The 140869-nt window shown below is 46.9% G+C and overlaps 1 protein-coding gene across 1 annotated transcript; it reads left to right on the forward strand.

The window, feature by feature from the left end:
• Positions 1-26815: 26815 nt before the first annotated feature.
• On the forward strand, positions 26816-120725 carry dcc (DCC netrin 1 receptor). The gene is made up of 29 exons (XM_084694270.1): positions 26816-26876; positions 26971-27294; positions 41941-42228; positions 44248-44398; positions 44607-44743; positions 54111-54265; positions 54757-54877; positions 72182-72419; positions 72775-72929; positions 73200-73348; positions 74610-74748; positions 77510-77559; positions 85020-85161; positions 86110-86220; positions 87452-87646; positions 89717-89812; positions 91908-92146; positions 92413-92551; positions 93552-93659; positions 94668-94862; positions 95930-95962; positions 99220-99285; positions 103274-103436; positions 105892-106115; positions 106544-106657; positions 110340-110489; positions 111987-112244; positions 116256-116398; positions 118656-120725. Exons 1-29 carry the CDS (start codon positions 26816-26818, stop codon positions 118743-118745), a joined length of 4434 nt encoding a protein of 1477 aa, XP_084550396.1. The 3' UTR covers positions 118746-120725.
• Positions 120726-140869: the final 20144 nt, after the last annotated feature.

Consider the following 140869-nt stretch of genomic DNA (forward strand, 5'->3'; position numbering starts at 1 on the left):
CGGTCTAAGCAGCACAGAGCAATCCGGCCCTTGCAATCCAGTGAAGCACCACTAGAGTGCTGCTCGAGCAGCCGGGCCCAGATAAGAGGGGAGATAGAGGCTTGAGGCTGAGCAACGATCGGTGGCTGCTCTGATTGGTATGCAGTTGCACAGTCTCCTCTGCCGGCACTTACACACACCTCTTTTCTCGACACTTTGCGCCTGCTCGGAATCTCAGCTCCAGTCCGAAAGGTATTTCATGCACGCCAATTGGCGTTTAGGTTGGGATGTGTGGGGCTGGAGGGTCACCAGAGGTTTTTAGGTGGGGGTGGGATTGGGGAGTGGGGGGGGGGTGGGGGGTGGAGGGGGTGAAACTCCTTATGGTGTTGCATGCATCAATGACTGCGTCATTCACGAAGACGAATGCCCTCAAAGTGATCAGGAACCGGTGACAGAGATACATTTAGTCATTTAGCAGACGCTCTTATCCAAAGTAGGGTGAAGTGCCTTGCCCAAGGACACAAAGTCATTTGCCACAGCCGGGAAACAAACCGGCAGACCTTCTGATTAGTAGCCCGATTCCTTAACCGCTCAGCCATCTGACAGACAATGGTGCGGTCGGAACATCGGCCCCTCCCTGCCGGCCTCCGATTGGTATGCAGTCGCAGGCCCGTGGGTGGCATTTACACCCTGCTAGCCTCAGCCTGCTGCAGCTCTGAGCCTGACATGTGTTAAGAAGGTGGAATGGAGTCGAGCAGCCCCGCGTTTTCAATAAATCCAGCCTGCATACCAATCAGCCTCCGGCGGGGAGCGGGCCGGCCACTCGTCATTGACTTCACAGCCCTTCAGGCTTTCGACAAACAGTGGCCGGCTGCCTCGCCCTCCCTCCCCACCCTCTCCCCCCAGCTCCGACACAGCCAGCCGCAGTATTTATCCGGAACAGCCGGACACTGACGTACCGGCATTTGTTTTGGATTGGGCCAAGGGGGGTGTCATCAGTCTCATGGGCCGATCGCAGTGATGGAGTGGCCGGTGCGGAGGTGGTGACGGCCTGCACGCTGAGTCCTGTTCTCGTTTGACGGAGGCCTGCTGCAGTGATATCGAGTGGAACCATTGAAGACACTTTGCCCCCTAGAGGGATATAGGGGTGTGTGCAGCACGGAAGCCAAAGGGGGGGGGGAAATAAACAAGACTGCGTTGTGTTTTGTTTTTCTTCTGTGAAGAACGAGCATCCAAGTTAAGCTTTTATATTCGGTGAACATATCAACTTGTTTCTTGACTCTGCAAGCTGATATGACATAGGGCAGACGGCGGCGATTATGTCGGCTCTGGAACAAAGAAATCTCACGTCTCGAGTCGTTTGACATCAAGACATTTCCGACGTTCGCCTCAGGCGAAACCTGTTTGAAGCTCTTGTCAGTTGGCCTGTTCTGGCATCATTACTGTAGGGTAAGCTAGGACGGTATGTACAACATAGACTCTCATCCTCAGATTTAGCACAGCTGGATTCTGTCTGTTTGATTCCAGGCAGATGTTTCTGATCTCCTGTGACACTTTGGGATCAGGTTGTTTGATCTGTCCTTCTGATGTCTGTAGAACACTACGCCAGCATAGTGAAAGTCCAGAAGGGCACAATCCATTCAACCAACAAACCCTCCTTCATGCTGAAATGAATACAAATGCAGTCTAATTACACTCCGTAGTGGCTTCTTGAGCAGCATCTTAATAATTCACGACTCTGGAAAGGATAAAACATTGTTTCCATTTCTATCATTCCTCAGATCTTAATCGGATCTTCTGAATTGAAGGGCCTCATTTCCAAATAAAATGGTGTTACGGCTGGCTGTAACTCTCTTCGTGTGGCTAAACGTTGACAACACAGAGTTCTTCACAATAACGCCCTTCTTCTTTAGCGTAACGTTGCTGAACGGCACCGCAGTAACCGAAGACTTCTGTTGCATGTGGAAGGAAAGCCGGAGGATTGAAAGAACATTCCCTGCTGATAAACTGTACTGTGGATTCTATCGTCACGGAGACGCACATGAGCTGGGGGGGGGGGGTGGGGTTCACCTTCACAGACGGGGCTAGCTCAACCCCATGCTGGCGACAGCTCGACTGTTGTGTGTTTTTTGCTTTTGTGTACATTCTCAGTAAATCCATCTGCAGCTTAGGGCACTACAAAGACCTTCTAGAAGAAGCGAACGTGCACACCTCAGTTAGACACCAGTCCGCCCCAAGCCCAAAGAGATGACGGTCTACTTTGTTTCACGTTTGGGGGAATAACTGCAAACAAACAACACATAAAGCACGCTGCATCACCTCCGATGACCAAAGATGCAGGGGTGTTACAACTGGTTGGTTCCACTTTTACGGAATGGTGCATTTGTACTGGGTTAACTGGGGTTCTAATCTGTATTAAAGGTGTGTCCTGTTGCTTTTTGACCCGCTATATCCCGATGCAGGATGACTTCCCTGGCCTGACAGGGAAGTGAACCAGACCAGCCTTTTGTGGAAGCTGCTGGGTCAGGCCTGAAGGTAACACTTTTTCAAAGCCCAGTTTCTCTCCTTACAGAAGCATGCCATAGGTATGTTTCCATAGTGTCTGGATAATATAATACACTAAATATTCAGAAGTAGAGGTCACCGTGTTACTCTAATGTGGTATGTAGTCATGCCATTAGCTGAACAAAGCAACAACAACGTTCTTTTGGTGCAAGCATAATTTTGTGTCAAGGCATGTACTGTACCTTAAAGCCACTGAATACAAAGTGATCTGGACAAGTATGCAAAACAGGCAGAGTGTGGGAGAAAAAAATCGTAACTGTACTCTACCGACATGGAAAAACCTCTTCAATGGAGACCGTGTTTATTTTTTATTTTTTTTACATACTTTTTATTGGTTTAGACAAGGGATAACATTACAAAGCACACAACAACAATCCCAACCTTCCCCCCGCCCAAAACAGTCAGCAATCAACACATACAAAATAGAAGGGCAAAGAAAAAAAAAAGAACAATTGTCCACAAGATTAGGGAGACCATTTTAACGGTATACCGCAGCGTAATGCTAACGTCCCATCTTCTCAATCCAATTTGAGTTTTCAAATGACTACTCTTAGTGGCTCGCCGTCACCAAATGACATCACAACCTCAGGTGCATTACTTTGCGGACACAGAAATGACAGGGATCAATCTGGTTCGAGAACAAAAACTCCTGTTCAGCATCCGCTGCACCTCGTGGAAGGCACCCCGGCCTTACAGCAGATCCCAGTGCTGAAGCACTTTTTGTGAATTATAGTCATTGGACGCGATGCTGATTGAATGAAAATGAGCATGCTCGGGCAAGGGTACAGACAGACAGACAGACAGGCAGGGACATGGACAGACTGACAGAAACGCAGGCAGGCAGGCAGGCAGGCAGGCAGGCAGGGAGACAGGCAGGTAGGCAGGCAGGGAGACAGGCAGGCAGGGAGACAGGCAGGCAGGCAGACAGGCAGGCAGGCAGGCAGGGAGACAGGCAGGCAGGCAGGCAGGCAGGCAGGCAGGCAGGCAGGCAGGCAGGCAGGGAGACAGGGAGACAGGGAGACAGACAGGCAGGCAGGCAGGCAGGCAGGGAGACAGGCAGGCAGGCAGGCAGGCAGGCAGGCAGGCAGGCAGGCAGGCAGGCAGGCAGGCAGGCAGGCAGGCAGGCAGGCAGGCAGGCAGGCAGGCAGGCAGGCAGGCAGGCAGGGATGTCAGACAGAAACAGGGAGTAGCATCCATCTGTCAGCAGTCCAGTGCTCAACACTTAATGATGAAGTGAAAATTAGAAAGTGATTAGTGTTAGATTTCATCTGAAAGTCTAAAAGCACATTATTAATTCCTAGCAGCTCATGTCTGTCAATCAGAACAGAAGACCAGCTCGCAACGTCAGATTTCTGCCTTAAGTAAATATATCTTTTTGATGATGTTCCATGATTAGTCATGTCTCGAGATTTGAATGGTCTCAAGACATTTGTGGGACAGGGCTTTTTTTTGACACCACAAAACTTACTACTCTCTCTCCCATGTCCCATGACTTTGATCAGATGTGGCCGAAGTCGTTTTGTTCTGTGTGCGTCATGTGAGATCCGTTTCCATCCAGCTCCTGCTCGTCTCCACCAGACTGGGTGTCTCTGCCCTGAGACTGGGCTCTGCAACACGGCCGCGGGGTCGTACTGAGATGCAGGCTCCACACGGCTCTCCCTCTGGCTCGTTCCCCTCGTAGCATTTCGCTGGGAACTGGAATGATGATTGAATATCCCAGATTGTGGAAGCGGGGCAGCCGGCTGGAAGTGGCGCTCTCCGAGGTGTGAAGGTCAATGTTCGGTGGCTGGCGGAAAGGCAGCTCGTTGCCGTTAGCGGGCTTTCCCTCAGCACAGCAGGTGATCGCACAGCACGATTCTCTGTGGAGGAGTCAGTGAGCCAGGGTATTCTCGCTGTGCGGTCTGTTTAGCATGACTTGTAAACGGGCAGGGTAGGAACCCACTGTAGTATTATGTGGGTGTCGTCGTCCCAGCAGCAGTACTGTGTACAAGGGGTAGGCAAAGGTGTTGTGTCTAAAACTATTATTTTTCAGCTGGTTGGATAGGCTTTTAGATGCTAGCAGCAGTGAAATGGAAAGTTTCTGTGGTGCAAGTATTGAGATGTATTGTGGCTTATATCCTGTTCATCTTGTCAGGAACATCCTATCATAGTTGTCATGGAGAATACAATTAGAGTTTCAAGAGCGTAAAATGCTAATCTAAATCTGGGGATAGTTTTCTGGAATTATTGTCCACATTTACCATAACCTGAAACTTGTGAATAATGCATGGGTATGTTAATGCAGGCACGAGATCATAATTGTTGCTATAATTAACAAGGAGATTGCTGTATTAAATGTCATCTCAAGGAGAAATTAGTTAAATGCATATATCTGTAGATTGAAATACTACAAAAAACTTCTGCTTGTAGGCAAACAGAAAACTGGGCTTCCTGTTTCCATGGAAACACAAAGGGGTTTGCCCACCCCATCAGAATGAGTAATTTAGGGTAATCCTGTTATATGTGGTCAAAAGTTAAATTATTTTTAACGTCCTTTCATGATCTGTTGATTGCATGCAACACGCATTGTCTATAGTTGGGGTTTGCGTTTTCTTCCGGGGAATTTGCCAGCATCTGTTTTTCCTGCGGGCGTCCCTACACAGATGTTGTCAATGTCACACTGTTTACACAAAGTCTTCATTAGTCACAACAACAAAAACATATTAAATATATAATTCATATTTTTTTGGGGCTTTGGGAGCCATACCTTTGTTGGAAAGCTTTCCTAAACAAAGATACATTTCTAATTCCAAGTAACATAAACACTGTAGTCAATGCTTTAACTACAACTCAACCATCTGTACGTCACCTACAGCTTTCTTACTGTTAAGAGAAATTTGCATCCGGTAGTACCCCTCAGAGTTGAGCTTATTGAGATTCTTAGCCATGCCTTTCTAGAGGTGGGGGAGCTAAGATTGTGCTGGGTGCCACAGCTAACGCTAATGGAATTTAAAATGGAAGTGGTTTATTGCTACTGCATAGCATTGAAGAAACCTATTTTTTATGCCAGCCATGCACAAATAGGATTCTTCACTTGCGACTGTGTTAGCCAATTGATCTAATCAATGGTATTTGCAGCGATGGCCCTATTGAACCTATTAAACCATCTTGCTGATGGTAAACCCCCCCCCCCATCTCCTCTCCCAACCGTCAACCTCCATTGTGAGCGGATACATGGGAGGCAGAGGAACACTGGGATAGACCCTTATAAGGAGCTCTCTCCAGAATGATGACGCAAGGCCCTCTTACAGAGGAGTGAGGCAAAGGAATCATTGCACATATCCACGAGGAAAGGAGGGGCGGATGGCAATCAATAATCAATCAGACCTGGCCTCACAGACCTCGTCAATCACAGACGGGGTGGGGCCCTGGTGGAGGACTGGGACAGGGAGACTACCTCATGACTCAGAGGCGGGAAGCCGTGTACCGGAAGTATCCTTTCTGCTATATGCGGTGGCCTTCGTTGTGAAGTAATTGTCCAAAATAAGCGGCCATATCGTTCACAATCAGCGATATTGTGTGAGCTTGGTTGACGTTGTCTTGGGAAGCATGGAGGACGTGAATCAGCTGAAGAGCTCTGCTACAGAAGAATTCCATGAAAGAGAAGAAAATGGGTTCTGTATTCTAGTATTCCCTAGCTAAATTGAGCCAAGAGTAACATGACGTAGTGATGTAGCGCTACCACGCAGCAGGGAATTTATTATCTATTATTTATTATCAATGCTATAATAACGTAATAATGCATGAATCAATTTATGCACAAAACATGGTAAAGAAAAACACCTGGTATTCACTGCAACATCAATATGTACACTGACCCTCAGAAGTATTTATCAGTCCTTTCAGTTCAAGGTGTCAATTCAGTCTCAGGTCACCAGAAGCATTGTATTTGGTTGGACATTTGTTACACGAGTTCCATGGTGTTTTTGAGTGCATGTGTTGAGGGGGAGGGAGCCTTCGTTTTTTCAATGAACACTCCTGCGTTGCCTTTGCTGCCTTGCAGTGGGAGATTCAGACACATTAGTACACAAAACCTCATGGGCTTCAAGCTAGCCACTGTTGGAATACAAATGCAGTGGTGTGCCGCTTGTGGCAACACCTTTTTTTTTTTTTACTGCGCAACCCTGTCACGTAAAGCACGCCTTGAAAGCCGGCCATCGCTCATGTTCAGGGGCCTGAAAAGTTGAGACAAACTGTTTTGCGTGCAAAAGGCACTGTCATTTTTCCTCCTGCGCCCTCCATTAAGATCAGTCATTATCTTGCTTTTCCACGTGGGCTGTCTATCATGATGCGTGCCAGCCCGGCTAATTGGAGGTGTATTTATCAAGAGCAGGTAGTTTACTTAGTTTGAGCCTAATTCAGTCATGTGTCACTGCTCATTAATACAGAGGAGACATTACCCAGATACACAGGCATAATGACTTCCGTTTCCTGCTTCAACCATCAAGAGCATTCACTGCACTGATACAATTTAGAAGACATACAGTATAATGAAGCTACCTCCATATAGCTACGTGAAAGAAGTGCCCTAATAAAATAATGGCTCCTCTTTTGCGAAATTACACAGCATTGTGTCTTGCGTGCAATCACTGTCTGTCCATTTCTCTTCAAGCCTGTGAAACCCCTGTAATTATGGAGTTCTAGTAATCAAAAAGGTTGAAGCAAATACCAGTCGTAAGAGCATATTGCTTCATGACTAATCTGCGCTATGTCTTGGACATTATTTAATCTTGCTGATTGATACAACACGTAGCATATGCTAGATGAGTAGTTAGCAGTCTACTTCCTGGGAAAAGGGAAATCTGTGTAGAGGGAGAAGGAGAGAATGCAAGAAAGATGGAGAGAACAAGAGAGGGCAGTGTACAGGACAGAAGGAGAGCGCCAAAACAAAAAAGGGAGAAGAAAAAAAAACCTCTTCCTGGAATGCTCGTCTCAAGGTCACGGGATTCGATCCACCGCGGTAGGTGTCCCATCTTGAGTCCAGGCCTGTGGTGCTGGCATAGAGCAGAGCCACCTGCTCACTAGGGAAGGCTGCTGATTTTTGCAGCACCAGAGTTGCCAAGAGGACTGACCACCATCACTTTCCTTCAAGTGCAGCCAAATCTCAGAGTCCCCCCCCCCAAAAAAAAAAAAAAAAACTTTCACCATACGGTTGACGGCCCTGGAAAATGTACCTCTCTGGCCCTTCCAGCCTGCCTTTGTCTTGCCTCCTCCGACAGACATGTCTCTGGGCTGTGATCCGAGACAGTGCGTAGACGGGTCTGGCAGTCGTCGACACACGTTTATATGCTGTGTCTCCACATCATGCTCGTTGTGCTGTCCTGTATTCCACTGGTGGTCTGATATCATCTGACCACTTTGCTGGACACAGCTGAGAACCTAAGCCTGATACCAAGATATCTCAATGATGATGTTCTGGACCCAAAGCACAATTTACCATGTTACAGTAATCAGAATAACAAAACCCCAAAATTGACAAAACAGTTAGGATGTGAAAAGGCTAAATAGTTGACGGCACGGTCGATTTTTCCGAGTGTTATTGACTATCCACACAAGTACAATTTTTTTGCCTTTTCTTAGCAAGCATTATATCTCCAAAATCTGGGCTTAGACTTTGCAGTCTCACTGTATTGTCTCTCCTGCTAAAGACAGGGAGTTCTTCTCGGTTCTCCTCAAGTCAGGAATGCTATTCCAGTTGGCCTTGCAGCAGCAAAATAAAAGATTACCCTCCAGACACACCATTATTTTCTATGATGGCACTCATACATCAAGTCTGCACTTACTTGTGTTGGACGCCGATGGAACAGGGAAACAGAGCAGGGCTCTCTTCAAATCTGAACCACCCTCTGTGAAATTAAGAACTGCTACACTAGACATGGAACCTGGCTTGGGGGTTGGAAAAGGTTTAAACAGAAAGTGTATTCGGCAGATTTGTTTATGTAAATATCAATAGCAGTCTGGTTCATGTGATTTGTGGGGATTTGTCCCCTGAAAAGGCTGTGAAGGGCTGCACAGTGTTTGATGGTGATGTTGAGAAAATAGAAAGCCTGTACGTTCCTTTATTTGAAAACAATGGGATGGAAGGAGAATTGTTTCTCATTCAGATTTGAACCTTTCCATATTGTAAATGTCCCCAAACTGTTGAAGGAATCAGGCGACAATTAAAATCAACACCTTCCCAGTCTCCCCTGTGTCCATCAGAACACTCTAGAATACACCTGTTTGTGTTCCTGTCCAGTCTTTCTTTAAACAGTGAGAAACTATGTCATTGTTTGTTGTTAGACCTAGAGTTGGAGAAAGAGAAGGATAAAGGAAGATACGTGTTGCTCACGGATGAGTTCTTTAACAGCAGAAGGAGAGGTCTCGTCAGAGCCGAGTTGATTGGATCATTATAAATTAAAACTCTTTGGCTAGATGATTTTTCAGACCAGTGTGCTTTAAATACATTGAGTGGCAGTCAATGGCTTATGATGTTTGGATCCTTCCGGCATTTCTATAAATAGACAAGTATAAAGAACTGTGCTGTGTGAGAAGTGTTCAATCACAAGACTGGTGGACTGGTTAAAATAAACAGATTTGTTAGACCATCATTCTTCCATCATTCCAGACTTTTATTGGTCATCCTTACTTTTTTGTTGTTGATCTAGACAAACCCTCTGCATTACCTACACCAGATATATTCTATTGACTCTCCCATCACAAAACAAACTCTACATGTTATTTACAGGTTTCTGCTTTTCAGCACTTAGCTTATAGGCCATCCCCATAATAACTCTTTGAATTAATTGAAAACAAGCAGCCCCAAGGCAAAGACAGTTTTGCTGTCAAATGATCTTTTTACGCCGTGTCTGCCTTGTAGATGAAGCACATTTTGTTGTATTGATTAGTGACAATGTTCTTTAAAAATTCAATTCATCTGAAATGTATCAGTACTTTAAAACATACCTCAACGGACAAACCTCGAAAGTAAGTTTTTTTTAACTTAACCTGCAACTCTATTGCACCCAACCGGAATGGTTTGCGACACAATAAAATATAATGAAATCTATTTTGCGAGAAAAAAAAGCTATCAAAAGCTTTTAAAGGGTGTATGGACAATTACTTCCGATCTTGCTTTGATTGCTTTTACCGTATTCTGAACTGTGGCTTTGATTTCTGTCCTTCAGAAACCTGGTATAGCAGGCAGCCTTAGGGAGGTGTCATTCACGTCGGCAAATTCTGCCCAGGCTTGGCTTTGAGTTGGCTGACCACAGGTCCCAGCTAGCATTGTTAAAAGTCTGCACCTTGCTTCTTAGACGTCAGTTCCCTGACAGCTCCCCATAAGGCAGATCACTCAAAGTTAACCCACCCACTACCTTGCTAGTTCACGCAAATACAGAACTGACACCAATTACCTAGCTCAAACCCACCTCCCTTCGCGACCTCCATAGTCCCACTTAAACCTCTGGCTTTTGATAGGTAACCCTTTGTTATTTCGGTCTTTCTTAAGGAAGCTTGTTCACATGTCTCAGCAGTCTCTCACGTCAAATCCAGTCTTGAAGGTGATGCCATCATCTACGCTACGACCCGTGTCAGCGAGGAAGGCTTCTTTCTTTATTAGGGTGACTGGGAGAACTCTGGGTCTCAATTTGAGAATCCGTGAACACAACGGGATACATTTTGGACACTGTGTGACATTTGAAGACTGTTGACAGGATTCTGTAGACATTATCTTACATGGAGTAATGAATGTAGTCTATTGGTCGCTCCTTAGGTTGCCACTAGACATCGAACTACAATTGGAGTTGAGTTTGAGTGAAAACCTCTTGGGAATTGGGGATATCCATATTGTGTTTATTAGTATGGTTTCAGAATTGAAACTCCACTGCAATAATTTTCTTTGCAGACGGCAGGTTCCAGATTGTTCCGAGCCATGGTTGTACAAAAGAATTAGGAGAGAATCATGATACAGATAAACATCTAGTTACATAACTGCATTCTTAGATGTTTGCAACTCCATGCGACAGCTAGCAGAATGGGAAGTCAGATCTCCACTGCACTCCACTTGACTCTCTCGGGTGAATAAGGCACACTACTAGGTTCACAGCTTAAAGCCAGTTCTCATCTCACTCTATGAACACATTGCCAATCAGGTTAAGGCTTTACTGTTGTGGCCCTTGCTGACTCCTACAGTATCACAAGTGTGCCGGCAATTCCAGATGAAATACACATGTCCTCATGCAGGTCAGGAACTCAGTTGGTGGCAGTTAGGTGTGTCAGCTGCCCACCTTGAGTAAATGGGTTAAGATCTCATGGCAACTTTGCCACAACCTGTCTATGCTGAAAAGGATTGTTTAGGCGTGTAGAATACTTCCTCCAGTGACCCCAGACACACCGTCATTTCTCCAGCCAGTAATCACTATGCGCCACAGGAGATTTTAAAGGAGTGAAGTTTACAAGGTATTACAATGCCGTTCACCTTTTGAAATGATTTGAAAATAACCCTGTGGTTCAGCAGCTTGAAGGGGGGAGGGGGGAACGACGTAAAACTGCGTATTCTATCCGGTCGTTTTCAGTGTTCACAAGTCAAACAAGAACACAGGTGTTTGAAAACCCAACATATCCAGGTCAGTGTAGCATCTTTAATTGTTTTAATATTTTTTTTTTATTTTTTTTTTATATATATTTAATAATACTTCCCTTGGTGTTATCAAGTTACCTGCTGAAAACAACGGCGAATCCTTCCTCACATCAAACAGCCTGCAGTTCATGGAGAGCCGACTTCACTGTGACGCCCCTCTAATAAGCACAAGGACATGGCTTGAAGTATGGAGCGTTGTCATGACCGCAGACGAGCTATTGTGAAAGACACCTCTCTCTCGGAGGCCATCCATTTAGTTTAGTCACATGTCAACAGGCAACGCGCATAATTGCAGATCCAAGCACATTGCTCCATGCCACCAATGTCATATGTGCCTCATTAAAGAAACATGGGACGCAGTCAAGGCGGGAAAAAGTCACATCGTACAGCGTTATATGATAAAACTCAACCCAGAGTGTATGCAGTCTGTACAAACTGTCAACATGCCACTTACATGTACATGGAGGTGGTGTGTGTGTGTGTGTGTGTCTGGGGTGGTGGGGGGAGGGAGGGGGAGGGCAGGTCTGATAGCTAAAACCATAGGCCATTTTTCATTAAAGGTGATTGGTTTTGCAGCATACTGTGGCGCAATATCAATCAAACGTCTGGTTGCTCGATGGCAGGTGAAGGACAATCAACACTGATTCAAATGACATTGCCGCCGTGTCCTGAACTGCGAGTACGACTGAACCTGCACAGCAGTGTACAGTCGGCTTCACTCAACAGGACCGACCAAAGAATCCTAAAGGTTGTCACCCAATAAATAAAGGCATGTTGCAGTTTGTCAGCGTCAGAGATGAAGGATGATTGCAGGCAATCCAAAGTAAAAAAAAAAGTGTCATTTGCGATTGACATTCATAAACCCAGGAAAGCTTAGTGGGGAGACCTTAGCCATCTTTAGATCACATTTTGAGTTTGGGTTTTGGGATGGATAAATCCAAAAGGACACACATTTGAGCCATAGGATCTTGACTGGAGAAGATTATATGCTTAGACACATAACCAATATATTTCATTCAATTTTTCTGATGCTTGATCCTTGTTCCAATACCAGAGGATTACAGTTGCTTGACTAAAGATAACGGAAAGTTTTTTTTGTTACACTGATCATCATTCACGTCGAGGGGCTGAGGCCTAACAGTGCATTCGACTTTTAGCAATCACCTAGATTAAATAAACTGTCAAAGAATGAACAATTAACACAAAGGGATAAATCCATAAACTTTACTCTAGATGTCGTATGAGATCACGTTACTTGTAAGGGATGAGATTCAGGGAAATTAAATTAAAAACTAGACCAATAATGCCAAACTCAGTGTTGAACTTGGGTCTAAAATTGAGATAAGTAGGATTAATTATAGGATTTTAAAGATATATGGAGATATGTAAAGCGTGTTGTAAGGTTGGATAGAGCTTACAGGCTACAGTCCATAAACCAGATGAATAACCCTTGTTATGAATAGGGTGCTATGGCCCACCGTGATACAGTGACGTTTTGATGATTCAGGCTACTGAATAGCCCTTTTGGGGGTGGATTAAGCAGCATGAAACATGTTGGAATGGAAAAAGAAACATCATGATGATGTTTCAGCTGGCTATAAATAACTTTGGTTGCTGGTCCCATTTCTTCCAATGCTTTGTGTCGTGGTTTTTCATTCCCTGAACTGTTATAAAGTAATGTCTTCTTTCCTGGCTGGGTACCTTGTTGTATTCAGCATCAGGGGACTAATCCCATTACATCACTACATTGCTGAAAAGCCCACTGGAAGACACACATTGACGGATTACATTTATTAGAGCACGTGGTCCCCACTTTTACCATATATTCGAGAGCTATTTGTTAGTTTGACAAAGTCACAGCTTGTAAAAGTACTACTCTTATTTTATGAATAGTAGACAACAACATATTTTGCAATGGATTCAATGCTGAGCCAAGCCAGTCAGTAATGATTCATGCAGTTGTAGCCAGGCACAGATTGATAAATCGATATTAGTATTGATCATGTTCAGTTATGCTCAGTTTAGACTTTGATGTTACAGTACTGCAATCCAAGACCTTACCTGCCTCTTATATGATATCAAAATGAGGGGTTTGGTTTTGATGAAAGGAAGATAAACAATTTTCTGTTGCACCCTTCTGAGCTTTGTTCAACAGCTTCTACAACAAAACCAGCTGGCTCCATAACCAACTGTCTTTTCTTTGCCTGTAAAAAAAAAAAAAAAGAATTCCACCGACTTGAGGTCTGTGTCCAGACTTAGACGCGCTGTGTGTGACCGTGGGTGTGCAAGAGGTATGTGACTTAGTGGCTGTCACCGTGTCTCTATGTTGTGCTCAAGGTGCACGCTGAGAGTCTGTGTGTGTGTGTTTTATTGGGCTATCGGTGTATTTCTTCCTCTTATTGATTTGCTGGCTATGTAGCAGTAGGATTTACCAATCAGCCTCACACATCCTTGAGAGCAGAGCTGGTGGTATATGAGTGGTGTCAGAAGCCTCTTCTCCCTGCCAGATGCTTTGCCTCTGAGGTTTTTCCAATTCAGGCCAGTGAAGATTTTGGTGGTAGGTCACCTCCACCATAATCACTGTAATGAGGTCTGTTCGTTCACGTTTCACCGCAGGAGTTATTGAGGACTTTTACAATCCGTCTAATAGGCCCGGCTTGAATTCCACAGCTATCATCATGCTCGTTACAACTTCCATCAAAATGCAAGCACAGTACACTAGTGTACTTAATTAACTGTACAATATGATGTCCTTTCCTCTCGTCAAAACCGACCGTGACCTCGCTGATGCCCGCGATGGAAAGCGACGAATGATTTCCACGGTGGAATAGTTCATCGCTGCTCTGCTTTCGCTGCGAACGGCTCAGGGCTCCGTGTGCCCGCAATGGAGCTGCAGTCTGGAGAGCACGCTGCTTCCTGTGAGCTGCCTCAGCGCCCTGCCGCCATGTGTGGGTTGATCCGGTTGACGACGCTGACGGAGCTGCCAGTGATGGCGTTGATGCTGTCACATTGCCGACAGCTACTGCGAAGCACAACCCGCAATCCCCCTGGGCTTCCCGGGGTTAGCGGGTTGACCCATGAACGTATGCTAAGCTGGAGGGGAGGAAGAATCATTAATATTCATGTTGACACCCAAGCTCGCTAACGGAAACCTGGCTTTTGCTGCAGTAACCAAGTAACCAAGGGCAACGCCTCCTCCTACATCATGGTTGACCGGTTCTGGGTCCACAAACCCCCCCCAACTCGTGCTCAGGGGCCTTGTTACACACACACACACATACACACACACCCGCCGCCCCCACATGCACACATACACACACACACTCATCAAAAGCACACATGTATGCACACACCTTCTGAACAAAATTCAAAGCATGTTTTTTCCATTGTTAACTGTCTTTTTAAAACCTCCTCAATGCTCTGGAATTATGTCCAGGTTGTTTGCGCTTTCAATCATGCGTACAGTAAACGTCTCTTACATTAGACTATAAAAACAGATAAGTTGCTGATTTTTCATTTTTGGTGTGAATGACAATTGGCCCTTTGTTAAGGAAACTATTTAATAGCAGTCTCTTTCATTTTAGCATTTGAGTTCCCTTGTGTCTTCCTCCCCCGGGATAGGTCGCTTCTCTGCGTGTCGTTCTGACACATGGCGCTCACCAAATGCTCAATCACAGGTTGACCCTTGACCCCAATCACCTAGCAGCAAACCATACAGCCAGCCTTTCAGAGCAAAGGATAAGTTACAAAGTAGTAATCCCCTCTTCCCATCTGACACTCTACAAATACCCTAATCAAATTAGAAACGGATTCATCCCACCCAGTTCCTTTAGATCTAGGCAACTTTCTTTAAAATCTAGATGAAAGCAGGGTAGCTACGTGGCGTGAAAACAAATTCAGAGCGAGTGGTCGGTCTTGAATTTCTGTCGACGTAACAAGGATAGAACAACCCATGTTTTATAAAGTATCACCTCACATAATCCCATCAACACAGAAGAAAAGTGTCAGTCACCTTGTCCTGAGATGGGATATATATATTATTCATCAGGGCATCTTTTATTAATGAGCGGCTGACAAGATGCGCACAGTGTTATCGATTCCCCCCAGAACATATTTACTGTGTTAATAAGTCTTTTGCCGTGAACGCTCACTCCAAAGACTGATGAACCAAGGCACCAGTATGCAGGGGATTAAAGCCTAAAAAAAGTTTGCAATAGGGCCTATATTGCTACTGGGACCTCAGATAACCTTGGGTGTGTTAAAGATAATAATTATGCCTTGTAATTGGGGCCTTTAACAAAATGACTTCTGAAGGCGATCTCCCCCCCCCCCCCCCCCCCCCCCCCCCCCCCCTCCCCTCAGACATATGCGAGCCTGTCAGAGCATTAATGTGGGCCTCTTCTCTACGGTGGGTAATTGCCAAGTCAGACAGAGAATGACCTGTGACCAATCACCTCAGCATCCTCTAGGCTCTCCAACTGCTGTTCGGTCGGCAGACGAGAGGCTGGACAATACCCACGACAGACTGGTCCTTTATGGACCCAAACAGAATGTGTAGGGGGGGGGGGAGGCAGAGGGTTCAGTCTGTGAAAAGAGGCATTTTGTTGGTCATCAGTCATCGGTCAGAGCTCCTCCACAGTGTACAACAAGGGTCTCCATCTTTGTAAACACAGGAAATTAACAGGGTTGACAAGAGGCTGGGGTCAACTTGCCTCTTGACCCAGATAGAGAGGGCCGTTCCCGGGCCAAGCACAGAGAACTTGTAATGGGAGAGTCTGACTTGTTTAGCTGTCACTTAAACAGTTTGGGTTCCTAATAGGACTCCTGAGATTATTTGTGTGTTCTGTTTCGTTTATTGGCTGTACTGTACTGTAAACACATTTTTTCCGTTTGCCTGTGCCTCTCTTAAACAAAGCTTGTCTTTTTCTGTAGCTGTTTTTGCCACCAGCAGTGTGTTTAGTCGAATTACCAATGACCTTTCTAGTATATTGGTTTCCCACCAGGCAAACCCTTGCCAACACTTCTGCATACTGCTGTTTTATTTTTATTTTATTTTTTTAGATAAGCCAGATCCTCTCCAAATATACAGGTGAGCTCCCAAATGTTCAGGCTTCCAACGGTTTTATGAATCGATTTGCACAGCCAGCGGTTCTCACCATCAAACACGCGCTTGCTGATGTTAGGCTTATGAGCAACAGGCCCTCGTGGGCTAACTCAGTGACCACACAGTCTGGGACTCCTTCCACCCCTGTTCGGAAAGATGATGAGGGAGTCAGTGACAGATTTTGTTTTGTTGACAATCGCAATAACGCTGTTGGTATCGTTTTTCTCAGGGTGTCATATTTCCCTTGCAGCTTACCCTTCCCATCACCCCCCAACCACAGTTTCCACTGAGCCACTGCTGAAACGACTCTGTCTGGCCATGAAGCCAAATGCAGAATAAGCATGGAAATTGAAAAATCAATGTAGCATGTTGTTGGTTTGAAACGCGGGCAGAACACAGCATCTATTTCACTCTGGCCAGAGGCAGAGAGCTTACCCCATGATGACTGAAAGACATGATAGACATGTCATCGGTGTTGAAGACAGAGGAGAGAAAGAACAAGAGCAACATTTACATAACTAATCACTATTACCGTTGATCTTGTGTGAGAAACTGAGATTTTTTCTTTTCTTACAGCTTTGTCTTGTGCTACCCTTTGGCTAGGTGGTGAAAGCAGACTTAAAATAGCTAAACCGGCTGTATGTTCTCAACAAACTTTCTGTGGATGTAAGTTTGCACAAGGCAAGGACAAAGTAATTAGGTAGCCTAGGGTACAAGGAAAGTTTCCAATAAGAGTCTGAAACAGAGTATAGTCACGTTGAAAGCAATACTGTAAGCTAAACACCCGCTACGTTAACAGTATGTAATCTTCCACATAGCTTGCTCAGTATGCCAGTTTGCTCTGATGAGCTCTAATCTAAACCAACACATGAAACACAAGCAAAGTCAGATGTAGCGTAATGAAACATCTGGGATGTATAATGTAGTCATTTTCCTCAACGTGTGCAAAACTTTAGGAGGAAACTGACTTCACAGCAAGACTGAGAAAACTTTGTAGACATAGCTGGAAGACACCATAACTAATGTCCAGTTTAGAATTGACAACCGTTATTTTGAAACTTAAATTAAATAAAGAACAATGACCTAACTGATCGATTCATGTACCTTTTTTTATTCGCTATAGTCCTATTGATCAACATCAACAATAGTCCCTTCTAAATTGTTCATTACTATATAAAGAAATTCATTAGTGCTCAAAGTAGACCCACAATGATTTAGCATGGAGCCTCTTTTCCAGGCTATAACACAAAAATCATCTCAAATGCTATATATCGACAGGCTTTTACTGTGTGTGGGGGAAATGTTAGTCAATATAACTTCAACAACATTGATTGGAGGTCCTTCTATGATGTGTAAGGTTGAGTATTGAACATGTACTACATTAGAGGGTCTTAGCGATCTCTTGAGGGACTAAGCCATGAGCATGGCTTCCAATGTTTTGTTTTGGTTGTTGTTAAATATACCTCTCCTCTCACCTGCTATGACCCTAATGCTTTATCAGCTGAATGGTATTTCAGAGAATATGAGATCAACGACTTTGTCCTCCTCCTCTGTCACTCCTAGTCTGCCTTATGAATCGAATTATGTAGGATGACTGAAAGATTTGAGGGATGGACACGACACTCTGGATTTTCATTGTGGACAATTATATGATATTAATGATATTATTTGCATAATTTGTCATTATTTCCCTGAAAATGAGGGGACGTGTACAGCTGTGAAGACCGTTTGTTTGGAATGGACGTGGAGCATGCACTGGAGATGGCCCACTTCTACTTGAATTCTATGAAAGCATGCGCCCTGAAAAGCACAAAGAATTGTTTTTGCTGTTATATTCAAAGTAGTCTATTGCATAATGATGTCACCCATTCAGAAGTACCCCTGCTAAGTGCCCACCATTTGAGATAAGGATTTACATCTCCTGATCAATGAAAGGCACACATTGTCTTAAATCCTTGTCTGAAACTGAAATTCAAGGAGAGCTGTCCAACTGTTAAGTATTACTCCAAAAGTTTTTTTTGTATTGTCTGTGGTTTACATTTACATTTAGTCATTTAGCAGAACTTTTTTATCCAAAGCGACTTACAAGAGAGAGCTTTACAAAAAGTGCATAGGTCAATGATCGTAAACAATGAGCTACCCCAAAAAACATTGCAGGTAGCCAAGAAATGAAGCATACATTGTGAAAAGCGTTAGTGCCAATGGGTGGAACCAGAAGAGCATAGTTAAATACATTTCAATTACACAACATGATCCTCGAAAGTGCTAGTGTACCTGGAGGAAAGCAAGCAATAATAATATAATTCACAGCGAGTACAAGCAGTTAAAGTTACACTAACCAACCAGTGCAGCAAGTCCCTCAATAAGTGTCATTGTGTTCCTGGAGGAAATAAACTAACATATGATACAACAAATCTTTCTTAAGTACCGTTGTACTCCCAGAACAAGTGCGTCTTTAGCCTTTTCTTTTTGCTTCTAAATGAAATTACAGCCGAACCAAAAACAAGCAACCCTACAGTAAATCGTAAGAATGGTTGTTTAAGATGTCTATCTTCTAACAATATAATTCACGCGTACAGTGGGATATCGATTTAGGCTCCTATGGTTGTTCTAGTAATTGTTGCTAGAGAAATGTAGCAATTTTAAGATGGATTTGGCATGTTTCGTGCTTTGCTAAGCTGCTTTGTGACAGTGCTGGGGCTGCAGTGAAACCTGGTGACTGTGACAGACAGTTCCAAGACCTTGCCTGTAAGCACCTCATAATTGTCATCCCATGGGCTGCCTATAATTCTTACTGTCAAATATAAAAGGTCCTTTATAATGATTCCCAGACCCCTGGTTATTGAGGTTAAAACCGATGTAAAACGGCTTTACTACTGTATTCCCTCAACGCTGCACGCAAAGCCCTGGAACACCAGCATCCCAGAATCCTTTGCGTGGCCCTGTGTGCGCCTCAAGGGAGGAAGGTGTCAGTGTTGGCTCCCGGAACGTTCTGACAAGCACAGAATGAGATGCCCCGTAGATTTAATCTCTCCTCGAGTATTTTTTTTTCCTTCTCTCTTTTCATCCACCCCCTTTTTGTCACTGTCCCCAGTAAATGATCTCGAAACCGGCCCTGAACGCACCAGTCCTCGGAGCATTGTCCCTGGTTTGTCAGTCAGGTAATTAATATGTATGTGGGGGCCTTTGTAATTTCCTGCCGTTTGTTTCCTGATGATGGGCATAAATCAAGCTGAGGATTGAAGCCCAGCTCGAGTCTGCTGTCTATTATTCCTCTTTGATAAGGACACATGCTAATTTCTCAACCCTCTCTCCCAGTCGGTGATGGAGATAGATTATTGGGTTGGGATGTCTCTTCCTGCAGCGGTTGCGCACCACATATTCGCGTGTGTTGCCGTGGTTTCTTGTCACAAGTGGAGACGATGAACGGTTCTATTATGGCCCGGGCTGCTTTAAGGAGGTGCCATCCCCTTTAAGAGACTGAGGGCACGCTTGTTGTTCATTTCTGTTCACCCGTCTTGGGTAAATGGACAGACCGATGCGGTTCAGTACATCTGTCGTCTTAATTCTGTTGACATTAACTTGAGACTAACTTGATACCATTATATTATTCATCTTATGATTTAAAAAAAATATATATGTTGTAGCTTTTTCCATTCTGACAAGGTGTCTTAACTTGAAAATGTGCCCATCATGAGTCAAATGACCTCATAGATGCACAATGTTAGGATGAGATATTCACCTATGGCAGTGCCACATCGAGGGTTTTATCCATTAAGTTATGAAGGATTTGCTGTCTACCTTTTACTGTACTGCTGAATAATAATACCAAATGCAGGCTATTAGGAATTCAAAACACAAATGTTTGAAGTCATATCGCCGCTCGCAGGGTTGTTTGGCTGCTAATAACTGGCTCTGCCATGCAAGTAATTATTCTACATACAATATAAACGTACTACAGCTAGCAAGCTGTAATCGAAGTGATGTTTTGGAGAACTTATCAAAGCATTTGTCACAGCGTGATGAAGTTTCGTCAGCAAAGAGCAACTCTTACATTGCATGCTGTTGTTCAAGAATTGCTTAGTGATCCTCAAATCTTTTGTCTGAGAAACCAATTATAAAGAGACACTTTTTCTGCGGGGGGGATATCGATTTCTCATTGGCAATCAGTCATTTTCCACCCAAAATATAGAAAAGGTAAACGGTGAGAAAAAAACACAAGGCAACCGAAAATAAAAACGCAGATGAATTGCTTTGTGTGGAGAATGGACCAGGCTAATATAAGCGTAATTGACGTTTGTTGTCTGTGGATTGCAAGCTTTGATGTTTCCAAGCCAGTTAGGTCACAAATGAGCCTCATTGTCTGAACGGGGCCACCTCCTGGTCCCCGTGTCCTACTGGGGTGACTTTCCTTTCACCAGACCGTTTTTGAAACGGCGGGAGGGGGAGGTTGTTTTGGGACCATATGCCTATAACCCGTGACTTATACCCCCTTCCCCTCCTCTCCACACCCCTCCCCCCTGTCAGGAGCGGCCAGTGTGGGCCAGCTGGTGTTGGGGAGGGCCAGCCAGATGGGGGCCGCTCCAACCTGAGCCCCATGCAGTCTCACGGGGGCTGTTACTCAGCTCGACTCCGCTGATTGCCCTCATCAGCTGGGAGTAGAACCAAACGTGACTCGTACCACATCATTACTGTATGTCCAAGGACGACTGTGGACAGATACATGGAAAATGAACGCTCAACTTCATGATAATGCACTTAGCATTACGCTTATATTTCCTCCGTTATTTGCGCTAACTACTTCCAAAAGACACTACAAAACAATAAAATAAGAATTCATTCATAACAGTGACACAATACCTGTATTCATATTCTTTGAAAATATATCAAATCAAATGTATTTGTATAGCCCTTTTTACACTCAAGCATGTCACAGAGGGCTTCACATGCGCCCATAGAACTGCCCCTCAACCAACCTAAACACTCAAGCAGAACAGTGTAAGATATCTAAATGGAATAAATCTAGCCATGTAGAAATACTTTATTCATATTCACAGAGAAGAGCCCCGTGGACGTCGTCGAGGCACAGAGAAGCAGGCCGAGGTAAAAGGGGTAATTTCATAAAACTAATACAAATCAGGGTTGTGGCATGGTTATCACACAGTAATCTTCAAACATGGCCACCGCTGCCAAAATCCAGGATGGCAGGCTGCCATGAGGCTCCCTGCTGCCCACCATGCCTTCCCTGAAAGACAGAACAGACCGAGGGGAAGACTGTGGGCCAGGGGCCAATTCTGTTTCCGTACTCTGGGTTTCTCCCCTGAGGAGAAGCAGGCACGGGGAAGATGTGTGGTAAATATATTTGTTTGTATACATCCCTGCCCTATATATATATATATAGAGAGAGAGATATATAGATAGAGAGAGGAGCAGCTCTGCAGTTTTACACCAACATGTCCAGCGTAATCCTCCGTATCGCCCAGCTTCGCTCCCCTCTTGAAACATCTCGCTCCCTTACCCACGCCAACCCACCCTAATTAAGCCTAATGAAGCCCCCCCGTCCCATCCCAAACCATAACTCCTTTCCTCTTTTCACCTCTTCACCCACATCCTAAGCCCTCTGGCCTACTCCGAATCACCAAGGGGCTCCAATGAGCCAGATGATCTCACCCCAGTCTCGCTCATGGTGGAAGGGGGGGGGGGGCAGGGGGGGTATTTATGTGTGACCACCTGAACGACACTCCCCCCCCCCCCCCTTCCCCCCCTTTAACAGAGGGGGCTTTTTGAACACAAAGCCCTGGTGCTTTTCCGGGCCATACGGCGTGCCTGTCAGCCATTCTTGTCATAACACCCCCACCCCTCCACACACACACACACACAAAAAAAACTGTTACTTAGAGGCAGAGGAGGACAGAGGAAGGTGGAGGCTACAGTGTAATCCACCCAGCAGGAACGTTGCTGCAGGAGAATAGACCTGGACCCATGCAGGCTCCTGCCCTAAACCATGGTGTTGGGCCTCAGGCCAAGGCCACAGCCCCAGGGTCAGAGGTCACCCTGACTGTGCCTCTTTAATGATGCTTAGCGTAATGCTGTGGACCAGATGCTACCTTCTTCAAAGGCTGCCTGCCCGCCCGCCCGCCCGCCAGCCTGCAGGGAAGGGAGGCTGAGGGGAGGGCAACCTACAAACCGTTGCCCATGGGCTGCGTGGCGGGGAAACACTGGCACACGTGGGCAGAGACTCAAGAAAACAGCATGGGGCCACTAAGCCACTATGCAGGCCTCTCTCCAGGTAGGAGGGCCACTATGCAGGCCTATTGACGGGTCCTAGGATATAGGACAGTGCCGAGATAGACCAGCAGCTGTTGTCCCAGGATCAGACGGGGCGCATTGAGAACAGTTTCCTGTCCGTCCAGAGTAGAAATTAAACCCATAAGAGGATATTCTATACTTTCCTCCTGCACTAAACCCCTTCTGCTCTTTGAGAAAGGGAACAACACTTAGTGCCTCAAAGTTGCTCTTATGTAATTGTTCCAATTAGCTCTCCCCCCCCCCACCCTGCACTTGCTCTACATCCAAATTGTCTTCCCTTTTTTCAAGTCGCGTAGTGCGGTTGGTTGTTTTTGCGTCATCATCACCAATACAATTCGGAGCAGCTTTACTTTCTCCTGTGAGGATGCGAATACCTGATTTTGACATTATTCAGAACACATCCTGAAGGTTATAAACAACATCAGTTTCAGACTTCGGACATACATAAAAATATTACGTAAATAAGCATAGACATTATATACACTTATCTTTTACACTGCAGAACGTTTGTTAAATAGACATTCATCTCAATGGATCCCCATTGTCAATAAAGCATGAATTTTGAACACATTTAACAGGACAAATGAATATATTAGATGAAGATGTGTCCTGTCATTCCCGGTGAGTGCAGTGAGGAAGGGGAAGCCTGCAGACAGATTGCAGTTGACCAGATACCTGATGGCAACAGCAGTGTGGGAAAAGAGCCAAGGCACTTTTTTTAGACTTCACCAGCTGCCTTTAAACATGTCTGAAAGTAAACAAGCGCACCCTGCTGGCGTACGTCCTGGTGCCCTCCCATCTCAGACTGTTGAGGGGGTTGGCTGGAGAGGTTTGCGTGTCTCTATTACTGGATTAAGTCGAGAAAAGCTTAAGGAAAAATAACTTTCCACCCACTAGCCCGCTTCTGAATGAGGAGATAAGGGGAAAATTATCCTTTTTTAGTCAGAGTCTATTGACAGGAGATTAAGAGGAATATTGCAAAAATAGATTGCAGGCAGACAGATGCACTCTAGCATCGACAATGTGCGTGAGGGGCTGCAGAGGAACAGGAGCTGGAAGGGAAAGAGAGCTGAGGAAGCGATCAAGATGGAGTCCGATAGAATCAGCCAGCAGGTGGACCACAAGGACACCTGAAAGAGAGAGAGAGAAATAGAGAGGAAGTCATTAAAAAACGTGTGTGTGTGTGGCGTGTGCGGGCGTGTCAGAGACAGAGATAGCTGGTCAGAAGAGAGAAAGTCAGAGGTAGTCGGCGATGGGAGGGGGGTCAGATGTGAGTGAGCTTTCAGAGATGAAGTTGTCAAGATAACGCTAAGACTGAAGGAAAGGCAGAGGACGGCGGTTGAAGGGGAATCGATAGCGGCATGGGGAGACCGTGCACCTCGCTCGGCTGAGACTGTAATGAAGAGATATCAGCCACGAGATGATATCTCACACTGCAGATGCAAAAAGCACTAGATTAGAAGAGGCACTGTGACCAGCCAAGTCAGAGCTGAGGGCTCTGAAGTCTCTGTAGGGACCAGTTAAAGCCTAGACCACGCCATGACTCTTAATTTGTATCATCCAGTGTTACAACCACATGAATCGATGGAGTTGTAAACGCAAGGGTTCAAAGGAATTCCACCTCATGCCTAGTCCGTTTGAAATATTTCAAAGGCGTGTATCAAAGTTTAACATTGTTGTTATATGTATCTCTGTTGAAATCACCATTTTCCCCATTGAAAATGGCCTGTGATATCTCTATGATTGTATAGTGTTCTGAATATCTCAAGCTAGGTTTTGTGTAATGTAAATGAGCTTTTCAAAGAGAATCCCATTTCAAACAATGCCTGTTGAAAACCTTTGGAAGAGTCATAATTGAACTTGTGGTGAGTGGGTTGCGGAGTGGTTGAAAGCTTCTTTATTGACTCGACGGTGAGCCAATAGCCTAGGGTTAGCTGTAGCCTTTTAATGAATCATGCCCTTCTACTGTTCCAATTTCTCATGAATACATTCAAAACAGTGGCAAGTATTTCAAGTGAGAACCACGTACTGTCTCATAGTACGTACTCGTACTCATACTGTCTCCTCCTGCCACTCCCTAGAGACGGAGTCAATGCTTATTTATTTGTTTTATTCAGATCATTAGCTTTTACTCTCCTTACTGGTTGTATGGTTATCTTAGGGCGAAATCGCAAAACAAAATAAGAAATGCCTACAGCAATAGTTTTTCCGTGCTCTTAAAGTGTGGCAAGTTTTGCGTCATACAATCTCCAGAAGCAGTCTGAGGAGCAATAGTCTCTACCTCTATACTCTTGCACGTATTTTTGAAACAGCGGGGTGCAACGAGGATAACTAGACATTCAATGTGTAATATAGATGAAGGAAATCTTTTCCGTTTGTAATGTTACATTGTCATGAATAGATCCTGTCTCCCCCCGCGGAGGGAGGTTGGAGGTTTGCCTACGAAAAGTGCCCATATTTTGAAGTTCCAGTGTTGCAATCTTGGAAGCTGTGGCTGTAATGTCGGAGCAGTCGACGACAGCGTCACGCACGGCGCACCGCAGTAGTCGTGGCTGTGGTTTGGAGCTCTGACAGTCCCGGCAGAAACAGATCCAGTCCAAACCTCAGTAGCTGAAGGTGCTGTCTCCACTCTCGGTCGGGGGCACTGTGTGTTATTTCCCAGTGTCTGAAGGAGTCTCTCTGTCTGTCTGCGGCAAGGCTGTCAGTGGCAGCGCTGTTCGGTATGCAGCCCCCCCTCCCCCTTACCCTCCCCCCCCCTCCCGCCCCCCTCCTCTGTCAGCTCATCGCTTTTTTTTTGAAGGCTCCCGCCTCCCACAATCACCACCACCACTTCCTCCTCCCCCCTGTCGCCCAAGGCGAGGGAAGTGGGGAGTTAGACAGGTTTTTTCAATTACACTGCACCCTCTCTCTCGTGATGGCATGGGCGGACCATCAGAAAAGGCTGATGCCTCCTCTCCTCTCCCTACCTCCTCTCCCCACCCCCTCACCCCCACCACCCCTCCCCCTTTCTGTGTGTTATCTGTGAGAGCCACCCCAACTCCACACCCAGTCCTGGGTCTTTGTTCCAGTTGTAATATTTCACAGATGTCCGCAGATGAAGGCGACCCCGCCTTCTGGGAGGTAAAACCGGAGAGAAACACCCAAGCATTGGTTGAAATTCTCCTCAACAGACGAAGGGAATTTCAGACTTTATAGCGTTGATCAACTGGAACCCCTTTTTTTTTTCGTATCGTGGACCGCTTTAGCTTGTGTTGGACTAAGTGATAAAGTGCAAACACTCGGGCATGACAGAAAGTGCCTATTGAGCTAGAGCTACCTTCCTTTTCTGCTGGTACTCACATTAGCATTAGAATCATCCAGCACCTTCAGGACATTTCTTGTTTTCCAAGCACAACACAGAATGGAGCTGAAATATCCATACTTTTAGAGGAGTGAAAACATAAAAGGGGGCCCTCTAAAGTTTATGTTTTTGATTGAAACTGTATCCCAGCGTGGTGTTCTGCTGACAGGGCAGACACAAAGGCAGAAAGGGGGAAACGTGTCCTGGTATGGCTGCCAAAGTATAAATATGGATGAACTGTAGCGCTGGAACGGTGCATGCTGAAACAAAGCAGACATGCAAGAGAGCAGTGTGGCAGGCGGACTTCAAACAGCCCCTTCTCTAACCGGCTACACCCGGTATCTACTGAAATTCAGATGCAATCATCAATACACTCACTCCAAGTTATTTTTATTTTATGTTATTATTTGATTTTATGTATATATATATATATTTGTTAAACCTTTTCAGCTTTCATTGAGCAATTTCCCCTCCACCTTCAACCTTGGGAAAGTACTCGTTTTGAAATGTGGAAATTAATCTGTTTGGATTTTGCGTTTTAATAGCTTTCAAGAGGATGGAAGCTGCTGGGTGGCTTTTTATGTAGGAGCGTTGTCAAAAGCTAAAAGTGATCTTTGCCGCGAAATGTCTGGGACACGGAAATGTGTGATAGCGTGAGGCCCACTGAAGATAGGTCAGTAGGCTAATACTAATGGACCTTTACTCTGAACAGTTGGGACGTACTCTTAGCTCTAAGGATACTTAACACACAAATCATCTTTCTGTCTAACATTACTGGCACCGTATTTGGTATTCTTAAATCCAGCCTTTTAAAAGGATACAACAAATTGTTTTATTATTGACGACAGCTTCACCAATGATGAACAAGACGAGATGCCGCACGCCCAATGAAAAGCGTGAAGGGGTTCCCGGCAGTGTCCGTAACGCCCCGGGCCGCAGATCGCGGCGTCGGGTTTTCCTTCCTCCCTCTCGTCTCCCAGACTAAACCCTCCCTTTCCTCCCTCCTTCCTCCAGGCGCCGAGTCATCGCAGGCTTTCGTGGAGCTCAGCTTCGTCCAGGAACCCCAGGACACGGTGACGGTCCGAGGCGGAGTCCTGCAGCTGGACTGCCAGGCCCAGTCGGACCAGGGCACCGCGCTCATCAGCTGGAAGAAGGACGGCGTCCTGCTCAGCACGCTGGTGGACGAGAGGAGGCAAGAGATGGCCAACGGGTCCCTGCTGGTCCAGAATGTTCTCCACTCGCGTCACCATCGGCCGGACGAGGGCTCCTACCAGTGTCTCGCCACGCTGGAGGGTCTAGGGGCCATCGTCAGCAGGACGGCTAAGGTCACCGTGTCTGGTAAGCACTCTCTAGACACCTGCCTGTGTGGAGATATACCTGGATGATGTCTTCAAGGAGCGCTTGAGGCTCTTATAGTCAATGTGCTGCTGATAAAATCTATATATTTCTCTATCTCTCATGGTTTATCAGACTCTTTGGTTTAATACCGGCCTGACTTATTTTGCTCAGATTGATGGAAAAGAGAATTTGATAGGATTGCAAATCTGAACCTAATCATTGATTTAGTGATCCTTTTAGAAAGGGAAATGAGCTGTCTCTCATCCAGGAAACCATAATATCACTGGTGATTCTGTATAGGCTTCGAATCGACGCGAGCAAGGTTTGCGGGAGAGATGTTCCGAGTCCGCAACAAAGCTTTGCCGAAACACAACAGCAACTCCTCGACACGACACACACGCACAGGCAACCCGCCGAGCAGCCTTGAGCTCCTCTGATCCCATGTTACACAGGCCTGGAAAGTCTACACAGCGAGGAGAACTATCTCCCTCCCCATCTCCTCTCCTCCTTCCACGAACGGCGGGGGGACTTCGATATCATGAATCACAGAGGAGGGCTCTTGACCCGTGCTAGCGGGAGGCAGAGTAGAAGCACTGGGCCGAGACAAAGCCGCTTAGTTAACCGTCTAATGATGAACAGTGCAGGGGCAAGTGTTGTTTAACTAAAACATGCAGGGGCCTAATTACTGGCAATAGAGACCCGGACCGAAACAACCCTGATGGGCTTTGTTTAATCTGCTATGGATAAAGGGCTTGTCAGGTGTGGAAATCAAGTGGGCTGACAGGGTTGTAAATACAAACGGTACGTCATGCACACTGTAGCTCTAAAAAAAATAGAGACGGTTCCATGCCGTTCGCACGGGTTAAGGACTCGTTGAACTCTTCAGCTAAATCTTACCCAGAATGGTTTGAGGGGCCGTATTCGGTTTGCCATGGGAGTCCCAGAAAGCGGTGTGGAGCTGTGGGAGCGGAGAGCCGGAGTCTGCCTTGAAAGGCCTCCAGCATGGAGGAGGTATTGCAAGTTCAGTCACGCATGACATACGAGGCCATTCCCCAAACCGCAACTACTCCGTTTCACTTTGTGTGTCGTCGTCCCCCCCCCCCCTCCACCCCTCCCACATGCATTAAACATAATCAAGATCACCGTAGGACTCGGCCCCCCCCCCCAGCTGTACCCGGGCCTGCTATGGATCTGAGCAGACATGGCGAGAGATACAGTTAGATTGCATTCTGCTAGCTCTGCGGGTGTCGAGCCCGGGCCGACCAGAAGGCAACCGAAGCCTTCTGCCCGTGTGTTTAGCCCTGCATCTGGAGATAAACCTCGAGCAGCAGGCTTTAACGCGGCAGACTCCCCCTCCTCCAGCCACCCCCTACCCTGATTTCTGGACTACAAGACCGGACGGCGTGTAGGAGGGGGGGGGGCATGTGTTCACACTCGACTGATTGGGACTCTGCGGAGATGTGGCATCAGCGGAGAGCAGACGGGCGGAGGATTGGCCGATCGGCGGGGCCAGGAAGGCCAGAAGGAGAGATGAGTGCCGGGCCTCCTAAACCAGGGTCAGGACAGACCACGTCAAAGTCATCCATTACCTCCCAGCCACTGCGTGGGTTGGTCCAGAGCTTGATCCAGAGCTTGATCCAGATCCCTGCCACATGATTTGGGGGAAGCGTCCGCACAGGAGATATCTGCATGTTATATACCACGTTTTACCTTCCTAAACTGTTGGGGGTAATGAGGTGTGTGTGTCCCACCCCCACACCACCACCACCACCACCACCACCACCAAAAGACACCCCCGCCTCTCTCCTGGAGAAACCATGGAAACAGCAAGCAAGCGTAAAGCCCCGACTGAAAGTGACATTGTTGTCTCTAATGTCAGGCCAACTGGCAGCCCGAGTCCAGCCATGTTTCTAAACGGATAATCTTGAGTGTAGCATTAATGCCAAATGGAGCCCCTTGGTGAGATTTAAGTGCCAGTCAGACTGATTGGCCATGAAGGCCCCCTCCATGCTCTCTCTCAACCCCCCCCCCCCTCACCCCCCCCCCAATATGGTGCTCTGGGGCTTGTTGGCAGGCTCCCCTTGGCCTACCGCTCTCCTGCTGGCTGTAAAACTTCTTTCATGTCTCAGCAGCAGGCATACAGTTGGACATCTTCAAGGATGAAAAGAGATTTCGAAACGAAATGTCACAAGAGTCCCTTGTAATGCAAATGATTGTGTGCCGTCCTTTGATGCGGGGGATATTTATGTGCACATGCTAAATGTTTGACTTTGGGAAAGTACAGTATACATAGAGCACAGTGTACTGTGGGGCTTCTCAAATGATGAATATGGAGTGTGACTGAGTCATTCTAGTGCAGTGCACTCGACTTTGACTAGTTCTTCGAGTTAAACGGACAGAATGTGCATTCTCATGTACATTCTCATCAAGGGACAATTTGTTGAATTTCATATTAGACATAATAAGCTGGCTAATCGGCCTACAGATGCACAGTAGCTAATGTTAGCCACTATGTGGAAATGGATATAAAGCAAACCCATGCTTTTATGCCTTTTGACGGTGTCTTCATACAACAGTAGGCTATTAGCCTACCTATCCTTGAGTCTTTGGACCCCATGTTGACCTCATTTCATGAAGAAATGAAATGTGCAATAGCTACATGGAGCCTGTTGCTCTGTTTGATTCTTGCGAAAGCGCTCCATATACAGTCGCTATTCATCCTGTTGAGGCCCTCCCTGCCAACGCTGGTGCAGTGCCTTTGGGCTGAACCCGAGGCGACAAACGCTCCTAAAAGTACCAGTATACGGCGAATGCGTTTCTATTTGTTTGTCGCAAACTGCTCACCCTCACAAACTTCACGGGATCACCAGATACATGTCTCCACTTCATACAAAGCCCCGTTCCTCAAGGTAATTGTGCCACAGACAGGAAGACAGACAGAGATTCTTGCTTTGTAGTTAGATTCGATGTGAATGGAGGATAACAAATGCTAGTGGTCTTCCAGGCGGTCTTGGCTGGGCATGGCCCTGCCAGGAATACATTACAAGAGTTGCCAGCAGGCCTGTGATTAACTGACAGAAGGTGTGGGTGGCAAGTCAGATGGAGAAAGCATAAACATTGTCAGAACTTTCAAGTAAGCAGTGGATAAGGTTTTGACTAGCCCAGTGTTGATAATGCACTCAGAACTAGTGAGACTTGTGAGAGAGTGGCTTGAATCTAGATCCAATTATGATCTAACGCTCCTTTTAGAATGGGGTATATTGGACATGTCAGCTTATATCAAACACTGTTTAGTCAACTTTTTTTGGTGCCTTTGAACAACTTCTCTTTCTTGAGACTGAGATTGCCCAGCTCACTCAGACTACTAGAGAATAAACTTTGGAGCATTTTCAGCTCTTACTCGTTTTAAAATCAACTTTCTTACTTTGGTTGACGTGTAAAGTAAAGTTTTGTCCAAGCCAAAAGACTTACGGTACTGATAAGACAAAGTTTCTCCACAGTGGTGGAGGGAGGGGGCTGTTGAAGGGGACTTGATGAGTTGACGAGAGAGGTCAGACGTCCGGACGTGGGAGGAGAGCAGAGGAGGGAGGCGAGGGAGGGAGGGATGGGAGAAGAGGCGGAGGGGCCAGAGGGATGAGAGAGGAGAGGGGGACGGCCCCCCTCGCAGGGCTAATGGCGGTGCCTGGCCTTGACCTCACCTTGGTGTTGTTGGACTGACAAATCCACCCGCGGACAGCCGCACTCCCATTGGTCAGACGTGTGCGGCCTCAGAGAGGCATGCGAGCAGGCCGGCGGAGACGAGGGAAAATGCGATTAAAACACATTTCGAAAGCAGCATTCACTCGCCCTCTAAAGGCAATCTTGCTGGGTAGGACCAAAGCCACCCGTAAAACCTTCAAATGCACAGCTCTAATGAGTGCAAAGTCCATTTATCTATTGCAATATTGAGTTTAATATATGATTCTGACATAAACGTACTCGCTGTTGATCAATATATTCCAGGTCTAATCTCATCAGAGTAAAAAGGGGTCAAGCGATTCCTTCCTCAGTGCTGTGAGAGGCATCGGCATCCCTTGTGGTGCACCTGCACGCACGCACACTCCTGCACACACACACACACACACACACACGCACAGACGTGCACACCAACGCCAGAGACCCCATCCTCCCCATTTGTTGAGTGTTCACCATCATACAAAGAGCCAATTGGAAGCTGGTTCTAAATCGAGCAATGAAATGTCTCCGTTTCCCCGGGGAGCGCTGTGGTATTTCTCCCTAATTAAAAGTGAGAGTTGGAGGAGGCCAGGATGACTCAGCCCCTTCACATAGGAGACGGCGAGCCTGCGTGTTGATGTGTCTGCCGGGTGTTTGAGAGGAAGAGGAAAGAAGAGGGGGAAAAGAGAGAGACAGAGACAGAGAGAGTGCGAGAGAGAGACAGAGAGAGAGAGAGAGAGACAGAGAGAGAGTGAGAGAGAGACAGAGAGAGAGAGAGAGGGAGAGAGAGAGAGAGAGAGAGAGAGAGAGAGAGAGAGAGAGAGAGAGAGACAGAGAGAGAGACAGAGAGAGAGAGAGAGAGAGACAGAGAGAGAGAGAGACAGAGAGAGAGAGCGAGAGAGAGCGAGAGAGAGAGAGAGAGAGCGAGAGAGCAGGAACTCTCTCTGTTGATTACACTCCTTTTGTGTGGAAGCCGAGGAGAGGAGGGATGGAGGAGGGCCGGGCGGGGGAAAGTGGCAGAGTGTCTGAGATGGAGATGGCAGGCATCGGGGGGGAAGAGTGACAGCGGAAGACTGGGGGTTTGGGGAGGAGAGGAGGGAGGGAGAGAGAGAGAGAGAGGTACATAAAGACATGGGAAGACGGAGAGATGGAGAGTGTCACGGTGGAAGAGGGGGATGATGGAAGGGTTGGGTGAGGCCGTGCGGGGCAGGCGACAGGACCGAACATGTCACCGTTCGAGTCAGGGCGACGCAACCGATCGACCTCCGCAAGTGTGTGTGTGTGCACCAGTGATGTGGTGCAGTCACCTCCTATCAGGGATTATTGATTCATTGAAATCCTTCTAATAGGATATTTTCCAACAACATTTATGGCCCAAATAGATGACTAGGTATATCAAGTGTAATGTTTACAAAGTAAAGTGGTTAATAACTAGTACATAGTATACATCTAACAGTGACAGTAGAATTGATTTGGCTTATCTCAGCATAGATAATAGACATTTTGTTGTTTTTCAAAGCCTCATAGGAATGACTGATAAGCGTTTAAATTTGCCTAAAGGGCATCTTCACCTCCAGTCATTCACCTTTCCAGTGAGTCCCACTGTCATTACCAAGCGCAATAATCCCCGACACGCAGGTTCTCATTAGCTAAATCTGGGACGCTCACCATATTGAACGCACGGCTGATTAATTTTAAACCCCCTCTCTCCCCCTCCCCCCCCCCCCCCCCCCCCCCCACATTGGCTGCTCCCGGTGTGTGCTAGGGATACTTTGAGGCGCAGCTGGGAGCGACAGCTTGTCATCATCCAGGGTTGAGCTGCCGTCGACGCGGCCCGCCGGCCCGGTGCCGGGCCACCGTCTCCTGGATACGTCGCTCCGGCTGCACCCCCCCCCCCCCCCCCCGCGCTGCCTGGGTCGGCTCCCGGGGCTTTGAAGCCGAGCGTCTCTGTTGCTCTCTGAAGCCTTGGCTCCTACCCAGGCTTCATTAATATTTCACGAGCCTGGATGGGGAAGGGGGGGTCGTGGCGAGGGGGGGCGTGGTGGTGTGGATTTGGGTTTAATTCAGGGGAATGTGCTGGGGGAACGAGGAGAAGGGGAATGTGGGAGTCCCTTTTAATGGGTAAACCTATCATCCGAACGCGGGAACGTTTCAAAGTGCGTGCGCGAACGCACAGGTTTCTCAAAACGTTCTGTCCTCGCTCTGCATTCTTTGAGTCATAACTCATTAGTCCCAGTCCTGGGGGCCATGTTGGGAAACTGTTTACCGCTAGCTCGCTTTTAATGACTTGGGTGGGGACGTGATTTATGAGGGAGTACGTCTTCCCCTGCAAGGTGGTTTGATATCTTCTTTCAGGATTCGTCAAGATGGGCACCTCAAGCGCCTGGCATCTGGCAACATCTGGGTGGTTCCTGCGCATGTTGATCGTGATGTTATCCCCCCCGCCCTTTAGCAAGCAGTAGTTTAGTCTAGGCTGAGAGATTGGGATTGATCCCTAGTTTGTCTCATCTTTGTATTTGATCGTGTCAAGTGACGATTGTGGGGGACCAGTAAAGTGATACATCAACTTGTTTATTTAGTATTTAGATCACAGGTTAGTAGGAATCCCTAACCGTTATCAATCCAGTTTGTCAAGGACTTATTCACCACAATGGTTAGTTCCATGTACTAAGACCTGGTGGTATAGAAGTGATTTTATAAACAGTATGTTGTTGAACTTGCTCGCTTTAAAATTTCCCCTTCCAGGACTGGCGGGAAGTGTTGCAACCCATTCCTTCCTCTAATCAAAGTTTTATGAGTAGAGCAGAGCTGTGATGCTGGTTTTGGTTATTTAAATATGAGGCAGCCACAGAACTCTGTTTGTGTTTTGCATGGATTTAGCTTTCAACCATGTTTGTCTCTTTTTGGGTCCACAGTGTAACATGTTTGTTGTTTATTGAACTGTGCCCGCGGGTGATGGTGACCAGACCCACTGCAGTCGCCTGTTTGAGTCCTCAGATCTCCCATCAGGTCTATAGAATGCTGTACTGTGGTTAAACGTGAATCCACATCTCTCAGTAAATAATAATCATTGGGTTTTTGCGAGACTGTGTGGCAATGGCAAACAGTTGACATGGTTCACGGGTCAGGTTGGACGGCGCCTCAGCAGAGTTTTGCTTTGGACCCCAGGGAGGTCAGGACCTTCTCTGGTATGTTGAAATATGAACGTTTAGCAGTATGCAAGCCCGATTGTTTTTGTATCTTATCTGAGCCGTAACCCACTGTGCCGCCCTACAACACTAAGGTTGTGACCACGCTGGCCCTCTTTGGTGACGCGGCTGTCCAATGAGTTACACTCCCTGCATTTGATATTTTTCATGCTACCTCAGGTGCGTTTTGTGTAGATTCGGCAAAGTTTTCTTCGGAGTGGCCGGCGTGGGCTACGGATGTGTCAGCTTGGCGTACTTCAAAGCAGTGCTGCTCCTCTTCCCAAATGACTTTGTCATCAGCAATTTCTAACGCGACGTCATTTGATTCCTTGGTATTTTCTCTGGCTCAGCACACAGATTCTTGTACATGACAGAATTCCTCTCAGGCTTCCTGTGTTCCTGAGGGAAGCTCTGGTCACATGGCTGATGGGAGACAGGGATTATTTAATGTTACGTCATCTCCACGTCTCTGAGGCCTTACACATTCAATCGGTTCTGAAATAACATTTGAGTGTACAAAAAAATGCCTTTCCAATGTTGGAATGGATTGGGGAGAGGGGCTTATGTCCTTGGCATGTGCTGTAAGTCAAGCAGAGCCCCTTTCAGGCTAGTAGTGAGCTTCTGTATGACAATGCAAGCTTCGTACAGTAAATACATGAGTCTAGAATGATCTATTTTCAGAGTTACAGTGGAGCAAGTTGTACAGCTCTCAGGAAATCTGCTAATTGATTTCATAATTGAGGTCTGCACCCAGCACATTATTAATGATGTTTACATTTACATTTATGCATTTAGCAGACGCTTTTATCCAAGAGAGAGTTTTACAAAAGAGCATAGGTCACTGATCATAACAACGAGGTAGTCCCAAACATTGTAAGCAGCCAAAACATGAAGCATACATTGTGAAAAAACTAAACAAGTGCCAAAGGGAAGACCCATAAGAGCATGCAGTTATACAAGTTACAAATTAAAACAACATGAACCACAAAAAGTGCAAGACTGTACCTGTAGAAGAACAACAAGATCAACAGTCAAATATTTCACAGCGAGTACTAGAGCTAACTTCGTTATAACTAACCTACAAGAGCAACAAGTCACTCAATAAGAGTCATTGTTTATCGATCATACTCTGTCATTGTTTCACCACTTCGTTATAATTTCAGAATTTACTGGATGATTACATGTAATGACACGTATATTTTATCAATCTTGAGAACGAACACCTTTTGCTTCCGTTAACTGGAATAACGGGTTTTAATCGAGCGGCAATATTTCTCCTGGAAAACAGAACTTTCCTTCGCACTTGTACACAGGAAGAAAAAAAAGTCTAGTCGACCCCCTTTCCCTCTCTTTCTTTTGTCTCCCCTTGTTTATGCCTTCTGCACTGAGGTCACAGGCCTCCTAATCAATTAGAGATATTAGAGTGCGAGGCGTCCAGCCCAGCTGCTACACGGAGGGGCCTGCTTCTTTAGGGTGCTAATGAGAGCGGAGCTAACGCGCTGACTGACAGATTGAGACCTCTTCTCACAGCCAATTATCCGGCGGGATGATGGGGGGGGAAGAGTGTGATGATTGGTTAATAGACTTAATCGACAGGACGGGACAACACGGTGCCCGGGATGACAGGGGCTAAGAGGGTGCAGACCAGTCCCCGCAAACAACCGTTGAAACAGAGGCTGTAGCATTATGGATGAAAGGCCTGGGTGGTGAAGGGCATACTGCGGGGTAGTCTGAAACGATCCAACTCGGAAGGTGGCCTAGGTGAGAAAAACAACTGTTGAAAGTGGTCATAACAGGAACACAGAGTAAGGACCTTGCACTGTAAATGCCTCATTATTCAACATCAGTTTGCCAAACAGCCTTTTGAATTATAAATACACTGCAGGAAAGTGGCATGCATTACATGCATGACTGCTGTTTTTAATGTGTTGGTTGGTTGGTTGGTTGGTTGGTTGGTTGGTTGGTTGGTTGGTTGAAAACGATGGATTTGTTCCCTCTTCCTATACCACATCCATTCCTTCTAAACCATGAGATTCCTATTATGGAAGTCAGCATAATAATTCAGAATAATTTCAATACTATTGTTGTTTTGCAAACAATCCGACATATAAATGCTCAAGTGACTGCACGCGTGCTTGATAAGGAATTGGCATAAAAAAGAAATGCTAATAGAATCGCAGCTTAAATATTCAATTAAGCTCCAGTGCCATCACCTCAAAGACATCTGCTTACAGTTTTAATTAGAAGGAAGGCCCGGTGTTTGGTTCTTCTTTGTGGGAAGGAACTGAAGGCACTGGAGACAAATGGTTTCTCTAAAGATAGGGATGAATGCAAGGATGACGACGCTGAAAATGTGTTTTCAGTCCAAAAAGATGTGCCCTGGGATATGCCTGCACTATAACTGTGGACCCGCACTGTGACTGTGCGCAGCCTCTGTTCTGAGGGAGGACGATAAGAGGAGAGCTGTACTGTAGGAACGCCGGACTGGTGTTGTTTTCCCTTTGTAACGAATGAGCGTACAACAGGCGTTGACTCACCGAATGTGGCATTTCAGCACACTTTACAGAATTCATAGGGGGTTTGTCCAGCAACAGAGCCTCGTCTCTCTCTCTCTTTCTTTCTCCTCGCGATGACGAAAATAAGAAGAATTGTTTTCATTCTTTGGTGACTTTGAAAGTTGGCCTTGAATCGTCTACTGCCCAACTTTTTTTTACGTGTGCTCTTAGATCGAGAGTTAACAGTCAAAAGGTTATACAGACAGACAGACCATCGTCTCCTCCTCTCCCTTTGCCTGAATGTGTCCTTGTCTGTGTGGGCCACGCGTCGTATGCTGAACAAGGTAAATGTCACAGGCGAACGTTGGCCTGGGCAGAATTTACGAGACAGAGGTAATCATTACAGGCTGGAGGATTCATGTCTCCCCAGAGACCCCCTCCTCCGCTCCTGCTAGCATCAGCCCCAGCCTCAGCCTCAGCCTCGGCGCAAGCCCAGCGTCCTATCTGGACCCGCCACTCTCTCTCTATCTCCCTCCCTCCCTTTCTCTCTCTCTCTCTCTCTTTCTCTCTCTCTCTCTCTCTCTCTCTCTCTCTCTCTTTCTCTCTCTCTCTCTCTCTCTCTCTCTCTCTCTCTCTCTCTCTCTCTCTCTCTCTCCCTGCTGCAGCCTAGTTAAGCTGTTAGTGCTTCTCCTGCGTCAGCCCTCATCACAGCCGAGGCCTTTTAAATGGCCCGTCGCCTCACCATGCTAATCTTTTGTCTTAATTCAGCAGAATAAACTGCTGAATAAGGCTCGGATGGCTTTGCCTGTTTATATCTGTGCATCGGCCAGCCGGCCTGCCTGCCTGCCTGCCTCTTCCGGCCTGGTGGTGGGTGCATGTGAGTGTGAGTGCGGCTGTACGCTCAAGCCTGGTTAAGTCTCTCTGCCGGTGCCTTGTAAAGGTTATGCAGCACAGATTATGGCTCTAATGCAGCACGCCGGGCAGAAGAGTAATCTCCATTTAATGAAGGTGTCTGTTCAGGGCTTGAGAGGCTGCAAGGGAGAGACTGGGAGGATCCTTCCCTTGCACTCTAGAAACAACTCCAATCGCCTCCCCTGCTCGTTTTTCGAGTAGGTTGAGGAGAAAGGAAACTGTGACAAATCTGCTGTGTAACTTGCACGTTGTTTTCTTCTATTTGATTTAGGGGCACTTTTGGTTCATTTGCATGCAGACACGTCTTAAATCAACTGGGAAAACAACGTGCAGGAACCAGAAATCTCAATTATGGGTTTCTGGAGGAAAACCTACGTTAGCTAGCCGTTTGCCCCCAAAAATCTTCACTGGAAGTCTACAGTCTGTCGTAAAAGGCCTAATTGACTCAAAGCAAATGTATGAAATATGCTTGGAGGGAGTAATTGCACTTTGCAAAAGCTTTTCGTTTGAGGGTGTAAATCCAAATGGTCTTGCAGTTTATTGCACCAAAATATTTCATCCCTTCATCTCCTAGTCAAGATTCAAGAAAATCTCATCACCTGCTTTCTGTGAACATAGTTTGTTGCCAGAGGGTGAGTCTACTTATGGTGCTGCTTACTGTTTTTAGAACTTCCTGTTTAAGATAATCTGACTGCTTATCACAAGTGTGTCAACACGGTCGCTTCAAAGCAGGTGGATTCAAAGGTCTTTAGTCTCAAGCTGCCAGCCTCAATCTCTTTAGCCTTCAACTGGCAATCCAATACCTCTACATCTCAACCTGGCAGCTCCAACCACCAACAGTGTCACACTGCCGATCTAAGCTTCGCAATCTCCCAACCGGAAATTCCAAACCTCACCGTCTGTCCGACATGGGCAATGTGGCCACACAGTTATGTCCATCACAAACTTACCATCCATTCTCTTTGTCATGAAGGTTGGTAACTCCTTAACGTATCTACATTTCAAAGTGGCCACCAGACCTCTCAAAGTACGTCTGGCAAGCAACCCTCTCTCGACCTCAATCTGGCAACTACATCTCTCTCAACACCAAACTGGAAACCCTTACTATCGACTTTGAACTGGCAACCTCACATTTTATGCCTTAGGTGGCAAACCGTAGCTTGACACTGGTAGCGTCAGTCCTGGAAGCTTCAAACTGGGAAATGTTTTTTTCAGATTCTCAATAACTCTATCCACTTTAAGCATCAAACAGGAATTGAAACACAATGCCATCCCGCATGCCAATCAAAAACCAAGAATGTGCAAGAATGGCACTCTTTTTAAATCACACACTCAGGATGCTGAAAGAAGTCAATTCAGATATAATGTGTAGCCTTCATTTTCAACCTTTCTGTGAAGGTTTTAAATAGAGGGCAGTTCGAACTAACTCTCGTGCAATTGAATGCCACAAGACTGAATAGAGCCAGGATTATGGTTATCTTCTCTCTTGTGACTGTACTGTATATTTACTGTACTTTGGTCGAGTGTCTGGTCTTAAAGCTTTCACGGTGTGCACGAGGCGTCATGCTGTTAGACTGCTGCGGGGGGTGGGGGGGGGGGGGTCGGCATCAAACAGAAGATTAGAACTGGGATTGTTGAAATTAATCAGAGCAGGCTCCCAGACCAGATGCCCTGGGTTTTCACCCTAGGTCTTAAGTATACGAGGCAGCCGTTCCTCATCAAAATGGAAAGCAGTGTTATAAAAGAACGTGTTGTTGTGAACTAGAAAGAACCACACGTGGGAAAGGGGAAAGGGTTGAGCTTGGAAAATGTACTTAAACGTTTGCCCGGAATGTGGACAAAAGTGCTCGGACAACGTTTGAACTTTTGCCCTTCCAAATTCCAGTGTTCCGTCCACGTTTTTTAAGCCGTTGTATTTGTTTAATGCTGAAGGACTTAATTTGTTCATACATTCATGGAATCAGGTGAAAAGTGGGATGGCATTTTGTTTGTGAAGCTGGGTTGTTGGAGTCTTTGGGTGTGTCGTCCATCTTGTGTGCACAGGCGTCATTGTGTAGTGATAAAATGTCACGCGGAACCATTACGAAACAGGATTGGGAGAGACCGTTCTACCCAGGATTGCCGCGAGAGTTTACATGCAGCCAATACAATTTGCAACGCGGCCCAGGTTATGCGATGAGAAATGAACACGTCAAAAGTTGATAAAACAATAAAATAGCGAGACTCATATCTTCACTTGCCCTTTTTTTCTGCTAACTCAACTTTTGAGAACGAGTGTTTAAGGCTAGTGGGGGGGAACTTTTCTTTGTTGATTGATTAGACCTACTTTTCTCCGATTTACTGATAGTGGGAGATCCGGTCTCTAGAGGACCAGGAACTGTGGAATGTCACAAGATCATAAACCCCTGTGATCATTGGTCGTAGGAGGTGCAGTGTGACGTTATTGATTCCTCTCCCCTCGGCTTCCTTTGTAGTGAAAAGGTTTGGAGTCAAGCAGTTGATTGAGGACACTTGGTCCAGTGGACCATTGTCGTCCAGCCTTGTGATGCCTGTTTAGATTGTACTGCTCGACGCCTCCAACCTTGGAGAGACTGGGGCCGATTATTCCCGACGACTCATCCTTCCCCGTCCTCAGCTCTCTCTTTGGAACAGAGAGACTCTGGGGAAGGCCAGTTCACTCTCTGCTCTCTCTGATGTCAGCAGCTTTCTAGAACCAATACCTCACGTTTCAAAGAGGGGTGGTTTTAATGGGATTTGTTTTAAATTCTATCAGGATTAGCGATTCGGGGACACAAAGGCAACGGTGTGCATTGACGACACTGCTAAACCCGTTTCCAATCTACTGTAAATGGTTTTTTTACTATTGCACTGCAAGGGCCCGATTATGTAGGCTTACGGGTTGACCTAAAACAGAAGGCTGCCATGTGCGTAGGTGACAGTGCAGTCTGACCGGACAACCGGTTCAGGAAAGAAGCGTATGTTATTTCATTGGAGAGAGACCCTGTGTGTGTTTGTGAGATTCTGTGCGACTCTGGAGCCCCGAGGCTGGCTTATGGATTAAAGAGGTGGAGATATTCACTTGGTTTCAATCCCAGTGGATTTGAAATGTCTCAATCCCCCTTTAGTGCACACTAATGAAGACAAGTCTGACAAAGAAATCTCAGATACCCTCGCACACTAACCTTCTCCAAACTCAGCTTTTCTCAACGAGTAATTCCTCTTCAAGTGGAGGGTTATCCTTTATAAGTGAAAAGCCCTTGACAAGCATAAAAGGCCTCATTCAGACTAACCATTTCAGCCAAACAACAAAAGCTTGTTCACTTTTTAAGGGTCTGGCTGCACTGTCACATCTATGGAAATATTGATTTGTATGTTTCAGCCTCTAATGGCTTTGGCCTTCTTCTAAACGACCAGACTCCTGTAGACACCTTAGAGACTGTTAAGATCCAAATGATGGGAAACTATTTCCGGTCAAGCCTTTTGACAGTCAACAGCTGCATACCTAGGCACCTTGCTTCTTTGCAGTAACGATTTTGTAATTAATAAAAACAGAGATAGTTTGATGATCTGTTTTTTGGGCGTTTTTTTTTCTCTGTGCTAGGCAAGGCAGGCCCTGTCAAATATGTAATTATGTATGTTATCCAGTATGTCTTGACAATCAATACTTGAGTGAGCCAAGGAAGTAATTGTTTGCTGCACAGTTGAGCTCCCAGCAACATGTAGATTACCAAAATCATTTGGGATGAAATTGTGGCAGCCAGTCTGTCAGTAATATTATGTCATATTTAGGGATTAGCCTGTCTTACTAAGTACGGCTTTGCCCTTAACAGTCCATTTTCCCTGTGAAAGCCATGTTCACGATAGAAGATCTTTGAAAACACGGAGACACATCAGTAATGCTTAGCAACCAAGTCATAGATTCCGCAGTCGGTGGCAAGTCATCGTCATAACCTTAAAAATCGAGGCCTACCCTGTGTTACTGTGTCGTTTCAAATGTGGCCCATTTCATGATAACATGGCTTTTGAACACTGGCTACTCTGTATCAGTTAGGAGAAGGGAGAGAGAGGTAAACACACGAATGGGTATGAACATGAATCAGGAAGAAAGATTCGGCTACTCATCACAATGTTGCTGATTGCGCCAGGACACTTGACCTTTAACGTTTTTCATGACCTGTTCTCTTTGAACCACATACTGCATAACAATCCAATGCCTTTTGAAATAGAGCTGTTTGCCTCAACACTCACACAGTATGTTTTCATATGAAGCTACCCGCAAAGATCGACAATTTCCATCGTGACAAATATGGATTTCGCCTTGCCCCCCCTCTCCCCAGGTCCGTTAAAGCTGGTGGTCCCGACGGAGTCCGTGTCGTCCTACCTGGGCGACACAGCCCTGCTCCGCTGCGAGGTGACGGGGGAGCCCATGCCAGTGGTGCGTTGGCAGAAGAACAGGGAGGACCTCCCTTTGACCTTAACCCCCGAGACCCGCGTGGTGGTGCTGCCCTCCGGGTCACTGCAGGTCAGCAAGGTGCAGCCTCCCGACTCGGCCACCTACCGCTGTCTGGCAGACAACCCTGGCAGTGCGCGCACCGGCACAGACGCAGAGCTACGTGTGTTGCCAGGTAACCCTCACTGTGTTTTTTACTCTGCCTCCTCTACGTCTGACAGCATTTGCTTTAATAACAGTATGTTTAGGATTGTTTTGCCATAAGGTCATCTACATTCAATTGCACGGGCGCTGCAGTAAACATAGATAATTAGCACCTTGAATATATTTTGTATTGTTGAATTTATAGCACATTGCTAGAATGTTATTTGGGGTGAGACTGGCTTTACTGTGTGTAAGACTTATTAGTTCTCTGGAGACATTTACACTGTTGTTTTCAGTTTTACAATGGATGCTTTCAACTTTGTCTTATTATGTCCAATTCTTTCACCCACAAGTGGGCTTGCATCAGGTTTAGATGATTTTTTCTCTGCAGTTGTTTCCATGGTGTTCAGATTCAGGTTGTCTCCAGAATATTCATCAGACTCACGGGATCCACTTTCGTAATATATGATCCTTTGATCATTTGTTAATTCCTCCTTTCATTTTGAGTGACATTTCAGACAAACTGTTCTTGGTTCAGATGTGAAATTATTTCATAATCCAGTCAATTTAAATGACTTTTATCAAAGTAAAAAAAAAAATACTCTGGTTTATCTACACTTTTATCAGAAGTTGACTTTAAATGTCAGAGATATGATTTGATAAGAGGAGCTTCAGTGAATCCCTAGCCGTGCCATTGTAATTTGTGAGGTCTCCATAATATGCAATATGCAATTCACAAGTTAGTCTCTTACTGTGAATGCAAACACTTCGTCCATGGCAAATGTGCTGACAGATGCCTTGTGCCTGAGGTTGATTTGCCTGGTTTTCGACTCGTGTCCAGGAATACATTAAAATGGTCGTGTTCCTACCCCTTTCATCCACCTCTCACCCTGTGATGTCTTGATTAGATATTTGATCTTCATTTTCAACGCCACGTGTTTTGCAAATGAGCTCCACTTTTCAAGTTGCCTTGAAGTGTTTTCCACACGAATCACGCTTTAAACAGGTCACATTGTGCTGCATATCACATGGGTGACATTCTTCAATATCCCCATACATCTATTGCAATGCTGATAATACATTGTCAAAGAACATACCAGGTTTACGGATTATGGATCATGGATCACCAAGGACAGATTTTCAACCCGTTTTAAAAGCAGTGGATATGTTGTGAACAATCGTTTTCATATATGATGACAAGCTCTGTGGACTCATATTGGACATATTGCTCCCACAATGGTATATCTGAGACATTATTTCTGTACTGTAAAGTCAAAACACATAGTAGCAGGGATATGATTGGTCTAGTAGCTAAGGGTTTTTGCCCCTTATTTGATCCTTTCTTCCATCTGAGTCTTTATTCGCTCTGGAACATGCTCTACACTCTTAACAAGCTAGGTGGATTCCCCTCTGGATGTCTACATAGCCCTGAAAGGAGGCAGGAGGTTGCGCAGGGTCAGTCCATTTCATTTCAATCTCAGGGGCAATTGCTCTGGAGTCGTGAACCCTTAGTCTGCCTGACTGGCTGTCAGACAAATCACTGGGTAGCTGCATGGCTCCCCGTTCCACTGCAGTCTTGAGGATGCACAATCAGGTGTCCATCTAAATTGCAGGTGTTGGAGTGAGAGCACTCAGACTGGAACCCCACGGGGGGGGACTCAGGATGACTCGTGTAAAGCCGCAGTGGCTGTCTGAGGTGTTACAGAACGGAGAGGGGAGCATTTAGTCAAACTCGTTTGAAGGTTAAACAAGCAATGTTGCTTCGACAGATTTATATGGCTTCCTCAAGGTTCCTCTGCCTTCCTCGGAAAATTCCTTTCCGCTATTTAAAACAAGGCCCGGCACAACTGCAGCAATTTGCCAACTGACACACTGCAGTACAAAGTTGTTTTCCTTTCCGGCCCCCCCCAAAAAAGTTCCCAGATGAAAATGCCCACATTTGCAACAAGACCCGGGACGAACATTCCAGCGTGCGTTACCGGTCAGTTGAAGTGACAAGGAGCGGCCTCTTACATTGTCTCTTTCCTGGGTTGCTTTCTTCTTCGAGCAGAGCCTGGCGTGAGCCGGACCCTGGCGTTCCTCCAGAGGCCCTTGAGAGCCACCGTCCTCCAGGGGAAGGATGCCGTCCTGGAGTGCTCCGCCTCGGGCTTCCCCACCCCTGCCTTCCACTGGATGAGAGGCAGTGAGATCATCCAGAGCAGGTGAGTGACCTCCAAGGGAGTTCCGTCTGGGCCTGACTGGGTCAACACATGGGTTGCCAACCAAACGGTCTTCTCTCGAGCGGATGCACACGTGAGATTGAATCCTCCGCACCGTCATCGGTAGATTGCGATGAGGATGTGAATGGCGAAGGTTCCTAGCCATTATCGTGTCTGTGATTGCCGTTTTTTCTTCTCTGGGTGTCGCCAGGTCGAAGAAGTACGCTCTGCTGGGGGGGAGTAACTTGCTGATCAGCAGTGTGACGGATGACGACTCTGGCTCGTACAGCTGCGTGGCGCTCAACAAGAACGAGAACATCACGGCGTCCTGCGAACTGTCTGTTCTGGGTGAGTCTCCTCCCTCGTCTCTGGGGAAATCTCCCTCTCCCCGGGCTGGGGTTGTCTCTGCCCATCTCCCATCGCCCAGCTACCCTTCACAAGCGCAAAATCTGTGGAAAGTGGAATGGTTTCAGTTCATCAGACTCTTGAGGAACAGCCAGAAAAAGAGTCGAACAACTTAGGTGTAAAAAAAAATAGAAAAGAAGGAAAGGAAGTCAAACACTATGAAAGATTGATCGTTTTTTTTGTCTGTTCACAAGTTTCACTGCCACCTCAACTGACACAGAGGAAGTTCATGACAACCTCACCACTCTTATGACAGGCCAGGTTGCCAACACATTCCCCCAAAAATACAATTTTAGCTGTGGCATATTTTGCTGCTAATAATATATCATTCTGAACGAATCTAAAATATGCATAAGAGATAAATAGTTAAAGTTTCCTGATGCTCAGAAAAAGGTGCCGTTATTTCACAGACCACAATTTCCACAAACCAACCAAGCCTACCGTTGCCACCGCAAAAAAAACGGTTCTTTTTCAAACGTTTGCCTCGCTTCAGCAGACCTTCAGTTGATCAAATTGAGTGAGCGGTGGTTTGGAGTCCTGAGAGAGACCCTCAAATAAGGTTTTCAATAAGTTTGATTAGAATGCAGCCCTGTGTGCCTGTGCGAAAGTGTCTAGAGGTTCTGGGCCTCTTCATCCATCGGAACGACTTTGCCAAGTCTCTTCAGAGTGGGCGAGCTCATTCATAGTGAAGGTTGTGCTTCTCTGACACAGGCAAATCTATAACACCTGGAATAACGTTTTGTAAAAGGATCGAAAGATAGGGTTACGGAGGCTGTCTGAATGCAGAAGCAGTTGACTCAATAGTCTCTAACTTACAGAAAAATACTGCAGACTGAGACACTTTTATATTAGACACTATTATAGAGTTTACTACAGGGGTGGTGGTGGTAGTGGTGGTGGGGGGTGGGAGTTAGAGAGTAGGGACGCCAAGAGTCCAAACGTCAGTAGGTGAGAGTTTGTTGGTGGTTCGAGAGAGATATATGGCAACGCATTTGAGTTAAGTCTCATGCATAATCACAAAACGCCCGACTCTGCCTGTTTCTTTTCAATTAATCGCTCTCAATCTCATTAGTTCCACTTTGCAGGGGGGGGGAGATGACAAAGCCTTTTATTTCAATTAATCCAATTACAGTGGAACTGGAGGATATTGAAGATTTATTACAGCCTTTGCATTCAACGGCTTATTTTCTAGCAACAAAAGTGAAGGCTCAGAAAAGTCTGTATACAATCCAGCGTGTGAATAAGCAGTACCATTGCAGTTTTTTGGGGCACCATTCCACCCAAAGTCACACAAATCAACTGATTTAAAGACAAATCTACTTTTTCTTTCTGTATACTGAACTTGTCGTATGCCCGTATGCACAGGTCTAAACAAATCCTGTACTACACGCACCAAAGTCCGAAAGATAGGTAGGTCCTCGGACGGTCGTAATGAGCCACCTGTACCGAAGCCCTGGAGAGGGCATTAATCTGTGCTCAAGTAATCTCCAGTGTGCCCTTATTATCCTCAGTAGCTGAGTAGCTTCTGAACTTTAGCCACTTTACCCAAGCAGCATTGCTTCGTGACAAGCACGCAGATTATCCCAAAACCCCGCTATCTATGATGTCTTACAGCCCGTAGCGACACAGCAACTATCGATCCTGGCTAAACTCAGTGACACCACTGTGGCAACTTCACTATTGACAGGGCAGCAGCTCTTGCTTTCCCTTTCTCTTTCCCTCCCCCCCTCTGTCTTTCTCCCTTTCTCTCCTTCCCCATGAACGTTTGCCTGTTGTTCCAGGCCTGACATGCAGCTAGTAATATATGTCTCCTGACATATATTACTAGTTGCATGTCATAGAGTAAGTCCACTCTTAGTAGTCTAAGTGTATCTATTCTTGTCAGTTTGCCCGGGCCAGAGGCCAGTATTAGGCCTTTACACAACTATTGAGGATTATGGGATGGAGAGAAAGCCAGGGCACCCTATAGATAAGTGTGACACTTGTTATTAGGTCATTCTGGCACATAGATAGAGATGGGCAAGATAAATACTTGGCCCCGTAATGGCTTTTTGAATGACGAGATAAAGAGAGAGAGAGAGAGAGAGAGAGAGAGAGAGAGAGAGAGAGAGAGAGAGAGAGAGAGAGAGTGGGGGGGTGACTTGAGTCACATATGGACCAACAGAACTGCTCACTCCGTGATTGCAGTAAATAGTCAACCCTTTCTGAGATAGGGTGAGATGGAAATCACTTATGGCCACGAATTGTGTAATATTGAGTTCATTGAAGCATATCTAAAGTGGCCTGTACTCCTGTGTACAGGCTTTTATACCTTCTTAGTATGCACATTGGTTAAGCGGAATGAGAGTAAGTGCAGTGGTTTAATTTCCAAACACTAAGGTAGGCACTTAGAACTGTTTGTAATATACACTTTGGTACGTCTCTTATCGATTTTACGGCAGTTTATAATTGGATACGGCAGTGGGCTTGAGTCATTTTTTACTTCAGTATCAAGATAAATAGGAACTTAACCATCAAGTGTAAAAACATATATTCCTAATAATGCCCCTCCTGACTTCAAAAAAATGCTTCACATGTGTTTACTTCATTTCATACTCTGAGAGTTTCCTTCAATGCGAAGCGTTGAGAAGATGGCCCAGGCCTTGCAGTGCTGTGCTCGCTGGTTAGCAGCTCCATTGCAGAGCCTTGTTAAAAGGGTGGGGAGGCACAGTCACGTCCACTTGTCCAGCCCATGAATGTTCCGTCAGAGCTGCGCCTCCCTCTCTCCCTCCCCCCCCCTCTCTCTCTCTCTCTCTCCCCCCCCCTCTCTTTCCCCCTCCTTACCTCCCTCCCTCCCTCCCTATCTACCTACCTACCTACCTACCACCTACCTACCTACCTACCTACCTACCTACCTACCTACCTACCTACCTACCTACCTACCTCCCTCCCTCCCTCCCTCCCTCCCTCCCTCCCTCCCTCCCTCCCTCCCTCCCTCCCTCCCTCTCTATCTCTCTCTCCCTCTCCCCCCCCCTCTCTTTCCCCCTGCCTACCTCCCTCCCTACCTCCCTCCCTCCCTCTCTATCTATCTCTCTCTCCCTCTCTTCCCCCCTCCCTCCCTTTGCCCCCACCAATTTCCGCTGTAACAGATGAAGGACTCTCATCTGCATTGAGAGTCTAGTATCTCCTCTCCTCCATTACACTTTGTGTCTTTCAGACATTTTGTCCCTGCATAACATTTTACTGTAAAAAAAACGGTAAAACGTTTTTTTTTCTTCGCTTTACGTAGTAGCCAGTATCAGGTTGACTCTTTCTTAGAAATTATAGTATTCTGTCCCTTATGCTGGTGAGTAAGTGTCTAGCAGGCTAAACTCCCCTTTCTGAACGGTGTCTCATCGGCTGACCTATCGATACTCAGAAAGGCAAGACGTCAATATCAATGTTAACCTCAATTGAAATATGAAACGTTTCCTCAATTTCCTGTAAACGTTTCTCGTTTCACTTTGATCAAGGAACATTTCTCAGGGATGCGTCGCATCTTTTGTCCACACACCGCACACCTGAACACATACTGTCTTTCCCTGTGAATATGCAAATGTTGGTCTTGATTGCCCCTATTCCCATGCTGTTCTTTGATGACAACAAAAACAACTCTGTACACTTTCAAGATACAAAAACGTAATTCAAAAGGAAGTACCGGTACTGAATTCCAAATTGGGAAGGCTTACTGTAGGACTAAAGGGTGACAACGGATGCATGGTCGGCGAATTACCAGTCCTGCCGTTGTCCTATCTTGGATTGGCGGAGGGAGGGTTAATGTTGAAGACTAGTCCTAGACTCTCGTTTGTATCTCAGACAAATTTGAGGAAGAGCTGCTTATTTTTGCAAACCTGCAACTGGGCCAGACTTCTACAAACTTCCCATACTCAGCTGTAATTATAGTCGATGATTTAACTATAACTCTTTGTTGTTTGAGAAGGGTGTTTATTCATCCAGAATATGAATAAACCAGAAAGACCTGTATACTAATAATTCAGTAGGTTTGTAAATATACTGGTTTATTTTAATTTGATTCAGTACAGTGTGGGACAATGTAATTGAAAGGCAGAGTTGCAAGTTTTATGTTTGTAGCCACAACAAAATGCTGTATTTAACTAAATAGGATTTGATGGGGAAAGGGAGATAACCAGTAGGGCATTACCTTTCACATCAGGCCATCTGCTATAATGAATTTCACATCAAGGATGGTAAATAAAAAAAATGGGTATTCACAGAGAACGAAACTGAGCTGTGTCCACCATAGGGGGATAATAAATGTTTGTTATTCGTAATAATAATGACTTCAACGAGCCTCATTAACGCTTTCAAGCAGCCCAATTAATTTGACAAAGACAATACCAGCGGCTTGGCTTTGGGGTCATCACTCACTGTAGGTGGGCCACAATGTTGGTCTGTATAATAATTGTGTAAAGTCCCTCTCAGCCACTGTATGGATTTGCCCTACATGCTACAGTCAGTGGGTATCGAGTATTGGTTCCAACTCTGTGCGACACATACCCATTTATACCCATAAACGGAGAGGACTGTTGTTTGTAGTGAAATTCTTCTCGTTAGGCAGAAAACACCGATCGTCAGAGGCAACTTAGCTCTCACTATCCACGGGTAAGCGGCAGGGGGTCAATGATGATTAATTACAAGCCTTGCGAATTATTTTCAGCATGCTAGCAAACATTTAAGAGGCAGCCAGCACTCCTGCTGGGAAGGCTGGTTAAGCTGTTCCTCATCCAATGCAATTGGAACCAAACCTAGCATAAAATAGACTTTCATAGTATTTGAGCTTCCTAGAACGTCAACATCAATATGAACAGTTCATAACAATCATTTGCAAATTTGGTTAGTCAGCCAGGCAATCAGTCAATTAGTTCGCCATCACTGTATGCATGAACATTATTCTTTTGAGAGGTTTATCCTAACCGTGACACACACAGCAGTTCTGTAAAACAAGTGACGTGTTGTGTGACACAATCCCTTTCCAGTCTTCCACTGTCACCTGGTCACTTTCATTTTTTTGCTTTGACATGCAAGCTCATGTAACCATGCCCCAGAGATGACCCTGCTCACAAATACAACCAACTAACAAATCCTTTGTTCCACTAAAGCTGAGTAATCCAGGATTTGAACTTAATCAGACAAAACACAACATCTTTGCTGATTTCTGCAGAGCAACAAAGGAGAGGTTTTTGACCCTACACAAAAAAACAGAAGATGATTCCTTGTGAAACCATTTCCAAACAAAAAAATCGATTTTGGCATTCGGGTGTACTGTATATCTAAGGGTAAATACTGATAAAGACTCACTCAAGGTTTATCAGCCATTGTAACTGGCCACTTCACATCATGTCAATTTTGCTTGTTGCAATGGCAATTAGCTATCTTTAACAGTACTATTCTTAGCTGTTATCCAAGTTATTAACCAAGACAGTGACCCATGGCAACACCGCAGTTCAAGATACATAGCAGATGCGTGTATCTCTTGGGATGACACATACTGCCGTTTGGTGTCTGGTGTCAACTACAGAAAAGACTCCTTAAATTATGAATATGTACCACATCATAATGACCCTTTACATGTGTCACGTCATAAGTCATGGGTGAATACAATTTGTCAAAAGGGCACCGGTTTTCAGTCGCCTGAGATCAGACATCCAGCTTGTGTCTGATGCAGGTGATGGTTATTGGAACTACTTTCAGGTTTTGCGCATGACGTATATATCCATATGAAAGACATTCAGTTCAGTTTAACGATTGATTCTAAAATACATCTCCACCGCAGTATCCATACGCCAAACCCATACAAGGCTCTGGTGACCTGCTGGGGCTTCCTTGGGTCAGGTCACCAGCTGAACATAGAGGTCACATTCTGGGAGGACAGCAGGGGTAATGGTGGGTTCACTGAGCTTTCATGCTCAGTTAGATGTGTCAAACCGGATTACAGCCTTGTCCAATCAATTTCTGCATCTCTGCTACTTTATAGACCCCATTTGGCCGTCCTATCCACACAGACATCCTGGGGCAGTTAGGAAATCATTTAGCAGGGGACGGGCAAACAGAAGACCATGAAGGGTGGACTAGGTTGATCGTACAGGAGGAGACTGGCAAGGGAGATTAAAGCTGTGAACCGCCATGACCAGATGAAGGAATGAGAGTGGTGGAAATTGGATTGGCATATATGATTGGCAAGATCACTTCCTCGATCACCATGCCCCATGTCGAATAAGAAAGGACAGGCATTTGACATCCGATGATGACATTTGTACCCCCGAGTCATGAAATATGCATGATACATTTTCTATAACGTAGTGGCAGGAATGAAGTCAAAACACGCAAACAAACCAGGAGCATTTGGAATGTGGCACATACAGTATTTTCCAAAAAACATCTGCATAATTCATGAAAAGCAGTGCCAAACAAAAGGGCATTGCTCATAAACATACACTGCAAGAGCATTTCAATGTCTTTCAAATGAACCGGACAAACTCCCTTCTTTGAATTGCAATCCTAATTCCCTCGGAATAACTGATAAGGTGTCACTTAATACACGCCTCTCTCCACATTTCATTAATAATGGATGCCCGGCGGGTGGAAGGCAAATCGAAAAAAACCAAGCCACCGTCATTTTTCTTAACAACTTCTCATTTCCATAGAGCATGTCCCCGTGCATTAACATGGAGCTGTGCACTGTGTTTACCTAACTGACACCACCCTGTATGGGGCAGCCACCCCACTTAGCGGGAGCCCATCTCCAAACAAACACTGGTCCCCAAACGGGAGGGACGGAGGCGGCCATCTGAAATGTCACCAGCAGTGCGGCAGCCTGTCAGCGTCCCCTAGGACCCCCCCCCCCCCCCCGCCCCCCTCACTGGGAGAAGTCATTACAGAGGCACCATGCTTGGAAACCCACATGCCAGATGTTTATTCAAATGAGTGATGTGGAGATTTACATTTCAATGGAGGAGGAAAGTCATTATATGGCCAGCACACATTAAACCGCCACGTATACAATGTTTGTTTTGTCATGTTAGAAAAGGCTTGGGCGTCATTTTTTAAGTATTTGTAATAGAAAAATATTATTATATTATTATATATAAATAATATTTGTAGTGTGTATGTGCGCAGTGCGTGTTTGTTTGTTCGCAGACAAGACGTTCCAAATATTTTTTGAAATGGGCCACTGTGTGGCTTGTCTTTTACGATAATATTTGGAATGGAAAGATTGTCTTTTTCCAGTAAACATTCAGTCAAGATGTTACAGCATAGTTGGTTAATGACTTTGTTGGTACCAGTAATCGCTGTTTAGAAGATAGCCCCCAGTGCAAATGTTGCAACTACGTTTTAAAGGAAATCATTAGTGCTTAATGAGTGCAATACTCCTCTGATAAAGTAACACCAGCATGGCTAATGGCATATTGATGCGTCGTCTGATGCAACATGGCCTGCCCTGGCCAAACAGGTTGGTGAAGCAGGGGATCTTGGGTTGCACCTTGGGGGGCCCCTGGACATTTTGCCGGCCGTTCACAGTTCATAGAAAATCCCTAGGATTCACCTTTCAAACCCCTAATACTTGTGGACGGATGGAGTGGATGGCTATCTTTGTTTATTGATAACGACGTCTGACTTGTGTGGAGGAATGGTGCGTCGGTTTTGTAGCCTGAGGGCTCGTATTCGTCTGCCTCTTAGCTTGTCCAAGGCCATGGCCTGGCTGGGGAAACATTACAAACTATTGATCAAGCCCACTTGCCGACTGGTGGTCCGAATAGTTTGACCTCAGGGACTGTTTCTATCCCTTGTCATGTATTTTACAAAAGATTAGCGTAGATGGTTATCAAATCTGAATTGGAGTCATATTTTTTGCTGTGATGTGCCTACAGTGGATTCGTTTTATCATCTGTCACAATATTTTGTTTTGGTTTGAGTTCACTCTAGGGGGTCTTATACTTTAGCATCAGTTTATTTCCTGACAGACTTATTTTACCAGCAGTTCAAAGACAGTTCCCTTTCTCAAGAGTACTGGGCTCGTTCTCGGTGTTATATTGTGCCCCCTTCAATCCTTTGTGATACATTGCGGTGAAAAGCAAATAATAACAGAAACAGAAACCGATAATAGCATGCCTCCTGTTTTGTTTTCTGCCTGAGGACGGCTTTTCCAGAGTAGTGACCGTGGTTCAGGAGTAAAACAGAGGGGTTGGGGGTGTCTGTCACCTTCCCCTGGAGAAGCTAGCAGAGGTTAGACAGAGAGATGTGACTGACTGTCACTCTGTCCCACACGTGAACGCTCTGGAAGTCCCTCTCACACTACTCTTACTCCCCCCTCCTGACCTTTTTATATCCCTCGGGGGGGGGGGGGGGGGGGGGGGAGGGGGGTCTTCTACCCTTTACCTTCCTCATCTTTCTCTCTCTCTCTCTCTCTCTCTCTCTCTCTCTCTTTCTCTCTCTCAATCTCTATCTCTTTCACTCTCTCTCTCTCTCAATCTCTCTCTCTTTCACTCTCTTTCACGCGCTCACTCTTTTGTCTGACTCCAAATAAACACTCTGATGTCATCAGGCTTTGCTGGCTTATATCTGTCGGTTCTATTCACCCTTTTCTGTGGTTACTATCTAATTTACCTCATACCAAACAGTGCAGCCCAAGAACAAGCTACATTATTGACTTGTAAAGCAACAATCCACACACAAAGTGAGCCCAGAAGAATAGGAAACAGATTAATTATTCCCCTGCAGAAAAATCAATACTTAATTCTCTGTGGAAGTGCTTTTGAGTCTTATTCCCTCCAAATCAAACGGTAGTGGTTATAAAGTTTCTGAAATATTTTACGGAAAAGAGAAGTTGTGAAAAGGAGGATTTCGCAATCTGTCTGCAATTTGATGTGGCAAAAGAATGAGTGACATCCTAACAAGCTAAACAGCTAAGACGAAGCCAGCATAAACAAAGACCTGTGCCTGCAATTTACATGACGTGGGTTCTTAAGAGCTTCTCAAACGTCGTGTTTATATAGCGTGCTCCAGAATGTTCCATCCCCATCCCCACGTCACGCAGCCTTAAGGGACTTTTTCACTGTTTGTGCTATTTAGCAGGAGCCCAAACGCAGGGTTTACGATATGTGGAGTAAAGTAAGTGCAGATTCTGAGAGGCTTAACACAATAAAACGTCCCAAACATTCACCCGGTCAGTAAGTCTAGTACCACAGACTGACAGCTTCAGATATTTAACGGAAGAGTCACGACGCGTCGGCTAAAAACGGTCTGTCTTCCTGTTTGTTTTTTTTCCCCACAGTGCCACCCCAGTTCCTGAACTACCCCACCAACACGTATGCCTACGAGAGCACCGACATCGAGCTGGAGTGCACGGTGACGGGGAACCCTCCGCCGGCCGTCCGCTGGATGAAGAACGGGGAGGAGGTCATCCCCAGCGACTACTTCCAGATCGCTGTAAGTGTTTCCCCGCCAACACGCCTCCCGCGCCGCTCTGACAGTTGCTCCGGCCGGCAGGTGCAAGTTTACGGTGGGGCGTCGTCGACCGTGGCTCGTGGGTTGTCGAGCGCTGTTTACGTCTGTTCCTGTGAGGTTCTCCTTGAGGGGGTTGGCAGACAAGAACAGGGACATTTTGACTGCGAGGGGATGAAGCCACTAACCCAACTGAATATAATGAGGCTTCTGGATACATTTACATTACATTCAGTCAGTTAGCAAAGGCTCTTATCCGGAGCGACTTACAGTAAGTACAGGGACATTCCCCCGAGGCAAGTAAGGTGAAGTGCCTTTCCCAACGACACAACGTCATTTGGCACGGCCAGGAATCGAACTGGCAACCTTCAGATGACTAGCCCGATTCCCTAACCGCTTAGCCAGCTGACTTCTGGTTAAGATCTTTCATCTGTGCGACGATGACTGAAAGAAGCATGTCTCCTTTGTGCTTGCAGGAGGGCAGTAACCTGCATATCCTTGGTCTGGTGAAATCAGATGAGGGCTTCTATCAGTGTGTGGCCCAAAACGAGGCAGGCAACGCCCAGGCCATGGCCCAGCTCATCCTACGGGAGCCAGGTAGGGACACACAGCGTGAAACCACACGCGCCTGTGACATCATTTCCTCTGACATCACACATCCTCTTAACATCATGTCCGCCGACATCACATCTCTGGTTATCGGCATGCTAAACGCGAACACAATTACCCTTCTTCATCCACCGCCCTGGTCCGCTCATTGTTAGACAGACAAGGGAGGGAGTCTGGGCTATCAGCAGAATTGTCTGCAGGATAAAGGGTACAGTATACGTGCAGGACAAATACTGTGTTGCCCTGGGCAACGTTGGATATCCCACGCAATGACAGAGCTTTGAGAAGCCAGATGCGACCAGCTGCTTAATGCTTCCTCACGGCAAGCCAACTCTCAGGGGGAACCAGGAGCCACCTCGCACACACGGATTCACTTGCCGACTGCTTGCGCGTTGTTTGTGTCTAACAGATAAAGACTTGCATTTGGTGAGTCGCCGCAGTTCAATTTGGCTCCCGCAACAGCTGTTTGTGTCGCTAACAGTGCGGGCCCGAAATGAAAATGTTACTTTGCGCCATAGTTTAGGATTTAGAAATCGTCAAAATAATATATATCTATAGGAGGATAGGATGAGGAAAAAAGGTGGCCCTTTTTAACTGTTGAAGCCTTTTAACCATATTTAGCTTTGAGTCTGTCCCATTCAGTTACATGATGTAAGAAACGTATCCACTGTGGCTGGGAAGCAGATCAGAGGGAGCTTTTCAGAGACGGCGCGTCCCCTTCCACTAGGCGGGTGGGGCACCCCCACCGCTGGGCCTGGGTGGAGCCGCGCACCACTGTACAGTACATCCCCTCATCACAGCTGGAGAGGCTGGGAGATAGAAGACGTCAGAGAACAGACCTACTTGTCTCTCCGCATCACACACATGGCCTGTTCTCCCCCCCCCCCCAACCTCCTGTTGGGTTTGATTCAATCAGACTCCCTGGCCTGCGGTGCTCCATGTGTGTGTTTGTGCGCGTGTGGACGTGTGTGTGTGTGTGTGTGAGTACTGAGCGGGGCTTACCCAGGTGGTGCAGGGGGACCACAGAGGGGCTGGTTGCCTGTGTGATTTGATTCATGTCCTTGTCGCTTTATTCATTTATCAGCATATGGAGGGGGGGGATCCCGATTGGATCAAGTGTCCGCATGCAGGGGGGCTGTGACTGCAGGCGTGGAGGTAACTCAATCCGGAACGACACTAACCGTAGGATCTGATACAGTGGTGGCGATTCAATTACAGCCGCAGATAAAATGTCCTTAGAGTGACACTGTATGAGTCAACTCCGGGGGTTTGTTTAGCACATCTTGTCTTTTATGTTGTGGGCATACTGTAGCGGGAACGCGGTACAGAATTGTCCTGTGGGATGCATGTTGGAATACAAAGACAGTAAGTGATGTGAGGGTTTGGTTCAATGTGCGACGTCGTTAAACGAGTGTCCATGCATCACAAATCTAAATAAGGGGTAGACATTCAACGAAATCTGCCTGCTGGCAAAAAAATCATGACTTCACGCCATTAGGGGTTTGAGATTGAAAGGAATGCTGCTGGGATGAAGGGGAGGGGAAATATTTCTTTTTGAAAATTGTATTTTTGCTTTTGGAAAAGGTCTGTTGGTTCTTCAGATCTCGCTTGCCTTCAGTTGGTTCTCTTTTGTAGAGTGTACTGAAGCTACAGTACATACGAGCCTAGTTACTTAGCCGGCCTTATTTCTGTCACAGTGGTTCCCCCGCGGCCTGGAAACTTTATTTTATTTAGCCTCTCTTCCCTCTTTCCTTTGTGGAAGTTGAAGTCCTTTGAATGACTGAAACATCAGTCAGACTTACGTCCATTTCATTAGGAATTTTTTCATTAAGCCTGTCACAAAAAAAAAAAAAAACGTTGAGGGAAGTGGGAACCAATTAGGGAAGCTGTGGGACTCCACTGCTACTGTCTTAATCTCGCTCTGGGAATGGATGGATCATCCTGGAGTTGGAGCTTTTTAGAGTTTTTTTTTTTTCTTCCCCCCTCCCTCCTTTTTTTTAATCACTGCTCAGACATTGTGCAGCGCCTCCCTGGAGCCCAGGGTGAGAACAGCCCAGATGGCGCCGCGCTGAGTGTCGAACCCAACAACCAAAAACAATCAGCGCGGCAAGAGGGTCATACGGTGGCGTCCGGCTACCCTTGCTAACCCGAACCGCAAGCCCCACCCACCGCGCTATCCCCCCACCCACCCCCCCCTCAGCAGGCTCCTGTCTGCCAATCACACTGTCCCGTGTGGGATCACAGGGGGGAGGGGGGGTGTGGGGGGTGACTGACTGTGTTACCCCTGACGATGCCAGGCATCCCGATCCTAGGTCCCCTGGATCCCTCCCACCCCACACCCGCCCCCACCTCCCCATCCTATGTTCTCACGTCAAGCCCCTTGCTCCTGTCACCGCCTAACAAAAGCTAATAGAGTTAAGGATCGCTGCCTTTATAGAGAGCAATGCCAAGCCTTGATGGACACACAAAAGCCAGCATGGGCCGCTCTCTCATTCCTGAGCGTGTTGATTCGATCTACACACGGTGTTAATTACCTTCTGGGACGTTACTTGGTCTTCTGGAAAGAGAGAGGGAAAGTCCCTCACATGTGCTCGTTCCAGTGAGGGGCACACGTGAGGAAAAAGATCAGAGTAACGCATTGTGTTTCGTAAGATGTGTGTGCCTTTTCATGGTCCATTAGCCGTCTATGGATGAGACGCTTGAGATGGCCTCATCCAGGGAAGTCGAGTCAAGAGGCCATGGTCGGTATCACGCCCAAGTCTTAGCCATCAGCCTCACGGCTCTCCGGCGGATCATGTTTTTCAATGAGTACTTCAATGCACAACAAGCTCATTAGCCGCTGCGTCTGAGAGCGCGAATGTAAACGGGATCGTGTGACGTACGATGCGCATTTGTTTTCCATGCCGTTGATAGCCGAAGCCACGTCAAGGAAACTTCAAAAAGCAATTTGTATTCACTGGCTCGGTCCAAAAGGGAATCATTACTCATGGAGATCAATATATCCTACCCTGTCAATAGACAGCATCTGTTCATGGGCAGGTCTCCTCACCTAGCCAATCACAACACAATAGATTAGATGTCATGTGAAAGGTCTGCCCACTGGCCAACAGGCAATCTGCTCAGCCCACGCCACACATATATCTCTCGTGGACGGACGTTTTGAACCCCAAAGCACGGCTGGCCCATACGACCCGTCTCTGTCAGCTAACGCACCTCTCTCTTTGTTGAGGAGACTTCACAGTAGAGGCTGTGTCTTTTGATTTATACACGGCTGGCAGATTCGAAAGCCCCCCAAAAAACATTTTTTCCTACCTTCAGAGTACAGGGACACCCACTTATCACGGCGTAGACAGCTACTCTTATCTTCCATCAATTTATGTTCGAGATTTTTGATCTTTTCCTTTTTTAATGTAGGAGTAGAAGGCAAATCATTTGTTTTTGTTTTTTTACAGCACACCCTTATTTCCACTTTTAGTATGCCGGTGTACAGAAGTGCTTATCACCCCCACCTTTTCCTCAGACTGAATCCCAGACTGTAAACGCCCCGTAATCTTTCCGGAACGAGTCAGTGACACCTGCACTCACTCTGTAATAGCTGCTTCTCTGGTGCCCAGGGATTCATTCATTACTGTAAAGAAGGTTGGTTGGCTGGCTGACTGGCTGGCTGGCTGGTGAGTGGCTGGAGTTGCACTGAGCATTGAGCTGAATTAGGATGATTCACTCTCTGTCTCTCACTTCTTTAACTTATCTCACTCTTGCTCTCTCTCTCTCTCTCTCTCTCTCTCTCTCTCTCTCTCTCTCTCTCTCTCTGTCTCTTTCTCTCTGTCTCTCTCTCTCTCTCTCTCTCTCTCTCTCTCTCTCTCTCTCTCACACTCTCTCTCTCTCTCTCTCTCTCTCTCTCTCTCTCTCTCTCTCTCTCTGCCTCGCCAGTCCCATTCTAAACAGCCTCACGTCTGCCTGTCACAGTTGAGCAGATCGAACGCAGGCGCCCAGACGGGGAGGGCTGGAACGAGGGAGGGAAGTGAGCGTGATAGAGAGAGCGAGCAATGGGGGGAGTGAGGAGAGGAGGAGAGCAGGGGGGGAGAGATCTATAGATGAGGGAGTGGGAGGGAGGAGGGGGGGATAGGATGCAGGGCATCAGCACCTGATTACAGCAGCAGTCATAGCTCTTCCCAATCCGGCTCCTGGGACCAAGATCCACTCCTGGTCTTGGAAGTGCTGGCACTGCAGAGAGTATGGGTGCTGTGGAGACTATAAAACACGCTCTCGGCATACCGAGCTCAGAGAGAGCGAGAGATGAAGAGGTGAGAGAGAATGGAGGGAGGGAGGGAAGGGGGTGGGGGGGGGGGTGCGGCTGGAGGCAATGAGGGGCCTCGATTGGCTCATTTTAGCGAGGCCATCCACCTGGCTCGTCGTCTTCTTAGTAACCGTAACCGAGGGGAGAGCCAAACGACAATCAAAAGTCTGGCCCCGGTCGCGGTGCCCATGAGAGCCTCTCGGCTTGTCGGGTCTGACAGACCGGAGGGTGTCTAGCCCCGCCTCACAGGGCGGGGCCTGACGGCCGTCCGCCCGGACCAGATGTGCTGACGGCGACCAAAGGGAAGCGTGACGACAGCACACGGCGGCGGCAGTGACAAACGCACCGGGGCCTGCGGGCAGCATCTGTAGCCGCTGAGCACTTTCGACTTGTTGTGGGTGCAAGATCCAATCACGGCACCCACCCCCTCCCCACACACACACACACCCCCTGCCATCTCCCCGCCCCCTATTTGATTTATACACACTGCCTCAGGAAAGCGCATAAATTCCCTAATCTGCCCGAGCTATTCATCAGTGTTCAGAAGGGCCGTATATCCAGCCTCTTTGGTGGTTTGCGGTAGCGGGGGTGGTGGGTGACGCAATCACCTGCACAACAGCCCCCTCTGCTGGCAGAGGCAGTAAGGGGTTCCCCAAGACCTATCGGCTTTGCTCCATCCCCATAATTAACTCATGTACTCCCCTACTCCGCTCGAAACCTCCTGGTCCAAATCCCTCGTTTATAAGCAAACGGTTGCTTCTGGCACCTCCGCTGGGCTAGGTCTGGGGAAGACTGACAGATGCAATACCTGTACCTTCGACGTCCGCCCTGTCAAAGTCTATTATGCCCCTCTGACAGAGGCTGAAGCAGATGTTAGATCTCCCGGTTCTCCCGTCTACCATGCCTCCAGTCTGCTGTCGGCACTGCTCTGGCCAGGGGCCAGTTATCATCAGACTGTTAATAGTGCCTTTGGATACTGCAGAAGGTCCTACAAACTCGCCACTAATTCAATCAGCCGCGGCCAATGTGGAGAGCGTTAGTGGGGCAGTTCTGGCCTGATTGCAATTTCTCGCGCGGTGCGAAAGAGAGCCGTTAAAAGTGTCAAGTCTCCTCCATTCGGCAGGTCTTGAGCAGTATTGGAAGCACGTCCTGGTGGAACGGCACCCCGAGCACTTATCGGCTCGCTAGGCATTCTGGGATTCTTCTCGTGGCTGTCGATGCTGTGGGAGTGGCTCCCAGGACCCGGAGCAGCTAGGGTATCTCGCAGCCACTTTTCTTGAAAGGAGGCTCATCGGCAGCCCTTATCTGCAGCCATTTGGCTCTGTGTCTGCCCTTGCAGAGAGGAAGAGAGAGACGGGGAGAGCAAGATGCAGGAAGAGAGAGAGGGAGAACGGGAAAGAGAGAGAGGAGGAAGGGAGTGCCCGGAGAGAGAGAGAGAGAGAGAGAGAGAGAGAGAGAGAGAGAGAGAGAGAGAGAGAGAGAGAGAGAGAGAGAGAGGGAGGGAGGTAGGTAGGTAGGTAGGTAGGTAGGTAGGGAGGGAGAGAGAGAGAGAGAGAGAGAGAGAGAGAGAGAGAGAGAGAGAGAGACGCAAATCAGAGCCCCACTACATCTGCAGTCTGGGAACCACCCCGACGCCTAACAAGTCGACATGTCCATCGGCCTCTCCGCCCCGCCCTGTCCGCCTCACCTCATCTGGCAGCATCACGGCCGCTCCGACCACACCGCCCCTTTTAGCGTGTTCTGGCCACACACTAAGCTCTCTTTAAGTCTTTTTTTAAATTAGATCAGTTAGATACTCGTTCTATTTTTCCCGCCCCTCATCCATTTAATGAATCTTCTCCCCGACTGATATTCTGTATTAAGGCAGCTTATCCTTTCTTTTCAGTAACAACAGCCTTTTTAATACTCCCCCTTCTCCCCTCTTCCACCCTGTCTTTTGTTGTATTTCCACAAGCGTCAGATTAGAAACGATAAGAACATTGTAGGCTCTCTCCTGGGGAAAATTCATGGAATTTTGTTTGGGATGCAAATAGCTTATCTGTGAGTGACAGGATCAAATTGTAAGTCTCCTCAGCCGTTCCTCTCCCTCGCTCTTGTTACTCTCTCTCTCTGTTTTTTTTTCCTGAAGCCTTCTCGCCTTGTCTGGTTGTGGCTGAACACATGCCCTGGCAACTCAACTGTAATACGGTATGAATTATTAAGACACGGAAACTTCCAGATGATTTCTGCCGTCCCGGGTCATGGGGAGTGTACTGGGTTAACAACGGTTGTCGAGCTACTTGGTCTACTCAGTGGAGACATGACCTACTCTGGAGGTGTCATCATGGAAATGGTAGGTGGGGGGGGATATAGTATTCACTCCTACCCTTTTGTACGCAAAGGTCTCATTTGGAAATGTATAGAATGCCATTTATCTTGGAGGACAGAAGATGTTTCACCATTACAGGGCTGAAGGAGCCATTACGTTTTCCATCACCTATCCACTATGTGGTTGTGACTGGTCGAGTGCATTGAGAGAGGGTTCTTGAGACAGAAGATATAGGGACGGCTGAATATATTTTGTATTCTGACGGTGTGTTTTTCTGAGATCACTCTGTGCAGCGACTTACTCATCTTTTGGGATTCCTCAAGTATATACATTTACATGCTGCCTGAGGAAACCAAATCATTAGCTTTTATAGTTATGACAATACATGAAGCTGGGGTACATGAAACATTTTGGATAAACATAAAACATGGGCTTTGATTTACAATATTAGAGTGGTTTTATAATCTCCCTCTTGCTTTATCCACAGAAAATGACCTTGGTGCATACTTCCAAACCTCCACCTATCCATATTTAACAGGAAGACTTTTGTTGCCGTTTATCAAGATGTACTTTTTTCTCCTCTCCGTCTGTCTGTATTGAGTGAATAGCTCAAAAGATATGAAGAAAAGAAAAGAAGAAAAAAAAAAAAACGAAGATTGTTGACATTTGGAGAGCTTGTGTCTTGCAGTATGGGTCTATCTGGGTCAATCTTTCGGAGCTAACCCGGTCCCAGGTGAAGCCGAATTTGACATACGTCACAGAACAAAGAGCTCGTCTGAATGGACTGAGGATCCCATGTCGAACTCCAAGTGGAAACAGACTCGACAAATCCCAGACAATCGGACGAGGCTTCTCACAAGGGACCCGAGAATGCTCAATGCCTAGACAGAGAACTCGGATGAAAACGGACCACTTCATCATCACGGCACTTCCACCGAAAGACAAAAGACGTGTTAAGTTAGGGTGCTTGATAAAGACATACTACACTCCTTGGGAAGAGCTCCAGGGAGGTGGTGCAATGCCAATAACAACCGTCAAGTACCTGAGGCTGGCTATCTGGTAGATTCCTTTTAAAATGGTTTGGATTTTTAACACAAAGCAGTCTCTGGCCCATAGCATTTAAGCTTGGTGGGTCAATAAATTCAAATGTTGGAAGCCCAAAGGGTTTTACTCACTTCCTTTGTTGCACTGGCTTCTCAGAGTCTTGTTCATAAAGCTGTCAAATCCATTGGGAGATAGACTTAGTAAACAACACAGAGATGGGAGCTGGGAAGGCCCGGCTTTCGTACCTAACCCTCGCTCCACCGTAAAACTGCGAGTATGGAAAATTAAAACCATGAATCTCTCACGAGATGAAATCTGTTCATTGTGATAACCTGATCATTGAAAAAAAAAAGATGAAAGAGCACCCATGACGTTTTATCGGCTATACTGCACAGTGGGGTTCAATCAAATGTACTCTGCTTTGTGTACGTGGGGTTTATGTTCATCCTACGGTCATATGCCATTGCAATCAACTGGCATCGACCTTAAAGATGGCCGCTGCATCCTCTGCGTCCTTCCTGCATTGCAGCCTGCGTACCCTGTGTTTGGCCAAAGAGGGGCACCGAAAATCTTTGTCTCCTTACAGTAAGTTACATCAATTACCAGAGTGTTTGGCAGTGTCCGGCCTGTCTCTCCTCTTTTGTGATCTGCAGGCTCTCTGAGAGAGAAGGAGAGAGAAAGGGGAAGGGAGAGAGAAGGGGGAAGGGAGAGAGAGAGAGAGAGAGAGAGAGAGAGAGAGAGAGAGAGAGAGAGAGAGAGAGAGAGAGAGAGAGAGAGAGAGAGAGAGGGGAGGAGAGAGAAAAAGAGAAAGATAGTCTCTGAACAACAGAACCACAGTTGGACTTAATGTATGGAAGCTTAGTGTGAAGCTAAATGAACACAATACAGCAGCTGCCCCAGCTGATAAAGTTCCTCAAATTCTGGGGAAGTGTTCTTCCTGGGCCTTGGGATGCTAATTCTACCTGAGGATTTGAATTGGCTCATGAGTGGTTTTCCTCTCTGAGCTATTTGTTGAGCAGTTTTAGTGTCCCCAAACCAAGAGAACATGCCCAAACACACAAAACAAGAAGATAGACTAGCAGGACAGACAGACAGACGGGCAGACTGACTGATAGACAGGCTAACCAAACAGGTAGACAGACATACAGACGACCTGGAGGCAGACTGGCCAGGACGCAGACGGGTACTGGATAGAGGTAGACAGGTACTGGATAGAAGTAGACAGGTACTGGATAGAGGCAGACAGATAATATAGCAGGCAAAGATAGAGGAGGCGAAAGGAACAGATAAAGATAGAGAGCTAGGGAGCGAGATTGAACTAGGGAGGGGGGTTGGGGAGAGGGGGGCTGGGGGGGGGGGGTGAGGGGGGGGGTTGGGGGCTGCAGGGTGTACCAGTATCATCAGTATTCCTCAGGCGACGTAGCCGCTGTGCGTTATTTTGATTATGAGTCGCTGATGGCTGCCGTTTTGCCTGTGTGCCCACCAGCCCTGTATCCAGGATCAGACTGCTCGCTAATGCAAGGGGCTTCTCAGGCAGGTGTCTCGGGCTGCTTTTCATATAGATGGATGTGGAACTGCCTCGCGGATGCCATCGCAAAGCGGTGCTGCGCCGTGAATTATTCATAAAACGAGCCGTTTTGGGGGGGGGGGGGGGGGGGTGGACGAAACAATAGGAGCCTCCTTCTGACTGATACCGTTGTGTCACCGTCACGGAAACCCTCCACGGGTTGTCAGTGCTAACAGTCGATTGGCCACGGCGGTGGACGGATGCTCCGGACCGCTCCCCCCTCCCCCTCTCCCCCCTATCAGTCATTACAGAGCAGTTACCGATTGACGTCCTCTTTTGCCTTTGTAGCACAGCAAGGGGTCTGTCTGGTTTGGGCTTCGGAGCGGAGAGCCTTGTTCACAGTCTAACCCTGCCTCCCCGCGGTGCCCCTTGGCTAGGTCAGAATGTTGTGTCAACGAGGCTTCGCTAACGTCCTTCCCGAATGCCTGAGTCATTGCTCTGTTAATGTGCGAGGCAGTGGCATTTCGAAAGTGGGACAGTGGTTGCTTCGTTCCCAGCTGCCGCCGTATTATAGCCCGCTGAGTGAGCGTAGCCCCCAGAAACTGGTATTTAGCATTCCCAGGCAGGGAATCCTGACTCGGATGAATTATTGACACCTGCGTTAATTTGTTCGGTCATCCATGGCTGCCTCAATGAACAAGTGTTAATTCTGGCCCACTCCACTTCCACAGGTCACACTGCCCCCCCAACCCCCCACCACCACCCTGCACCCCCACACATACACGACACGCAAACACACCCGGAAAACACACGTAAAACCCCCACACACAAACACACACACACATGCACTGCCTGCCAGCAGTACATGTAAATATATCAGTGGCAACAGGGGTGATAAGCAGTCATGGTTCAGTGTCTCTCTATTTTCTCCTTGGCTGATGCAGGAAGAAATGGCAGAAGAAAAAGAGAAGGTTGGGAGAGAGAGAGAGAGTTCTTGCCATAGGTCAGACGTGACAGATCTGTATTCTATGGTGAAGTTCTGACCTTACTTGGACCCAACTCCCTCCCCCCACCCCACCCCCCCAGACGAACACAGCCAAAACGTTCCCCTGACGCTACCCTGCTCCCCGCTCTCCTACGCCCTACTCCTTACGGCCTGGTACAAGTTTTGACTTTCACTAAACGGGGGGGGGGGGGATCTGAGTCTGTTGCCGTGGCAACACAGATCTCTCCACGCTCTGCTCTGTTATTCATGAGTTAGTAGTCTTGTCGGATGGCTTTAAGGTCGGTTTGGAAGTATAGTGGGGGTGGGAGTGTCTTTAAAGAGGGGCGTGGCCTCCCAGTTGGTGTGTTGTGCCACGCTTGGTTCCCTGCTCCAGTTTGGCGTTCCCCTAGGCCGACTCCGTGGTGTGGCTTGGTGTCGCGGTGTGGAGCGCCTTCATTGTGTCTGATTACGGCCGTGAAAGGCTAAGCCAAGAATTAGCCTGCCTCCCAGGCATGGGTGCCCACCAACGGTGATCACTTGAACACCAGTTAGACTAATGCTAATCGCATTTATATTAAATTCTCACATGTAGTCTTTTTTAATCCAGTCTAATGATTTGGTGAGAACCTCAGTAGGAAAAATTATTTTTTCCCCCGAGCTGTATGTTACAAAAACGATGGTAGGAGAACGTCCTGCAGTATTGCCTTATTAAAAAGAACTCCTCTCTTTTTCTGACAGCTCATAGATGATAATATTCTTTCTTTTAGGATTAATGAGGATTGTGGCCAGGTTGGTACGCTGTCCAAATGATTATGACTGGAAAATTTAGATGTTGGAACCACCACTAGACTTGATTTGGTCTCCATGTACTTTTAGCCATCTCACTTCCTTGACGTGTGGGCCAATGAAGTGCTCAGCTAATTGGCTCACCCTAACAGTCCCCTAAACAAGCATTGGATGGACAGTTGCCGAATCCTATCATTGACACCCAGTGAAAATCCCTCCCTGGTTTGTTCTCGACACTAAACCCAGGGCATCACTGTGGTAGAGCGGATGTGTGGGAGACTGCTCAGTGGAGGGAAAATTTGGGCGTACCAGAGGTCCCTTTTGTGAGGAGATATTAGGCGCAACTGGTGGCAAGAACATGGTCCACTAAAGCATTCGTTCTTTGGGGTTTCAGCTCCACGACTCCTTGGTTAGCACCATCACCCAATCAGATTACATTCACGCTTGGGTGAACACATTATTGTTATTGTGTAAATGAGACAGGATTTTCCTCTGGCTGGGGAATGGAAGAGAAGGGACATGGGCTCGCATGACAATGGAAGATGTGGCGCATGTCGATTTGAAGATTACCGTCAGGTTCCCCTTCAAAAGCACCAGCCTATCTAGTCCTATTTTCACCAGCAAAGCTTGGGGTTTTTCTTGACATGCAAGGCAGGTTATCTAGCACATTTGGCGTAATGGTGTGAGAAAAGAGCGAGAAATGAACATAATGTCTCCAATTTCAGACATTTTATTTGAAATACGTGCTAAGGTGGAGATGTTCCAAAAATAATGGGGCTAAACTAACTGGAACCTTACCTAATGATGCTTTGGTGTTTATGAGTAGTGCAGTGATTGTATAGAGCTGCCTTCATCTAATTTTATTCAATTTGTTTTCTCTTCAATCATGATAGTTATATCCCAGGACTGAGATCGAGACTTAAAGTATATAAACATAGCAAGAGTGGGTCCAGAGGGTCGAGAGAGAGAGAGAGAGAGAGAGAGAGAGAGAGAGAAGAGAGAGAGAGAGAGAGAGAGAGAGAGAGAGAGAGAGAGAGAGAGAGACAGAGAAAGAGAGAAAGAAAGAGAGACGGGGGGGCAAAAAAAAAGAATGAGAGAAAGAAAAGAAAAGCATAGATGTGTGAGGGAGGGCAAGGAGGATAAAGGGAGGACGAGAGGACGTCTCTTTGGTCATGGTCAAGGGTGAGCGGTGTGTGTGCTGCTGTGATGATTGATCTGACCGCTCTGGGATCTGCCACTCACTCGACGAAGGGATAAACCCCGCCGTGAAAATTCTCATCATCTCGGTGGACACGGCTAAAGCACAGAGCTCAAGAATATGGAGCTCTCTCGAGCCGTCGTCAAGGCGAGACGTGGAACTTTCCCCGCAGTTACTACAAACACTGCCGCACAGTATATTAGCCACGCTTATATACTCACATTTCATGGATTTCACACTCTGAAGACAGTATACCATTGGTGATATATAGTTTGTATGCATGTCTGTCCGCTATTGTTAGAGTTTGCACTGATCTGCTAGTGTACTTACAATAGGGAATTTGAATTAGTGGAATGCATGTATTCTATAGATTTCTTGGCCTATGTACAATGCTATTGTTGGAGGGCTGGCCGGAGAGTTTGGCCAGAAATAAACCTATAGACAAAGACAGACCTTCGACTCTCAGCTCCAATTCCTGCAGTTGTCTTGGCCAGATTGATTTAGCTCCATCTTAATGACCTTCTCTCTCGTTCGCTTTTTCCCGATTCCATTAAAAGCATATTTGTGGCGCGCTTGATAATAGACGATGACAAACTCTGCGCGGCTCTGTCTGCGCGCTCGCCTCAGGCCATGTGGGGGCGGGGGGGGGGGGGGGGGTTCGGGACGAGACGAGAGGAAAATATTTCTCCGCCGTCGTCCATTTTCACTCTGTTTTTTCCGCGATGTCCTTCTGTATCGATTCACGGCGGAGGAGGGGGCATTACGTGAAGCTGACAGGTTTCCCTAGCCCAGCTTCAGAAATTGATCCCGTCTGTGATAGAACACCTAACTATCAGGCCCTCTATCATCCACTGAACAGGGACAATTATGTCAATGCTTGAATGGGGGGAAATTGGTGTGAAAATATAGGCGTGGGGGCCTGAGAACAGGGCGTCGAAACGCACCTTTTGAGTGATGTGAAAGAACTCTGTTTTGAAATGTCCCCCTTCATTTAGTCTTCTCAAACCTATTCTATGGATTCTAATTACACAGTTCATTTGACCACATCATCTACGTCTTTAGTCTGGTGTCTTCCATTGCCTTCAGAACACAGTATTATTATTTGGAATCCTAATGATGATAGATTTGTATTGACTTTGCAATTTTCAGGATCTCAGTCAACACAAGCAATATCCCGATGTGTCCGATTTTATCAGCAGCAGACATTAGAGCTCAGATTGGGTCAGAAGGGACCCGTTTGTTTGTTTTGATGCATAACAATTCATGTCAAACATCTGTTCTGAATAAAAGTATGAACTGCATTGGTTGGGACTTAACTGAGAATTTCTACCAAAGAGATTAAACTACAATCTCTTTTCAAATAGATTTTAATCCCTCATATGAGTGTGCAACTTTTGGGTTCAACTTTTGTCTGTCCTCGTTGTAGTAAAAGCCTGTACGTACAGTTTTAATGCTGGCATCGTTTGTGTATTTTTGGTAACCTTTTTCTGATCCAGATAACTGCAACATTTAAAGCCCAATCATTACTGTAACTCCAAATGTCTCCAATTCTATCGTTTAGTCAACCTGTCATTATTTCCCTAGGATTTGAAAATCTGAGCTGGATTCTGAAAAAGACTTGCTTCATTGTTGGGAGACAACTTTGTATTCTGAATACAAGACCAGGTTCATATTTTTTTTTCCAAAGGGAATGTTTGTTTTGTTTGAGTGAAGTAAGGGTCCTGGCATTTTTTCCAATGAAAGAATCTCCCCACGCATCTTAAAGAAATTATTACCTAAACTAATGTGATGGTCTTTGAAGTACTACAAACCTTCCAAGCTAAAAATGACCAAGCTCTTTCATGTGCATCTGTCAATTTTCCAAATGTTTGTGGGGGTTTAAGCAGGAAACAGATGTCCTGATGTAGACGTAGTCAGCAGCAATAAGCTTGCCACATGCTTGTTGCCCCCCCCAAAAAATGTTAATATTGCTCACACAGTTCAGGGAAATGTTTACCTGGGCCTGCGCTTGAATGCCGTGCTTCACAGAAATAACCTAATTGTACCCTCTCAGTGCCTACACGTGGGATTCATTAAGATGTAAGACTATAGAGGACAATAGATCACTAGATTGGTACTGTATGTGGAACAGAGTTTACAGCCCAACCTTCAAATGAGCCCTGAAATTGGGTGGAAAAACCCCCCTCTGGCTGGAATGACAGGGGCAGTCTGGGTATTTGACACACAAGGACAAACATAGTCTGGTACTATGGCCTGCAAGGGAGATGGCATAGAACGTCTAAAGTAGACCGCTCTAAAACACCACTTTCTCAACTGTTATCTTTCTCCAATAACCTTGTGTGTGTGTTTGTGTGTGTGTGCGAGAGTGAGTGCATGCATGTGTCTGTACGTTTTCCACTTGTGTGGTAGTGAGTAGAGAGAGAGAGAGAGAGAGAGAGAGAGAGAGAGAGGGAGGGAGGGACAAGGGAGCTATGTATCTTTGGGGTGTCAACTTTCTGTGAAGGTTTGGTTGCGTTCGTCTGTTATAATCTCCTTGTCAGACACGAGAGTGTGAAGGTAACAGCCTCCACTCCGATCACTGACCCAAGATCCCCTCCCGGCTCTGTCGGCGACCAAATTCCACCATGGTGAAACCATTAAGGGGGCTTCTCTCCCTCCTCCGTTGATTAGCTACATTTTGGGTTAGCCACGGCTAATGAGGCGCCGCCTGCTCCCATTACACAGGGGCGGGAAAACGACGAATAATAGCAGTGAAATGGAGCTCTCTCTACTCTCATTTCTGGAAGGCTCCAGATGTGTGTGTGTGCGTGTGTTCGCGTGTGAGTGTGCGCGTGTGTGTGTGCGCGTGTGTGTGCGAAGGGGCTGTCGGGCCGACAGGGTCCCAGGCATCTGGACCACGGCTTTCTCTCTCTCTCTCTCTCTCTCTTTCTCTCTCTCTCTCTCTCTCTCTCTCTCTCTCTCTCTCTCTCTCTCTCTCTCTCGTCAGGAAACCAATTGCATGTGAGTGTTTGAGTGCGGTGTGAAGGTGAAAGTTATTTGACTAACCTTTTAGTGTCCTGGTGGATGTATGTTTGTGTGTGTGGGGGGAGGTGCTAAGCTGGACATTGTATTCCGCTACACTGGCACTTTCGTCTACCAATAGTCTATGGATATTGTCACAAGGAAAGCCAGCCACCTGCATGCAAGCACATGGCCAGACGTGGTCGGGCTCCAAGGGTTTTTACAAGGTGGAAGAGTGTGTGTGTGTGTATGTGTGTGTGTGTGTGCGTGTGCGTGTTCATTGGATGCATGGGGGAGAGAGCATGAGGTATTTCACTTCTGAAAGTAATTTGGGTCTAATGGTGCCTTTAACTACAACACCACTATTTGCTTTGAAACATTTAGTCTATTTCAAGCATAGGCCTGGTGCAGGTAACAGGAGATTGAATCAAACCTTTTAGATATCCAATGAAAGCCTTATGCCAGCTACAGCACCAATGGCAAGCTGACTACAGACGTCACAAATGTACAAAATGTATGAAATAGCCTGTACCAAATTGTACTTGGCCTGCTTTTGTGTTGACTAACAGTTTAGATTGACCCAATTCAAATGGTGTTTGAATTGGAAAACAAGGACGCAACACAAGACAACCAGAGGGAAGTAGCTGGGTGCCTGCCTCTTAGAAACTGTCTCACAACGGACATGTTTGAATTCTGTGTCTGAAGTCCTTGCAGGTAACAAACTGGGAAAGGAAGCTTTTGTTACTGTATTTGGTCCTTGCCTGTTCAGAGATGAGATCTCGCATGTTCTAAGTGTTCTTTGCAGTCCTTTCATACCGAAATCTCAAGGCAAAGAGGATGCTTCTTCTTGTCAATGCTGCGGGGTTACAGTGCTCCTCGACTAACAGTAAGAAGTGTTGGGGTCAGAGGAGCAGTTTAGAGCAGGATTGACCAGTCGAGGGAAGAATTCCAAACACACAGAGACCATGACAGCCTCCTCATGACCTTTTGACTCCGACAGCTTGGACAAATTGGATTTCTCTTACCACAGTGTCAACCGTTAAAACGTCCCCAGAAAATAGATGGGACAGGCTATGCCCGCTTAAAACCTCGATTTATATATAGATATAAATATAGACGTACGAAACCCTTAAAGGTACGTTTTGGAGCCTCTTTATATTTTCGATGAAACGTGTTGATGTTGGGTTACCTGCAGTATCAATGCACCGGGGGGGTGGGGGGTGGGGGTGGGTGGGGGACTCTTTGGTGAGTTAAACACGATGTATCTGCACATGACACCTATCCCCCAGTGTCACAGTGTGATGGGCTGAGGGACTGCTGCCAGACAGGGCTGTTTCTGCCTCGTTGCGTCATCCCAGGTGTGAAAAACCTATCAGGTCACCTCCGGACCCCCATCCTTCCCAGAGGCATTCACATACGGCACGGGGACACCTCCAATATCCACCCCTCCCCATGCTATCATTCAGCAAGTGTGCCCAGGCGTGCGAAGGTGCAAAAGCACGTAATTGGCTGCCGTTTCCGCTTTGGAAGGTGTTTGGTGCACTGCATACTTTGTACGGTTAGCGCAACCTGCATCCAAAGATGTCTTCTTGTGACCAGGATTTCATTGATCTTACATTTGCTGCATTTGGCCCATTAACCGATTCCAGTAATGCTTTTGATGCAGAACATGACTGTGGCCGCTTTCACGTCATGATCCCACCTCTCAAAGACATGCCCCGGGCCTACGCTGCAGGCCATCCATGCATTAAAGTCACCCACATACCGTCCATATCGTCATCTCACTGCCCCTCTGTGAATATCTCCCTTGCCCCCCCCCCCCCCCCGCCGCACACGACATGACAATTCTACTGCTGCAATAATCTTTGATTGACAAAACAAAATAATGTGTCATGTTCTTGTCTGTGATCTTCTTTATCACTCTTCTTCTTTCTTCCTGGTCTTTTTGTTTCCTTATCTTCTCATTCCATTGGTCATTGCTCCTCTTGTTTTTGTTCGACCCCTCCCCTCCCCTCCCCTCCCCTCCCCTCCCCTCCCCTCCCCTCCCCTCCCCTCCCACCCTCCCTCCCTCCCTCCCTCCCTCCCTCCCTCCCTCCCTCCCTCCCTCCCTCCCTCCCTCCCTCCCTCCCTCCCTCCCTCCCTCTCCCCTGAATGACTAACTTAACAGAGGCCACCCCTGCGACTGCCCCTCAGGCCCCTAGCCCTGTGCCCCCTACTTCTTTGACTTACTCCTCTCCTCCCCCACCAGTTGTCCCCAGCTCAGGCGCCCTCCCCTCCGCTCCCCGTGACGTGGTCCCTGTCCTAGTGTCCAGCCGTTTTGTCCGCCTCAGCTGGAGCTACCCGGAGGAGACTCGCGGAACCATCCAGACCTACGGCATCTACTATTCCCAAGAGGGCGTGGACAGGTGGGCTGCCCACACCGACATTCGACACGTTTATGTGGCTATTTCGACTTCGTCAGCCATGGAGTTTAAAATCTTGCACTGCCGTTGTTCTTTGTGCCTCGAGACCCGTCTTTGTTCTAGGAAACCCCACGTCTAACTGCCTCCAATGTTGGATTGTGTTGTGAAAGCGACAATCACTTAAATGAATTAGGTGTCTTTGATGAAAGTCAGTTCCCGGGGCAAAGCCCGCTTTAGCAGACGATGGGAGGAGGTGATTCAATCCCACTGGGATTAGGACTCTTTCCTGTGAGGATTACAGGAAGGGATTACATGCTGTTGTCTGGATCTGACTCTGTGTTCCCGAATGGCGCTCTAGGGAGAGGTCTGTCAACGTGTCTGAACCGGAAAGTCTACACATCACCGTCAGCAACCTGAGGCCCGAGGAGACCTACTCCTTCAGAGTGGTGGCCTACAACGAGAACGGCCCTGGAGACAGCTCAGCGCCCCTCAAGCTTACCACAGAGGCTGACTGTGAGTACTGTCTGGACCCCCCCACCACCCACTCTCTAGCCCTCAGACATTCGGAACAGTGCCCAGCACGTCCCAATCCGTACCGACTCCAATCACACCCCTGGGACAGCCTTTAGAAGTCTGGAGCTTGTTCCCAGGCCTGTCACCCTCAACAGAGTGGGCCGATCGAATAGACCCTCTGCGATGAATCTTTCCATTCATTTCTGCTCCTCCCCTCTTTGGGTGCTTATGGCTGTATGTGTGTGTGTGTGTGTGTGCACGTGTATGCAGTGCAGGTCCCAGGGCCTGTAGAGAACTTCCAAGGGGAGGTCATCTCGCCCAGCACCATACAAACCTCCTGGGACCCCCCTACCCATGCCAATGGCCCCATCCTGGGCTACAGGCTACTGTGGACAGAGACCCCCTCCGGGAAAGAGCAGGTCAGTGACCACCTCCCCCCCCCCCCCCCCCCCCCCCCATCCCACTGCTAACAGATCTATACCATGAAAAGTGTTGCGAGCAAGAGACAACAGGCAGATTACACGTATAGTATTCTTTTGTACGTTTTGTTACGTTTGTGATTTCATTGGTCTGTCACAGACCAGTTGTTGACAAAAGAAATACCTCGGTTCGACTGGTGCCTATTCTGTCCGTATCTTTCAACTGCCTGTTAGTTTCAACTCGCAATGAAAATCTAAACACTATTTCATATCGAATCACTCTTTCACATCCGATCCCATCAAACAACTGGATGCGTCGTCGTTGTCCTCTGTTTCTTTGAATAAGATGCGCTGTTTTAGTCTCCAGGACTCTTTTTTTTTTTTTTTTACAGCTCCGCAGTCTCAAGTTTTAAGGTGTTATCTAGGTTTTGAACATGTACAGCTTTGGTTTGCTTCAGTTAGACACCCGAAGCTCACGGAGTGTCCTCACTTCCACAGCACCGATGACAGTACATTCATCTGCTTTCGACACATTCATTTATATTCCCTCTCTTCTCTCTTGATTATGCAACCAGCTTATGAAAGGAAAACAGACCAACCGGGGAACTTAGAAATAGCATATGGAATCGACCATATCGGCATTAAATAGCATATGTCATCAAAAAGGAGCTCGGGGGATCAATTAAAACCCTTTTTTAACCCTTTTTGTTTCACTTTTCTTCGTGTTGCTTTTTGACTTGAAATGGGCCACGTCGAATTGAAGATAGTGGATAGTATATTCTTATTGGCTACTGTATTTCACACGATTGATCCCATGACAGTCTTGGTATGGGTGCCTGTGAAGTGTTCAGAGGAGGAAGCCAGTTCACCCTCTCCTAGGCTCACAACCAGCCCTGCCTCTTCACCACCTTGGAAATAAGGCATGTTGGATCAAATATGCTGGATATATTTAACCTAAGCCTATTGGTTGGCCCCTGCTGAAGCTCACATCAGTGCAATTATAGAATAAACAAGATGTATAGAGGTAGTGACAAACAAGGACAAACAAATCACGGTATGCCACCAAGGTGGCCACTGCCACCCACGAGTCTGTGATCAAAAGAAAGGTAGAAGGCTTGAGGTAGGCTTTACTGCCGAAATCCAATGAGTCAGAACTAGTTCCATTAGCTTGACGCATACACTTTATGAGGTCAGACACCATGGGAACCTAATGATGTGTTTGTGACTGCGCCGCTCTGAATCATACTCTCTGCCCCTCAAGAGCTTGGAGGTCAACGGACAGAGCTACAAAATGGAGGGACTCAACAAGTTCACCGAGTACACGGTCCGCGTCGTGGCTGTGAATCGCTACGGCCCCGGGGTCGCCACGGAGAACCTCCGAATCACCACGTTGTCTGATGGTAAGTCTGGGGAAGAAGCTCAGTCTCACATGGGCTAGCTGGGTCGCTGCAAAAGGTCAAAATAAAGATTTGTTCGCGGTTTATGACCAGTTCTTGTTGATCCATACACAATACGTACAGGTACACGTCAAATGAGTGGTATGACTCTGAAAGGAACGGTTACAAATGACGCTAGAATTTGTTTCTGCATTTTGGGGGGATTCAAAGGCTACTTTTTCCGCGTCCTTTCAAATGCAATGATTGCTCTGGATAAACAGCCACCCAGTGAAGGAACTTAATCAAGGATTAATGACACAGTTTATTCTTCATTAATAAATGTCTCATTGCATTTGTTACACATGAGCCGCCACCAGTGTATGCTTATTTTCTCCCTAATCAATTTCTCGTGGTGTCACTCAACTCTGACAGCACACATGGCATAATGAAATGGTCTGATTACCTCTCTAGACCCCCCCCCCCGTCTTAAAAATCTCGCTCTCTTTCCATCTAAATTCAATTAATCTCGGAGCCAATCCCCTGGGATCGAGGCGGCAGCAGCTCCCGTTCCGATTGGTTGCCCCCCTCCCCAGAACCTACCTGTGACGCTATGTCCCCCCTGCAGTAACCTCTCTCGGCCACACGAGGAGCTGCTGAGCCGCGGCGGCGTCAGAACCCCACAAGTGCGAGGCTAATACGCTCGCTCTCTAATAAGCTAGCTCCTTGGTGTGTCTCACCTCAGCATGTCCCCCCCTCGCGTTGCTGCTTGTGTCGCACGTAGGTGGGGATTGTCAGCGTTGTCGCCGACTTGACTTCAATCACGGCCGGCGTACCTCTGTTCTCCGCGGGAAGGTGAGTGTAAACCAGTGCCACTCACAAGGAGGATGATCAGAGAGCCGATGACTCCCTTTGCTGAAATTCTATAAGAGGAAGCGTCAGGCTCTGGTGGAGTCCCACGTGCAGCGTCTATTTCTGTATCCAGTGGGGGCCACTCCCGACAAACTGTCTACCGCTAACGTTCCCGCAGCTATTGATTTCGGGGGTGAACCTCGGGATTATGTACGGCTGTCATTGTCACGGATTCAAACGAGCCTTTATCAAGGCCCCACAGCTTGGACACTCACAGAACAGCCGCTGATGTTGGGTTAGTGACTGTGATTCCGGATGTGTCAGAGGAGCAAAGCAGAAACTGTGTCATGTTGGCTTCCAAAATGGCTGTGTGAAGTTGCAGGAGGCTGCGCGTGTTCAGACGGAAGTATCGCTGTGATCCTTCTAAATTCGCTTCCCCTCGCCGCTCTCCTGGATTGACACGAGGACAGGGTGTGCCCGGGATGTCACTGTGATGCGCCTGGCACACATCTCTGCCGGTGCCTTCATTTCTTCCCACAAGTCTCTCTGATAAGCTGTCTAAATGCACTTGCCTATGACTGGATTTTACACGAGGAATGGAGGGGGCATACACAACACCCCCTGTCTGGAAGCTGTAGCGTCGACATTCACGAGAACTCAACTGGCATTTTTAGAGACGCGCAGTGCCTTCTGGTCCAGCGAGCTACTTTCAGCTTGTTACTCGTGTATTACCACGGCCTGCTCCTCTCCTCTATCTCCTTCTCCTCTTCCCCCCTCTTCTCTCTTCGAGTCCTCCCCTCATACCTCTCTCCTGTGTTGTCAGCCTGGGGGGGGGGGGTTCTCCTCCTCACAGCCCCTAAGACTTACTTATCCGCCATACTGTCTCATTGCATTACTCTCAGTGAGGCTAAGAGGCCCCAGGAATTTATTGTCTGTCAGCTTCCATTAGCGGCGGCTTGCCGAACGTTTCAAATGAGCCGCAAGAGCAGCCTTTTCCATTTCCCTGCTTAATTAAGGCCCCTTGTGCTGGCTAATGAAATTGTGGGCCTCCGCGACTTTCCTCTTTTACTGCCGGCTTCTCCGAGGTAATTAATGACCTTTCCCCTCCCACACGCCAGTCCACCAGACTGAGCCACAGCGCCAACACTCTGAGTCCGACGGAAAACCCACCATGTCGACAGTACCCGCACCGCCACCTGTGGACGTTCAACACGGCCACAACCGGAATCAAATTAGACAAGTCGTTTAATCTCCTTGACATCATTGCTGCAGCCCGCCTTTTTTTTGTCCGCGGCAAAAAAGATGTGCGAATTGCTGGATTTTCGATTCAACCATCGGATGTCCAGACAGGGATTCACAGGCGCGGTCGCCGGGGGTGCGCGGATATGTCTTGATGTTGGAAAGGTTACCGCGGCAATCTGTCAGTGAGAGGCTTCATGTGAAGGGGTCATTTGCATAGACCTGCATGACGAAGCAGCGGTTGAGGTGCCCTTGTCACTGATAAAGATGAAGAGGACAAAGAGGCTCTTTTCTTGTCACAATCTCGTTTATTCTCTCAGTCATGTCAGAAACCCAGCACGTCACATGACTCCCCCCCCCCCCACCCCTGATTACTTTAACCCAATTACCTTTTGTTCTCCTTACTGGGAGTGAATGTATGACAGTTGATCTTCCTAAAGTCTATCTCCAGAAATGTAATTTGACGATAGATTTTTCAGCGGCTGACAGTGTGTTAATCGAGTTAGGCCTGCCTTCATCTGTGTCTCAGTTAGCTCGCCGACCTACCGCAAGCCAGATTGATCGGGTCGCTGTAGTAGGAGGAGGTTCAAAACTTAACCTCGTTTCATGAATTGCCGATCTGTCGGATGTGTGACATGCTAATCCGATGTACCGTTCGCGTTTGATTTCGTTTCCTGTTCTGTGTTTCCCCCTGCAGTGCCCAGCGCCCCTCCTCAGAACATCTCCGTGGAAGTGGTCCTCTCAAGGGTGAGTACAGTTACGGCAAATCAAGAGTTTCGTTTGGAAGACAGAGAGTACTGTCAGTAGGTCCAGCAGACGCTCCAATGTGGACTCTCGGGGGGGGGGGGGGGGTTTAAACATGGCGCCCTTTGCTCCGTTCCCTCCAACCCCCCATGAAAAATAACCTCCCCAAAGTCGTGTAAGCGGAATGAGACTCTTCACCTCACCAGACAAGACCGCGAACGCCTGATTGAACACGTTCCGGAACATCCGGTGATCCGCCCACAGTGTTTGCGCCAGAGCCGGTCTGCCGAGAGTCGGCGGTTCAGTGCAGGTCAGTGGCGCTGGTTCAGCGGAGCTCCCGGAAAAAGCTGCTTGTGGTGAAGGAGCAGCCTTTGGGGGATTCTCCTGAGCGTGGCTGGTTTGGCCCAGTTCTTATCCCCGCTCTTTGAAGCTGACGCACAGTGGCAGGGGCATGGACGAAGGATGTGGACTCGGGACACTCCCAACTTTCAGCTAGTCGGATTTTTTATTAACCTGGGCGCCGGTTGAAGTTTTGCCCAGGGCTATGTTAGTTCAGGATGGTGTGTGTTTGTGTCGTTTTGTGTGTGTGTGTGTGTGTGTGCGTGAGTGCATGTGGGTGTACACTGTCTGTTGCAAAGACGTGGCAACTCTGCACAGAATCCATCCATCACAATGACAGCGTTGACAGGAAGTCACCAACCGAAAGACACGTTACTCTTCGGGATGTGCGTGGAGGTATTAATCCTAGGGAAAGGGCACCTGTGCCTGACCTTGTCTATCTCGAAACGAGCAATTGGAAGGGATCAAAGTAATGATGGAAGTGTGTCCATAGGTGGTTGGTCAAATGGTCTCTTGGACAGGATTGTCTTCTTAGAAGATGAAGCCTTCGGATAGGGCGAGGTTGTGCCCTCTCAACGGATGACCCCGTAATAGGATGACGGTTGAATCCATTTTAACACCTTGTGTGTGCAAAAAAGAAGGGATTAAACCAGATTATCCCTTCATTCTTTTGAGCATCCTCAAATCTGGTCACATTGTAGACCACCAATCTCCCTGATGTTACACAGACATTCGTCCACACCAACAGAACATTTTGTGAGAGATTAAAAGGGATGTCTTTAAATAGAAAGTAATTTTTGGGAAACTTTTTTGGTCAGTCAGAATTAAGAGGTCCCAAAGAGATTACACTTGTAATGTGTGTTCAATTAATCTCCAGGGTAAGGTTGGAGATTCAGGATTTATATGGGGCCTGACTGAGGCATATGAACCTATTATGGGATGTCCTTCAGTGATGGATGACTGAGAAGGCCAGACAAGTTTCTCTTAACTTGCCTACTTTGTAGAAGCTCTATCTCTGGTTTCCCTCTATTGTAGCAGCAATACGGCTTCTAAGAAAGAGATGGAGCAGCTGAAAAGTAGCTTTAGATTAGTTTTTTCCCCCCTTCAGAAATGGAAAGTTATAATTTCTCTTTAAAGGAGTGGAGCGTTGGCAAGATCGGTAGGCAATGTGGTGCACTTCACTAGGTTAACCTATTTCCATTCCTTAAGAGGCTGTTGTACAGGGCGGACCCTGGAATAAGATGTATGTCTTCTCTAAAACTTAATTTAAGGGAGCTTGTGGATAGGCAAGATGGATGAGGACCAGGGCCAGCCATTGCTCGGCCGCGTGCTTCGCTCTGGAGCAACTTACAGTATACTTGGAATGTGACTGCTCGCTCTCTCTGTCTCGTTCTCTCTCTCTCTTTCTGTCTCTCTGTTTCTCTTTTTTTCTCTCTCCTTGGCTCATGGGAACTTGCGTCTCTATTTAAAACACGGAATTACCATAATAAGTCCATGATTGAAAGTTTAGAAAACAATGTGAGAATAACAGGTCATTGTTATGGAGAAATAAATATCAACTTACCATTTGGCCTCTCCATTTAGCACAAATGTTAGCACAATATCCTTATTCCTTATCCTTGTTCAGAATAATACACACCGTTGGTATTTGGATATGCAAATGCGAACACTGTAGGAGACTAATTCTGATTGGTGTGCATATCTAGTTAACACATACATGCAGCCATTATTTTAACCTCAGTGCTTGCCTCAATAATGCTTTGGATGCTGTGATATTGATTTGAAATAGTTTTTCTGCTGATACATATGTTACTTTAGTTTAGCTATGGGGAGCAAAAAATATGAACATGGTGGCATTACTATACTTGTGTTCTTATATATACTGTATATATATAATGCTATATATTACTGTATCTTAACACTAATAATTCACCATAGCTGGAGGTCAAATACATTATGAAGTAAAGATGGATATAATTGTAATGAGCACCAAGTGTTCCATCGCACACACACACACACACACGCGCACACAAACACACACATCCTGCAGCAGCCTGGCAGAACAAGTGATGCATGTGGGATTTAGAAACAAACACACGCTAGCTGTTCAGTATGTGATTGCTTAGCACACCCAGAGGACACAGGCAAACAATCTTCAGATTGGATTTCGTTTCCCCCCCCCCCCCCCCTCTCGTGGATCTGTTTACTCACCTGCATCTGTGTGTACGTGCGTGTCCGTCGGTGTGTCTGTGTGCGAGACAGCGTGCGCTTGTCATGTTTGCGCACGCGTGGCATCGCGATGTCGGAGAGGAGGTCACAAGCCCATCTTTCGGTGTGCGTTTGATTTCCATGAGTGCCTGGCAGTGGAATCAAGGTGCTCCCAGTCCCTTTAAACTCATTCCTCCACCATAACAGTCCCCCTCACTCCTCACTCCATCGCATTCCTCTCTAGAGGACATTTTTCAGACAAGGACCATTTTTATTCAGGGGAAGTGAGCATTATCAGCCGACCGCTGAGAGGTCCTCATTACGGAAGCTTTTGCTGTTCATATGAGCTGCCAATCTATACACTGATATCAAATCAAATCAAATGTATTTGTATAGCCCTTTTTACACGCAAGCATGTCACAGAGGGCTTCACATACGCCCATAGAACTGCCCCTCAACCAACCTAAACCCTTAAGGAAGACAAGGAAAAACTCCCAGAAAAACTCCCAAACGGGAGAAAAAATGGAAGAAACCTTGGGAGGAGCAATTCAGAGAGGGATCCCCTCCTCCAGAGACGGTTGGTAAGAGAGAGGAGCAGAACACAAGCTATGTGCTCTGCTCCTGATAGCGTGCATCGTAGGAATCGGTGTTTGCTGTCTGGAGCGTCCTAAATTAAACTAAGCCGGACCTTTCTGCTTTAGTTAGAAAACGATAGTTCCGGTTCATTAGTTAGTATTGGTGTCTGCCATAGGGTCCTTCAGGGCAGTTTTATGGATGTAGTTTCAGGCTTCTTGTTCTAAAACTGTTGACAACATCCCAAGTCTTTTCCTTGGGCTTACAGCCAAGGAATCAATGAGGAACCTACGCTGAAATTTGTTTTGGAAATACATTTAAAGTTCACGAAAACACAAATGAAGGATGGCTATAGGCCGGCCGCAATGAGCAAGAGAAACATCAGCATTTTTCACTGGATAATTAGAATGTCGGTTTCGGCATCATTTCTCTCTGAGGATAGGAGGATGTCGTTAGTGTCTGATATGGTGGCTGTACCGACAGTGACTGATTGACTGCCGTACTCAGGCATATCAACTACCGTAGCATGCAGCGAGAGACTAAAGAGTGTGTCAGATAAACATCCTGTCCAATCAAAACACATATCCCGTTAAAGACAAGATGATGTACTGCTTTATACCACGGAGGTGACACCCAGCACTGTACATTCATATTTAACATGACACTTTGATATCAATATTCATTTTCCCCCCCCAACAATAGCACAGTGGCAGGCATAACACATACTGTCCAGTAGTCCGTATGTCCAGAACAGTAGACATTGTTACACAAACGTCAACAGAACAAGACTATTGATTGAACAAGATGCCAGGAGGAGCCCAGTAAAGTACTGGAGACCAAAATAGAACAGATGCATGTTCGCTGTTGTTGCTTTTTGTGATGTTTTATAAGGCTGAGAAGCAAGAACACACATATAAGGACTATTGATTTGATATTCAAAGGCGCCGTCCTGTGAAGTTAGCACAGGACAGAAGACGTGAGAGGAGAATGAGGGATTGGTTGTAGGGGTACGTGCCTATTCTTTGGCTGATAATAGAGGTGCATGAAAGCATGAAAAGAGTCGAGAAAGGGCTTACATTTGCCGGGGTGACATTTGTTAGCTTGAAAACGGGAGGAGTGTTCAATCCAGAACCTTCCTGACTCTTTGAACAAAAGCTTACACGCCGGCGCTACTCCACACCGAGCCTGCTGGTCAAACAAAGACGCGTCGAGAATGGATTGCGTCCCTAACTCTTATTGGCAAACACTATTGCTTGTTGTTATTGAGCGGGCTCCACTTTGATTCTACCTCACTAACTACGAGGTGCAGTGTGTTGTTCCCCTTACAAGTCAGGTGGAGTCTGAATCCTTTTATCTGCACCCTTCGGGGGGGGGGGGGTTCGTCGGTCAGCACTGTAACAAAGCGGACCATGCAACTGAATACGTCCGCTCTCAGGATAAACAGAGGACCCGCGTCAACCTCACGAGGGAATACAAGGAGGTCCATGGGGATTGGGGCGGCGGGGGGGGGACAGCAGCAGGTGTGCGTCCGAGGTGTGAAGGCTCTCCACTCCCAGTCTTTCACACATCGGTCTGTGTCTTGCCTGTCTGTGTCCATTGTTTTGTTTTCAGCATTTAACCAGAGGCCCAAAGCTAGATTATTTTTTGGGGGGTTAAACCTTAAACAAGATTTAGAACGGAACCCCAGGGCAATTACTGTAGGCCTCGCTGTCTTTGTTTTTGGGTTATGTAGATCCTTTTTTTTCCCCCTCTACTCATGAATTATTCAGCATTCTTCGATTTGTGTTTGCACTTGGCACTTCCCAATGGCACAACCATATTTAATATCTATTCTCTGGACTGGTAGATTGTCAAGTTCTCCTTAGAGACAAGAGGAATGAAAGCCGCATTCATTTGAACGTAAATAGAATTGCCAACTATTTCTTAAATTGTGATCAGATCTCAGATGTTGTTTATTCATATTGCCTGCTGTGCCAAAGCTCCCATCAAAGTATGATAGAAACAACCGTTTAAATCTTAAATGGGGCCATGACTTCATGTAGCCCTTCCGCTTGCAAGGTCAACTGGATTTGAATACAAATACGTATTGGGATGGGATTTACTCCTCAGTACTTACCTGCACCGGCAAGATAAATAAAGTGTGAATACAAACAGCACTCAGGCTCAAATCAAATCAAACTGACAGCAAGGGGAAATGAATCACATTTATTTTAGCAGGTCAGTTAAACCAACTGATGTGTTAGAAAGTCGAATGCTGGCAAACACGGAGACCCCCTGAAATCTATGGGGGGCTACAATATGTAACAAACGTTCATATTCCCGTGATATCTTTGATTCATAGGGTCTATTTTGACTTGGTGGACGTTTTCATTCCAACTTTGTGACTTCACAGTCGTACAGTGCATAAGAAAATCAACTGCATTGAATGTCTGATCGCTACATGATTTGGAGTACCGCTGGGTTCTGCGTTTCCTTCTCTCAATTACGCTCGCAGTGCAGGCTTTACGCATTGGGTAAATTACTATGCAGAGAAGCGTTGAGCTCCAACGGCTTCTTCGCTTGTGTTTTCACTCTGCAGGACTGGGCCAGAATGGGACTGCCTTATATTGTACTCTGCAGATTTCTCCTGGCCTTAGAGGTATAATTAGTGGTATTATATCGACGCCAAAGGACTCTTAAGGCTTCCATCTTAATCGGCGCCGCGCCACCCGTCAAAACTCGAGGGGGTCCCAGGGAGCTACGGCTCAGGATCCCTCCACCGCAATCAACCCTGTTGTAATCAATTAAGATTATGGGCAAAACGAGGAACAGGTGCCCGTAAATGTTAATGAATTCGTCTGAATCCATTTGGGTGACGCCAGGAGAATATTGAACACGGGTTGAACCCAGCAGACGCCCGCATATGATGAGACGCAAACGTGAGGCATCCGAGTGCGATCTGACGTGGCTCGCACGTCGACGGAATTGTACCGCACTAGCGAGAGAGCACACGGCGACAGTGTCGTGGGTGGAGGAGCAGCGGGGGTCACGCAGAGCGCTACGTATGCCGTCGCTCTCTGAGGCCAACGCTTCCGTCCATGGCTGTGCAGAGCGACAGCAAGACCAACAGGCTGCTTCTCCCCGCGCCCGCATCCAGCCCGGCATGTCACGAGCGGAAATGGAACCTGGGTGATGGAGGAGGTGCGGATAAATCAGGTCGGACGCCACGCGCTGGCAGCGGCGTCGCGTGCATTTTAATTGGTTTATTTGCATGTTAACAGGCTCCTCTCCCCTCCGCAGATGGCATGCCTAGCCCCCACGAGTCAGGCAGGCAGGCAGCTGGCACGAGGCAGGCGACGTTACTGAGTCGATGTGACAGTGGCTAAACGCGCGGTAGCATTCCTGCGTGTCTGGCTCCTTTACCGCCACCAGAGTCGGTCACCGTCCTCGCTGCGTACGAGCCTCTCAAAGGTTAATTAATCAGAGCTGGTGTGTCTGGGGGCTAGGGAAGACCAGCGACAAGATGATAGGAGCGGGAAGCATTGTTTTGACACATGTGAAGATCCGCAGTTGTTGTTGTTTTATCCTTTTTAGTGACCTTTACACTGTGAAGAGAGCGGCGGTGCGGCGTGTTGATCTCAGATACAAATTAAAAAGGCGGTTCTGCATCGGCAGGCCTGAGAGAAACCTTGTTAAATCAATTAATGTTCCCCGAATCCATGAAATGCCATCATTCTGCATGATTAAAGACATCCATGTAAATTGTGCCTCTCAAATATGATTGAAATTTTAATTCATTTGTTTTTTTTGGCATTTGGATTTTTCCCGACCTGGTGCTGTAAAGTAATGTCAACTAGGTGGTCACAGGCAGTATAGTGTTTCCAAAGCTACATAGTTGCATAGCAATGAGAGTTCCCTGTATAACAGCAGGCAAATAAACAACGTACCTGTGAAATCTGTTTCTTTGTGGAGTTGGTAAAATGGGAAGTTAATTTTGAGCATAACACAGAGGCGCATAGCTTGTTCAACTACCATTATGGAGCTTCCATAATCCCTAATTGGTTTTTGTCAAGTTCAGACCTGTTCCTAGAGATAATGAAACGTTGTTGCACTGTAATCTCTTTTCCAGTGTGTAATATAGTTTGGCGGGTTCGATAATCTGGTTTGGGGATCCAAAATCAAACTGAACTTGCCTAACAGAATCACGCCTCATGCCTGTCTCAGACAATTGCCATTGTGTATCTCCACTCACAGCCCCTTTACACATTGTCTTATTAGAATCCAAACGCTATTGTTTTCCCTTTCCTATTCATATTCTGTATAAATAATTGGCTCTGACTGATGGTGTGTGTTGTGTGTGGCAGAGTATTAAGGTAAGCTGGCAGCCTCCGCCACCCAACACCCAGAACGGCTTCATCACCGGATACAAGATCCGTCTGCGGAAGACTGGTCGCCGTGGAGACCAGGAAGCCATCGAACCCAACAATTTCTGGTACCTGTTCACAGGTGAGGTGGGCTCTCCCATGCTGGTTATCTCCCACAATCTCTGTCCTGGTTGGCTCAATTCTGTTTCGGCGCTGGCAAACCCAACATCTTCAGTCACCAGAATGAGAGCGAGGAAGAGCCATGAATTATTTATTGTCTGTTTGACAATGCAAGTGAATGTGTCATCCGAAGCAAGGGATGTTGTGATGATTACAGGTTCACATTCTGAGCAACGAGATATTGCGTGTTTTCTTTATTTACTATTGCATTAATTTTCAATTGAGCACACTGGCTCTCTAAACCATGTTGTTTCTCGAGACTATTCCGCTCGAAAGAGAAAGAGTATGAGAACAATAGTGTTTATTCTGTGGGAAAGGTTAATTCTACAGACTACGTCTTTGCCCTTGAGGCTTCCTACAGAAGGGTGGGCTTCCCAACCTAGATAGGTGTTCATTGTAGTGCCAGAAGGTATTATTTCAATTTCGTTGCTGAATTTGAAGGAATATGATATTCATTTTCATTATTTTTCAGTGATGACTATCTTGATCCCTCCCCAGTCTTAGGGGGATTCATTTCACACAGACGGGCGTGTGTGTTGTACTAATCCTATCCGTACCTTTGGGAACGTCGAGGCTGGTTGTCGACAATAATAATGCCTTTGTCTTCAAATAGAGACTGGAAATATCTTCTGTTCTGATGAAATCCCCAAACTAACCTGTTAATATGGAGTTAAACATACAGCTTGATGTATCGCACGCTGATGTAGGAAAGACACAGGGTAGACTGCACTGTATTCACCCTGTGCTCTTGGTACTTTGGCCGTGGGATAGATTCTAGCCAGGGGTTTATCATGGGGGTGTTTTTCAGGACAGCGACATCCCCAGACCTAACATCTGTTTATGTTTTGCTTGTCAAAAAGCCTTTTGGCATCGCTTACACTGTGTTCTGACCGCATCCTTGTCGCCTCAGGCCTGGAGAAGGGCAGCCAGTACAGCTTCCAGGTGGCAGCCATGACGACCAACGGCACGGGCACGGCCAGCGAGTGGTTCACCGCCGAGACGCCGGAGAACGACCTTGATGGTGAGAGGAAACACCGGTCACATGTCTTTTCTCCCTCCCTCCCTCTCTCTCTCCCTCTCTCTCTCTGTCTCTCTCTATCTCTCTCTCTATCTGTTTCTCTGTCTCTGTCTCTCTCTCTCTCTCTCTCTCTCTCTCTCTCTCTCTCTCTCTGTCTCTCTCTATCTCTCTCTCTATCTGTTTCTCTGTCTCTCTCTCTCTCTCTCTCTGTCTCTCTCTATCTCTCTCTCTATCTGTTTCTCTGTCTCTCTCTCTCTCTCTCTCTCTCTCTCTCTCTCTCTCTCTCTCTCTCTCTCTGTCTCTCTCTCTCTCTGTCTCTCTCTCTATCTCTCTCTCTCTCTGTTTCTCTCTCTGTCTCTCTCTCTCTCTCTCCCTCTCTCTCTCTGTCTCTCTTCCCTCTACCTTCAAGCACCCGAGTCCCTCCCGCATTCCCCAAAGCCTCCCATTTCAACATGACCATCCGTCTCTATGCGGCCTCTGAATGAGATGCTTAAATATTTATGGTGTGGAGAAACCGAAGGTATTTATACGCAGTTTTTACAGATTGGAGCATCACACTAAGAAATGCTCCGCATCCTCTCTCTAGTCTCCCAGGTAGGGCAGTTGGATGTGGTTGGTGTGTGAGTGTGCGTGCGTGCGTGCGCTCTCGTGTCTGTGTTTGTGTGTCCTTGTGTTTGTTAGAAAGAGTGAGAAAGAGAGGACGAGAGATTGAAAATCAAGGCTCAATGTGAATACTGTATGCACCAGCTGTTTGAGATGACTCCCAGCTTGCTAGTTCAGGGCGACGCTGTATTGGCTTGCTGGCAGCCTGGTAGCTCTCTGAGCACATAATGGCTGGTTGTGACGGCACTTTGTGCCAGTTTAAAAGCATTTCATTTGGTTTCCTATGAATTATACATGGAATGGCCATCCAGACGGAGATTTGGCAGGGAGGCAATTAGGAAGAAACGTTTCTAAAAGGTAGTACGTCAAGCCAACCGTCAAGATAAGAAAGAAACCCATCCAGCATATGCATTTTGAAGATGGCACCGGACACAATGCAATTCTAATGGATTATCACTCCATAGTCTTTTGTGAACCCCTATTCCCAGAGGAGAGGGGAAAGAAGCCATTCGTAGAAGCCATGAACTGTCACTTCGAATTAGAGGTCCTTTCTGGAAGGCCCGAAGAAGCCTTAGACATTGGTTCTGCCCAGTAGGCTTGAAGCGTCCCTCTTGTTTTCTGGCGGTTTCAGAGAGTCAAGTTCCCAACCAGCCCAGTTCCCTCCATGTGCGGCCCCTCCCCAGCAGCATCATCATGAGCTGGACCCCGCCCCTCAACCCCAACATCCTGGTACGGGGCTACATCATTGGCTACGGCGTGGGCAGCCCCTACGCCGAGACTGTCAGGGTGGACAGCAAGCAGCGCTACTACTCCATTGAAAACCTGGGTGAGTTCTCTCTCTCTCTCACTGCCCTTCCAGTGAACCTGCATGGCAGCTGAAAGAAAAGATATTGACAGAAAAACAGCTCTCAAGGATGGGTTATGGTGGCAGCGTTTTTGAAAATCCTTGGTGGTTTTCTGGTGTTCAGGTCAGGGATGAACACTACACATTCTTAACAGTTTCGTATTTTTTTTCCTTTGCTGTACAACACACTGGGGTGTGATATTTGGATAATATCCTGTACATTCGTACAGACTGAGAGACTGTACAATTAGTAAAGGGCACAATCTAATATCTAGAGACTTGAAAAGAGGCACAGAAGACGAATACAATTCTTATAATGAATTAATAAAATGATCATGAAACACACTCACAAATTACATACCAGGCTGCGTTTAGATTATTTTAGCATTGCTCATATCTTTTTCTTTTTCTATGGTTAGCAACTCCAATAATTTATTTTACACAAAGACTGGTTCTTAGAAAAACAACATCTACTGTGTTATGTTAATTCTGTAGCATTTTTTTAAGCATTTAATTATGATTCATTATTTAAAGGGATGTAATAACAAAACACTTGAGGTGGAAATTTAATTTTAAAAAAGCATCAACAATTTGCATGAGAAAGGAGACAATTACAAATCTGAGGATTTTAATATGCAACGGAAGTCCCCTCCTAAATTCTATAATGGATACATAATGAGAAATGCAGCTGTTACTCACGACATGTATGTAAACACAATTCCTTATTTATGCTATCATTTATGCCCGCGTTTGTCATATCTCAGCAGCAGCCATGTATGTAAACTAACTGACTGGTTAAACAATCCGGTTTTCTGTCCACTATCCATGCAGCAAATCATCAGAGCAGCTATCTAGTCAGGCATAGTTTCCTCAGCAGGGTGCATGTGACAGGATAGTGACAGAGATACCGTAGTACGATACTACTTGTTCAGTTTTCCAGAGAACATTGCCGTTCTTATCTCCGACGTGCTTATTCTGAAGGATTTATCCTGTTTCTACACCTGCTCTGACAAACCGACTGTGTCCCCATCAATAATTAAAATGGAATCCGACGCCGGTTGCCATGGTTTCCGTATCGAAGGTCCTGTAGTTAAGGAGAGCCTTAAATCAAGAAGGTTCCTTCCGTTGTTCCGTGAGGGAATTTGATTTAGACCGACAGAAACCTCTGGAAGGTCCCGTCCATCAATACGCCGATCAATTTAGCTTAGTGTTATAGGAAGTTCCCCCTCTCTCTCAAGGCTGTGCATCCTCTGGGGCGCAATACTTATTGACAAGGCTCAAGTAATAAGAGAGACAGTAGGATTCTCCATGGTGCTGTCAACCCTCTGACCGCCTTACACATAGAAACACCTAAGTAGTACACGTAGGAATATTGTATGCAATACACATAGGACCAGCTGTGATTCAAAATGACGGCCCCTAAGTATTGATATTTACATTTAGTCATTTTTAGCAGACCCTCTTACAAAAAAAACATATGACCAACGATATGACCATGGGAATTATGTAATCGGTCCTATTAGCGATTCGAAGCATCATTTTTAAGACGCATCAGTCAAAGACGGCAGTTGAAAACGTTGCCGTGACGACATACAGCTCTGGAAAAAAATTGAGAGACCATTGCAATTATTTTTCTTAAAATGTTTTTTTTTTTTTTTTTTTTGAGAAGGACAAGTTGGAGTGAGGAACTGAAGGGTACAATTTAAGAGGCCACTGCCAATGTTACCCTTCTGTTCCTCCCTCAAAATATCCAGAGCTGTACCGCCTAAGTAAGTTAAGCTGCTATTGGGATTCCTGTGTTGTTTGGCAAACATCGCCGAGAGACTGGGCGCAGTGACCTGCAGCCCAGCACTCGCGTATCCTCTGTTAGCCATCGAGGAAAAAGTATCTTCGAGACAACAGCCTTCTCCCCTGTGTTTGAATGCTTTGTCCTGCACTGTCAGCTTTTTCCTGTGGCGTTCTTACTAGCACACGACTACCGGTGTGGTTCATGGTGCTCTCCGAGGGCCTGGTCTATTACTGTAACCTTGAATCTGGATGTTGTTCCCACAGAGCCCAGCTCCCACTATGTCATCTCCCTGAAGGCCTTCAACAACGCCGGGGAAGGGGTGCCACTCTATGAGAGCGCTGTCACAAGGTCCATCACAGGTACGTCGCCCTCCGATGGGAGGTATCCTACATCTGCCCCCCCCCCGCGCGCGCGCACGTGTCAGAGCTTGAGTCAACGAGGTGAGATTCTGTTCGAGAAGCGCTGTGCTGCAAATGTGTACTGATCCGAGTGGCCGATCTGAACCAAATGAGGCCTTGTTCAGTGATCGGGAACTCGTGATTGTTGATCACCGAATATGCTGGTGTGGAAAAGGACAAAGGCGGTGTGTGCAAGGGTGCTAACTACGTAGCTTGACACATCAGCAGGGAGGAAATAGAGAGAGAGAGAGACAGAGAGACATGGTGGGAGAGATAGAAAAATATAGAGAGGAAGCGAAAGAGAGAAAGACAGAGACGAGACAGACAGAAAGAGGAAAAGAAAGAGTGAGAGAGAAAGAGGCAGAGAGAGAGAGAGAGAGAGAGAGAGAGAGAGAGAGAGAGAGAGAGGCAGAGAGGGGAGCGAAAGAGAGAGAGAAACCAGCACAGCTTTGTGTACTTCTTCCAAGTCATATCACAGCATCTCGCTGGCAGCCACCACTGTGCTGCGCGCGCTCTTGATGTCACTCACACAGAAAGCCGGCTTTAATAGGCTGGTTTGTTCTTTTGGAAATTCACGCAGCTGTGCACTCACATGCCTTTACTATGTCATTTCCACAAAGCTTTGGAAGTTTCCTTTGACACAACAAAATGCTCTTTTCTTGAGGTACCCCACTGGGTTGGTCTCTCTGCACCCCACTTCCACACCGCACAATGCCGTTTAACCGCCCCTACTTAACTTGATAGCTCCTTTAGCCCAGAAATCACACGCCGCACGGCCTCCATGATTAATTGGATGACACAAATGGACTGTGTCCACGCTGGACTACAACGCCGTTTCAATGTTGAATGTCAGGGGCGCTACAGTACATGACATTCCCTACAAGGTCACAGGCAGTAACACCAATCCCCTGGAGGGCTAACGACAACCCTCTGACCACACCGTCTCTCCTCCCCAATCTCTCAGGAAATCGAGCTCGATCGAGCTCACCTGCATTGCCGAGACATATTCATCATTTAATGCTGGCCCACATCTTTTACGACCGGCATTAAAACGGCCTGTTAAAGGCATGCCAATAAACACTGCAGGAGACATATATTCCCATCCCTGCTCTGACTATTTAATCTTGTTGCTGCAATGCTGTGGAGAGAGCGGGGGGGGGGATGGATAGCACCTCTCAAAAGCCGCGTCTTCACCACGAGCCCCTAAGTCAACTATGAAAATGTAGATAGCCAAGTTTTCACATTACCGTCAGCCCAAACAAGACGTATCGCTGAGTTCTTCAGTTCTGTCTTGGTTCTCGATCAGTATTCTAAAAGGAGGTCCCGAGTTGCACCAATGAGGGGATATCTGGGCTATTATTGTTGTTAGAAAGAAAGAGCCACGTTCATCTTCTTTCCTGGCTCGGTGGAGTACATCTGTTTCTCTTCTGTGACATGCATGCAGAACATTGATTCACGTGTCAGTCTGAGACATGTGGTGCTCAGGCTGTCTATCTGTCTCGACCTCCTCTACTGAGAATAGATCTGAAATGGTAAAAGCGAAACATTTTCCTGGCTATGGGCCTTACATAAACATCCCGCTTGGCCACTCTCAAAATCTCGATCAAATAATGAGTTAACAAATAGGATTTACAGTGCGAAAATGTTTTTAGAATCATTTGTAAAAGACAGGCACAACTTGCATGTCAGTTATGAAGTGATTTTTCTGTGGCCACTAACAACCTGTTTTCTCTCTTCCTAGGTGTGGATGTAGTAGAAACTGGTAGTCTATACTATCTGCTAGCACCCTTGTTAGAATCACCACCTGCTGTATCTAGAGTAATTACTGTCCTCTTACTGCTTGTATTTCCCTTTCTTTCTCTTTGTCACTCTGATCCATCAATTATCCATTTTCCTCTCCTCACTCCAACCCCTCCTTGTCATCTCCCAATTGCATGGTCCCCTCACGGCCGGCTCGTCTACACTTGAAAATGTGCTCGATTTTTACTTTCTTATTCATCGTTTGTGGGAATGCGTGTGCGTGCGGGGCATGTTTGTCTGTTTTTTGCAAATCCAGATCCCATCGATCCATCAGACGACGATTTGTTCCATTTGTTTGATAAATATCCCACTCCCATGCCAGATACCTCCACCCCCATGATCCCTCCAGTAGGTGTCCAAGCCGTGGCTCTCACCCCCGACTCGGTGAGGGTCAGCTGGGCTGACAACTCCATGTCCAAGAACCAGAAATCGACGGAGGTGCGCTACTACTCTGTCAAGTGGAAAACCAGCTACTCCACCAGCGGGAAGTTCAAGGTGAGACGCTCGGAGGGGCGCCTGTTTGTTTTGGCGTTACGTCTGTGCTGTTATATTTGTTGACCTACATTCCCCCGCTTGATGATTCTCCTGTCACGGCTCAGATTGTGACAAGCGAGAACAGCGATGTCCTCGGGCGCTGAGTCATGCATATAATGCACTCGCTCATTAAAAGCCCTTGGTTTTTTGGCCTTGGTTTCGTCCTCCCTTGCCGTGTCCTCTTCTGACGCTACCTGTTTCGGTTTTCTTCCCCCCCCCCGACCCAGTCGGCAGACACCACCGCTCTCAGCCACACCGTCACAGGCCTCAAGCCCAACACCATGTACGAGTTTGCCGTCATGGTGACCAAAGGGCGCAAGTCCAGCACGTGGAGCATGACGGCGCACGCGACGACGTACGAAGCAGGTGAGCATCCCGGCGAATCGGAGCCTAGCCTTGGGACGTTGGGCTCCGCCACCCCCTCGTTTAATCGACTGCAAGAATTTGTCTGTGTGTGCTTCCCAGTGATTCTAATTACAGCCGTGAAATTTTGTCGAACGCCTTCAAATCACTTCATTATTCATTCGGCGGTCGGCGTTCGAATGCATTTTCATTCAAACGGAGGGACTTCATAATCCGCCTAACTGTTCGGGCTCCTTTGACGGAGGGAATTGTTTTGAGAGTCGCAGGTTTCCTCCATGCACGCGAGCGCAGTCCCTCCACGCGACCTCCGACCCTTGTCTCCTAATTACAACAACATGCTAATGGCTAGTTTGGCTCTGGGGATCATAGTCAGCGGAGTAATCATCTCTGTCGCCAGGCTTCATTATGAAGAATGTGCTGGTAGTTAGATAAACACTCTCCCCTGAACCCCCCCCCACCCCCCCACACACACACACACACACAAACACACACACAGGTAATCACTCACAATTAGCCAGCCCACCATAGTTGCCTTTGAGAAATTTGTTTGGATCTGTTCGACTGGTGATTGTTCTTCTTTTTTGCAGAGAAACACACAGGAAAACGCAAAATGTATTTGTGAGACAGAAATAAACAGAGACTTTGTTTGATAGAAGAATAAAGGTCTCTCTCATGTGGTTTATTGAAAAGATCTTATTTCCTGTTGTACAACCAAGAAGGCAGTGTTTTGTTGTTTTTGATGTTCAATTCCTCTTCACTTTTATATATTTTGTAAAGAGTTCACAATACATAAAGAATTAATCAAACAAGATGATTCCAGAAAATTTTTTTTGGACCATCCGAGACTGAACTCGAATGGCTCTTGTCTTAACTGAAACACCATTGGGTAGTGACTGATAAAGCCGTTACTGCAGTTGTGCGTAAGTTGGATTTATGTGACTTTTTGGATATTTCTCCACCACCCTTCCTCCCTCCTCCCCCCCCCCACACACCTGACTGACAGCACCCAGCTCCGCCCCCAAGGACCTGACGGTGATCAGTCGCGAGGGGCGACCACGGACCATTCTCATCAGCTGGCAGCCCCCCATGGAGGCCAACGGACGCATCACAGGTAACGAGTTTCGCTCTTCAAACGATGCCTCGGTCAGGAAGCGGGGGGTATGTTCACGTCACCGTGGGCTGACCATCGAGACCACCCCTTCCCTTTTTAAACCCCGTGCCGAAAACATGGGTGGCCTACAGCTCCCCCATAGCCCCCCCCCCCCATAGCCCCCCCCCCCATTCTTTTTCCACCCACTTGTAATCAGCTTCTGTGTGGTCTCAGGACTTGCCTGTCTCTCCCCCTCCCCCCCCCCTCTCCCATACGTACCTGTTTCATTGCTTCCCTCCCTCCCCTCCACACCCCCTCGGCTCCTGGATGACCCAGGTAGTAAATCTGTCCGGGCTAACGACCGTGCTCTGACTCCTGCAGTGGTCCTGCGGGGGCGGAGCTCGTGCTCCCCGCGGAGCCCTGCGCCTGGATACGGTTACCGTCGCCACAATCAACCGTGTGGGAACAAAAGTCTATTGGCCCTCTGGGAACCCCAGTGGAAACCCAGACCTCTGTAAACATTGTATTTGCCAGAGGGGCCAAACCTGGGAGAAGTCAAGGGCACTGTATCGTGCGAGGAAAATACTTTGCTTGTCGTCAACGTATTTTGTTTGGATGGTATACTGCGGGAAGATAGACTGTTGTTTTTTATTTATTTATGGGTGCATGTTTTATATATGTTGTACATTTTCTTTCTGGTTTTGCAGAGGTACTGTGAGATGGCTGTGTAGAAATAAAGAATGTTTGCATCAACTTTCCTTCCAAACGCCTGGATGCCAAAAGTATAATCATAATAAGTGTCAATAGAACTTGTATGGTTGAATCATTGCGCTGTATATTGTTCCTACACCAGGACATCATTGATCAATACTTAAATGAATGTTTATTACAACCAGGAACTCCATTCTTCCTGCCATATCGTGATCCATGCCTCATACAGTATGTATTGATAGCAAGGAAAAACACACAAACTCATTTCAACCGCAAGATCGATACCCACCATTGTGATCGTTCCACTCTCACCCCCAGGCTACATCCTGTATTTCACTCTGGACAAGAACATGCCCATAGATGACTGGGTGATGGAGTCCATAACTGGAGACCGCCTCACCAACCAAGTAATGGACCTCAACCTGGACACTGTCTATTACTTCCGCCTCCAGGCCAAGAACGCCAAGGGCGTGGGCCCCCTTTCGGACCCCATCCAGTTCAGGACCTCGAAAAGTGGGTAGAAATATCTAGCTCTCCCCCTCCTTCACGTTAAGTTCCGAACAGTCTTTTGTCATTCGTGCCCTGACTAGATTCCGAGGTTTAAATCATTTACAAATGCATCTACGATACACACTGAGGGGAAGTTTGGATTTGAAAAAGAAGCAACAAGCCCACGTGTTGTTTACAGTGTTCCGGCATGTTCTGTGTGCTGAAGCATCACCATGGCAGCCTGATGTGCCATTTGTCTTCATGATAGTGGGTCAGGGGAAGCGGTGCCCAATGCTAAACACGGCCGCAGCCTGGCTAATCCTGCAGGAGCACATTCATTAACGTGCTAGTTGGCATCTGCTGGATTGAACTATGAGGTTTCTCTGGATCCTTTGGGTCTTGTTAAGCATGTCTGGTCCTCAGCAAATTTCTGCTAACTGTCTTTGCCTTAATTTTCGACTTCTTCTCATGATATATTAAGATCCCATTATATCGACATATACAACCTGTATATCTGTGTCTAATGTCATCATTGGTTAAAGAGGATTGGAACAGCAATGGTTAAATATTAAGAAAACTATTATGTTAAATGACTTCAAATTCACAGTAATGAGTTAATGAGTGTCATGGTGTTTGTTATTCAGACCTTTATCCTCCTCAAAATATATTTAAAATGGCAAATACAATTTGTAAGCACAGCTTCAGGGCAGAAATTGAAGTTTTCTCCCAGTTAATCTCAACTTCAGAGGGAATAGAACCATTAATCACCAAAGAGTTGCCGGAATCACTCAAGTATTCAGTCTGAATATGAAGTACAGGGATGGTTAATGATTTAAGAGGGGGAGGTTATGCATACTTTGTTCTGCCCTGTTCCTTCTTGGAGCAGTACTGACTCACGGAAAACCTTAGTAGAAGGGAACGGCCTGATAGTAAAGTCAGAGTCGGGGGGGGGGGGGGGGGTGTTTTTGATCCTCCCATCTCCACATATAGCTGATGGGACAAAGTGAAGCCCCAACCCCCAAAATCCATTCTAAGTGGATGACTCCCAGACACTAAAACCTCTCTTCCTCCCCCCCCCCCCCTTCTTCTAGTGGAACATCCGGACAAGATGGCCAATGACCAGGGTAAGTGGGCAAAGTTTGTTACTGTGTCCCATTGAGGAGATTCAGTTCCAATGCTGTACTGGATCATTCAGTTGTTTCCTGTCCCATCACTGGGACATGTTTCCTTTTGTACTGATTCATTCCCATAATTGCTGTGCCTTTGGGGACTAACATAAGGGTGAGGAAAATAGGCAGGTATATCCTCATTTCATTCCCTCAAACATCATTCCTGGCAGGCAGGAAAACGAGTCTATCTTAAGGGAGAGGGGAATGAAGGCCAATTATAGCTGTTTTATGAAAAGCCTTAGCTACCATGAAAAAGAGAATTCCAATCTTTTGGACATTATTTCTTCTCTCTCTCCACCTCAAACATTCCACAATTATTACATGAAACGGGCCTGTGCCGGAATCTTCCGTCTGCATCTTCTCTCTTTTTGGGATTTTTTTGTTGTTGACATGAATGGTTCTCCTCTAGAGATTTGCATTCAAAGAATCAAAATTGGAAATAGGTTTCTAAATCAACCCTTTGAATGTTAAGCTATCATATGGGTGTGGGACTAGGAGGAGGGGGTGGAGAAGGAGGAGGGGGGGGGCACCTTTGCTATTTTTAAAGTTAATGGAAGACAGGGAATGACAAATAGGCCCGCAGTCATTCCTCTGTCTGGTCTCGTCGCTAACGCACTAATGAGAGTTCGTTTGGAGTCCTCGCCGTAATTAGTAGGAGAAGGGGAGACCAATACACTGGCTTTTAATTGACATTTTATGCAAACAATGTGAGGACTTAAGGTCTGGCTGAGAATATATAGGCACTCGGATCGTTCCAATTAAAATGGGATCCAGGCAAAGTTGACCGAGAAAGTTCATCTGTAGAAGTGCTAACGCCACGACGTGACGCCTCGTCACCTTTTCATCTCCGTGACCTGCTTGGACGGGCGGGAAAAGAGTACGGATTCATCGCGTTGCTGACAACGACAGCGCTGGAACAGTAAGAAATCATTTCAGGACTCACCTCAGTAACCCCCCCCCCCCCTCCTCGTTCCCTCTCTGTCTCTCCACCCGCCCTTGACAAAGGACACCATTTAAGGTTTTTGAAGTTCACACTCATGGTAGTAAACCCCCACCCCCCAAAAATGGAGAAATATGACATGTTGGGGAGCAGGCATGTGCGGACCATAGAACCTGGAAGGGGCTTCCTGAGTTTCATGGAAGCCCCCACCCCTACCCCCCATCTTGGGCCTGGACCCCTCACATCCCATAAATCAACTCAAACGGCGCCAGGGGAGGCTGCTGTGAAATGTCAGGCCGTAGATTGATGGGTTTGACGGGCAAAGACCGTTCTCTCCCTCGCCCCCGGCCCCCACAGCCTCTCTGCATGGGCCCCCTCTTGCCCCTGGTGGCCACCGCTGGTTACGGCGAGAGGACTTCAAAGACAAACACATACACACACACAAGGCCCCTTTTGCTCCCGCCAAGACGCACACTGACACACATTTGAATGAAACGCGAGCACATCAAAAGCCCAGTGGTTGCTCTTCCCGCTAACTGCGCAGGGGATGGGGGTTAACAGGGTTGGAAGAGGTGTTGTGGAAAACAACAGGAAGGAGAGGGGCCGGGGTTGGGGGGGGGGGGGGGGCTCGGACGGAGGCACCTGAGATGGATGGGGGAAGCAAGGCCCCAGCAGCTCACTTGATAGGGATGGATAGGTCCTCCCCCTTCGCTCACTCTGCCATACCTCGGCTTCAAACGAAATGTGCTCTCCTCTCCCCCTGCTCGCCCTAATGTGGCCCATTTGTCATGGCTCTCCCCTCGCAAACCCGGAACCGACGTCCACCGGTGGATGGGAGATATTGGAGCCTTGTGGGTCCCTGCCGGTCCCCACTTTCTGTGGCAGGCCACGGTTCATAGTTTCAGACCCCCTAAGGGACCTGTCCTGTCCTGATCTGAGACAGAGACACGGGAGACGAAGAACATTCATCCGTGTATAGGTCCATGAGACAAGGTTAGGTTTCCACTTGAAGATGCTAACACTTAGCCGCAAGTGTCCCTCCACTGCGACATTAAGGCAACTCCACGGCGGGCTGGATTATGGATGGATTCATTTTAGAGATATTCGACGCATGGACATTCGATTTGTTTGTCGTCTTTGGCGGCCATGGATTTGGAAACGTTGCAGCACTTCCGTCAAGGTTTTTTTTTTTATAAGCACTTGCTTTGTGAAACCCTGGCATGGCCTTTTATCTGTTCAGTATGCATTTCTATTGAATAGGGGTTTTTGTTGTACCAGGAGCCCTGCCTGACTCATACAATGACCTCCAGAACACGCTGTAAATATACACACACACACACAAGTGCATAGCATGGGGTCTGAAGGGAGCTCCAGAACCTTCCCTGCTCGGAGTGCGTTTCCGGAGAGATCTCTCCCCAGCTTGTTGTGATGCGAGGCCCTGCTTGTTGTTCTCCCTCCTGATGCTACACCACAGTACAGAGCTCGGGGCGATCAATTCCTTCTCCGGGCAATAATTGCCTATTGAGATGTCTGCGGGGATCCCCGTACAGTGTCTGTGTGGCTGTCTGACTGCCTGTATGTCTCTGTCTGTCTGTCTGTCTGTCTGTCTGTCTCTGTCTGTCTGTCTGTCTGTCTGTCTCTGTCTGTCTCTGTCTGTCTGTCTGTCTGTCTCTGTCTGACTGCCTGTATGTCTCTGTCTGTCTGTCTGTCTGTCTGTCTGTCTGTCTGTCTGTCTGTGTCTGTCTGTCTCTGTCTGACTGCCTGTATGTCTCTGTCTGTCTGTCTCTGTCTGTCTGTCTCTCTGTCTGTCTCTGTCTGTCTCTGTCTGTCTGTCTGTCTGTCTCTGTCTCACTGCCTGTATGTCTCTGTCTGTCTCTGTCTGTCTCTGTCTGTCTGTCTGTCTGTCTGTCTGTCTGTCTCTGTCTGTCTGTCTGACTGACTGCCTGTATGTCTCCACGTGATACTCTGGAATTGGATGGTTCCAAATTGCCAGCAGTAGGAACAGCGTGGTGTAGTTCATTCTTATGAAAAGAGCTAGAGTGCTATTACATAGTCAAAGCTTATCTGTACAAAAGTATTAGAAATGAGCATACAGCAGTGTCCTCTTTGAGAGAAAGGCCCTTTGGCTTTTGTAACAAGCAACTTAAAAATCATCCTCATTTTTTATTTGCTGTAACATGTTCTTCCCTGCAAGGCCAAAACACATTTCTAATGTCTCTCTCTCTCTCTCTGGCTTTCTTTCTTTCTCGCTCTCTTTTCCCCCCATCCCCAGGTCGCCATGGAGATGGAGGCTACTGGCCCTCTGACAATAACCCGATTGATAGGAGCAGTCTGAATGGTAAGCACTACAACCGACCAATCTGAGTTCTCCTGAACACCACCACATGACCTTAACTGTTCCATACTGTTGTGGACGTCTTCTATTGTGGTGGTCGGTAAAAATGCTCTACGGAGGTCGAGTGACCGAGATGTCCCACTTTTGCGTGCCATGTGATGCAGTGAAAGCGTAGCTTCCTGTCATGTGCTCCGAGCGTGGGGCTTTGATCTACAGAAACAACCGTCCTGGCCGGGGGGGCGGGGGGGGGAGATTTGCGTCCATTTTTTAACGGTAGGCTCAAAGATGCGGGCTTGCACGTGGAGCCCTTTTCCATTCGGAATGGTGTTTATTTATGTCCCCTGCCACGTCGGCTGGGAGACAGACATCTCCTCGTTGCCATTATGCCATGTGTACATTTTAGCCCCTGTTAAATTATGCCCGAACGGCCCCCGACACAGTTCGTTTGAATGCGACCGGCGGTGCTGTTAATACTGTGGCTTCTACGGCAGCCTGTGCGGCTGTTACTGTTTAATGACTCGGTAATATACTGCAACCGGTAGCAGGCCTAGGAAGACCACTTGATTTCACAGTGGGGAGCCCTCGACACCCCCCTCCCCCTCCCCCCCTCCCCGCCCCCAACACAACTCCCCCTCCCCACGCGAGCGAAATCTTCCCCTCCGCCTTGCGGCTCCGCCGAAGCCCCTCTGTAGGGAAATCTCCGGTTAATTACTGCAAGGCTGATAATCGCAGGCTGTTCGCCGACGCTGGAGACGACGGGGGGGGGGGGGGTGCAGAAGGGAGGGAGGCTAGAAGAGACGGAGGGGAATGAATGATGGATGAGCGCAGGGGTGGAGAGAGAGAGAGAGACGAGCGGAGGAGGAGGCAGGAGATGTGTAGGTAGAGGGCTAGGAATGAGCCGCCCGCCGGGTTTGGCAGTGGGTGCGCGCGGCGGGCGGGCGGGCGGGCTGGCGGGGCGACCCACTTGCGGGTGTGTCCGCCTGGCTACATCCTCACCGTGGACACACCTGACAAGAGCTGGGCATAACGACAGGGCTCACACTCCCAGGAATCGAGACAGGCTGCTCGCTGACCCGTCCTGCTTAGCCCAAATGCCTGCTGGGATACATGAGTTAGAGGCTGTGCGTCGTCTGTGGAGGCGGCATATGGTTCCATCCCTCCGCCTGTCGCCCATCAGCAGAGGGGGGAATCAGAGATCAGTGGCCAACCACAGACCCGGTGAGGGGGCAGGACAACCTGCCTGCGGGGGGGGGGGGGGGGGGGGGGGGAGAATGATGTTGGAATATATAAGATGGATGCCAAAGCTCCTTCTGTCTATACTTACAACATACCCGTGACCCTTGTGACCCCCCTCCTCCATCCCCACCCTGTCTAGGCGCCTGTCAGGGGAATCGGCTGAGCTCCACCTGCCATTTGCCATTCGCAGAGTCGGCTTGCCTGGATGCAACATTCACTCATTCGCTCATTCACTCAGTCATTCATAATCCTTTCATTGTGTACTGTGTCTGTTGATTCTTTTATTTGACATAGGAGTAAACATCCTTTGTCATGCAGTTGCTGGCGTGGTCTCTAAACTCTTGAATTTCTTGATATGTTTTGCATGGCACCACACGTCATGGAGTTTCAAAGGAATCCCGTTTTGTGACCACCCACCTGCTATGCAGTCTCACTGACATTATGGTTTATTTTAGCGCCTTGCTCTTGATGTTTGCCTTTGGGGTGACTTTTGCGGCGCAAGAGTGGAGCAAAGCTGTGACACAAAGTGCCTTTACTCTCACTGTATGTTGTTATACATGAAATTTGACACGTATAGTCACATTGGTATAATAATAGTATAGATATATAAACATATAACCTCCTGTAATGAACAATCAGAAACAGCCAACCATCCAAAGTCGATCAAAGTGTCCAAAAAAGAGTCTGAGAATTCACATCGCTGCCCTTCATCTACACTAAATATAAATGAATGCCGAATTGTGGGCATTTGTCCCGCAAACCATCATCAGAACAACAGCGTATTCCTCCTGGAAATGGTTGTGCCATTGTTGCTGTCTGTCCAAGAACCCAAATAACACAGGCTTACCTCATCATGTGGTATTGGAAAGGCCCATTGGGGCCTTGGCAGTGAATCGTATGTTACTATTGTCTGGAACTGTGATTGTCACGACAAGGTTGTTTCTGCGTTAGCTAGTGCTCTGTATCACATTCCCCGGGTAAGAGAGAAGAGGAGGTGTGAAAGGGGGGGCTGGGCAGTTCTTGGCCCGGGCTCTTAGGCGGTGCTGTTGGTAAAGACTAGGTAATGGAGTCGAGCAGGAGCCTAAGGTGTCAGTATATCCGTCATTTCACCACCAGCAACACGGTGAAAGTGAGAGGACCGTTTGAATAGATGGCACTCTCCATCATTCATTAGGGTGACCTTGGTGTAGACGGCTGAGAGGCCGGGAGAAAAATCCATCCTTCACACTTAAACCTCTCCCCGCCCGCACCCGCCCCCCGTAAATATGAACCGCGAGAGAAAAGAGACAGGCGACATACACACCACAGCACCGGCGAGAGAGAGCCAGGCATTGAAAGGGCGGCGGACACGAGCGGGCGCTCTGCGATGTCGCGTGCGCGCTCCCTCCTGGAGAGCAGGCCACTCGCTCCTTTTATGACCCAGGAGAGAGGGCGGGCTACCTCGAAAGTTCATGTTTACCCCGAGCAAGGATGACATGGAAGCAGGTCGGCATGGAGAGAGATAGAAGCGCCAGGGCCGGAGATGGACCCGCCCCAAGCGTGGCGCGTGCAGCCTTCCAAACCCCACTGTCTCTCTCAGCCTATTTCATCCTCTCAATTAGCGTTGTAGCGCTTGGTATTTTCCTCAGGCCTTTCTCTGGCGCACCGTGGGCAGTGCTATAAATCAACTCATTACTTCGGTGAGCGCCTGTCTCTTCCTGACGACAGTAACCGCTCCGTGGTCTGAATAGCTCCTTGTTCTTGGTCGGCTTGGGGGGTTGGGGGGGGGGGGAGTGGGAATTTCAGAGCTTATGGAAAGTACTAGCATCAACACCTGGTGCCGAGTGATTGGCAGAACCGTCTCTTGAACGTTTTAATGGCTCTCATTTGCTCCGAGTGGAGATAACCCACACTGAAGAACCCTAGTGATGCAATGAGAAAAAACTGAGGGGGCATTTCAAAGGCATCAATCGGTATTACAAAGGTGTATAAATTGATTTTGCCGACCCCATGGATCTTGTATTCCCCAAACAAAGGGGATGCCTACTGCATTTTCAGAGTGGAAACTAAGTGCTTTGTTGGATTATGGTGAGCGTCAGTGATTGACAAGGGATCAAATCACCTCTCTCGGAAGGTTCCAGCCTGTCATTTGTAACCGCAGCTTCAGTCCAACTTTACTGCTGGGGCATCCCTCCACCACGTCGACACCGTTCAGCTTTCCAGCCTGGTCTCACAAGAGCATCCACAATGTACTTCGCTCTCCATTCCTCTCGAGTTTGTTTGTTTTTTGGTTCGTCCTGAGTGACATGAATTGGTTTTGGCGTGGAGTACCGTGTAGTTTGTGTAGGCATTTGTCCTTGATCGCACGCTGCTTTTGGGACCATTAACGACTCCCTGAGTTGGAAGCAAAATCTTACATGGTAGGCAAGAATGTATTGAGCTCCGATGCGGACTAGAAATATGCCCAGCATCTCTAGTGTGTTGTTACAGTAGATGGACAGTCGGCCCACTCGAACAGTGATTCACTTAGCGTTCCTCAGAGGATAGCTGTACTTTTGGAGCCGTAGCTCATTAAAAGTGGAATCTCTACTCACATCAAATATGAAAGCCTTTGATTCTTCAGATTTGGCCGAACATCAGTCTTTTCAATACACTGTGTGCGCTCATGCAAGGTTAGTCGTGTTCATTTGCTGGCTGTCCCGCGGTTTCCAGAGTGCCGTCTCACTCTGCGTACGTTAGCCTGACTAACCTGTCGTCTTTTCCGTTTGTTTTTCAGACCCACCGATCGGGCAGATGAGGCCACCTCACGGGAGTGTCACTCCCCAGAAGAACAGCAACCTGCTGGTGATCATCGTGGTGTCCGTGGGAGCGGTTACCGTGGTCGTGGTCGTCATCGTGGCGCTGATCTGCACGCGGCGCTCCTCGGCCCAGCAGAGGAAGTGAGTTCTCGTCTTCTCCCCCCCTCCCCTCTCCTCTTTTTCCTCCCCCTCTCGTGTCTTTCGTCCTCCGCGTGTCGGTGTGTGCCGATGTATGTGTGTGTGCCTGGGGCTTTCACATTCTCCGTAACAACGTGGAGACCTCGGAGGGCTCGGTACACCCCTGTCCTGTCAGAACTAGGTACCGTTAGAACTCGCCGACTTTCTGGTGCCCTTAAGGAAAGCTCGTGTTCCCAGCTAAAGGATTCAGCAGATTAGCAAAGTGTTCTCTCAAGGCCCCACTCCAGGACCGCGTGCTCTGAACACGTGTCGGAGTATCCAAATATTCCGTTTGATCTTCCCACCCAGCGATTCCCGTCTTGATGTTGTTTGGGGCGAGGTTCTTTCTTGACTTGTTCTGCTCTCGGTTGGTTGTCTCGCGCGGGACCTTCCGGATAAACACAGGCCCCATCGTTCACACACAGAGTGGCAGCGTTGTCGAACGGTCACCGTCCACTCTTTTGTATGGTCACCGTAGCCAAGAAAATCCCAGATACACTGTCATGTGTGCGTGCGTATACGTTTTGTAATCGTGTACCTGTGTGTGGGCAGGGCCGTTTCTAGGAATTCTGGGCCCCCTGAAAGAATATTGGTGTGGGTCCCCGCCCCCCAACTTTTCATCGCCAAAGATACATTTTACACCACCTTTTGTCTTAGACTATATGTATTATAATTTCGGCTTTATTTTTCAGTTTCTCTATGTTCTGACGTCACGCAATGCATCCAATTCGTGAATTTTTTCAATGAACCACTCAACAAAGTGTCACTGGCTATTATTATGTAAAAATCAAGCACTTGGTGCAACACACCCAAACTCATATTATCAATGCCATAGCTCGAGAGAAACAGCTTCACTTTGTTGTTGTATGAGGGCGGCAAGCTGTAAGATTAGCCCCTGCTTAACATTAACAACACTCATGTCAACAAACTACCATAGCAGTTTAGTCTTAATAAGCACTCCCGTAAGAATGGAACATTGTGATACTACTGGAATTTGACAGCGTATTATAACGTTTGGCGAATTATAACCTTACTGATCTTTTTTGTGGATAATATTTAGTGGATAATCTTGTAATGTCAGCCTTGTCAGGCGATTATTAAGAAGGGGTGTTATTGCTCGGAAAATGAAAACGTTGTTGTCTTTCAATTTTGCTTGATTTTTTAGCTTTGTTTTAATTCACTTTGACACTGCGCATGAGAGTATTAGTTTGGCTTACGCATAACAATTTAGTCATAGAAAGGGGAGCCTACATAATAGGCTACTGGGGGTTTTGTGGGCCCCTCTGGGCTGTGGGCCCCTAGAATTGTCATCCCCTCTCATCCCTAAACGACGGCTCTGCGTGTGGATGTGACCCTTTGACGTCCATCCGAACGGGCAATTTTCAAGTGGACCGCAGGAGGTAACGCTCACGTCCCAGCAGGGGGTGATGGAGCCTGGGGGTGTGTGTGTGAGTGTGTGTGTGCGTGTGTGGGGGGGGGCTTTGGGAGCCCTGACCCCTTCTGACAGCATTAGAACACGGGTGGGGGGGTGGGGGGTCCTGACTCACACTTTTCATCGCGGCCTGCGTGGATCAAGTGAGGCAGCGCTCCACTTCTGTCGACCCAACACAGAAGCACGTCGCCGCGCATCGATGAGCCCCGCTCGCCCCACCTGCCGCCGCTAACGAGACGGAAGGGAGGGTGAAGTGCCGCCGTCGCTTCGCCGAGACTCGATTATATTCGGGCTTTGCAATTAAGCGGGTGTAATGAAGGGGCTGCGTATAGCGTCCTGGAAAGGAGATTGGCCCGTGCGAAGGGGAGGCTGAGGGCAGGGCGGGGGCGCGGGGTTCCGCACACTCTGTCTGATTCTTCTGTCTGACGAGCGAGAGAGAGGAAGCCAGTTGAGTGAGGGAGAGGGTAGCAGCCAAGAGGAAAAAATATGTGGGTGTGGTGGTGGTGGGGGGGAGGGGGGGACCCGTTTGCAATACTGCGTGTGCGGGTGCCATATGCTTGTGTGTGGGTGCCAACCTAACCCTGAGCGACAGCTATGCTCATTAATAACAGGTCTACCTGCAGCACTTCAGACAACAATCCACATTACCAGCAAGGCAGAACCTGTCAAATCATACTCTGTGCGTGTGTGTGTGCGTTTGTGTGTCTGTGTATCTTGGTGTTTGTGCCTGTTTGAAAATTATGAATTCGGAGAGACAGAAAAAACCCAGGACTGTCTTTCTTTGTCGTCTCTCTGTAGCATAGCGTAGCCAAGCAAAGCTTACCCCGCTAACAGATATTGTCAAATCTGAAAAATTCCCTGCCCCCTCAAAGTCTCGCGGTGCTCTTCACAACTACTCTTTTTATCTCCCTTCCCCTCCCTTCACTTCCTCCTCGTTCTCTCCCTCCCTCCCTCCTTCTCTCCCCTCCCCTCTTTCCCCCTTTACAGGAAGCGAGCGTCGCACAGCGCGGGGAAGCGTAAGGGAAGCCAGAAGGACCTGCGTCCGCCGGACCTGTGGATCCACCACGAGGAGATGGAGCTCAAGAACATCGAGAAGCCCTCCAGCGCCGCCCCGTCCGTCCGCGATTCGCCCATGCAGAGCTGCCAGGAGATCACTCAAGTCAGTCACAGCCAATCAGAGAGCCAGATGGGCAGCAAAAGCAGCCATTCGGGTAAGCACTTCCTGTTAGTGACAGCTGGTCGAGCTGATTATTGGTGATGACGATACTCTGCTTGGAACGCATTCGATCTCCATCTCGGGCTGGGAAACCTTGATGAAATGCATCATCGAAAATGATGTGGCGGTGAATTACTTTCAAAACGCCTGAACCTAAGGGGGCCCTACGGCCAGAAGTGTTCTACCCTGATGTTGTTTATGCTCATTTTTTTTTTTTTTCAAACTATGTAGCGATATAGAGAGCTTGATCTGCTTATGGATTTCTACTCTCCAGAGTTAGCAGCTGTGCATTTGCTGCCAAACAGTCCAGTCTACCGTGAGCTGAATACGAGATGTAGAAATGCTCTCTGCGGGCCGCTGTAAAAGCTTCTCCGTCTCCCCCTCGCCGGCGTACGGTCCTAACGCTCCTTTCGCCCCCGACAGCCGATGGAGACGAAGCCTCGAGCAGCATATCGACCCTGGAGCGCTCCCTGGCTGCCCGGAGGGCCACTCGCACCAAGATGATGATCCCCATGGAGTCCCAGCCCGGCAACACGCGTGAGTGACGTCACGTCCTGTCTCGTCTTTCCGCCAAGACCGGGGAGAGGGGAGGGGTTGTTTGTGACAAGCCAGGCGCGGGCGTCTCTCCGAGTTTAGTCGGAGAAAAAAGAACAGCTTTAGTGACAGGTGTTGGGGTTAAGGGAGGGGGAGGGGGGGTGTAGGGGGAGTGACAAGCGAGGGCTGGGGGTGAAGAGGGGAGGGCAGGTTCGGAGGCAGGTGCCTTTGAACCCGACGGGGGTAACAGATTGGTCCCGGCGTAGCCCCGTTAGCGATCGCACGGATGACACGCTGTCACCCGTCGCCGCGCCAACCGGAGGGGAGTGACGGCGGCGGCTGAAGGTCGACGCGAGTGCGGAGGGAGTCCTGGCGGAGCCGCCTGTCGTGTGCACATCACAGCGGACCGGAGGAATCCGTCTGTGTCACGTCGACGGCAGACATATTGCCCGCTCTGTGGTCCGTCGCTCACAGACGGATGAATACAACAACCAAAAAAACCCGGGGACCTAAGTGGAAAAGAAATCCGGCTCGCTCAAAGGCGGGTATTGTTTTTCACTAAGACGCGGATTGTTTTGCAGCTCGCGCTGAGACAAACACACGCAGGCCTTGAGCAAAAGTATTGGGTGAGCCGGGAGATTTGATCAAAGGCCTTGATATTACGCTGCCTGAGGATGCTGCCAGTCTGCCTCACGGTAGACTGGCCTGAGGATCTCCTAGAAGTAAACCTCCCCACGCACACACACAAACGAATACGGGTCTTATTACCGACGCACTTTCATTGCTCTTTCCCAGAACCCCTCTTTCGTCCTTGTTCCTTAAGCAGGTAGTCCACGCATCACCCCATCACCCTGGCCTCACAACATTGTATTACTCCACTCCCACTACTCCCTTTCTCTCTCGCGAGCCCCTACATCCAAGTAGCATATTGGGTAATTACCAACCTCTTTCCCTCACTCTTTCTCTCACTTTCTCTCTCCGTCTCTCGCTCTCTTTATCTGTGGCCCTGTTCCTCTCCCCGGTACTCGCATAAAAGAACTCTCACATCTCAGGCCCTCCCCAGGGTGGCAGACCTGAAAGAGAGAGAGAGACACAGAGAGAGTGAGAGAGAGAGAGAGAGAGAGGGAGGGAGACAGCGCGTGCGACAGAGAGAGACAGAGAGAGAGAGAGAGAGAGAGAGAGAGAGAGCAACTGAGCGTGCTCACAAGCTCAGGGTCCCCATTAGCACGGCACATCCCCCTCAGTCACCTTCTTACCCTTCACTTCACCCCTTTCCCACGCACACACACGCACGCCCAGCAACATCCTTGTTTCCCAGACCTACGGATCCTTAGACCTACATGCAGTACCACGGTTGTCTAATGATCTGGGTGAATGATGTGTTTTTTGGGGGGGGTAGGGGGTGGGGGGGAGAGTTCTGCGCCAGACGCCCAGAGCAATCAGGACCTCTGCTCCTCTCGCGCTCCTCTATCATAGCCCCTGTCACACGACCTGTCTATCAAACACCCTCTCCGCCACTGTGTCTGCTCTGTCTCACGCACACACACCCCCCCCCATGGCACCTCCAGGCTAGTCTGTCGCACTCCAAGTGCAGGCACCAGGCACCTTCAGCTTGCCACCGGGACTGATGAAGAGGAATAGACTTCAATCGGGCTCATTCCCCGGGTTTAGTCTGCACGCACGGTTGCGATCGAAAGCTATTTTCACATCGAGTCGTCCGTCTCGCTCTGGGTCCCTGCCTCGTGTTGTAATCAGGCACTAATTAGGGGGCATGTTTGGTTGGTTTGCTTTAGCGTTTGGGCGTGCCCACGGCGTACTGGCCAAGCCCACACAAAGACACACGCAGGCATGCCCACGTTCACAGAGCCGCGAAACGCTTTGTAGCGATAATCACAATCTAATAATAATTATGCCGCCGTTAACACACACCTTAATTTGTAATTAAGAAATTGACGCGCAACAATGATGGCCATTAATATCACTAATGCCACTAAGTGGAATCCCCGCCCTAATCTCATTGACTGCTGCAGGTGATGACCACGCCGGCCTTTAATCTGATAATCCACTCAGAGTATGCCCTCGCCTCGTGTTTTGTGGATAAAAAATGGAAGCCCGGCGTCAGATGGATGATTGAGGAGGATGGCGGAAGGCTTGAGGCTTTAGCTTGTCAAGAACAGTCCAATCAACTCACGGTGGACTGAGGCGATTTTGAAACCATCCAATCCTGTTTGTCTCCCTTTCTGCGTTCCGCCCAGTGCTAGGCTCCGCATCCGACCGCCCTGCCCAAATTCGAGTCCTTTCGCTAGACAGAGCAAAAAATTGTGTGACAGCGGCCGCTTTAATCAATTTCTGCATGTTCCGTCGCATGATTGGATATCAAGCCGGCAGTTCAAGCAGCATTCGACGTGCCAAGACGAGATCCATGGATTTTCACTCGTGTAGATGTCCAGGTGAGGTCACAGGGTTCGAGGCACCGGGCCTTGGCCTCATGTGCATGATCGATATCGAATGATCAATATCTGTATCGATCATCTTCCACATCACAAAGTTTAATACGGCGACAAACCCCACGACCTCCTTTGGTCTTACTTGGCACTTAAATGGGTCAAGTCCACTTACTTACTGTAATCGCTCTGGATAAGAGCGTCTGGAGAAAAAATAAAATAAGACTAAATGTAAGTCCAGCCGTGTGGACGATTAAATGCTTGGATGCTTTCTTTGTTCACTGAATATCAGATATGAAGGAGAACGCACAATCTGTATGGCATTACAGATACAGTTATATTGTCGTTATATTCATTGAGAGTGGCAAGGATAGACCAGGCCCATTTGCACTGGGCTGTCGTTGAGATGTGGTTCCGAATGTTCTTCCAGCGAGCAAACATTTGGGTTGAGAGCAAAGCGTTAACCATCGTGTTGTAAACCGCTGCGGAAGTCCCATTGACAGAGCGAGTCGGAGCGTTCCAGAAGTGCTTCTGAGGCTTCAAGGTATATAGACTGACCTCATCGACTCTACCGTGATAGATGGAAGAAACACACGCACGCGCGCGCGCACACACACACACACACGCCACAGCCACGTACACACGCACACACTCTCTCTCGAGGCAATTCCTTCCCTGCTGGTCCGAGGTAGTTTCGGAGATAGGGATCTGTGTGTGTGTGTGGAGTTCCTGGGGCATTTTAACAGCCAAACTCCCCCCTCCCCCTCAAAAGCCCCCTAGGTTTCAGTCTCAAGGTCAAGGCTTAGGTTTTTTCTCAGTTTTGTATTCTTTTTTTATCTTTCCATCTGTCTGTCTGTCTTTCTGGCTGTCTTTCTGTCTAACGAACCAAGGGTTTGAAACTTAACATCCCAGCTGGTGAATCTCATTGTACTGTATAACGCTCTGGATAAGAGCGTCTGCTAACTGACTAAACGACAAAAAAATACTGTAGGAGAGATCCTGCATGAGCTAGCCATTTTCATTTGTCACGGGTAGACTGTTGAGTCTCTCGAAAGTCGGAAGATTATCATTGAACAACACAGGAACTACTGTTGGAGTTAATCAAATCAACAAAACGTTTTCAAGCGGCTAGAGTAAATATCATGTAATCCGGTTTGTTTCCTTCGTGTTAAACCATAGCTTTCTTGGTTCGACACACCAGTGTGTTCTCTCATTATGTTTGCCCATCATCTCTCCCGTAGCCGTGGTCAGTGCCATTCCTGTTCCGACGTTGGAGAGCAGCCAGTACCCGGGCATCCTCCCCTCGCCCACCTGTGGGTACACGCACAACAAGTTCACCCTGCGGCCCATGCCGTTCCCCAGCCTGACCGTGGAGCGCAGCTACGCAGCAGGTAGAAGTCAGGAGACTAACCCCCCCCCCCCCTCTCCCCTCCCCCCATGTCTCTGTGTCTGTCTCTGACTCTCACTTTTCCTTTGTTTTTTTGTTTTTTACAAACAAAAAACAAACAACGAAAAAACGTTCTCTTTTTTTCTTTCTCTCTCGTTCCCTCGCTCTCTCTCTCGCTCTTCTATCTGTATCTCTATCTCTCCATCGTTCTTTCATTCTTACTTTTGTTCTTTTGTTCTTTCTTTTTCGGTTTCTCTCCGAGCTGGCTCTTGGGATCCTTGTCTGGAACCTCGTCTTCTGCCTGCCTTGTTTTTGTTTCTTTCTCACGTGGTTTCTTTACCCACATCGTTTCTGAGACTCCTCGTGTCTCTCTCTCTCTCTGTCTATCCCTCTCTTTCTCTCTCTCTTTCTCTCTCTCTCTCTCTCTCTCTCTCTCTCTGTCTCTCTCTCTCTTTATCTCCCTGTGTCTCTCCTCATCAGGCGGTGCTAGGCTCTGGTCGTCCGAGGCTCCGCTCCTACTCTCTCCACAAACCATCTCTCCCTATTAGCACTCTCCCCTCACACCCTCCACGCTCGCTCTCATTTTGTTAAAGATACAACAGCTGTGTCGGCTAAATGACATTGAGGGCCTGTTGCAAGCCAAGTAATTGCCTAATTCCCCGTCAACCTATATGTTTAATTGAAGAAGAGAGGGAGAATTTTCGGCCGAGCCAAGATGGAATTGGGTTACCCTTAGCCATCAGAGAAGGGAGGGGGAGGTGGGGGGGGGGGAGGCGCTGTTGGTTGAGAGGAGACAACAGGAACAAGGCCACCAATATGTGGATTGTTTGTAGACGACTGCAGAAAGTACCTTTCTGTTTTCCAGAAGACAAATGAACTAGCAACAGAGAGAGGGATACTGTGGCTCATATTATAATGGTTTCATGCCAACTAGACATTAGTATAATTGCGAACAGAAAGAAATTGAGTAAAACAGTCGTTCCCTTCCTGTGGTGGATTACTGTTTAGTGGAATATATTTGATTGCATTTCCCCTAGTTTCCTCATTGTTTCAGTAAATGCCTAGGCATATGTTCTGTACATATGGAACATGGTACTTAGCCGCACATGTAGGAAGCATAGGAATGCATGCCCAGAGGTCAGAGGGCAAGACAACTAATAGGTTTGTGTGGGAGTGGCCATGAACATACTGTCGAGCGTAAAAACATGTTCTCCTCCATCGCGTTCTCTCTGAACTCTCCCCCACTCCTCTCTGTTTGTTCCTCTCTCCTTCTGATCTCTTCCTCACCCGTGTCTCTCTCTCTCTCTCTCTCTCTCTCTGATCTCTCTCTGTCTCTCGTTTTGGTTTGCTTGCTCATTCCGTCGTCTTTCATTGCGGCTCTTTGTACCACGCGCAAACACACAGACCCTTTGGTGTGTATACGCGGTGCATAAAATAAAAAGGACCTCCTTGAACGTTCGCTCACAAACCTCCCCGCGTGTCTCTGCGTTTGTGCCTCCAGCGCTGGGCAGCGAGGCAGCGGCGACCGCCGCCCAGCAGCAACAGCCGACCCTGATCACCAGCACCAGCAGCGGCGGCGGCGGTGTCGGGGCTCAGCCGGGGGAACTGGCCGGCCCGGAGGAGGCCCCCAGCGGCCGCACCATCCCCACCGCTTGCGTGCGGCCCACGCACCCGCTCCGCAGCTTCGCCAACCCCCTCCTGCCCCCGCCCATGGGGACCATCGACCCCAAAGTCTACACCTCCATGATGCCCCAGTCAAGTGAGTGGTTGGCGTGGGAGGTGTCTGGTTGCAGTGCTGTTAAGTTAAGTTAAAGATGTTGTAGTTGGGCCCGTGAATGGGAGTATCGACGTGTATTATGAACATATTGCTTCTATTAATCCAGCCCCTCCCCCGCTCCAAAAATGAGAGGTATTGCATTGAATATCTGATACAATTCTGTTGTATCAAGTGACAATGTCAAATACTAGTTCTGCTTGTGTACTACTATCTGCTAGCTCTGTCATCCTTAGTTATTTCTTTTCAAACGCGAGACCCTCTGCAGAATATTACCCAGAGGCGGGAGAAACCGGTGTGATCCAGTTCTGAGTCCACCTCTCTTACTCTGCCCCGACAGCCTGCAGCTGGGAGAGTGGAGTACTCTCGTGATCATCATCACTGAACTGTGTGTGTGTGTGTGTGTGTGTGTGGTGTGCGTATGCGTGTGTGTGTGTGTGTTTGCCCGAGTGCTCATGCGTGTAGGTGGGAGGCTTTGTGAATGTGTTCTCCATTATGAACTTTGTATGCTCAGGTGGCTGAGATTACCATCGATTCTGTTGTTTTTTTCCTCCCATCCTCCGACCGCCTCCGACACTGGAGGCAGGCTGGGACACACACACACACACACACTCCTTTGGAGAAGTGATGCCTCTCTCTTCTGCCTCCCCCCACCTGAGCAGCTCATAGCCAGGATGACAACACAGACGCCTGTCTCGAACGCCATCCTCTTCATTTCAGCCACTACAGTTAGCGAGGCTTCCAGTGATACGGATGCCGTTGCTAGCCTGTACCATGCCAGACATCATTTAATTGGTTTCCCCTAAGCCTTTTTGTGCTGTATGGCCAGTCTGTTGGCCAATAAACCCGTTTTTTTTTTCCTTCTTTTGTTGTTCCGGCAATGATGGATGTTGGGTGGAAAAGGATGTCAGGTGACCTCATATACTGGAACGAGGAGTAGATTAGGGAAGCCCACATTGTATTTTGGGAGGATAAACAGACGTCCATATGACAAGCAGGCATGAAACAGACTCGCGCAGACTGCTACTCGGACCTCAGAGCGAAAGGTTGCAGTACGTAGGGAACATACCCTGAACGGTAACAATGGCCACTCCTGACACTGCACTTCTCCGAGACTGCGTTTCCTAGAACTCACAGAAATCGGGTGTTTGCCCCGAGGTCAGGAAACATAACGGAGTTGACTGTATACTGATTGCACAGATATCACCTGGGTAAGACTGTCCTCAAAATGACTGCAAACAATAGTACCTCTCACTCTCAAAGTCAAACTCCCCGCTTCAGGAAATCGCTTTGCTCATTAAGCCAAGCAGTGTCTGCGAGAGAGAGAGCGAGAGAGAGAGAGAGAGAGAGAGAGAGACAGAGAGAGAGAGAGAGAGAGGGAGAGAGAGAGCCTCGAGGCTCCAGATAGCACAGGGGAGCATTTCCAATCGTTTTACAGTATATTTACTTCACACTTGATTCATTTTAGCCGGTAGAATCGATGAATATCCTCCTTTGAGGGAATCTATTGAGTCGACCTGGAGGTGCAGACAGGCAGCTCAGACCAGGAGGCATATCAGCCTTCCATTTGTGAGTGTCCACAGAATGTTTACCTTCCAGAGGCCGCCAATTTCATTTCCCTGCCAAGCCTAAGGGCCTGATTTTTTTTTCCTCAGGTGTTGTGGTGAGAAAGCTTGAGTGATATCATAGCACCTGTCAGACTTAACTTTCGGCCCTGGAGAGTTGGTTGATAAGAATGGACATTGATTGATTATACAGCAGGTTTTAAAGCGGAGTCACTTAAACACTTAAAAATACTTCAAAACCATTTTTAGTCTACGAGCCTCGTGGGTTTATGAGAGGTCAGGAAGGGATGTAGAGTACAGAACCGTATGGAACGACAGCTTAGTGCACCAAGCTCCATCCGTTTAAAGAGGTGAGCCCAAAATATCTCCATCTGACCAGACCTGTTACTACCACTCTCGTTGTTATGATCAGTGACCTATGCTCTTTTGTAAAGCTCTCTCTTGGAAGTCGCTTTGGATAAAAGCGTTTGCTAAATGAATAAATGTAAATGTAAATGTACCAACTACAACTTAGTTCATGCAGCCGGTCCAAGATGCTGCATTCATGTACAAAGGAGATATAGTGTATATATTCCAGCTTCCTTTTTCTAAACCAGACTCAATCTGTATACCGGAAGTTTCCTCTTCCGTGAACACTTCTAAATCATCATCATCGTGAGACACTTAGAACTCCACCCACATTGCAATTGCAACCTTTTTCAACTTCACCCGTAATTGTGATTGGACAGAAGAGGTCCCTTTTCTAGATCGTACCGGCACTATAAATGTTTCTTACCTCTCTTTGAAACAACTCCAATCAAGTGAGCTTCGTTCGGGATTTTACCGATGGGGTTTCCAATGCAGTGAGCCTGCTCTTATGGGGATTGTCTGAGGATAGGATGAGTGGCACTGCAGGCCTGGCTCGAAGCGACAGTGTGTCAATCAATAACACAACTTTGGTGGTGTGGAAAGTTTGAGTACTGTAGATGTGGGGAGTCCGGGAGGACCCCTGTGGCTCTCTGGGTAGAGCGCATAGGACATAGGCTTAGGATTTGCCCCAGGGGGCACGGGTTTGATTTCCCGGCCCTGGCCATTTCCGGCATGTCATCCCCTCTTTCCCTGCCTATTATGTCCCTCTCTAACGGTCTCTATCAGACTATATGAGGCAGAAAGTGCCGGAAATACTTTTGGAAAAAGGAAGTGGTTGAGGCCATGGTGTTTAGAGCTCGGTCACAGGACCATATTGAATAGATCAGCCTACCATTCAAAAGTCTGTTTTTCCTTAATCTTTAATCAGCGATTTCCTACACAGATTAATTCTGTCCTGAATTCAAATCTACATTAGCCTTAGAGGGATACTGTGCAATCAATTTACATTTTCTTCCCCCGAGGGAACTTTTTGGATGTCCGCTGAATACAAATGAATGGGATTTAAATTCAATGCGTGCTTAATCAAGAACTTTCCTCTCATAAACATGGCAAAGTCAAGTATAGGAATATGCGCTGTAGTCTACCAGGGCTTCTGGTGGGGAAAGCAATATAGCCTGCAGGGACGACCATGGCAGGCTTGGAGCCATGGCTGCTCACTTGATATTCATCGTTCCTCCACCTGCTCGCAGACCAAACCCAGCAACACACAGAAGTTATAACAGATCTGCCGTAATCCCTGTCCAGCTGGCCTCTGTTGTTACTCTCTCCTTTTCCTGCTGTAGGGGAATGACAATAGCAGTGATTGTAAGTGGAGTTGGGGCCCGAATGAGATGCAGGCGGGCCTGGGTGAGTGATTTGGCACTTTTCAAATCCGAAAAGCAGCATCTCATTAAGCTTAATCATCTGTGGATGGGCTCGGTCGCCCTGCATGCTCCAGTGTCCATGGAGAGCGAGGCCAACCGTGGGCGCCGAGAGTGCAATTAGCTTGTCCAAAAGCATGCAGGAACACAGAAGACGTGTGGGAGGTTCCAATGTTGCCAACGTGGCCATAGCACGCGCGGATATTCATTCCCAGAGCGGAGAGAACCAACCAGAACGTGCGTATCCAGGACACGTTTTCGCACAGCTTTCGGCTCGAGTTAGAGTAACCTTTTGATCTGTCTGTTTACGCGTCTGCATGTTTGCCTGCCTAAATCTCAGTTTGTTTTTCCGCACTGTTTCGAGAGCTGAAGGCGTTCAGGTAGCTAATTAAGATGGGGAAAGAGATAGGATGGACAACGGAACAGCCTATGTTGTTCTTTCCCGCCACGGCTGTCCATCTAGCAGCCCCTCTGCCCTTCTTGGTCTTTCTCCCACTTTCTTCCTTTTCCTTCTCGCCAACCTCTCCATCGCATTTACTCAAGTCGGGGCTCGAAGCACCGACCATAGAGAGGGGGGATCCTTTCCCGCGTGCTGTTTATACGTCCAACGCTGTATAACTCTAAGGGTCCATGGACTTGAGAGTTGTTCTTTGTGTTCCCAGGTGCCAGTCTCCCCAAGCCCCAGGTGAAGACAGCCTCTCTCGGCCAGGCCGGCAAGGCCCGCTCACCTTTACTCCCGGTTTCCGTGCCGACCGCCCCAGAGTTGGCAGAGGAGGGCCAAAAGCAGCCGGAGGACGCCGCTAATGTGAGTCACGTGACACACGACGTACTCTTGAGAACCAACCGCACGCTCGTACGCAAATTGAACATGCTTGGCTACAGTATAAATAGCATTCTGTCATTGTTAACACCCCCAAAAATCTATTACAATATTCTACTCTCTCTTTGTGTGGCTAGAGTATTCGTAAACGGAACCATGGCCAGTGTTGGCTGAGTTTGACGTCTTCCAGTTCCACAAAGTTATACTGACCTTTTTTCAGCCGTTATGAAACGGAAGTTCCTTTTTTGTAGGGACAGAGACAGATTGTTCATAATTGCAGTTCTTTCATCTTAAGCTGCCAGGAAGATCCTAAAATGTGTTTTAATGAATTTCCCACCGCAGATAAGTCGAGAGTAGACCTTTCAGCACCTGCATGTCTAATTGCGACTCTTTGAATCCCCTAACTTCTACGTGTGTTACATTTGCAGTACGTTGGTTAACTATGGCCCTAATTATAGTGGCTGTCATCCCTGATGACATCAGGAATCAAATCGCAGAGCAGAACAAACTTACACTAAGACTGGCTAGCGGACAGCTCACCTGGTGTGCTCACAGCCATTTCGAATAACTCTGGACCTCAAAATTCATACTCTGGACCTTGGTATTTTTTCTGTTCTGGCCTGTCTTCCCTATCTCTTATTCCTCACATAAAATATCAGAGACTATCAGAGAAACCATTACTTAAACCTGTGAGAGACATGTCAGTCTTGTCAGATTAAAGAAGTGCATCGAATGCGACGAGGCCAGCGAAAACGCGACGGCTTTTAAACGCCGTCGAGGAGGGACAGGCGCAGACAAAACACCATTAAAAATGAACGCCTCAATAACGATAAGGTCGACGAGACATTAGACGGCGCTCCAGTGTTGGCAAGTGAAGCCTTGCGCGCGGCAACTCTTCACGGGGAGCCGCGGGGGGTAACGAGAGAACGCAAGAGGAGCCGGAGAGAGGGAGGGACGAGAGGAGGGAAAAGGTCAGCGGTCTGCTATCCATCTCACATATCTTTGTAATTGATCTGGCCTTTTCTCATCAGCCAGATAGTCCGAGGGAGTCTCTCCAAATAAATAGGCTGGCATCGATCAAACACTTTGTAGGCTCATCTTTCCTCCCCTCGCACTTCTATTGGGTCCCGTGTGTTTTTCTCTTTGATCAGAACGGACTGCGCCTAATCTGGAAAATAAAATATGACCCCCTTTTTTCTGAAATCGAGCTCCCAGAGTGTCCTGTTAATTGAGCGTAAAGGGAAAACGCAGCCGGATGAAAAGCTCTTTTGGAGAACCCAGGACATGTTAGTGGGAAGTCTGCCATAGGAGTGTATGCCATGGATTCTGCTGGTTCATACGTTCGGTCGGGGTGGTACTGGAGTGACTGGACTGGTTCTGGCCCTGCAGTGGGAGGCTTAATTTGTCTGTTTGAAACCTCATAAAGCATATTAGAGCAAACTCTTTCATGACTCCCACTTTGATGTCTAAGCGTTTCATTGAAACAGCTCCTTATTGGTGCCAACCCATTAGTATTCACTGCTGCGGCAGGATTGGCTGACAAAATGCAGCCATTCACAAAGGTACTGCTGACTGATCTATAAATCACAAGTACATTGGACGTGGACATTCCAACAAGCACACATACAGTATAGCCAAGTGATGGGCAATACTACTGGATTGTTCCACAGTTTGTGTTTTAACTGAGGGAGGGGAGAGATAAGTTGTTTGCTATTTGGTCTAATGCAGACTATGGCAGATGGTCAGGGAGCAATAACCTGCCTGCCAACACAATAACGTGGGTGTAGGATTGACACTGTTTACATGGAAATGGCAAATGGTTTCATTGACCCACACCAGAGGAACTGTCAGATTTGAATGGATGCACTTACGCCTGAAGGTTATATCACTGGTTTTACCAAGAACTGAAAACAATGGATTATAGAGTCAATGGAAATATATTGCAGGCAAATGGCATAAGGACTAAAAGAGTCAATGAAAGGGGTTTTTAGGACCATATATTGTTGAGTTGTTAAGCTAATGTAAGCACAGACCAAGTCATTGAATTGTTTGTAACATAGAAGTGTATGATACATAAACATGTAACCTTACAACTTTGTAGATTGTGGATCTTTTTAATAAAATCAAACAGCCAGTATCCTAGATGTTGTCCCCACTTGTCATTTCCTTCATTTCCCACAACGTGGCCTGCAAACACAGACACTTCCATTGAATTCAGGTCTCCTGTTTTTTTCTCCTTCAGGTCTACGAGCAGGACGACTTGAGTGAACAAATGGCTAGCCTGGAAGGACTGATGAAACAGCTCAATGCCATCACCGGCTCTGCCTTTTAACAGCTGGCAGGCCTCAACAGACCCACCCATCACTACAGCACAGCAGGACTCCCTCAGGGGACTGGCATGGAGACAGGGAGTGGGAGGGTGGTAGGTAAAGGTGCCAGGACCTTCATGGAGCCTTCGCACCCTTCACCCACACACCCTGTACACACACCACGAAACCTCTCGCCTGAAAGGAGACACGAGACGACGACAAAAATATTTTCATATTCCCCCACGCATTGACTTCCCTTTAAGCCGTCCCTTTTTTCGATGTCCGTCGACATGGCCACGGTTCGCTTTTGTTTGGTTTACTTCCTGTTGTTTTTGATGATTGGGGTTTCGAGGACGCGTGTGTGTGTGTGACAACTGGACCTACTGTGTGGACCGTTGCCTCAGCCACCACAGGTTCCCTGGACCCGAGTTGCCTGGTGACGGGATGTAGCCAAACCTGTTCTTTTACACCCACTTCCCTTATCGATGAGTCGGCGGCTACAGCCGCCGCGTTTTCCGCTCCCCCTGCAAGCCAGGATCAACTGTTGCGCCCAACTGTGACTGTTCCTCCTCGTCCTAGCCCATTGTCTCTTGTTGCTGCTCAGCCAAACCGCCTCCCTGACTATGTGCTAGCCTTTCTCCCATCAGAGGACACGACGTGTTGGTGTTGCCAAACGGACCTTGCGAAAACCGAAAAAATACAAAAAATACACACACACACATGTAAGCGACCTTTTTGTTCCCGTTAAAGTGTGTGGCCTCAGTCATACTGTGAATCACCGAGCATCTGGCGACGTCGGAGTGGGAAGGCTTCGAAAGGAAGATATCACTCCGCTCCTCTGGACAATCTGTAGTTTCACCCCCCCCCCCATCCAGACCGCGGGTGTTTAATACAGCACTACCACTGCATCGAACCTGTGCATTGAAGCCGAAGTTATTTTGCTTATAGTTTGATGACGAAAGTGATGGTGAGAATGAGGATTAAGATGAGGACTCCACTCGCCGTCATTTCACAAAAAACATGTACCTCGGTTTTGTTAAGGAAACGTAATCGAAGCAGTCAAAGATGGGTTTTTTCTTGTGTGCAGGGGTCAATTTTTATATTAAAAAATCAATGCATATTCCATATAGTATATTTTTACATCAGTCTTGTCAAAACAGGTTTTTTTTGTTGTTGTCTTGTTTCAAATGTGCTGCCATGTCCGCTATGCATCACTAAAGACCCAGCACACAACCTCAAGCCTTTCTAACAAAGCAAGACATGCATATACGAAAACATGTACAAATAATTGATCTTACAAACCATGCATCAATATTCTGCTATTTGACTCTTGAACCCTGATATTTGCTATTAGCTGGTCTCCGTTTTCCTTTGAACATGGGCTGTCAGGAGAGGGCTGTGCATTGTTATTCAGAGGAGATGGGGAAACCAGAACCGGGGATAATGTAGTGAATTTATTCAATTGTTCCCAAAATTGGAATTCAGAGGCACGCTCCAAGAAAACACCAGGAAAATGACTAAGAAAGATGAATATGTTGGTTATTTTTTTTGTTAATGCCTACACATGCCCGCAGAGTCAAAGATCAGTCACCCCCCCAATGTTAACACATAGATCATTCCGGTTCCTCATAAGACTGTGCTTTCGTGATGCCTTTTTTCCTTTCGGCTTCTTCGTTTTTTTTCCTTCTCATCGTTGTTTCAGTTTCTGTCCGTTTGTCCACACGGCTCTTTTGTTGGAAAGACATAAGAGACGTTTTATGTGCCTATATTTTTTCAGTTGTGAATCTTTTTTTCGCTTTGGTCACTTTATTTGAGGTTTGTTGTTGAAATGTAAAACATGCTTTTGTTTCTTTTGCCTCACCCTAGATGCAGGGTACAGATGAGCTCTCGTGTTCTGTGAAGAGGGGCAGACGTTGCTCTATATTTTCCGGTATGCTGTACGTGTATTTTTACCTGGGGAAAGAATCTCTACAGCAAGACGTGATGAATTGCTGTTTTTTTATTGTACAATACCGTTGAGCAATTGAAGTATAAATTGCTTGTTAACACTTTGAGTGGTTGCGGGGGGGGGGGGGGGGGGGGGGATCCCTACGGGATACTTTTTAGGGGAAAAAAATAATATATTATTTACTGTCCTCCTCTGATTATTATTTATGATGACAATGTGACCATTTCGAAAATCTAGTTAAGTTTAGGGAAAAATACATACATACATACTTGTGGGCCCTGTCAAACAGACGATTCTGTTTCTACATATAATGCACTCTCCTTTGGGTCTCTCGTCAACAGTGTCCCATCTCTGCAAACACTGTAGGTCACACACATAAGATTTTCGGCAACATTTTCCGTTAAGGTTTTACATTAACTACCAAGTAACTACATAGTATACTTAGTGTAAGTGTCGGGGCTAAGGGGTGTGGATAAGGCACAGTTGAAGATTGTTTTACCAAAACAAGATCAAGGTTTATGTTTACTAGTGTCATTACTCGTCCCACAAAAAAACATGATGAACCCTCATTACATAGCAGTTCCTTTGTAACTACAAGGTTCTTACTATAGGCATCGCCATGTAGTTACATGTTGGTTAATAGAACCTTATTGTTAAGGGTTGCCACCTTTTCTTTATCACCATTTCCACATATAAGATGTTGTGAAACAACACAAACCGTCTTACAGGTAAATAGGATTTACTGTCTTTAATTGTCTCTGTTAATAACAGTTGGACAGAGAAAACTAAAGCGATAATTAAAGTGAGGCTGGTGTGAACGCCTGGTTTGAGAAGGCTCTTACCAACCCTCCAAAATATTCATATCCCTCCAACCCAAACTAAATAGTGCATTTGTTGCAAGCCTGTGTACACTCTGTCAATGGTTCAGTGGTCTGGTTGGGAGGTTCCCAAAGCTGAAACAGTAAGGGGGTGAGTCCCTGAAGCAAGGCCTACTAATGGGGGCCAAACAAAGGCAGATGTCATGTCACAGAACTGCCTAGTGACAGACCATCTGAGAGAGTTGACCCCCCCCCCTCCCCCCCTCCCCATACTTGTTTAGCGACTCTATATTAAGCACACATCTAGTTTGGCCAAAAACTCTCCTTTTGAAAGCCACTTGGATTGAGTTCTGGGCGATGCAACTCAGTACCAGAGAACGAATGGTTCTGTGACAGTGGTGAGATAAGGAGAAGTTTTTTTTCTTCTGTGGGCTATTGGAGCATTGAACCCACAGGATGACTCAAGGTGACTTTGAGGCTGCCAAATGTGCTGATGAGACAGTGTTTGAGATAATGGGATATTGGGTTTTACTAATGAACTATCAGTGTGCCATTACAAGGATGGGAGCCCTCCAATGTGGACAATTGCCCAATATGGATTACGCTATGGTTATGTTGTTTATAAAGAGACCGTTTCTCGACTGTCGAACAACCCCCAAAGCTCCAAAGTGAATTTGAACCTTTCAGCAAACTTCTCTCTCCAAGACTTCCTCGGCAGGATTCTCACTTTAGCGTTGTCCATGCAGTGCCAGACACGTGTGCATCTGAGGTAAATCATTCCGAAATGAGGTACACAACCCTTCAGCTAGGTAAATGTCCTGTATCCAGCCATGTTGTCCAGGAAGTATTTGACCCCCCCCACCCCCCAACTAGAGTCCAACAGACGTTGGGGCGCGGTGCTGGTAAAGAGACGAACTTTGCATACTAACTGCCTTTTTCCTTCTAGCGCACACTTTTTCCTGGAAACGGTGTTCCAAACGTACGGAAGGATAGAGTAGATTAGCATAGGCCCATTCTGCGTTTTAGGGTCGGCGTTTGAGGCTGTGCAAGAGAGTGAACGGATGCACACTTGAAGGGAAAGGTTGTTTTATGAGGGAAGGATGACATAAGGAATATCAAACGCTCTTACTCCAACACAGTCTTACTGCTGTACTCATAAAGGGAATCCACTCGTTTTTCTTATTTATTTCAATTCTCCCATCAACATGAGGGTTCAAAGGGAAACGTAGTTCACGCGAGAAGGGAGGCTCGTCAACTGTTTACTGACAGTAGAAGTGATGTCAATATCAGTCAGTATTCCATGCTATCAGCTGTGTAGATCCTACGGCATGCCTCAGTCGAACTCAAACGAATAGCGCAGGCACCGTTGAAAATGGAGACAGACTGATGTGTATGTCACGACCCTGGCCCACTCTCTCCTTCATAGATGACATTGACAGACAGTTGAACAATGGACAGGAGTCCTGAGTATATGTAACTTTGAATTGATCCTTAAATTGTCCCATTTTAGAGTTGTTAACCAAACTAGATTAGTGATTGCAATATTAAGGTGTACATTTTGTTTATTTGAGTGAAAGGGAAGATGTTGCATACCTTAAAAATATGAAAATCTGGCTGTTTCTACCCACAATGTTGTATACAATTGCTGGTTTTGTAATGCACTGTAGAGCAGTCCAATGTTCCTTTTTTATAGAAATGTTATTTCAATGGTGCATTCTTTTCATTTGATAAATAAAGTTTTGATACAAAACACGTGGTGTCCATATGTATCACTTTACCTCAGAGACATGCAGTATTCTAAACTCTTCAAGCAAGCGATTTCTCCTGAACAACCAAACTAGATGTGTCACCTTCCATATGTTGACTGTCATTTTGCTGGAAAGTTGTGAAGATTGATGAGTGTGGCAAGACACAATATGATAAACCGATAACGCCTGCCTGTGGTCTCATACAAACTAAGACATCCTAGCATTGATACATGAATTTAATTTAATTTAATTGATACATGATCAAAACTGTTCAGGCATTAAAAGGTTAGATACACACAAATTTAATAATAAATACTCCATTAAAGCTGTTCACAGCTAGAACAAGTAGCCTACAGCTATCACATATGAAATGTGATAATGCACACACCGTGCCAATGGATATTGAAATAATGACTAAGACTGAAACGCAGTGTTCTGGTTTTGGTACACACACATCATAATATCCCAGGGTTTGTTGTTCTCACATAATCAACACTGAAAATACTGTTCCCACACTATGCGTCTATCCATCTGCCTGTCTGTCTGTCTGTCTGTCTGCATGTCTGCACACCTGCCTGCCTGCCTGTCTCTATATCTGCCTCCTCATCCAGTCAGAGATAGATGAAGGCATATGTCTGACAAACTGGGCTGATTAATAACAGCACAGACCAGCATATGCCATGACAGCCGCTGCACTGCTGGGGGTACAGAGAGGGGAGGCTTGTAAAAGCACCTTCTGTCGGTCTTTCATCCTTCTCATAACTCCCACAGGTTGGAAAATGACAGACTGACGGACGGGCGGAAGTGTAATGCCGAAGGAAAATGACCATACTACTGTAAGACCCTTATCAAATTAAAGCCATAAATGTTAGGCCTGAACATAGAGTAACCAGAACTGAAAGGGCAAGTCCCAGGGAGTGGAAAAGGAGAGTCCATCTCCTGGTTTGACCTCATCCTGTCCTAATACCATAAGTGCTTATCTAATGTTGCGTGTTTAAAGTCATGTCAAATGTTGTCTGCGGCTAATAGCCCTACATAAAGAATGAGTGATGACACAGCATTTGTATAATAGATCTGTTAGGCCGGAGGCATGTTTCTATAAGTTAAAATGTTCCGTTTAATCTTACAATGTTTGATGTACAATGGCTGGTGTACAACCAGATTGAATGTGTCTTCCTTCCCCACTAGAAATGGGGAAATATCAGCAACATGTTAGCAAAATGAAGCTCAAAAACAAGTGAATGTCATCAGAGTGCGATTGCGTTAGCTTCTCAGAACAGGTATTAGCTCTCAATAATCTACTGTGCCTCAGCGAATGACTACAATCAAGCAGCAACGCGACCGCTCCACTTAGCCTCATCGGTTATGCTCAGGGCGACTGTGATAGCCACTGTAAGCTGATGTCGAGGGAAAACAATGAAAGCAGTGTTTTAAAAAACAAATTACAAAAAGAATTCACGAGTGTGTAGCCCAATGGATGTTTGAATGAAGCACTTACCAACCTCTTTAGTGTTTTAAGTATCACACTTCCCATTTCGTAGAACAATAATCGTAATAGCAACAGCGTGTTCCCATCGGGAATAAAATGCAAGCAATGCCTACAATCTTATTATAAACATCCCAGCCAGTGTGTTACGGCGTGCAGGACCACTGTACCCGACAGATACTTAAATGTATAAAGATTAAAGCCTTGTAAACAGATACAAACATGCGACACAACTGCACATGTCCATTTATTTTTTTTATCAGACTCTGCAGGCAATCCTGCAATCCAGGCACTGCCTGACCGGTTGACCCTCTGACCCCGCTGAACATGCACTCTGGCTGGCTTGACATCGACCCAAACGTAAATGGCGTGTATGGATGAGCGTGGAAAGCCGATGACGTGTCGTCGCCGACCGAGCCACACACTTTGACCAGCTGACCCCTCTCTCAGAGTAGAGCCATATGTGCCCGACGCACAGCGTAGGGACGTAGCCACGGTAGCTAGCTTCATGGTGATTTACAGCCTGACTTGGATGGACTGACCTAGATATGAGAACACCATGCTGTGATGTGGGCCAGTGTTTCGCCCCCAGTCCAGGATGGGCTCGCTAGGCCATGAAGGCTGGACGGTTTGGATCGTGTAGCGTGGTTAATACGCCGCCGTCCTATGAGAGCTAGCGTGACATCCACTTCAATTGGGAGATGACAGGCCCACCAACATGAAATCCTGACAGATAATCAGAATCCTACATTACTGCTTGGCTTCCCCTTCCCCTGTTGGCTGTCCCTGTCAATACGAGACGGGCCTGCAAACAGAATGATCTAATATAACCTAATTGATGGATCTTCGAATGGATTCTCGCCAGCCTACTTGCAAATAATCGGAAAGACCCCCGCGAACAAAGACAAAAAAAAAAACGGAGGCTATCTCTCGCGTTTTCACGGCGACAGTGAGAATGTGCGGAAGAGCCAACGATGCTGAACCAGACGGGATCAATTGCAGCGCAGGGTGGGCTGGTGGGCTGGCACAGCGGTATCTGTCTGGGTCCGCCAGGGATCCCCTAAGCAGTTGGACTGTCTGGAAACACACACACGCGTCCTCACATGTTGCAGCTACTTTATGGAGTGACCTCGTTTTGTTTAGGGGAAATGCAAACAGGGGGTCCTGCGCTGGACCCTCAGGATGAAATGGTGTCAAATCACCCCAAACATGCATTCCAATATCCCATAAAGTTGCCTGCCTCTGGAAGGCCGCTTCCAATACTTGACAGTATGAGAGACAGGATCACTGACATACACGAGGATGTGTAAAGCACAGTTTCTAAAATGTTTTGAAATAAAATGGATTATGACCACAAACAGCTGTAGCCTACATAATCGGCTTCAAAATCTAATCTTCTACTTTAGTTTTTGCTAGAGTATTTTCAACCAGCAAATGGAAAGCTACCGTATAGCAGGTTTTGTCACTTTGAATTATGTCATTCCAATAGCTTTTTGCGTAATTGTCTCCAAGGCAATTCGGTTTTTCCGTGATGGGAAGAATTTTTGTTGACATACATTTTAACACACTATGTTTGCACTGGATGCTCTTCAGTATGATGCAGTTAGTTGTTTGAACCAGTGAAGAAAAAACATCTTGCATTGTCCTATTTATGTTATTAAAGTACAGAACTAAATCAATTAATTCATTAAACAAGCTGATATTGTCCATGTCTTATAAATGAGCCGGAAACTTAAAAGATACGGGCTTTAATTAAAACAATTTAAAGGGAGCTTTCGTTGTTTCCCTGAATCCCTAAATGTTTTCCAAAGGGTTACAGGAGAAGCAACAGATGAAATAGACAAGATCACATCACTTAACCTTATGCCAATAAAGTAACTTTTACAAGTAATACATACTTTAAACAGCTGAGTAACCCGTAGTGTACGCATCGTCAACAGCCTAGTCTTGAGTCTTGTAGGAGACTCCTGATGGAAACTGATCTATCAAATGAAAGATTTGATGTCTTGCATATAGCCGTTTCGATTGAAAACCTGCAGGCTTTTGCTGTGTTGTCTAATCTGGTTTTTGTTCACGTGTGACTTCTATCCTACCTCCTGTTTGACGGGTCCTTTCATGTTTTCATGTGTCCCTCAGCTGCCAAACGACCACACAATGAGCGCGTTGTTCAAAACATCACCGACTCTGTCTCTTTTGTGGGTGGAGGAGAGGTACTGTGTGTAGCGTGCCGACCTGCACCGCGCGTCAGTGTCACAGTTATCAGATTTCAAGGGTTTCTTTTGTGTCTTTCGGCGTTTTCGGTGAGCATCAGTGTAATCAAATGATAATGTTTAGTTAGTGTCACCTGTTGCCTCCTGGATTCCAATTATCACAACTTGGAAATCACATTGTGCACATCAAAACCCTCCATCCTAGACAATACGATTTCCAATAAAGACATTCACTGTGGAGAGAGGCAGCTTAGGCCTTCGTTCCCACCGCCACAGGCAGACTTGGAAAAACAACATTTCTGCTATTCACCAGTCTAATAGAATCATTTTTATTACCTCATCTTCAACCCCTGGTCACCTCCGCTCAACACAAGCGCTTGCTTGTGCTTTGTTTTTCTCTTGAGGTGTGTTTACGAAGGCTCATAACAGTGCTAGGGGAAAACCTGATTGATTCATACACAACGCTTCTATGCTTAAATGGATTCCTGTGGAACTGCTTAGTGTTACGTTGTGGGGAATGGCAGGTAAACAACACGCGCGTGTTGTTTCTATGCTAATATGCACATCTTCGCTACTAGACTCGCAGGGTTCTACACAGGGCAACGTGCAAGGTCATGATGACCCATGAGAAAGTGTGTTCAAGGAAAGCTTTTTTGCATAGCTTCCTCTGACTTCAGATTGTATTTTACCTTTTAAATCAGGATTTGCCACCCTCAATAAAGGTGACCTTGGAGAGAAAACGAGTGAATAGAAATCCACCGAATCGATAGCCTGAATAATAATTTACATTTCCATCTGGATATAACTAACAATACAAGGCATGGCATAATGAAATGGCATTGTGAGTTTTTCACATGAGGGGGTTCTTATTGCCAAACTGCATGCTTTAAAACAACCCCACAATGCCTCTTGACCAAGCTCACACACCATTATGCGTCTCCATTTCCCCCATGCCCCCCACATCAGAACCACCCTGGATATATTAGGGTATTGACATACTAAAAGCCTGGAAATCATTTGTACAATTCATGGCTTTAGATGCTTCTGTCAAGACTACATCTACAGGTGTGAGAGGCAGCTGGAGGAGAGAAAGGGGGGCCCAAAGCAAGTGTGTGTGTGTGTGTGTGTGTGTGTGTGTGTGTGTGTGTGTAAGGGAGGGGGGGGGGGGTGTTGTGTCCATATTATGTGAGTGCTAAGAGAAGGATCAACTCAAGGAGTGCTGGGATGTGACAGTTGCTCTTACCCAAAACACACTGGCAGCCTGTGATTTGAGGCAGCCAATTTGGGTTCCGCTTTTCAGACTCTCCAGTCGCACGTCCTGGCATTACTGCCAATCACTCTGGCCATTGCCTTTGAGGAGTGGGTCTGGGCGGAGAGTTTGCTAGCGCAGGCAGTGCTCTGGCAATGAGCGTTGATTTCACTGTCTGAATGACACAATTTGAGGTTTCAGGATTTTTCAGCTGTGTCTAAAGACTGCGTGGAAAATGTATGATATGAATGTTTATTTATTCTCATTTATTGCAGGGACAATGCACACTGATCAACAGCAAAAAGTGCGCCAGAGTTAGGCTAATATTTATCTGCTGTCCCCGGCCAGATGTTTAAAGGCAGCATGTTTCACATGCAGACACTGATATGAATATGTGAACGTTGAAATGAAAAATACGCACAAATGTAGTGCTGAGAGAAAATGTTGGTAGGTCTGTTAGCTATCTTTGTACGTCATCTCTTGTCATTGAAGAGGGTAGGGTCCAAACCACCAGATTAACTCATCTATCAGACCACAGTTCAGCTCCGGGAAATGATTTACATTTCAGAGAGGAATAACTAAATGGTAAAGATATTGAGAGTAGGCTACTGGCAGGTTTGCTCGGCTGAACTACTTGCTGTACAAGAGCTATAAGCCATTCACTTTCAAATGTGAAACATTAACATAATTACTGTAAATCAAAACCCTACATCAAAGCGATGCATTTTTTATGTGCATCTGTTTCATGAGAAACTATTTCCCTCACTCATGACCGCAATAGGATTTTCTATCATTAGGCTGACATTGTTCCAAGTCTACTCATTATTTCTATGAATTCTGTTCAGATACAGCAGTTACGGGTAGAGATTTCATTAATCCTGTGTCATTAGAGTTGTTTGACTGTGACAGGACGCTACGATTAGATAACATGTAGCTTCAAAACTTTTGTAAAATAATTGCCCAACGAACGGTCCATGAAGCAGGTATAGCGGCCCATGGGTTCATTTTCTGTACCGACACCGGGCTGGCCCAATCACATGTCTTACTAACCCCCCCCCCTCCTCCCCCTATCCTCTTATCCAATTGATGCGGTAGCTGAGCCAGAAATTGAGGCATAAACTGAATTACGCCTATATAAAATACGATGGAACAGCTCTTTATCTGTTTCATTAAAGCTTGTTACCAGTATGGAATGGAGTGTGGAGTAGGGAATTAAACTTGTGAAAATGATAAAAGCGGTGACTTCATTTACACTCATTTGTTTAGTTGAGTTTTGTCCGCACGCCGCTATTAGAGTTAATGTTTCCTGACAGGAAAATTACGATACCTTCGCGTTTTCCTGTCCACACAGGTGCTATCCGAATGACGAATCATAAATGAACTCTACGGAGTCGTATCTGTAAAATCCGGGATTACAAGACAGTAGGCCTACTTTTAAAAAACATGACTAAATCCCGGTCTAACATAGCAGGATACGGAAATACCTATGTTTTTTTTCTTCTAAATCCAAGGTTGGTCCTAATCGTGCAGACTGGTCAAACTATTCTGATCGAAACCATCTAAAGTAATTTATTCTATTCTTCTTTAGAATTCATGTAACCATTCCAGTCCGTATATATAGCATTTAAGAGATGGAACTATCAGCTATAGGACACTAGATATCTGTAGTAGTATTATTGTTCTCCAGACCAGAATAATATTGATGTATTGTATTTAGATATGCCTGGAGAGCAGGACAAACAGATACAAACAGATTGATAGCAAATTGTTTTTTTTAGCTTATTTCGTTGCATTTTTCTTTCGCCATTTGAATGTAGACTGCCTTTTTGCTTGTGGGTGTGACAACATGCAAATAAATGTACTCTAATGAAAGCTATTTCACAGTTGATCTAGCAGCGCCTTCATCATCAAACACAAGTCTCTCTCTCCATAACAGATCTCATGGCAAATTGGCTTCTCTCCAAATTCGAGCCAAAGCAACAGTAGGAGGAATTGCCTCGCCCATGTTTCCACAATGCCTCCCATGAACCAGAAAACACTATAATCTTCCTACCCCTTGATTGTAGCGTGAGCCATCACAGCCATTTCATTCAGAACGTTTGAGTTCAGGGTGTGAGATCATCAAGCGTGTGTTCGTGGTCTTGTTGATGTCCAGGCAGCTCGATGATCATTGCAAGATCGCAAAAAGGAACACTGAATGCACAGTCTGTGTGTATTGGTCTTCATCATCCGAAATAAGTAGAAACCAGCCAGTGGTACCACACTGCTTTAGACATCTTGTACCTACCCACAATACCTGCCAGAAAGAGGAAACAGTGATTAAAACTGCTTCTAATCTTTCCCTTGTTCAAAAGCTAACTCTCCTCAGCCTCCATCCCCGGAGGGTTGCAAGCATGTGGGACGATGGGTGGAATAACCAACAGGCCAGAAACCAAGGAAAGATCTGTCAGGAAGTTGGCACCAGTTCCTCCTGAAGTAATACCTCTGTGGTCGAACTGTGACAGAGCTCTGACACCGGCCGCCCGCCTCGGCCAGGTAACGATCCGACCCAAATGATGGAATCAATGAGGTGGGCGAGCAGAGTGGTTTCAGGCGTGAGCTGGTGACAACATGATTGAAATGTAACGTGCAAACAGAGGGGGGGGGGGGATCTCTCACTGCCGTTTAGAAGAGCAGACAGGAAGCAAACAGACTGGAGCGGCGAAGGGAATAAATTACTGGCCACTGAGTAACTTCTTGGCAAAGAGCAGAAGAGGAAAGCGCCCTGGTAGGTCAGGACAGCGCCTTAGGGGAACCCAACAGGTCGATTTGTAGGTCAGGATTTGGGAGAGTCAGCCAAGGTGGAAGAGAGAGTCTAAGACCGAATCCCAATACTCCCCCTTACCCCTTCCCCTTAGTTTAGTCCTAGCCCTTGGCCCTCGAAACTGAGTGGTAAGGGCTAGATATCCCTAAGAAATGGGACGCCACTTGGTTACAGGTACGTCATCTAGCACGTATCAATATCTCCAAAGCAAGTCATGTTATGCACTGATATTAAACGAAATTCGCTGCTGATGGAGTTTACTTATAACTGTAAACATGCTAGTCAGAGAAATGCGGGACTGTTGTGCAATCCAGCACTGTAACATTAGCGTACTAAACTAGCGATTTTTAGAAACGTTTCGATTAGGAAAATGGTTGGAAATATATATGTTCAGGACTGAGTATAACACAAAACAAGCCTGTCATAATTTTTTTATCAATGAATTAAGCCAAAAATATTACATTTATCGGACTCTGGATTATCTGGCCGCCATTGTTGCCGGTCGTGCAGTATTCACATAGCCCTCGGTTTCAAGTAAGCTCCCGATCTTACTTGGTTTTAAGGGGTGTATACCCCTTCGTCTTAGCCCTACCCCTAGCTCAAAAAGACTATTGGGACACCAATAGCTCTCACGGGAACGCGCAAAACTAAGGGGAAGGGTTAAGGGGAAGGGGTAAGGGGGAGTATTGGGATTCGGCCTAAGTCTGTCTCTGGAGACAATTTGTCATGGATTGAACCACAGGCCTTGTTATGAATTGATGAAACCATTAGGCCAGTTCACTGCTTAATCAGCTACCGGCTGATAGCAGCTTCTGGACCATGTTCACAGAAACTGCCTTGGAAAAACAAAAAATGTACTCCTTTTATGTCAGGAATAGAGAAAATACACTACAGTCTGATGGTTCAATTTGTATTGAAAGAATAAAAACACTGAATGCCATCTATCTCCCTTACAACATATTTTAAAAAAAAACACAGAATACCCCACACACTAGCCTTGCACGTGAACAAGAAATAAATGATGTTACAATAACATGTAACTGATCAGGACCTTGAACATTCAGTCTGCCAAAGTTATTCCTAAAGAAAATATTGTGTTAGTATTGGTTTTGTAAGATTTATTTTTCTTAATAACTTTCGGTACAAATCCATTGCCGTAGGGTATTCTTTTAGGCAGAAACTGGAAGACAGAAACACTCACACACTCATCCCCAACCCCTGCTTGATCGTCCTAATGAAAGATCAATTAGCTGTTCCCCTGCTGAAGTTTTGCTGCAGCTGTAGGGAGGGGCCGGGGCCAATGTCATGTGTTTGCCTGATTAATTCCACAGCTACAGCCACTGTTATTGCTAACTGCACCCAGCGCCACCTCAACCCCTATGTGATTGTCCCTCTAGGTGAGTCCCCAGGCCGATGACTTCGTCACTGTGATTGCCTCAGACTGATGTGCTCAGACCCACAGCACATTACAATGCATCAGGCAGGATGGCGCAGACGTTTGAAACATTTCAACTGCCATCTTCTCTGCAGTTCAATAATTCAATGTGATAGAAAGAGAGAGTGAGACAAAGAGGAATAGTGTGTGTGTGTGTGTGTGTGTGTGAGAGAGACAGAAAGGGAGAGAAAAGAGAGGGGGAGAGAGAGAGAGATAGGCAAGCAGATGCACGGAGAGAAAGAGAGAAAAAAGGACCGAGGGAGAGAGTGAAACGGAGCTAAATAAGGAGGCGGGGGAGCTGACCTCCATGTTAATGACTCTCAGAGCCCATCCATTATGAAGCGTCGTCACGTTCTGTGGATCCCCACCTCTGCTGATGACTGTGCCCTTTTCAGCGGCTGTCTGGACGGACCTCAAACCCTCTCGCTGAACAAAAAAACAAATCCAACCATGAGGAAAACGCTACCGTGCGCTCGTGCAGGCCTTCATTCACATTGCGGTGCGAGCCCATGCATTTCCATGGAACGTTTTCCTTCCTTAGCACCTTGCATGCTTACGGTTTCACCCCTTATGCCGTGTTCCCTTACAGGCTTTAGCTGTACGACCCACAGTTCCACCCTTGTTTGTCAGCACCATGGACTGGTCTTCTGAGGTGACAGCTAAGAAGCTGCCTGTCACCAGCCTTGTGGCTTTCACAGCATGGAAAACCAACCAATTCATGAGCTTTCCCAAGATATTACCCTCCATCCCTGAATGGTCTTCCCTCTATTCCCAAAGGCTCCTTTTGAACTGTCATTCTGAAATATGCTCTGGCAGATTGCTTTAGACAGCACACACGGGAAAACAAGACACTTCCTGTCAGTGTAGGGCAGCATGCAGGAAGATGTATTACAATACATTCATAATTTATCCCAAATTTAGGGTAAAAACAATCAGGGTTGAGTAAATGTTTTCTATGGTTTGCTGCCTGGGGTTATTTGCTGAGGCAAGGAAGGTGTCTCACATCCAATCTGTTTAGCGTAAGACTTAATTATTCCTTTGACATATTACCATGCATGTGATGATGGTAATGCACTTTTTTTTGCCTCAGAGACAGCTCCATGACTGACTGTTTGTATAACACACACTCACACACACGCTCTCGTTGAAGAGTGTCACAATTTGAACAACCAATTATGTTATTGTGAGATGAATTGGCTTGTCTTGTCAGAAATCTTCACTGAAACATTCATCCAGTATGTAAGTAACTCTAATGTCACTCGCTGTTTGTATCTTTGTTCACAAACATTCATAAGATTAGCAGTCATAAGATTGTCAGTGGTAAGTTTTTGACCACAGCTTTTGACACATTTCTTGGGCCAGATAGCCTTTTCGAAAACACAATTATGGAATTTAAAAATGGCAAGCCTAGTCCCTCATGTCAAGATAAGACCAACTGACGGCCAAGCTTCCAGAACGCGGCCTGCAGCCACTGACAACGATGACTCACACAGGCAACAATAGGCAGGCAGCAAACCGCAGTCAGTCAGGACTTGATAGCTTAACCATACAACTAATTATTTAGAACAAAACCTTCTCACAAGGCCATTCTAGACGCACGACAGCATTCATCCAAAATAACGTCTCGTAAGAAATTAGAGAAGACTGTCACCAGCCGCTCAGCGACAGTAATTGTGACAAGTGTTGACAAGTGAAGGCAGAATCATTGTAACTAAGAAGAGCCTTTTCAATGCAGGATTTTAATGCAAACATTTTACATTGAGGTTAGGCTGAATGTTATAAAAGGGCAAATGAAGGTTATGTTTTCAAAACAAGACCAATGTTCTAATCCACTTAACCCTGGAAGGCCCAATGTCCCCATACCAAGTTTCACTTCTGTGATAACTTGCACCGTTTAACTGTAATGAAATGCATTGCAACTACATGGAACTACACAGCAGGTCTTATGTAAGATCAATGCTGTTACTATAGGCAGCCTACTGTTATGTTGTGGCATGATAGTTCATGTAACCTTAATGACAAGTGTTGACCAGGATTCTGACAAAAGAGTGCCACACATCCAGCCAGTTGTCAGTTACAGTCTGCATTTGCATAATACAAAGCAACTTGTTGTCCTCAAAACTTATGTCTTTGTCAACTGTCAAATCCTTTGTCTTTATATTTTACTGTTGTCTTTGCTTGTCCTCACACTTGTAAAGCAACTTTGGGTATTTAGAAAAGCGCTATATTTTTTTTTTATTATTATTATTATTAACTGACTACTTACAATTACTTACTTTAAATTGTTAAATATCATAGACAAGTGATAAACCCAATACCTCCCTCTCTGCACAGAAATCTCCATAGTGATCAGAAAGTCATTGAGCTATTTGTAGACATCATAACACATCAATTATCAGTTAAGTTCCCCGATTTGGAACTTGAAAAAATATCATCTGAGTTCACACGCTGTCTTTTTCCTGTGGTAATTATCTTAGTCACAACCCTGTTTAAACATCGTGTTGCTTCTATAATGGCATTTAAACTAGACACTGTGGAGCGGAACAGTGTGGCCTTTCACAAAGAGAAGCTGGGGCCAATCTCGGTACACAGACCCCATTTCAATGTTCAAGCGTGTTATTGCAGTTCCCTCTAGAGTTCCACACGCAGAGACAGAGTGGAACAGCATTGCCTGTCTTATTAACCCCGTCTCTCATCACGTAACTCACTGGAGTTCCACCACAGCGCCGTGCGAACGGCCACACAATGGCAGCAAACCGCAGCGACAACATCTGATTGCGGAGCGGGGGACAGGGTGTGGGCGTAGGATTGCGTATGTGCATATGTGCCTGGCGGCAGGAAATGGGGCATCTGCGTGGGGAGGAAGCGGCAGAGGTGGCAGAGTTCCCATGGTTCCTCCAAGCAGCTGTCACGTCTCTCACCATCAAGCCGACTGAGGGAACTCGGAGACCAGGCTCCACCTCCTGTGGAACGGAAGGGGCCATTCCGGATTCTTCCAGAGCTAGTGTGACAGAACTGCTCAGGGGACCGCCAGGGACTCTCAACTTGCTCATGCAAAGGGAACGACATTGGCTATGCACAAGCCCCTGGCAGACGCAGTAGAGTCCTTAAACACGACCGTATGACAGGCATACGTTGTGCAGGGCATGCGCTGTGTGTATTGCGTGAGACGTAGGGATGCATCTTCGGTCGGCGGCTCGACTGGAGAGAACAGAGGCTCGGATGTGGGAGGCGTTTTTCAATCTGTGTTTTTGGTGATGGTGGCCGTGGGAAGAACGGTGGTCGTTTGAGTTTGGATTGTTGCTGTCAATAGGACAGGGAGCAGGGAGTCAGATGGCTGAGCGGTGAGGGAATCGGGCTAGTAATCAGGTCGCTGGTTCGATTCCCGGCCATGCCAAATGACGTTGTGTCCTTGGGCAAGGCACTTCACCCTACTTGCCCCGGGGGGAATGTCCCTTACTTACTGTAAGTCGCTCTGGATATGAGCGTCTGCTAAATAACTAAATGTAAATGTAGTACGAGTTGTTGAAGCATCTCTTGAATAGGGATGGAGGCATCTGGTTCACATGATTACTGGGCCATGCCCTGACTCATGTCCAGTTACATTAACTCCAACTCGGTAGTGTGTGTCTAGCTTGCGACTAAATAAAATATTATATGTGGGAATTTAAAAGTGTAATGGAATACATAACATATAGTACAGCACGCAGAACAAAATGTAGGAATAACATATGTCTCGCGTTTAGGAATGTAGGAAGGTAAGCCGCGTGTGCATTAACAGGACTGAGAGTTTGTTGACACCTGCTTTAGCTATTTCAGAAACCACAAGTGACTGAGAACCGTCCAGTCATCGAGTGTGAGTGAAGTGTGTCAGAGTGAGCGGAAAAAAATAACCTGACAGGGACTCTGTGACCCGCCACGGGGAAGGAGAGGATGAAGTGTTTCCTCTCGTCCTTTTACACGTCCCCAGTGACTGGCTGGCTTTCCCTCAGATGCCTGCCTATGACTATGCAGCATGACGTTGGGACTGTGCAGCCTCACCCCCCCCACCCCACCCTCCTTTGTCCCCCAGGGCCTGGCTCTTTAATTGGGAATCAAAGCCAGATAGGCAGGGCTGTTGGCACTGGAGCCTGAGAGAACCAGGACTGTAATTAGAACCTTCTCACCCCAGACGCCGGGCTCCCACCGGTGGGCCAGCTCTGGTTAACAAGCTGCTTCAGTTCTAACAAGGGGATCTATTGTGGACTCCACTCTCCGATGCTAGCTAAGATCAGATGTTGTTGGTGCAAGCTAAGATCAGATGTTGTTGGTGCAAGCTAAGATCAGATGTTGTTGGTGCAAGCTAAGATCAGATGCTGTTGGTGCAAGTTAAGATGAGATGCTGTTGGTGCTAGTTAAGATGAGATGCTATTGGTGCTAGCCAAGATCAGATGCTGTTGGTGCAAGCTAAGATCAGATGCTGTTGGTGCTAGTTAAGATTAGATGCTGTTGGTGCTAGCTAAGATCAGATGCTGTTGGTGCTAGCTAAGATCAGATGCTGTTGGTGGTAGCTAAGATCAGATGCTGTTGGTGAAAGCTAAGATCAGATGCTGTTGGTGGTAGCTAAGATCAGATGCTGTTGGTGCAAGCTAAGATCAGATGCTGTTGGTGCAAGCTAAGATCAGATGCTGTTGGCGCTAGTTAAGATTAGATGCTGTTGGTGCTAGCTAAAATCAGATGCTGTTGGTGGTAGCTAAGATCAGATGCTGTTGGTGCTAGTTAAGATTAGATGCTGTTGGTGCTAGCTAAGATCAGATGCTGTTGGTGCTAGTTAAGATTAGATGCTGTTGGTGCTAGCTAAGATCAGATGCTGTTGGTGCTAGCTAAGATCAGATGCTGTTGGTGAAAGCTAAGATCTGTTGTGATCTCTGTATTCTCAGGTTATCCTGAGTTGTCCTGTTAGTCATTCACATTGTTCATCTTAGTTTTACAATAACTTGAATGCAAATATAGCCTGACGTTGTCATACTCATAATTCTAGTCAGAATATGAGTCTGAGAACTCTCCGTTGGGCTTTGACTACGGGGCGTGTTTCAAACGAGCCTGGAAAACAAATGCCTCTTCGCTCAATTGGATAGACCTACAACCAATCAGAGCAACGTAATATGTTGTTTGTTCAAAACGAATTCAACTTAAGCGCTCTTTTGTGACGTGGGTGATTACGTTACTGTTGATCATCTGTCCATCACATGTAGTTACACTTCTACACTCACATTTAATCTGAATAAGTTATTACACAAGTCAATCTTCTTGGTTAGTTTATATGTTACTGGTCAAAATAAGCCTATAGAAAATTCTCAATCCTAGCCTCGCTACACTGTGCATCTAAAGTCATAGCCATTCATTAGGCCTAGGATCAATATGTTTTTTTACTTCACTTTCTGGGCAGCACAGAACAGTACAATTGTTTGCATTCGAACCTCTTGGGCAGCAATTTAATCAATCACATCGTTTTAAAATACTCTTAGTACATGATGTAGCCTTCACAAAGGAATAATGAGTTGCAGTGTTTGTTTTGTGCTGTAAGGTGGTGGTCCCGGCTTGTAGACTGATAATAAATAAGTGTATCTCCTATCAGTTCTAGATGTTGACGATATTAACAAAACATGATATTTGTAGATTTTTATTAATCCGTTACTGAAAAAGTTTTAACATTATAAAAGGTTGTGTACTCGCCTAAACGGAAAGAAGTGTGGTTCTGCAGTGTTTTTCTGAGGCTGTCAGTCAACACAGAGCCTTCATCAGTCTTCACAGATGGGTTAATTAAGTCTTAATGGACAGCGTAGTTCCCTGTAAGTGTGTACTTTTGTGAGTATGTGAAACCACAGCTCCAGTGACTACTGGAAAACATCACTACCACCAATGTTCACCCTGCCAACCTATTTCATAACTAGTATTCTTTGTTTTAGGCAATGTGTTTGTCAGGGAATACAAAAAAAAATCACATCAAGGGGGAATGATTGAATGATGTGATGACGGACCGATGCAAAACACATTACATTCAGCATATGTCACCGGCTTTGTAATGTGATGTTGTCACCAGGGAATGCATCAACACTTTCTTAGGAAGACTTAAAAAGAACGAAAAGAAAATGTGTTTGCAATTCTCAAACCCGCTCTCTTTCAACTTGTTCCCACAATAATCAGCCCAAGGCTGCAGCCATGGAGTCAACATTGGGGGCGGGGACAAAATCTGAGCCCCCCCCCCCCCCGAGAACTTTTTACGTTTAGTTATGAATATGATTAAAACATTTTATGATCATTTCTGACAGCGCGCATGGTTGCCTGTCATACCGTAGCACATTTATATTTTATTTATATTTTTATATCTATAATTGGGGGGGAGGGGGGGGCATTTTGACCAGATTTGTATTACGATTACGATTATGGCCCTGAATCAGCCAACCTAACAAAAACAGCTCTGAGGTCCACACAAACACCCCGTATTCAGCCACACCAGGCTCAAGAATCCTCATCGTAAAACAAGACCTCAATCAGCAGTCCTCTTCTTCTCCTCTCCTTGACAAACTCAAAACAAAGAAAGTCTTGGACATGGAGGCCATAAAAACGGTAAAAATAGAGACGTTTCTCAGTAAAGTAGACTGACCTCAATCTGCCCTACCCTCTGCCTGAATGATTGGAATCTTAACCAGAGATACACTGCGGTTGCTATGTCGAGAACAAAAAGCAGAAAACCATTTCCTGTGTCTCTGAGCCAATCAACAGCTCTGATTTATGTTGTAGCTGAGCGCTGAGCACTGTTCTCCTCAGGTGGAAGAAAGGTTTACAACCCCCCTGCCTCTATTGTAAAACAGGAAAGGTGGCCGGCATATTGCCGCATAACGTTAAACATGTGTGCTGGAAGTGAGGGCCAGAGGATTTTTGGGGTAGGAGTGTGGAGGAGTGTTCTCGAGAAAGAGAGAGCCCAAAGACAGGACTCCGAGTTACGGTTGCTTGTCTTTCTTCCTCTCGCCAAGACACTTGACGTTTCCCACAGACAGCATCCCATGAATGTGAAATACAGCCCATACAACCGCCCCAGGACACAGTGGTAAGGGAACGTCCTTGGACGCCAAATCAGGCTTTCAGCTCCTACGGCTCTCGGTAATATAGAACCGTGTAAGGTTCAATATAGAACCGTGTAAGGTTCATGCTGTGACTGTACTCGAATAGTACACTTGATTTTGGGAAGTACTCAGAATGACTGGACACGAATGGGGACGTAAGGCCAGCTGTCGTGGTTTTCCTGAAGCAATTGTTCTTCACGCTAAATGATCTGTACTTTTGTGTCGTACTGATGGCATGATTTACATGCTGACTATGTGACAGGATGATTTGAACCGTTTACAGGACAGGTGGATAGTAGCAAGGGTATAGGTTTGGTCTCAGACTTGGTGGGGACCACCATCAACCCCCCCCCCCCCCCCTCCCCCCGCCCGGAGCACAGATCGAGCTGCCATTCTGTATACTATCCCTAAAGAACTGGTATTTTCAAAAAAATGCACTCTCCAAAAAAAGAGACTGTGAAGATGAGACTGTAATGCTGAACAACAAAATGTTTTATGATCATAAACCTCACCTGAAGCCCTGATGCTGTTTCCTCAGCCTGCTCTACATCTGGAGTGTTTTCATGCTGTCATTCCTGCATACAAAATGGTTCATTCATTTTGTAGCCTATCCTATGGCTAGCAAGTTTAACCCTCCTACCATATTGTATACAGTGTTATTTGGACATTAATAATCAAATAATGATTCATTATATTTGAATAACCAACAGTGTTAACTTATTCACATTGCCAACTGTTTTTTTCCAGCACCTGTCTACAATGCAGTGACAGTCCATCAACTGTGAATTTGTCCTAGGCTAGACTCCTAAACTTGGTTGAAAGATTAGCTACAGAAGCTAGGTTTAGCTGTAACAATATCCTGGGTAACATATAGCCTACTATCACCAGTTAATACTTTTTCCACAGTAGAATCTGCATTTGGAAGCCTGGTAACAACCACTGCTAGTGTGGCTAGTTGTTTAGCCTGACTTACACTGCTTTTTGAAAAAGTTTCGTATGTCCCCTTTCTTGTTCTTGGGCGGAGGCATATCTGATCTACAAAGCACAAAAAGGGACAAACATGTACATGCTGAAGGGCAAAGGGAATATTAAAATGTGTTACTCTGGCCTTTTATGTATGTATTGTTGGCAGACAGCCCTAATAAGTTGGCTGTACCGTTGTCGTCGACACACCCGCTAGATTGTCTGCGACTGCTATTGCAAGCAAGCAGAATAGCATGTGCTTCTTCTCCCGTGCGTGTCGCGTGTCACATAACCCTCTTAAATTATGGCGTTTCTTGTACTGTCGCATCCTTGCCGTCGGAATCGACCCAAATAGCAGCACAATTCGCTAAATATTGGTGG

This window comes from Hypomesus nipponensis, chromosome 27 (genome assembly GCF_054491055.1).
Source record: "Hypomesus nipponensis isolate SF chromosome 27, ASM5449105v1, whole genome shotgun sequence".
In the NCBI taxonomy this organism is placed as follows: domain Eukaryota; kingdom Metazoa; phylum Chordata; class Actinopteri; order Osmeriformes; family Osmeridae; genus Hypomesus; species Hypomesus nipponensis.

Excerpts from the sequence above, each read along its gene's own strand:
- dcc (XM_084694270.1), top strand. The coding sequence starts at position 26,816 with ATGAACAAGACGAGATGCCGCACGCCCAATGAAAAGCGTGAAGGGGTT. Across the intron at positions 26,877-26,970 it reads AGGGGTTCCCGGCAGTGTCC|GCGCCGAGTCATCGCAGGCT; the intron begins GTAACGCCCCGG and ends TCCTTCCTCCAG. Across the intron at positions 89,813-91,907 it reads TGTCACAAGGTCCATCACAG|ATCCCATCGATCCATCAGAC; the intron begins GTACGTCGCCCT and ends TTGCAAATCCAG.